Source organism: Balaenoptera borealis (assembly GCF_965194805.1).
Source record: "Balaenoptera borealis genome assembly, chromosome: 2".
In the NCBI taxonomy this organism is placed as follows: Eukaryota; Metazoa; Chordata; class Mammalia; order Artiodactyla; family Balaenopteridae; genus Balaenoptera; species Balaenoptera borealis.
In genome coordinates this window covers 107,873,791-108,017,969 of record NC_138867.1, presented here as the reverse complement: position 1 = coordinate 108,017,969, position 144,179 = coordinate 107,873,791, and the positions used below count along the sequence as shown (strand labels likewise).

Genomic DNA, 144,179 nt, shown 5'->3' with positions numbered 1-144,179 from the left:
GGCTCAGGAGCTCAGAGCTGAGAAATGTATGGAACATGCTCTCAGAATTCTCAGACTGGAAGGGAGAGAGGGTGATAAGAGCAGGTGAGGTCAGATAAGGATATAATGGGGGTGCTCATGACCCAGATCATGAAAGGAGCAGCTCAGGAGTTTGGATATAGTAGATAAAGAGGGTACTATTTATGGAGGGTGGGAGGGGAGAGGGAAGATTTGGGCAGTGAACTTTGTGAGCCAAGGAGGAAAATGGTCAAGTTTGTCCTTCAGAAAGATAAGCCTGATGGCTGGGTGGGGAACAGATCAGAAGGGAGACGGGGGATTAAAGCTGCTGAAATGGCCAAGGCGGAGGGAAGGCTGAACTCAAAGGCAGCAGGTATCCAAGTGTAAGTGCTACCCAGGCAGAGCTTTCATCTTCATATGCTTTCTTTCTTCAAACTGGTCGTCCTGAGAACATGCCTGCAGTGGCTGGACCGGTTCTCCTTCCACAACTCATCCTTTTCCCACATAATGAAAGAAAGGCACCTCTCACCACCAAGAATCTTACTATGGTGTAAGGTACCAGAGTAAAAAGACTTGGGGTGGGGACAGAGAAGTTGAAAACAAGGGGACAATTTAAAATATAAACATCCATCTTATTAACAGATACATTTTCCCCCAAAATTTACTTTTTACATAAATGTCTTTTTATATAAATTTATATTCTTTAATTACCAAAATTTAAAATACATTTCTGCTGTTTTGGTCCATTTTGAACTACTATAAATGATGGAAATAACTCTACCCAGCATTTTTAAATTGCATATAGACTTATCAAAAGGAATTTTTTTAATGTCTTAATTTTGAATTTATATATATTTTGTGAAAGAGAAGTATATTGGGGTTATCAATAATAGACTTTCAAGTATAAAAATATATTACATTAGGAGAAAATTCTTGGAGGGGTAAAACGGAAATGCAAATTTAAAAAGAAAAAGGAATGGTGTAAAAATCTACAATTATTAAAGAAGATGTAGTTCATATATATGTATATATAAATTTTAAAAATTTACATACAGTAGAAGTCCCTCTTTGGAGTTACTGTTGTATGGATTTTTGGCAAATGTATTCACCATCACAATCAAGATGCAGAACAGGGACTTCCCTGGCAGTCCAGTGGTTGGGACTTCACCTTCCAATGTAGGGGGTGCAGGTTCAATCCCTGGTCGGGGAGCTGGGATCCCACATGCCTCGTGGCCAAGGGACCAGGACATAGAACAGAAGCAATGTTGTGACAAATTCAATAAAGACTTCGGGAATGGTCCACATCAAAAACAATTAAAAAAAAAAAAGATTCAGAACAGCTGCCTCACCCCCCAAAATTCTTGCATGCTGCCCCTTTGGAGTCCATCCTTCCCTCAGTTTCAACCATCGGTAACCACTGTATCAATATTTGATACAGTATTGTAGTGTCATCTTTTCCAAAATTTCTTATAAATGGAATCATGCAACCTTTGGGGGTCTGACTTCAACCATTTTACTGTGCTTACCAATAGTTCATTCCTTTTCGTTGCTCAGTAGTATTCCATTGTGTGGCTAGATCACAGTTTATCCATCACCAGTTGAAGGACATTTGAGTTTTTTCCAGTTTCTGGCCATTAGAATAAAGGTTCTATAAACATTTGCATACAGGTCTTTGTGTGAGCATAGGTTTTCATCTCATGTGGGTAAATACCTATAAGTGGGTTATTGAGTCATGCAGCAAGTGCACGTTTAACTTTAAAGAAACTGCCAAACTGTTGGCTGTACCATTTTCCATTCCCACCAACAATGCATAAGAATTCCACTTGCTTCACATCCTCACCAGCACTTGGTATTGTTTTCTGTGTTTTGTTTTTTAGTTTCAGCCGTCCTAATAGGTATTTAGTGGTATCACATTATAGTTTTAATTTGCATTTTCTTAAAGACATAGAGCATCTTTTCATGTGCTTATTTGCCATCCCTATATCTTTTTTAATGGTGTCCAAATAGTTTTGTCACAATTTTATTGGGTTGGTTTATTATTATTATTATTAGGTTTTGAGAGATACAAGTCCTTTGCCAGACATATGATTTGCAAATATTTTTTCCCAGTCAGTGGCTTGTCTTTTCATCCTCTTTGGAGTGCCTTTCACAGAGCAAAATGTTTTAATTTGGTAAGGTCTACTTTATCAATTTTTTTCTTTTATGGATTACGTTTTTGGTGTTACATCTGAAATCACTTTAGTAACCCAGGTTTACAATGTTAGAATGTTCCTATGTTTTCTGCTAGAAGTTCTGTGGTTTTAGGTTTTAAATTTAGGTCTATGATAATTTTGAGTTAATTCTTGTGTAAAATATGAGGGGGTAAGGGTTGAGCTTCAGATTTTTTACCATGGACATTCAACTGTACCAGCACCATTTGTTGAAACACGTATTATTTAACATGAATGATGGTGAGTATCAATCATTAGTATTTAGACTTTACTGGATACCTTTAAAGAGTAATAATGAGGAATGAAATGTTTTTCTTTTCATGTGTCAGTATTCATAATATGCTGGGTTAGATTCTTTGCAAATATTTGAAATTATAGAAAACATTTTATTTTTAAGTTATTTTTTATTGAAGTATAGTTGAATTACAGTGTTGTGTTAATTACTGCTCTACAGTAAAGTGATTCAGTTATTTATATATATATAAATATATATATTTTTATATATATATATATATACACACATTCTTTTCCATTATGGTTTATCACAGGATATTGAATATAGTTCCCTCTGTTGTACAGTAGGACCTTGTTGTTTACCCATTCTATATATACCAATTTGCATCTGCTAATCCCAAACTCCCACTCCTACCCTCTACCACCTTCCTCCCCCTTGGCAACCACCAGTCTATTCTCTATATCCTGATTTTGTTTCTGTTTCATAGATAGGTTCACTTGTGTCATATTTTAGATTCCACAAATAAGCGATACCATAAGGTATTTGTCTTTGTCTTTCTGACTTACTTCACTTAGTATGATAATCTCTAGTTGCATCCATGTTGCTGTAAATGGCATTATTTTGTTCTTTTTTATGGATGAGTAGTATTCCATTGTATATATGTACCACATCTTTATCCATTCATCTGTCGATGGACATTTAGGTTGTTTCCATGCCTTGGCTATTGTGAATAGTGCTGCTATGAATATAGGAGGGCATGTATCTTTTTGAATTATAGTTTTGTCTGGGTATATGCCCAGGAGTGGGATTGCTGGATCATATGGTAATTCTATGTTTAGTTTTCTGAGGAACCTCCATACTGTTTTCCACAGTGGCTACACCAACTTACATTCCCACCAACAGTGTAGGAGCGGGTTCCCTTTTCTCCACATCCGTTCCAGCATTTGTTATTTGTAGACTTTTTAACGATGGCCATTCTGACTGGTGTGAGGTGATACCGCATTGTAGTTTTGATTTGCATTTCTCTAATAATTAGTGATGTTGAGCATCTCTTCACGTGCCTATTGGCCTGTATCTCTTCTTTGGAGAAATGTCTCTTTCGGTCTTCTGCCCATTTTTTGATTGGGTTGTTTGTTTTTTTGTTGTTGAGTTGTACGAACTATTTGTATATTTTGGAAATTAAGCCCTTGTCGGTCGCATCATTTGCAAATATTTTCTCCCATTCCGTAGGTTGTCTTTCGTTTTGTTTATGGTCTCGTTTGCTGTGCAGAAGCTTGTAAGTTTGATTAGGTCCCATTTGTTTATTTTCATTGCCTTGGGAGACTGACCTAAGAAAACATTGATACAATTTATGTCAGAGAATGTTTTGCCTGTGTTCTCTTCTAGGAGTTTTATGGTGTCGTGTCTTATGTATAACCAACATTTTAGAGGGAAGCTTGATAATATATGGGGGCTACATAGTTTTCCAAAATTATTTTGGGGAATAGTCAAGCAAAAAAAGAAAAGTTCTGAAGACCTCTCTTAAGTATCGGCAGAAGAAATAGAGAAACAGTGTTTTACTGAAGAGTATTCCAACTCTGAAGGCTAGTAATTTGGCACTAGCAGAGAGGAAAGTTAGAAAGAAAGAAGTAAAAAAAAGAAAAAATGACAACCTGGTTCTAACCTGAGGGGGATGTTGTGTGGTTGATGGTATTGCCACCAACCAAGCTCAGAAATACAGGAGATGGAGCAGACAGGGGTGGGAGAGAGGACAAGAGCTCAATGTGGATTATGCCTTTGGATAAAAGCATGGAAAGAAGCAGTTATTATTTTATGGGGTTAGAGTTTGTTTTGTTTTGGTTTGGATTGGGTGGAGATTTTTCTTTCTATTCACTCTTTTCATTTTATGTGTGTGTGTGTGTGTGTGTGTGCGCACACACACAGGTGCACTGAAAGGTTACTTTATGTTGGATTATTTCTTCATATACAAATTGATGTTTGACTCAGGCTAGTAGTAGAGAAGTTTGTGTGGTGTGATGGAAAAGCAAAGACGGGAAACATGCAGGTATGAAGTATGAATCCCACCTTTGCTACCACTAGCTGAGTGGCCTTGGGCAAGGTACCTTACTTCTCTGAACCTCACTTTCTTTGTGTGTAATATGGTAGTAATAACACCTACTTGAAACAGGATATTAAATGGGATATTTTTCTCATGGAACTGCAACCAAGGACAAAGGGCAACAAGTACCCCCCCCACCCCGCGCACACACATTCTAATAAGAGAGGCTAGATAGATCCAGATAAGTTTGCTTATTTGTTTATGCCAAGTGAGTTATTAAGTCTAGGAGAAGGACTCTAGGATACTAAAGTATAATTTTCAAAACAAACAAAGTACAAGATTACACACATATAAATAGAAGATTACCCGTACAAACTCATTGCTAAAACCCTGGCACTGAGAGAGGGAAGAGCTGGGGAGTGTACCTAAGGCCATGGCAGGCAGAGAGGAAAACAGTCCACCTGACTGACTGTCCCACTGATACCTACATTCCTCCTATTATTGCCCTTGACGGCCGCCAGCCCTCCACACAGCCCCGTGGGCATCTCCAGGGACCTCTGGCCTCCATCTGTCAGATCTATGCAGGTTACTCTGTGCCTGCCTTACGTGTCAGCCATGGCCCCCAGGGGCTGCAGGCTCTCTTTCTGCTCTCTTCCATCATCCAGTCAGAGAGCCACTGAAACTTTTGGGTGCTGTCTCACAGTACTTTGAGGGATGACACTGGGCCTGCTGGAGGCTCCATGAACTTCCCCTGGTCTACTGGCCTCAAAGAGCACACACTGGACATGGAGTTTCTTCCCAAGGCCGAACTCTGGGAATCAACTCACAGGGTCACTTTGCTCTGGGACCACCAAACCTACTGGGGATATTGGTGTCTCCTCTCCAGGTCTGGCCCAGGAAATACAAGGATAGGCTTGGGTTCAGAGTCCTCCCTCGCCTCAACAACCATCACGTGCACAGTCAATTCAAACTCTTGTTTCCTTTCTCTCATTAACAACTCCTTCCCCCAGCCTAGGGCACCTCTGTCTAGTGGGGGTGGGAGATGAGGTGGTACTAGTTGTGGCTGATTTTCTCAAGCTCCTAAAATACCTGAACCCAAGGCTTTTGAAATTAAGAGCTGAGACCTTGCTGCCTTTGTTCTCCAGCTCGTTCCTGACACTCCTCCCCAGTCTGGGGGACAATGCCAGGCTCTGGTCTCAGGCCAACTGGCAAGAGCATTGTGGTGGAAAGAGGTGGACAACCCCAGTTAATACTTCACGTTCTCTTACCACATTCATTTTATATGACATACACCTTAGGTGTGATCTGCGATATTCCAGTTTTCATTAAGACCTGGCTGGCCCAGAGTCTGATTGCATCTGGCCCTGAGTCATCTTCTAGCCGTGGGTCTGCGGTGAAGCTCATCTGAGCACATTAAGGCTAGCTCGGGAGACCATGGGCACAGACCACAAACCCCTGGCCTGAGACAAGCTGCTTGGCTCCCACTGGGAGTCTCAGAAACCCAAGCCTACTGCACAGCAGGGGAGCAGGAAGGGAGAGTGAGAGCGAGGGGAGGCTGGTCTCCTGTGCTCTGTCCACATCAGGGCAGAAACCCTGCCAGGATCAACAGCCTGGCTCCTGGCAAAGCCTCTGCCAGGCTCCCTCAACACTGTGGTCACCAAAGGCCTGTGTTTTTTCTGAGATGTGGATTTTGAAAATGACCTCCTGAGGTCTGGCAAACAACTGAGTTCTTAGAGGAAAGAGGACAGGGAGGTGACGCCTCGCTCCAAGGGGTTATGAAAGCAGAGCAGGCTGTTACTGCGTGGGAATGGTGCTACAACAGCATCAGTGAACGCTCAGCGTTCACCTCTATAAGACAAAACTGCAGCCCAGGACGTGGAATCAAGTCACGGAAATGTACACCCCCAAAAGAGACCACTGGAGATGAGTTCTAAAATGCTGTTTCCGCAGTTCAGGGGTCAATACTGTTCCTCAAACCACTTCACCTGGCTCACCTCTGAACTCCTCTGCTTGAGCGTGCAAAGTCATTAGCTTACCCTGCCTCCTGCCTCTGCTGAGAGATGTTCTCTTGACTCTTCTTCCTGCCATTTTTCCTACTCTTGGTCTTCTGTCTCCTCTTGCGATCTCCTTTCCTACAGAGAAAGCTGACCTTCACATATACTTTTGACCAATTATGGAGTATCTTACACTCGGTGCATTTAGATCTATGCAAGAGAGCCCCAGCCAGGCCCTGTGCTTTGTGTGCCCTGCCCTGACCGTCCTCTGCTGTGCTCCTCTCCATGCGATGGAAAGTCTGCAGGGTCAAGGGAGCATGATGACCCAGAGCCCTCAAGCCACCCACAACTCAAACATGGTCCCCAAATTTCCCACCCCATTGGCCCCTGCCAGCTTCTAGAACCCACATCAGCTTCTTCTCTGGGTCCTTCCTCCAATGTTCATAAGGCCCTAGGGGTGGAGGGCAAGGGGAAGGTGTTTGTGAGAAGAACGGATAGAATATGGACACGTGGAATGAGGTGTGCACACCCATGCACATAAGGTCTCTTAAGCAGCCCAGGAGTTGGCTCTCCCTGTGTGTTCTAGGGCAGGACCTTGAGGGCAATGAGAATCCAGACTCCTTCCATGACATTAGGAAGGTATACTTGTCAACTTTGGATGATAGAACATATTTTATTCAACAGCTTTTAGCTTGATTTATAACGTTAAAATGAGATAATACGGTACAGGGCTTCCATTTGTACTCTTGCCCCCGACCTTGTAAACATGAGGGGTGGGCCGGTACTCTTGTATCAGGTGTGGGGTTTGTATCCATCCAGATTTGTCTCCTTTCCTATAAAGACTCATAAACTGTCCTGAAGTAAATTAAAGAATATGTGGAGTGGTTTGGTTGGCCTTGACTGCATGAGCAAACCCCAACTAGGGAATTAGATTGGCACATTTTTTCTGCCTCTCCAATCTTTCCAAAGTCAAGATATTCCAAAGGCAACTTTTAAAGGGCTTTTTTTAATACTTTGTTCATTGTACTTATCTGAATTGTAACTAACTTCACAAGTATGTACTCAAGGAATTTTGTACTATCATGTTGACATTTAAGAAGGATTTGATTAGTTCTAATCCTTCTGATTAGTTCTAACTTCACAAAGGAGGTACATGTATTCTGTACTGTGGAGGCTCTGAATGAGCTTCCCTGTACTGGTTGTGAGCTTATCCATTGTTACCTTTAACCCCACAGTGGAAGGTTATTGCTTAGTGTCACTGTGGGAAAAGTGTTTCCTTGACGTGAATTTACACTTGAGTAGAATGATTAAGAAACATTTTTACTGATTTATGAGATGGGCGGTTTGTGAAAACTTATTTTTGCACCACATAGCTCTTTTGAATTGGCAACAATATCATTAAAAAATAAGCAGGCAGACTTTTCAGTCCACAGTGCTATATATGTATGTACTCACTCACACCTACACCCACACACAAACTTGATCTGATTGTTTTGGGTAGGATACACGAAGTTCTAACAATTAAGAAAAAAGTATTTCCTCTAACCCCACAAGCTTCTTTATTCCCCATTCTTGAGATTTACATATTTATATATCTCATATATAAATTTTGAAGGTTCATTCTGAAAGCAGCAAACTTGTCTTTATCTTGACTGGCTTTAGAAAAAGTGAGATAAATTCTTTTCATAGTCCAGGGAAGTTAGTAAAAAGTCAGACAAGCTTATAATTGAATCCTGACCAATCCAGTGACTAACTGCAAAACCTTGGGAAAAAATCCTTAAACTTTCTGAAAGCCTCCTCTGTAAAATGGGAGTAATGATACCTACCTTATAGAGTTTTCTGAGAATTACATAATGGCAGATGTAAAATACTTGACACGCTGCCTGGCTCATAGCAAAAACTCAATAAATGGTGGATCTATTTGTAATTACCATTTCTTTTTTTATTTGTTCCTGAAATTTACTATCATAGAAGTGTATCAACTCTACAATTTGTCTACCATTTCTTCCAAACAAATATCTGGAGTACTTTTTTCAAAACTGGTAATTTGATAGATTTTCATCATCTCCTGACTTCTTCCTTTGATGAGCATCTTGGAGGTCAGAGCAAATGGCCCGGGGTTAGGGTAAATTCCTTCCCTACACCTACTACTCTGGCCACAGCTTGGGATATAAAAGCACAACCTCAAAACAACAGAAAGATATAAAAAGCTAATAAAAGTTGAGGGAAACTCTCTAGCTTCTAGTGGGTACAATGTGTGCATTTCTAACACAACTGAAAGGACACTTTAAACCTAGATTTTAAATGTGTTTGCCTCAGTTCACCATCTTCTAACAAGCAGCTATTTCCCCCCAAATTAAGGGCAACGTCGCCATCTACTGTTTCCATTTCATAATCACTGAAAAGAAACTGCTTGGTCTTAATGTAAAGCTCGAAAAAGTTTTTTTCCTTATATAACTAATAATGCAGTCTCTATTTCAGCTTCCAGAATAAACTCCGTTTTACAGAGTTTCACTGTTTGAAAATCTCTTGTTGGGGCCTGAAGGTGGCTCGATGTTGAGAATGGGTCTTGGATAAATTTAGTTAAATTTCTTTTCCCAAATTTTGTACGATGTGTATCTGTCCTCAAGCCTACACCCTCAATTTAGTTATACTTAAAACTGACGAATGGGTGGCAAATTGTGTGTGGTTTGTTATCTCTGCCTTGAAAATTGTACAGGCAGGGAGCACTGGGAGGTGGGAGAAACCTGAGAAATACTGAGAAGCCCATCGGTGGTTACTGCTCAAAAAGTAGTTACCCTTGCTTGACAGATCCGCGTAAGACCCGGGAAGAGTGGAGTCAGACATCTAGATCAGCTCTGTGGTGCCCTAGCACCAGATCTTCAACCTGCCCCGCCCCACAGACAGTTGACAGCCATGTCATCTCCTGGGTGTAACTTTTTCCTCTGCCTCTACCATGATTTATTACTGCATGCCAACAAACGGCTAATACAGAGCTTTTTGTTAACTGTAAAGTGGTTTTGGAGACAGTTTGTATGAAAGGCACTTTGCAAAATCAAGTCCGAAGTACTTCATGAAGCTGGAGAAAGGGTACCCTTTCCACATTTATGTACATACTTGTCTGGCGTTTTGTTTTTCCATCACCTCACTTGGCCCCGGGAAACACCTTTCATCTTCAAATGGCTCTCTTCCACGCTTCGGTGTTAATTCAGTCTCTGGTGAACTGTTTCTGCCCCTGGGTGTGTTCCTCAGACACCAAGACTGTAAGATTCCTGTGTAATACTCTGGAAGGTAACAGTTCATTTTCCACAAACAATAAAATAATATAAAGTGTCTTTACCTCCTACCGGGATAAACTGCACACCCCTCACAGAGAACAAGGACCCCTGTTCACATCCTGGACGGGAAGCAAAATGATTTAGAACAAGTGGAGTTTTGCACGTTTTTGGAAGTGTGTTCGTCTCCACCACCAGACTGGATTCTAGCCCTTAGATTCCAGCTCTTTTTGGGGTCATTTCCCTCCTGAGATTGGGATCAAAGTGGACAAAGCCCATGGCCTGGCCAGGGTATACACCCCGGAAGAGGAGGCTTGGTTTACTTTAGTGCAGACAAGGGGCTTTCCAAAACTAAAGTTATTGGGAAAAGCAGAGGGAGAAGGGTTGGAAACTCACCCACACACACACCCCCCCCGGCCCCGCCCCTGCTGTTCATAATCACTCACAGACTGGAGATGTTTAGGAACAGATTAGGTAACCTCAGCTTCTATAGTCCCTCAAGACATGAAGCCACAGAAACCTCACCTCAGATCCTCTGATTCTGGTTTAACTGTAATTATATATAATTAGTTTTGGGTTTTTTCCTTACCTTTTGACTCCCTTCACCCATTTCTCCCACCCCTCACCCCACCCCACACTAATAAACGATCTATTCTCTGTTTCTATGAGACTGTTTTTTTGTTTTGGTTTGGTTTGGTTTGATTTTTTTAGACTCTACATATTGCTATCCCGAGACAATTATAAATTAGGCTCGTAGAGTTTTTTAGACCACATTGCAATTTGTGCTGCAAATCCTGGTTATAGGTTGTTTTCTGCTTGTTTGTTTTCCTTTACTCTACTGAAGCGATTGTCATTATACCCCCCAGAGAAGGGGTCCCCAACCCCCGGGCTGCTGACCAGTACCGGTCCATGGCCTGTTAGGAACAGGGCCGCACAGCAGGAAGTGAGAGGTGGGCGAGCGAGCGAAGCTTCATCTGCCACTCCCCATCGCTCACATTACCCCCTGAACCCGCACCCACCACCCACCGGTCCGTGGAAAAATTGTCTTCCACGAAACCGGTCCTTGGTGCCAAAAAGGTTGGGGACCGTTGCCCTAAAGTCAGGAGTTTGGACACATCAATTTCCAGATGAAATTTACTTGATAGTGTGAAGCTCTCTGAGGTTCTCAGCATTTTCTGAGATCTTCTGCTAGACTCCCACCCTGAGTGGGCCATGACCTTTGTCTGCTGTCCCATGTGCCTCTTGAGGTCCTAGAACTGAAACTCATGTTGAGCAGATAGGGAAAATGCCTTCTGGGCACTGTGGTTTCAACTTTTTTGGTTCCCACCTTCACTTAGATATTGGCCCAGTAATTCCTTACTATTCAGCATTCTGCTGCTTTTAAAAAATACTTTTTAATATTTTATCATGGAATTTTGCTTTTTTTTTCCACTGGGAAGGCATATCCAAATACCTAGCCCACCTTATTAGTTGAAATAGGGAGCATTTCAGTTTGAATCAATAGTTGTCATAGTAAACATGAATTTTATAGTGTAACTTTCTTTGCCTAGAAGATAGATATAAACGTTTGACTTGTTTTCACTAGCAGGAAAATAAATTATTAATGCAGTGTATTCAAAGCCACTCCCTTTCCTCCACTGGTTAAGAATTCCTTCTTTGCCAATTCAGTTCCAGGACCTTTAATTTGCAGAATTGAGACAATGAATGAGGACGAAGAATGAAAAGGCTTTGGAACATGCTTGAGTGGTTTATATTGGAAAGGGCTTAGAGTTTCTGGCAATAGAAAAAGAAAATTAAGAATGTGAGAAAGAAGAGATGAAAAGATAGTCTGTGGGACTGGTCTTGGGGTCAAGTTAAACATGTGGAGGAAGGGGGAATAGAGGCTTCCCAGGTAGCTAACCATCCTCTGAGACAGTAAGAATAAGATATAAAGAAAGATAATCTTAAGAGCTTTTACTGTGCTTTAAGAATGAAGGAGTTCTTGGGACTTCCCTGGTGGTCCAGTGGTTAAAAATCCACCTTCCAGTGCAGGGGACTCAGGCTCAATCCCTGGTCAGGGAACTAAGATTTCACATGCGACAGTGCAACTAAGCCCGCGTGCCGCAGCTACAGAGCCCACACGTTCTGTAGCCTGTGCACCACAACTGTAGAGCCCTCATGCCACAACTAGAGAGAAGCCTGCGTGCCGCAACTAAGACCCGATGCAGCCAAATATAAATAAAGATATTAGAAAACTTTTTTTAAAAAAAAGAATGAAGGACCTCTTAATAACGTTTTGAGAGCTCTCTCAGAAGAAAATTAGATTGATTCTCTAATAATTTGTTAGATTTCAGAGTGATATTTCTTTGAATGACTCTCTCCATGGAATCTATGTTTACAGAACTGCCTAGCTTTATTCTGATTACATCATGTGCCTTACAAATGTTCATTTTTAACAACCAAATAATGTGGTATAAAATTTAAATGGCATGATTTATCTAATAATTCCAAAATTTATTGAACATTTAGAATGTTTCTAATTGTTGTTAAAATATTGGAATGAATATCTTTTTTATTAAAAAATACTTCTAGCATGAATGTTCTTTTGTCAAATCTTAACATTTTTTTGACATATTGTTTTAGATCTTTTGTTTTTAAGAAAAAGAAAATTTAATGATATGGTAGAAGGCCGATTCTTGATAAAATACTCCCAGTTCCCTCCAAGAGGTAATCAGTAATGTGAATTTGGTATTATTCCTGGGTTGAATTTATACTTTTAAAAACAGATGTGTGTGTCAAAAAACAATATGCAATATTAGTTAGCATTTAAAATTTTTCATGAATGTCATCCTATTGTATGTAAAACTTTGTTAATATCACATTTTTGAAATTTAGTCATGTTGACACATGTAACTCTAATCCATTTAGATTTTCAGGTAACCAATGTAAATGGCACCTCAAATTTGCTTTAATTTGTATTTCTTTGAATTTGCACTGGAGAGACCATTTTTCCTGGATAAATATTTGCATTTCCTTTCTTGTTATAAACGGGCATTTAAAAATTTTTGAGACATCTTTATATTGGCTTAGACTTTTGTGATCTTTCAGGAAAATGGCCACTGCTACTTGAACCGAACATTTTTCAATGGCCAAATAGACACTTAATCCACACTCAAGGCCTCAGCTAGAGCAGGCAAGAAACAACTTCTTCTGGATCTTCAAAAGCAGAAACAGAGAGGTGGACACTCCAGTAGAAAAAACTACCACAAAACCACCCTGCATTGTCACTATCGTTGAGGTAAACAGAGCCACAATTTCAGTAAAATGGAATGCAGATTCAATTCATTTTAACAAAATCCACTGAGAATCCATTTTGGGCAGGAACTGTCTGTCCTAAGGCAAGGGGGAAGTAGGAGCTTACACTCTTTGGTGTATGGCAGGAGAAAGAGGAGGATGACCTAGGGAAAATAAAGACAGATGTTTTTTTCTGGTTCCTTTCCCAGCCCCATAAGATAGAAGCGTGATAGAAAGGGAAAGGGAGGAGACCAACTAGGGGCTGGCTACCTCCCCTAGCACTAGTGAAGAAGGGAGTTCCCCAGTGGTGGTAACTGGGGTCTGAGCTGTTCTGACCCACACCCAGCAGTAGCGCTGTCCTCCACAGAACTCTCAGATGACAGCAAGCTGGGAAAGCACTCCAGTTTGGGGGCCTTCCTGGAAGCTTTTTACCCACTTCGTTGAGTGTCACTGTGACATGGGATAGTGATGGTAAGGAGTATATACTGTATTTGCCATCCTGTGGACTGAGCATGGGCTATTTTTCCTACTTCACCTTTCTCCTTTGAATGCTGGACCTCTTCACTTAGTAGATCGTCCCTCTGAATGCCAGCTTGGCCTTCAACTTGGGTTTAACATTTTTATCTCTGCCTTCTCTGCCATCATCCTAAATGGTTCATAGATGAACATGTATCTACACATATTTCTAAATAATACAAAAAGCTTTCTTCTTTGTAATCTTCATATGCAATAATCCATACTCATAAACAGGATTTTTAGTTCTCAAATAGAGATGGAGTCATTAGAAAACATTTTTAGTTGTAATAGGGGAGGACTCTAATGAATGAGGAATTTCCTAACCCCTCCCTACTACAAATTATTATAAAACAGATTACAGCCCTCCACCTCCATCACTACCACTCCTTTGGGTCAGCCACAAGTAGACCGCATGCCAGTTGTGAACCATGCCCTTAACAGGAGATTTGACGACCAAAACAGTACTGTTGGCACTGCCTACTCACTTTCCATCACTATCCAACATGCACACCTGAATGCACAGATGAATAAGGATGAAAAGAAAATGCATTTATCTTTTAAGTGGAGCTATTTGATTTTGACTCAGTTTAGAGTAAGATGGAGAATTTTGAAATAATTCTTCCCTTTTAAGTTGACACTATTAATGCATATAAGTATGTTTGTCGGCACCCTACTGACGTGTGAAAACGTGGTTGAAACAGTTTTTAAGTAAAAAAATAATGACCTACAGCGGAGAGCAATTACAAAGAAATTTTTCAACACTCAAGCCAAGTAATGGACCTTCCTCACTGGCCCTAACTTGGTGTTTAGATACATGCCAAGTACAGCACACACTCTACTTAATTTCCTTTGCTTCAACTTTCATTATAATTGTGTTTCTTTTACAAATGCAATGCCAAATTGGCCTCCTTAGATGTTGGCCTTGCAGTTTAAAGAGTTTGTATAGTTCCTAAGATAGTAAATTATCTACCACAAATATTCCAAACCATTTGGGGGGGGGTGAGATTTTATTTTACATACTTTTTAGAATTATGACTTTAAAAAAAAGTTTCTGTGGTTGACAAGTAATCATTTTTCCTTAGGGTGGGCACTAGAATTTAATTGTCTCCTGGTTCCAGATATGCCCCTTTACTAAGGTGAAGTCTGGATTAGTCATTTAGCCTTTCAAGCCTCAGTTTCCTTACCTTTAAAATGCAGATGAAAATATCCACTTTGCACACCTCCCAAGGTGAGCAGGGATCAAATAAGGTCATGTAAAAGCTTAAATATATTTCTACATCCCAACCTTTGGGGAAGCCAGTTATGGCGTAATCTAGAGAAAAATATTGGTTAGTGTTCTTTCAGTTCCAAGTACTAAAAGTACAATTTAAGCAGGATTAAGGTTAACAAAAATATATTGGTTCAATATGCAAAAATGAACTGAATTTCAAATACTGGCATACCTTGTCTTATCATGCTTCACCTTATTGCACTTTGCAGATACTGCACTTTCTACAAATTGAAGGTTTGTGGCAACACTGAGTTAAACAAGGCTATTGGTGCTATTTTTCCAACAGCATTTGCTCACTTTGTGTCTCTGTGTCGTATTTCAGTAACTTGCAATATTTCAAACTTTTTCAGTATTATTATATCTGATAAGGGATTTGTATCTAAGATACATAAACACTCTTACAACTCAATAATAAAAAGGCAAATACTTCAATTTAAAAATGGGCAAAGGATCCAAGTAGATATTTCTCCTAGAAAGATATATAGTGGCCAATAAACACAAGGAAAGATGCTTGACATCATTATTCACCAGAGAAATGCAAATCAAAACCACAATGAGATATTACTTCACACACCCACTCGTATGGCTAGAATTTAAAAGTCAGATGATAATAAGTGTTGGCAAAGAAATGAGAACACTCACTGCTGATGAGAATGTAAAACAGTGTAGCCACTCTGGAAAACAGTTTGGCAGTTCCTCAAACAATTAAACAGTGTTATCATATAACCCAGCTGTTCCACTCCTAGGTATATATACTCAAAATAAATGAAAACATAAGTCTACCCCAAAACTTGCACATGAATGTTTACAGAAGCATAATGTATAATAAGCAAAATCTGATAACTCAAATATCCATCAACTGATGAGTGGGTTAACAAAATGTGGTGTATGTGTACAACGGAATATTATTTCACCATGGAAAGAAATTATACATGCCATAACATGAATTAACCTTGGAAACATTATGCTAAGTGAGAAGACACAAAATACCATATATTATATGATTCCATTTATATGAAATAATCATAATGGGCAATTCTATAGAGAGAAAGGATTCATGGTTTCTTAGGACTGGGGAGAAGGGGCATGATAACTAAAGGGGATGGGGTTTCTTTTTGAAGTGATGAAAATATTCTAAAATTGACTCTGGTGATGGTTGCACATATCTCTCAGTGTACTAAAATCCACTGAATTACACGCTCTAAATGGGTGAATTGTATGGTATCTGAATTATGCCTCAATACAGCTGTTTAAACAAAGATAGTGGCTCACATACTGAACAGTCTAGGGTCCAGACCCACTCTCTCTCCCGTTCACAGCTCTTCCTTCCTCTGTTGGCCTTCACTTGGCGGCAGAGATGATGACCAGTGGCTCCCAGCTGGTCTTTCACCACTATGTTACCCAGTTCAGGCTGCCATAACAAAACACCATAGGCCGGGTGGCTTTAACAACAGAGATTTATTTCTCATGGTTCTGGAGGTTGGGAAGTCAAAGAGAAACGCTTCAGCAGGATTCAGTTCAGGTAAGGACTCTCTCCCTGGCTTACAGATGGTCACTTCCTCTCTGTTTCCTCCCATGGCCTTTCCTCAGTATGTGCATGTGTTGGGGGCTGGGGGGAATGACACATTTTGGTGTCTCTTCTTCTCACAAGGACCCTAATCCTATAGGATTTGATGTCCACCTTTATGACCTCGTTTAAACTTAGTTACTTCCCTAAAGGCCCACTCTCCAAATACACTGGAAGCTAGGGCTCCATCATATGAATTTTGGGGGAGGCACAGGCATTCAGTCCACAAAAACCCCTTTTGCAAGCCCAGGTGAAAGACACACTTTTCATCCAAAGGTGCTAGTGAAACCTACAGCTGCCTGCTATTGGCCCAATTTGGACAATAAGCTTGTTTTTGTAACAATCACTTTGAGTAGCCAGGCCAGAGTCAGGTGTCTACCCCAAAAGCCAGGATGGGGTCAGCCCCTCTAAAACAAGACAAGAAAAGAAGGAAATTATAAGCGCTCATCAAAGAAAAGGGGCAAACTGAGGCCAAATTAATGCTAATGCCTACCCCACAGTGCAAGGCTACAAGTCAGAGAGTCTGCATGCCAGGCTTGGGTGGGGCAGAGGCCGTCTGTGTGACCAAGGGCAAGTCATTAAACCTCTCTATGGCCTTAGCATCCCCAGACCACTGAAGATAAGGGGAGACAAGACGTGAAAGTCCTTAAGAATCAGAAAATCAGAACTCCCAGAACTGGAGGGTTAGGAGGAAACGTAGTGATGCTCTCACTTGACAAATTTTTAAAAATCTACTCTATAAAAGCAGATGTAAGACAGCCTGATATGAGAATCAAAATGGCTTTCACATCACTAGACTTAAGAAATCCATTTGCTAGTTGTAATAATTTTAAGCATGTCACTTCATCTCCCTTGGCCTCACTTTATGAATTAACTCATAATAATAATAATAATAATAATAATAATGTCTGTATTAATTAACTAGTTGGGGAGAATCCCTTCACAATGTTTATCAAATCATCACTGTGTACGTTTGAGATATCTTGCAATTTTAGTTGTCAATAATACATCAGTAAAACTGAAATTAAAAAAAACTCATAAAAACTATTCTTGAGATGAAATCTGCAAACGCAACACACTTTACAAATGCAGAGGCAGAAGTGACACATTCACACATAACTCACAGATGAGCCATACAGATATAAGGATATTGGAGTTGCAACATAAGGAAATTTCTCTGGAATGTGACATCTCTAAGGAGAAGAAATTGAGCAGGAAATGCTGCCTTCTTGTAAGTGGTCTCGTTAGTGCAAAGCTCTGGACTTAGGTCACAGTTTGCACCCTCACTACATCATTTTGAGACCTTGTGCCTCTGAGAATCTTCTTCCTTGTCTATAAAATGGGGATGGCAGTGTTCACTTTGGCAGCACATATACTGAAATTGCACAGATACAGAGAAGATTAGCATGGCCCCTGTGCAAGGATGTCAGGAAAACGCCACATTTTTTTATGTATAAACAACAAGCATATATTATACAGCACAGGGAATTATAGACATTATCTTGTAATAACTTTTAATGGTGTATAATCTGTAAAAATACCAAATCACAATGCTGTACACCTGAAACTAAAATTGTAAATCAACTAAACTTCAATTTAAAAAATGGGGATGACAATTCCTACTTAAGATATTCTAAGATTAAATAATGACGTAAAATGCCTGGCATCTAGTGGGTATTCAGTTAATCGAGGTCTTAACCTCCCCTTTCCCTCATCCGCGTGACAACAGCAGCCTTGGGGTTTCCTGCGGTAATTCTACCCCAAATGCTTTCCCAGGCAGGAGTTCAGTTACTCGAAACTGGATGTTACTGAATTCCTCTGCCAGAGTCTACATTAGTGTGAGAAAACCTGGAAACTTTTTCTACTCTGAGAGAGACAGAAATGTGCTAAGAAGAAAACAAGAGTATCTCCTTTGCTCCGGAGGGCAAGACCCTGAACATCCTCCATCCTCAAAAGAGAATGCAAGTATAAACATTGAGGTCACAGACTTTACCGTCCACAGGAGCCACACGGGGGAGCCCCTGTCAGGGCAAACACGGATTCCGCGGCCCCAAGCCCTCCTCTGCGGTCGAGGCGCGCGCTGCTCAGTGAAGTGCGGTCTCCACGCGAGGGCGAGGCGAGCGCTGCCTTGTGGGGCGGGGCCTCCACGTGAGGGTAAGGCGCACGCTGCCCCGTGGGCGGGGTCTCCCCGTGAGCGCGAGGCGCGCGCTGCTCAGTGAGGTGGGATCTCCACGTGAGGGCGAGGCGAGCGCTGCCTTGTGGGGCGGGGTTTCCACGTGACGGTAAGGCGCACGCTGCCCCGTGGGCGGGGTCTCCCCGTGAGCGCGAGGCGCGCGCTGCTCAGTGAGGTGGGGTCTCCACGTGAGGGCGAGGCGAGCGCTGCCTTGTGGGGCGGGGTTTCCACGTGAGGGCGAGATCTGTCTTGCCTCTCTAAGCCGCAGAGACCTGACGAGGGTCCCCCCAGCCTGTCTTCACTCCGCTCTGACTGGCATTTGATAAAACTGAAGTCAAAATAAGGAAGTAAGATGTTTTTAAAACTATAAAAGGTGTTAAAGTTGCGTTATTTTCAAGACCCTCCCCCTCCAAATAAGTAAATGGTGAAATTTGAGAACTGTGAAAAAGAAGACCGAAGGGTACGACCTAAGTCATAATTACACTTGTACTAACTGTGAGAAGAGGGCGCAGACAAGGAGAGAGAGAGAAGGGAACGAGGAGAGGAGGGCGGGCGGGCGGAATTATCAGGGTTTCTTCAGTTGGTCTGCACCAGAGTTGGGCGTGACCCGGGTTAAGCAGGAAAATCCCCCGCTCCATTTAGGACCTCTAAGTGGAGGATTATGTCAACCCTCAGTCTTCTGTCTCAGAAAAAGGACCTCTCAAAAGACTGGAGGTTTAACAACAAATGAGGATTTGCTTCAATTTGTGTATTTTTCGATACAAAGTTTTCTCAAAACAGCGGGCACCTGTGGGACCGAATTGTTCAATAATCCTCAAAGAACAAAAGCTACCGACAAAAGCGTTTAAAGGGCAGTTGAGATAACAGCCGGTGCCAGGACTTGGCCAAGCGGGTGACTAATTTCTTAAGCCAAGTACTTTGACACCTAACTAAACACTGGCTCCTTTTCCTCCGCGACTTGAGCATTTCACCCCCAGCCCTATCGCCCTCTGTCAGGGTGGTTTGCAGCCCCAGGGCCGCTCCTGACACGCTTTCCCCCAACTTGCTTCTCGCGCCGAGTTTGGGGGGTCAAATCGCCTGGAATCGACCTTTTTAAAATGCCTTAAAGGAGGGCGCCCTCGCCCAGCTGCCCAGCCCCCGGTGTCCTCGGGTGTCCTCCCGCGTTCGTCTCCACTCCCTCCCCTTACACGATTCTACTCCTTCATATTTACTGAGGACCTATTATGTGCCAGGCACTGTGCTAAGTATTAGGGATACAGCCACCAATAACCACTTATTAAATGACCCCTTCTGCAAATAATGATAGCTTAGTGATTAGCTTGAAGGAAACGAAATAAATTCTTGAATTGAAATAGTAGTTGTTGCAGGTTAGGTCTCAAGAATTCAAGCATACATCATGTATATCATTACTGTGTAGTTGTTACCACTAGAGCACTAAATCAAATCACCCATTTCAGAAAGCTCCAGTCCTAATAAGGCTCCCGTGCCTGTAATTTCATTCATCCATTCTCCTGTTGTCATCAGCCTTCCTCTCTATATAATTAATTTTTTCACTAATTAATTAATTCCAAAATCCTATATTGAAACCTCCTAGCTGTTCACAACTGAGATAAGCCACTGGAGATACGAAAATGAGTATGTCAGTTAAACTAATAGGGAAATCAAATATATAACAATGCCAGTGGCCCAAGAAAAAAGATGAGAGGGCTGCAGAAGGAGTTTGGCAACAGGTGTCAGAGAAGTTTCACAGAGAAGTTGACTTTTGAGCTGTGTCATAGAGAAAGCAGGATTTTGCCAGTTGGGAAAAGTCATTAGTAACATTTACATAACATTTTCTCATTCATAAAGTATGTATTAGAGCATGGGTTTGGGAGGCAGTTGGTCCTCAGACACTTGACAAGACAAGGCATTGATGGCAGATGCTTTTTCACAATGATAAAACAAATTCGTTCAGTTTTTAAATATTTCACCACTCTCACTTAGTTCCAAAAATGTACTGATACTACAGTATCGGTGAAGAAGTTGGAATGGAGTGGAAAAGAGAAAGGATGTGAAAATCCAGGGGTAGCCCTAATAATTTGAATATGCGCCATATACTCCTAATAGTATTAATACTTCACCTATCAGTCAAGGTTAAATGGAAAACAAAATAAATTACATAGTCCATAGGGTTCATAAGATAAAAAAACCAGTTCTTTTCTTCATCACGCATTTCATTTATTCAGACATTCAGCAACATTAAGTGCCCACTATGTTGTAAGCCCTGCTTAAAGTCACTGCTCCCAGGGTGCTCCCAGAATGGTGTAAAACACAGAACAAAGCAAGTAACTCCAGTGTAGGTGGTGAGGCTATGGCAGGGGCAAGTGGGTGAGCACAGAGGGGCACAGCAGAGAGGAGGGACCCCTAATGCAGCCTGGTGGCACCAGAGAAAACTTCCCAGAGCAGTTGATTCTGAGCTTCCTCTTGAAGAGGAAGGTCAAGGACAGACCAGCCCGTGAAACTGAGATGTTCAACTGCTTGGAAGCAAAAGCTTTGTGCAGATGGTTAATCTGGCTGGAGTAGAGAGTTAAAGACACAGGACAGTGGGAGCTGAAAATGAACCTAAAGAGGTTCATTTTCAGAATGATGTAATTAATATGAGAGGCAAAGAGACAAATGAGAAACCTGTTGTAATAACGTGAACTATATGATCATTTTGGCCAATCCACAAAGTCCGGGTCTGAGTTAGAGGACTAGAAGAGAATAAAGATTTGGACTTAGTTTTAAGTGGCCTTCGTTTGGGTGTGCTGAAGAACTAGCAAAGAAACAGTGCAAAGGATACAAGTCAGTGGATGTAGCTCTGAGGTGGCCCTCTAGTTCCTCAGGAATGCACCCACCACGTTCAGGGGATATGGAGGGAGAGAGCCTTCGGGAGACAGGAGCCCAAAAGCGTGGCCCACATCAGTACCCAAGGAAGGGTCCACCTCCTCCAGGTGCGGGAATCATTCCTCTGCCCTGACTTCATAATCCAGAACTCTTTCTTACCATCACGTTAGGATTAGAGCAGGCCTGACGTAAACAGTCTCACAGTGTTGGAAATAGGAACTGATGTCATAGCTAATCTGTTGGTTGGAGAGAGGTAGAAATTTGAGTTGCTTAGGAGGAAAACATGAATAAGATTGGGTGATGGATTATCCTGAGGGGTGAGCAAGAAGATGGAGTCACTCACGGTGCCCTGAGTGGTTGAGTATTGTCTTCTTATTTCTAATTCGGAAGAGATGGGGGAGAAGGAGCTCACATCAACTGAACACTGTCCATATGTCACCTGTTTACATATTTTAACTTATTTAAATCTCACAACCCCTCTCTGAAGTGAATAGTATTATCCTCATAGTAGAGTCGAGGAGCAAGGCTTAGAGGGGCTGTGATCACAGTAAATAGCAGAGTCAGGACGGGAACCCGGGTCAGTCTCTCTGGAAAGCCATGTCTACACTTCTATTTCCTCTCACAAGAGGACCTTCCAGTATATTTATACTCAACTTCCCTGAAAAAATATGGTCTCCTGCAGTGAGCAGAAAATAATATTCCTTTCACTGTACTATACTGGTGACTTTCTTCTTCATCATTTTTTTAAGTTCAGGAGATAGCTCTTGTTTATCAGCTATTCCAGTACAACAAGTTCATCCAACAGAACATGTCAGCTCTCTGTGCAACCTGAGCTCATGTGCAGCTTTCTGCCAAGGAGCTAATGTTGTGCCATGGTTTTAGAAATAGAAGAGTATCTTTGATGTTTTGGAATACTTAAGCCTGTTGGAGATAGGAGCATGACTTTTCCTTTATCTACATCCTGCTATTTGCAAGATAGTGATACCTTTTGGAAACTAACGATTATTTCCATAGATTTGTATCTTAGTGTGTACTTTTCTGGGATTAAGAGGAAAAAAACTCATATTCCTTGTGGTTTAGGAAGGGGAGAATTAAATGTAGAGCATTGCTTCTCTATTTTTGTTTCTTTAGCCATGACACCTGAGAAAATTAATGGAAGTGATAAATCCAAAAGTGTGTCTCTTCTAAGGATCAGAAACAAATCCAATTGAGAAAGGAGAAAAAAAATGTAAAAAAGAAAATGAATATATCAAGTGTATAAAGTTTGAGATTATCAAATCATGCTCGAATTGCTAGAAATTTCAATACATAGGAATAAACATTTAATGAAGGATTTTTAAAACTGACACAACAAGAAATAGAAAACCTAAGTAAACAGTAACGGTGGAATGAAATCAGCATAATTTAAGTATTGCTTCTAAAGAAGGCTCTAGTCCCAATTGTATTGGTAAATTATTTCAGTGTTCAATAGCTAATTGTCGTGTTGGGTTCCAGACCCTGAATCTTATCTTAAACTCATGTTCTAAACAGCTCCTTTATCTTCCTCCCACATGCACACCTTTCCCCGGACTTGCTCGGCTTCCTGTTTCAATTTCACCATCTGCCCGTGGCCCAAGCCAGAAACCTCGATGTCATCCTCACCTCATCCGCTAGTCTCTCCTCCTAACCACACTACATCCTATTGCCTTTAAAAACTCTTTCTCAATATGTTTTCTGAATCTAAACTCTTTCAATTCTTCCTGCTACTCACTTGGTTCAATACCCTCCACTCCCCTGATGTCTCTCTCTCGAACTATTGTAATGACCTTCCATCTGATACGGATGCCACCGGTGCCCACTGGCTCCCTCTACTGTAGGCTGGGGGTAATGTATGTCTTCTCCAGAGAAGTTAATCCTGCACTACACTTGTTAAATCTTTTTGGGGCTTACCATTGCCTGGGCATGGTTCAAGGGTAACAGGGTAAGCTGCTGAGAATTTAGTGCAACATAGTAGGAAAAATCAAACTGCTTTCAATTTCTTTAGAAAAAGTACAGTACTCTGCCTATTTTGGTGAGGGAAGACCCTATTACCATTCTAAATGCATTTCTAAATGGCTATTGCATTTCTAGATACTGTAGGAAAAGCAGAATCTTCTGTGAACTGGAGCCTACTAACTGAGCTTTTCTAAATTTTCCCATGAGGACCATTGTCAGGGAAAGGGGAAGGGAAAGCCTGGTTCTTGTTCTGGGGTTGGGGGAGGCTGACCCCCCCAGTGTGGGCAGGGACTGGGGTGGGAGGGGGTTCTGGAGAGATACTTCCCTAAGGAGAAAGGACAAGATGGGTGTGCAAATGGGGTTGCTGCAGACTAGGGAATCAGGAATCCACTGCCAAATACCCTGTGAACAGAAACTTTGAGTCAGGGATGGCTGGGTTGGAAGACAGGGAGGGGAGTGGATATGAAGCATTTGGCTGCAGAGCTTGGAAACCTAGTAAAGCTGTCAGTGGCTTGGGTTTGGCCTGAGAGCTGTTCACCTTTGAATCAACCTCTGGAACCTGGGCAAGCCAGTACCTGGAGAAGGAACCAGCCACTGGTGTAGACCAAAGAGCTGAGGCCCTTCCCTAATTTCCTGGGCTACATAAACCCCAGACTCCAGGGCAAACCCAAAGAAGAGGGCATGGCTCCTGAAAACTAATGAGGTTATTGTAGCCATCAACATACCACCTTTTTACTACAGTTGTTGAACTACTGGGATTGAGTTGTTTTTTTCAGAAGCCATAGAGCACACTATGCAGTGACAGTCTTACCTGAAGAATCAAGTCAAGCCAAGAGAGGCAAAGGAGAGAGAAGGAAAGGTAGAGACAGAACCTTAGAGTCTCTGCTTTTACACAAACTTGAGTCCCTGAACTGAGCTGTCTTCCTGGACTTCTTTTTCTGTTAGTGTGCTTTAGGTTCTATTCCTACCACTGAAGAAGATCTAACATAAAAGGAAAACACTGAGGAATGTGGAAGGGAGGTCATTATCTGAATTCACAGCTGAGGACATGGAAATAAGTGTACCCTGTGGAAGAAACTTAACAGATAAGGCATGAGTAAAGGACAAAGACCACCATAAAGAAAGGAGGGTTATACTGAGAAGCTGCATTTGTGAAGGGGAGGAATTTCACTCAGAACAGAGATTGGCAGGAGCAATTAGGTTTTAACAAACTCTCCAGGTGATTCTGATGCACACTAAAGTTTGAGAACCACTCTTCTAGTGAGTGTTTCAATACATAATACATCTGTGCTTCCCTATCTTCAATTTTCTGAAAAACACCAACTGTGAAATTTATGTCAAGAATGCTAAACTCACAGGTGCATTGATAGTAAACAAAGGATTATCTTTACTGATGGAACAGCCATAGAGAAAGACTACCTGAAAGAGGTCATACCTCTGAGATTAGTACCATGTAGCTAATAGGAGATGCTGATTAAAATCAACAGATTTTAAAATTCAGGAAAAAAAAACAAAAAAAAAGAAACAACAAAAACAGTTAACTTCCATTCTTCACAATTCACTGTTTCCCAGAAGGAAGAATGAATGCAAGACTTTTAGCCATAAAAGCGATCTTTCACAATCCATGAACCTTTCTTGGAGTGTAACTTTCCATCCTACTACCCCCACCCCAATTCCCAAATAGTCCTTGTCATCTTTTAAATGTCTTGACTAGTAACACTTCTAGGAAACTCGAAGGAGTTTTCATGGCTTAAGCAAAAATGTTGTGTGCTTGAAATAAAAATAACCTGTGTTATATTGTTCATACAGATAAACTCTTAAAGCTCATTCCTTTTCAAATTGTGATGACCTCCTTTTAAAAATGGGTTACTTGGGACTTGATTTTAAAAGAGCAAATGCAATCATATCTTACAGTAGTAGTTGTTATATGCCTTATGTGTACTATATGTAAATCAAAAACACACTGCCTCCTTACTTTTAAAAGTTTTTACTCTGTTATTAGAGATATGAGCTGGATATGAATTTATCCTGTAAACTACTTCCCTTTTTCAGACTAAGTTAATACTTCCAGAATAAAATCTCCACAATTCTCTACCCCCAAAGCTTAATTAGCAGTATTCTAATGAAATTCTGACAAGTACTGAGTCTGGGACGTCTGTTTTTGCATTCAGTATCCATGGATCACTGATCCTATTCTGTGGATCAAACAAGTAAATTTCATTTGTAGCTGTGGGCAGAGTATCTTGCTAATTGGCATTCATATCCCAGAAAAGTGGAACAAAGGATATGTGTTAAAAAGACACCATCATTTTTGGGAATGAGTTCCTGATCTGTGAAGACAGCAGCCACAAGTAAGGCTGCAGGAGGAGACATATTCAGAAGTCTTCACATTTTCCTCTAAAACAGTAGTTTCTAACTCTTAACCTTGTCTAACACAAAATTCAGTTGTAGATTCAAGGGGAAAATGGGCTGAAGTTCTTAATGCTACCATTTAATAGCCTACCTGAAACTCCTATGCCACACGTAAAACAGGTCTATAACCATTGCCTCCAGACTCTATAAGGAGACTGAGTTCTTCAGGTATTTTAGTAGTCTACAAAAAAATGTATGTCTAACTGATTAACCCACCAATACCTTTTATGTATCTACTATCTGAACTAGCTAAAAAGTACTTTCTGATGAGTGCATCCTAGGACTTGTGCTGTCTTTACTCAAATAGTTAAACTACCATCTATTTCCTCTGATCCTACAGACATCCTGTTGATACATAAACAAAGACAGAAGTGTATCAAAGCATTTTATTCCCAGTGAAAGAACAAAAAAACCCTGCTGGCTCAAATATGTAATTACTCCTGTTTTGAAAACCACTGGATGCTCTGATGGTAAATGCCACATTCATAGCTGCCTTTGAATTCTCTCTTAAACACCCCACACACATACACAAAGAAGTGAGCAAACTGGCCTGAACAGCAGCTTATTAGAGAATAAGCAAAAAGCAAAGATCATACAATGGACACTTATATTTGTTTCAGATCTATTAGGTAGCCTGTGGCCAATCTATACTTGTAACTGTAATTTGTATTACCTGAGCACACACTTGCTGGGCAGATAAGTATGAGTAGTTTGGAGATGACCAATCTATCCCAGCCATTAAGTTATGGATCAGGCAGCAGTGAATGTATAACGGTGACATCCCTGAAGATGAAAGATCTGTGCTCTAGGCCAACATCCTTCGTTGACATGACCTTGGGAAACTTGCTACAATGCTCCAAGCTAAATAGTAGAAGAGAGAGAAATAGCCATCCTGAACATATAACACACCTACTGTAATGTTCAAATGATAAAGTGAAAATGCTTTGTAAAACTGTAAATTAGCTTTGCCAAAAATCTTAGGAAGAAAAGAATCAGATTATACTCAGGGGCTATGAATCCATTTTAATCTTCTAGTTTCCTCATTCATAACCATGTGATTTAACCAAAAGACAAATAAAGCAGAATTAGAAAAGTTAAATCATTTCCAAAATATCAAAATGAGCTGCATCTGATATGGCTCAATCTCACTGTCAATATAACTAGTGATTATTCCAAAGGCTTAAGGATAGTGAAAAATTTCAAACAACTTTTCCAAGGCATGAATATTAAAGTAAAAGCCATTTAAAAAGCTCAGACATCCATGAAGTAAATTGTATAAATGTGGTTAAATCACAAAGCTGACATAGATTTATAAAACAGATAAAATATAAGAGTAGACATTAAATTGTTTTAATGAATCCACTTCCTTTATTGCAGTAACCTCTGTACAAAGCAGCAACTGCAATACTCAACAGTAAAACATTAGAAAACCATTTGTGTGACAGTTATAGTACAGTATTATCAAAATATTACATTTTCAAACTTAGTAGATAAACATCCACCAGAGCTCAAATCTTTAAATTATTTTTCCATAGTCTTTAAAAATATGTAATGTCAGAAAGCATAAAAAAAGAATGTAAAAGGAAACCTAAAATACAAATGAAATAATGTAACAAATAAATATTTGATTTAATTAACTGTTAATAATCACCTTAACACCACCATTCTCTAAACCCACTGAATTTTTACCTATAGAAATAATGACCTGTCATATGCCATTACATAATTATGTATTTCCAAGTTATCACCAATGATTAGAACTTAAAAAATTTTGGCATTAAAATAATCAAATTCAGCATAAATAAAATAGAGTAGAATAGCTTCAACACTAGCTAGCATCTCTAAGAATTAATTGCTGAAATTTATTAGAGCACTACAACAACCTTGAAAATTTTGACCTGGTATCTAGTGTTAAGTGAAAGTAATGCATTTTTTTTTTAAAGTGAAAAGCTTCTTAACATTATTTCACAGACAATATTACCCTCCCCCATTATGCATATTTAGATATATTTTATGTACTTTATACACATATGTATGATGCATGACATTTGGTTCCTGCAGTATAGATCACAACGATGTTTTCCTGAATGAGAAAAAAAAGTATGTGTACCTGTGCACATTTCAAGATAGCAGCACTCAGTTATGCCCTATTAACCATTTTAAAAGTTCAAACATGATATTGTTTACTGAATAATATGACATTTCTACTGTCTTTCCCTCCAAACACTACAAAACCTCCAATAAATGGTACAATGCTATGAGTTATAACATTGGAAAAAACTGTTAGAAAAACAATTACCTCATTCTCTTAACATTCTGAATTTAAAATTATTATCAGATCTCCTTTATGGTGTTAACTTAGTTCATACTCATGCAGCAAAAATATTGCACTACTGAACAACAGTAGTAATTTTATAGATTTCTATCAAGATTCATGAAAACCTACATAAACTCTTCACCAGTGAAACTTATACCAATGAACACACTGAACAGTACTTTAGATGAAATGTTCTCCATTTTCTAACTGAATGATAACTGTGTGAAGTTATATGCCCTTCAAATGATCACCTTTGTTCTCCATGAAACCTGTCTTTCAATCTGTGAACTCATGTTTACTGAAACAAAAAAATTTAATCTGATGAATCTTGATCACTTTAAAATGCAAAAAACCAGCAACGTCATTATAAATACACATATGCATCTGTGTATGCATATACATATACACACACACATACAGATATGTAGATATATTATCCCTTGAAATGTTTCTAGGAAATCCTTCCTTGAATAAAAAATGAAAAACTTCACATTAATAATTGCATATAAAGCTTTTAGTAACAGTACATAATGCACTGTCAAAACGGTACTAGTAGACTATGATGTCAAAACAGACATTTCAAAAGCACAAACTGGCAGTTTTTCTTAACACAAAAGTTTTAAAGTATTAAGAATGGATTAAATTTAAACGTTCAGAATAATCTGTTCAAACCTGAGTATATTAATTAAGACTATGAACTTGACAATTGAATGAATTAAGCCTAAAAACATTTCACTAAGAAACCAGTGGTCCATTTAACCATTCAATGAAACACTAAATATTTTAATTATTTATAAAAAGGATGATACAGTGATATTCCATGTGTTTACTGAAATATTCTATTAAACAACAATGCTTTGTCTAATTTTCCTCCAGGAAAGTCTTCTAGCATTTCATAAAAGTCCCTCAGATTTGAGGAAAACTCTAAATTAGGACAGATCTTTCTTCTAATAAATACAAATGATCTTAAAGATTTTTGTCTAAAGAATGACAATATGTGATTTTTCAGCATGATATATAGAAGTACTGGATAAATCTTCAACCTTCCCTAAGGTTTCAAGAAATAATAATCAAATAAGATATAAATAACAGCCAATTAGAGGTTTAAAAAAAAAAAAAAGTCTATTTGGCCTTTTTTCTCCTAGATCTACATTTATACATATTCATGCAAACCTAAACTTGGGGTCACTTTTTGGTTCCCATTTTTTTTCTTGCATTTTCATTAACTCGCCCTAATTCTCCCCTTTAATATCTGACAGACACCTTTACAAAAGTAATAGAAAACATACAGTACTCAACACTAATTGGTCAATGGAAAAAGAAAAGCAGTGTCCATTTTATTTTAAGGTGAAAGAGACTAGAAATAAAAATAGCTGAAGGCAAAGTTTGACATTCTACAAATTTATAAAAGAGGATATAGTGATGAAATTTGGTTAATTTCAGAAGGCACCTCAAGGCTAAAGGCTTTTTGTACTCCTTTCATCAATCAAAAAATAACACACTTTTATTGCTATTCAAGTAGCAAAGGAAAACTTAACTCTCACAAGCTTCAGTCCAACAACAAGGAGTCATCATTCACTAAGATAGAGATACGGAATTGACTAAAACTGAAGTCTCCATACACATAGCAATGGAGCAACTTCTCTGTGTGCTTTCAAATTAATGAAATAGTGAAAATAAGTCAGTTTGCCATTGTGATGTTAACGTGTCATTGAAGATTTCAGTGATAGCAGTTACTTCACTAGGCACTGAAGTACCGTCTGGAGGGCTGTCCACTGTGCAGACAGAACATTTAAGAATAGAAGGTAAGGACACTCTGATGATTCCCACGGACTAGGAGAATTGGTGGTAGGTCCTTGGATAGAGCTTCTAACCATGCCATGTAGAGAGCACTAGACACAGCACCTTTTCGTGCAACTGGGAGACTCCTGGTATCAAAAAAAGAAAGGAAATTAGACAATGCATTTAAGTTGAGAAGAATAAAATGTAGTAAGAATTATAAATTAAGTCACAGTAATAGTAACTAAAAATTACTATAGTTACAGAATATTTTTGAGTGCAGGGAAATTCTGCATATAGTATAGTAACTACTATACTCATATATAATTATTCCCATTTTTTTCAAGTTTGAACAAAATATTTCTCAGAAATTTCTTAAGAATAGCAAATAAATATTTCTATAAACCCTAACACATTTGGTATCTAACATTAAACCTCAAATTTCCCCTTAGAATTCTTTCAGGAGAAAGGGACGTTTCTATCTTAATTTCGATAGTGGTAACTATACATGGACAAATGAAATTCAAACATAATTAATTCTACATATTAATATTCAATTTCTTTTATTTCTCTCTGGACTCTCATTTCCATTTGTAGATAGTGATAGTATGTCCAGTTGCTCCACAGAGTGTCTCTCTCTAGATTTCTATGTTTTAGTGACTTCCATTACAGATACTTAATTGTCATCAGCAAAATCTGAAATTTTCTGGTGTATTAAATATTTGTTGTTAATCAAAATAACAATATTTTGGCCTTACTTTATTTCATCATTTGGCATGTTCCAGAGATCTGAGCCTTCTTTACCTATATAAGGGCCCAGGCTCCAGGACTGAGAAAATTTGGGTTCAAGAAAGATCTAGCTAACCTGGTTTAGTGGAGGAAAAGCCAGAGTAAGCATAAGCATCGATATTCAATGTGAAGACAATGCGTCTAGATGTAAATTTTGTGTGTGGGAACTTGGTGGGAATTGAGATAGGAACTACTTTTTAAATTTAATCCTCCACGTAACTTGATGGAGTTATTTCTATGAAGAAGCAGCCTGGGATCGACGTTTTAACTTGCAGCCCTCATACCCCACAAATGTTGATGGCTATGCTGCGGTGTTTCCAAAGCTAAGGGATTTTTTAAAAGTGGGAAAAAGGATAAAGGAAAAAAATCACAGAATAAACTATTATGATAAAGAAGTACTTAGATTCATGCAAGCTTAAGGTTAATATTTTTGTTTTTCTTTCCTCCTATCTTAAATGATTTCTTCATATGCTTAAAGCAAAGTGTATTTAATAAGTTTTTTTCCTCATAACCACAAAGTCATTATGGATGATATATAGATATATACTTGGTAATAGAAATGAATCCTAATTGAATTATCATAAAATGAATACCCAAGAAAATCTTAGTATAGGCATTACTTACATGACAATGATATTAGCTGTGTTTGAATGTTCCTTTAATAATTCATTTAACCTGATCTGCCGGTATGTCTGAAATGAAACAGAACAAAGTCATTACTAGACCTTTTGAAAACTGGAATTTACCCTGGTTCATAAAGCTATTAAGTAGACAAAAAGCAACCAAAATCAATTTTGGTATAATAAAAATATCTTTTCCCGAATTTTAAAAAAAATTAATGCTTTGCACTATCCAAATATAATTACAACTTAAAGTAGATTTAGTTTACACCACTGGTTCCTCTCATAACCAAACGCAGTTCTTTTTTATTTTTAACATCTTTATTGGAGTATAATTGCTTTACAATGGTGTGTTAGTTTCTGCTTTATAACAAAGTGAATCAGTTATACATATACATATGTTCCCATATCTCTTCCCTCTTGCGTCTCCCTCCCTCCCACCCTCCCTATCCCACCCTGCTAGGTGGTCACAAAGCACCGAGCTGATCTCCCTGTGCTATGCGGCTGCTTCCCACTAGCTATCTATTTTACGTTTGGTAGTGTATATATGTCCATGCCACTCTCTCACTTTGTCACAGCTTACCCTTCCCCCCTCCCCATATCCTCAAGTCTATTCTCTAGTAGGTCTGTGTCTTTATTCCGCTCTTGCCCCTAGGTTCTTCATGAACTTTTTTTTTTTCTTAGATTCCATATATATGTGTTAGCATACGGTATTTGTTTTTCTCTTTCTGAGTTACTTCACTCTGTATGACAGACTCTAGGTCCATCCACCTCACTACAAATAACTCAATTTCGTTTCTTTTTATGGCTGAGTAATATTCCATTGTATATATGTGCCACATCTTCTTTATCCATTCATCTGTCGATGGACACTTAGGTTGCTTCCACGTCCTGGCTATTGTAAATAGAGCTGCAATGAACACTGTGGTACTTGACTCTTTCTGAACTTTGGTTTTCTCAGGGTATATGCCCAGTAGTGGGATTGCTGGGACATGTGGTAGTTCTATTTTTAGTTTTTTAAGGAACCTCCATACTGTTCTGCATAGTGGCTGTATCAATTTACATTCCCACCAACAGTGCAGGAGGATTCCCTTTTCTCCACACCCTCTCCAGTATTTATTGTTTGTAGATTTTTTTGATGATGGCCATTCTGACAGGTGTGAGGTGATACCTCATTGTAGTTTTGATTTGCATTTCTCTAATGATTAATGATGTTGAGCATCCTTTCACGTGTTTGTTGGCAATCTGTATATCTTCTTTGGAGAAATATCTATTTAGGTCTTCTGCCCATTTTTGGATTGGGTTGTTCGTTTTTTTGATATGGAGCTGCATGAGCTGCTTGTAAATTTTGGAGATTAATCCTTTGTCAGTTGCTTCATTTGCAAATATTTTCTCCCATTCTGAGGGTTGTCTTTTGGTCTTGTTTATGGTTTCCTTTGCTGTGCAAAAGCTTTTAAGTTTCATTAGGTCCCATTTGTTTATTTTTGTTTTTATTTCCATTTCTCTAGGAGGTGGGTCAAAAGGATCTTGCTGTGATTTATGTCAAAGAGTGTTCTGCCTATGTTTTCCTCTAAGAGTTTGATAGTGTCTGGCCTTACATTTAGGTTTTTAGTCCATTTTGAGTTTATTTTTGTGTATGGTGTTAGGGAGTGTTCTAATTTCATACTTTTACATGTAGCTGTCCAGTTTTCCCAGCACCACTTATTGAAGAGGCTGTCTTTTCTCCATTGTATATTCTTGCCTCCTTTATCAAAGGTAAGGTGACCATATGTGTGTGGGTTTATCTCGGGGCTTTCTATCCTGTTCCATTGATCTATATTTCTGTTTTTGTGCCAGTACCATACTGCCTTGATTACTGTAGCTTTGTAGTATAGTCTGAAGTCAGGGAGCCTGATTCCTCCAGCTCCGTTTTTCTTTCTCAAGATTGCTTTGGCTATTCGGGGTCTTTTGTGTTTCCATACAAATTGTGAAATTTTTTGTTCTAGTTCTGTGAAAAATGCCAGTGGTAGTTTGATAGGGATTGCCTTGAATCTGTAGATTGCTTTGGGTAGTAGAGTCATTTTCACAATGTTGATTCTTCCAATCCAAGAACATGGTATATCTCTCCATCTATTTGTATCATCTTTAATTTCTTTCATCAGGGTCTTATAATTTTCTGCATACAAGTCTTTTGTCTCCTTAGGTAGGTTTATTCCTAGGTATTTTACTCTTTTTGTTGCAATGGTAAATGGGAGTGTTTCCTTAATTTTACTTTCAGATTTTTCATCATTAGTGTATAGGAATGCTAGAGATTTCTGTGCATTAATTTTGTATTCTGCTACTTTACCAAATTCATTGATTAGCTCTTGTAGTTTTCTGGTAGCATCTTTAGGATTCTCTCTGTATAGTATCATGTCCTCTGCAAACAGTGACAGCTTTACTTCTTCTTTTCCAATTTGGATACCTATTATTCCTTTTTCTTCTCTGATTGCTATGGCTAAAACTTCCAAAACTATGTTGAATAATAGTGGTCAGAGTGGGCAACCTTGTCTTTTTCCTGATCTTAGTGGAAATGGTTTCAATTTTTCACCATTGAGGACGATGTTGGCTGTGGGTTTGTCATATATGGCCTTTATTATGTTGAGGAAAGTTCCCTCTATGCCTACTTTCTGGAGGGTTTTTGTCATAAATGGTGTTGAATTTTGTCAAAAACTTTTTCTGCATCTATTGAGATGATCATATGGTTTTTCTCCTTCAATTTGTTAATATGGTGTATCACATTGATTGATTTGTGTATACTGAAGAATCCTTGCATTCCTGGCATAAACCCCACTTGATCATGGTGTATGATCCTTTTAATGTCCAACTGCAGTTCTTGATACATATGTCTTAAGTATTTTTTTTAAAAAATCACATGGAAGATTAATGAAAAGGAAGCAGGAGAGAAAGAATACCTTGGTCTTATAAAGTTCAAGCTCATTATCTGTTATTCGCCATGGTTCATCTTCTTTCATTTTATCTGCAATATCTTGTTCTTTATCATCTTCATGAAGTCTGTATGGCTCAATCATTTCATCAAAAGCTACAATACTTAGAAAAACAGAATACAGATAATTAACCTTATGCTGAATTACTTAACAGTAAGATCTTAAACACTAAATTATAACTTGAAAAGTTAGTATAATTATAACTTCAGAAGTTAGTGTTTTCCAACTATTGTGCTCCCTTCCATACTCTGACTATAACAATCACTCTGGCAATTTATTTTGATAATAGCAATAATAGTTTCTCTAACTGATTAGAAATTTAGAACCATATTCATAATAAAAGAACTGCAATTTTAACTGCTAATGCAGGTTTCCTTGTATCTGCCCCTGCTCCTATACCCCAGCCCGCCAACCTAAATAAATTTCATCACATAAGCCAAAATGATCCTGTTAAATAATAAGTCTAATTGTGTTACTCCTTTACTCAAAACACTCAATTGCTTTCCCAGTTCAAGTACCACTGAAGAGAAGTAGTGTAAGAAAAGGTACTAGAACATTTTGAAGGGAGGAAAGGGCAGATATTAAACATTTAAGATGCAGAATTAAGCTGTAGGTCCAAAGATACTAAATAGGACAAAAGATAGTAGAAGAACATGAACAGCATTCTAATCCTCTATGAATGTGAAAAACTTATTTTTCAGAATCAGTCTCATACAAATCTCCTAGTACATATTGTTCTATAAGAGAAAAAAAATGTCTCCCTGACTACAACCTTACAGGGTATACCTTACTGTTTTCTACTTAAAATGAATTCTTTATACCAGCTTCATCATATATTCAACATATATCTGAGAGTAATTAAAATTATGTACAGTAATATAAACATGTATAATTATAACAACTTCCATATACCATTTCCAGGTAGAATAGTCCACGAGTCTACTTTTCTTTGACTCTTGAGAATTCTGAATGCAATTACTATAGGCAAATTCTTAGATTTTTTTTATCCCCTATTTTAGTAAAAAAACAAAATAGTGGAAAGTATTACCCAGGTGGAGTAAGGACTGAGTGGTCATAATGAACAATGGAAATTTAAAGAACCATGTGGAATTTCTGTGGCACTAATGATTTTCAAAAACTACTTGTAAATCAGTAATTGAATTCTTCTCTAAATGTTAAAAACCCTTTAGACTTACTTCAATATCTGCAATAGGCATGCCAACTATCTGCTAGATTAAAAACAAGTTGACTTCACATGTAACTAACAGCAGGCAAAATCCCCAGGTAATTAGTTTAAGTTAAATGATCTGTTAGGGTGTCTGAGTATGTCATCCATAAGAATCAGAAATTTATACAAAGCAATTAATCCAATAACTTACTTTTCTTTCTTTGGTTTAGTATTAATATCTCCTAAGACCATGATATCAGAGAAGTCTATCCGGAACTTGCTAAGCAAAGTAGCCATCCTAGAACAAAAGCAAGCATTGAGACACAGGAAGGATGTATATAGAAGTATTCTTATTCTATTTAGGGCTGAATCTATATGATTTATAGGAAAAGTCTACCAGGTACTAAACAGAGTCCATCTGAATTAACTTACAAAGTAGACATCTAAATGAGTTACTGTTCATTCACAAAGTAGACATCTAAATTCTGAGTAGAAACTTGTGTTGTATTCTTTTACTTTCTCTGAATCTCTCCTTAGTATCCAATAATGAATGGACAGAGCAAGACATTAATAACGAAATTTGAATGGCAACTAGTTTTTTTAAAGTTAATTTTAGTCAAATTATATTGGTAAGTATATGTATTTCAGTAAAAACTAGTACACAGTTATTTAAAAATTATTTTTGGATTATTCTTCTATCCACGAAGAAGGCATATTTCAAGGTCCAACTCTGACTTTTCGGGCAAAACTGAAGCTATAACTGATGGCAGATTAAGTTCACAGCTTTTTTTTTTTCTTAAAACTGGGACAAACATGAAAAGGAGCTCCAATAAGCCTCTAATTTTTCAGTAAATAAATACCTTTTTGGAGGCAGAGTTGGCAATTAAACTTTGGTGGTAACAACAAAAAAGTTGAAACACACATACAGGAAAAGCAATTAACAAAACAGGATTTTATTTTTAATAAAATGAGTTTTCTAAATTAAGATAACAGAAAACAAACAAGCTATAGGTTTAACTTTTAAATTACTAGTATTTCTTGCATAATTCATGATTTGAAATGTATAAACACTTAGCTCAACTCCAGTGTAAATCTACTAAATGCCTAATATGTGTTGTAGGACCCACAAAACTCAAATCTAAGATAAGAAAATAAATATAATTCAAGCCTCAGAATGTAATGATTGGTATCAAGTATATCATGTTTCAGGAAGGGAATGTAACAACTAGAAAGAAACAGGGAAGGCGTTATGAGGAAGGTGACAATAAGTACTGGGGTTTTAAAGAATGGAGTTATTTTAACAGAGAAGGGAGGCAAGTGAAGAACTATTTGTAGTAGACAGATGAGAGCAGGCAAAGAAGTAAAAGTCTGAAATCATATGTTTGTTTAGAGCAGATGCAGAAATGTAAACTGAAGTATAAGGCGTATTTGGGGGAACAGGAGATATAGACAGAAAGGAAACAGGAGGACAGATTATAAAGGGCCCTGTCGCCTAGACTCTCTATGGTGTGTAACAGAGAAGAAGTTAAAAATATTTGGGGCAGAGGCATCACATGATCAAAGCTTTGCTTTCTAAACGTGAAATTGGGAGCAATATGCACGATATATTACAAAATGTTCAGAGATGAGACACAGTGTACTTAGAAAAGCAATGAAACCAGAACTAGAATTGTGACAGGACAGACAGAAATAAGAAAATGGACAATGCCATCCCGCATTTCTGTTGTCTAGAAGTCTACAAAATATAACACATATACGAATATCACTTATGTGTATTTTTTACCCTGATTTTTTTTTTTAAAAAGGCTGCTTAACACTTTGATGCTGGAAGTATTTAATAAAGATTTTCTAAAATGTCAATATATTAAAAAATATTACATATAAGTAAAACCAAGAATCTAAACTTAAACGTTAAGACTAAATTAAAGAGAATGAGGTTTTACTTGTTTAACTAGACTTTTCAGCTTCACTACAGAGCAGAGCAACATGACATTTTCTGTGTTGTCTAATTGTTATCCCTATCAAATCTATATTGAAATAATGAAATACTACTAGATAAATGCCCATCAATTTAAAACAGACTTACGCTCTCCGGTCATGGTCTATTCTGTTTATTTTTCCACCAATGAATACTCTGATCTTACAATCTTTCCACTTTTTCTTGGTAGTCAGAAGATAAGGTATCAATAAGGTCAAACCTGAATCATAAAAATATAACAAATCCCTTATTAAAACACTAATTTCTCAATTAAGAACTTTTAATTCAAGTTAGTTGCTAAAAACACCTTTATTATAACTCAATATGAAACAAAATTGTTCTTTCAGTCCTTCCTTAATAATTCAGTCAAAAAGCCATTTGGCAGGCCTGAATAAGGAGGGAGGCCCAGTGGAGTCAGGGCCCATGTGAGGAAGGCAAAGAAATGGGATAGTGGCCTGGCAGGGTAGGGAGACTGGTTATATCAGGACTGAGGAAAAGAGAGTATTCACTGAAGCTAACGGGAGCCATGTTTCTCAATGGAATGAGAAACATAAAAAGGGAGAAGCTGGAGTGAACCCTACAGTGTTGCAATGGAAGTGGTTTCAATCTATACCTGTATATACAAATAAGTGTGTGTGTGTGTGTGTGTGTGTGTGTGTGTGTGTGTGTGTTTCCTACATCTGTCCACTAACAGGGCCTGGGAGCAGTGACACCCTAGTAGAAATGGGCATATCTAATGCCCTGACCTTTGTTTCTAAATACCATTCTCCACTAAAAGGAATCAAGCCTCTTTGGATAAAGGGTGATTCAAGTGTTGGTGTAGGTAAAGTACAAAACTGAGCCTGGAACGTCTTATTTTATCAGAAAATAAAGAATGATTGGACCATGACAAATGGACACAGAAGTTATCCTAAAGAGGATACTGCTGGCCAAATCTGGGACAACATCAAAACAAACTATGAGAATGAAAAAATCATAATCCACTGAATAAAATAGGAATCCATAAGTCCACGTAGAAGTAAAGAGAAAGCTCCTCTTTATATTTAAACACCAACTAATAAATGAAGAAATGACGGGATTGGAAAAATCATCATTTGGAAACCACAAACACACCACAACAATAGTAACAGCAAGAATAAATTCGGGCAGAAATATCAATGGATGCTAAAGATGGTGCCAAAAATAGCAGTAACGATGGTATATGTGCATAGTCTCAAAGTAACTCCCCATGCCCCAAATATAATCATAAAAGGGGGTAACGATAACTTTTCGGTATATAAACCTGGGGAAAACCACCTTACTCAATGGTCAAAGCTACCTTCACCAGTGATGAGACAAATCAACACTATGTGCCACGTGATAAGACACAGACAGAAGGGCACAGCATCACTTCTGTGATATTTCTACCCACAGAAACTAATTATGATGAATCATTAGACAGCGCTCCAAATCAAGTGACATTCTACAAAATGGTCTGTAATATCTAAAAAATAATGTTAAAGTCATGAAGCTCAAGGAAGGACTGAGCAACTTTCAAATTGAAGGATATTGAAGGGACAGGACAATGAAGTGTGATGCCTGATTCTGGAACTAATCCTGTTGCTTTGGGGGACCTGGCTTAACGGGAATGGGGTCAATGAAGAGTATACACCATTTCCTAGTACTACCCCCACAACTTCAGAAAATTTAAACTTCTTAAAAACATGTGTTAGCAACCTTACCTCCATCATCAAAAAGCCACCAGACATCAATAGTGTTCTTTCCCTGTTTTTTCTGAAACTGTGTACTGGCTTCAAGAAGCTTTTGGTCAGCTACATTTAAAGGCACAGCAGGGCCTTTGGATTCTGAAGGATCAAGCAGAAAAATAAGATATTAGGGAGGAGGTAAATATTAAAGTATATTTTGCTAAATTCCCATAGTTCCCTAACTTTTGTATATTCAAATGTTTATAATGTAGATAGTTGTATATATGACATCAATCATAAGGTTATAGATGTTTACAATTTAAATATACTTTTAAAATGGTTACAGATAAATAATATCTGTACAATACCTAAACTCATCCAAATTATCTTGCCTAATTTCTAATATTTTGAAGCATTCTGAATGAAAGAGAATCATAAAAACTACTAAAGAAAATTATGATTGCTAGATTTTGATTTTTGAAAAGCTGTTTCAGGCTAACTGGGCAAATTAAGCTTATGCCCGTTCCATCAACATAATTTCTTTTGTAATCTGGTTTCTCAATAATTTAAAGCTCAAAAAAAATTTTAAATGTAACGTTGTTATCTGTAATATAAAAGACAGAAAGAAATGGGAGACATAACAATACAATCATGCAGTTATCACAATGAAACCTCTCAGTCTAAGGAAAAACTCCCTCATCTTTACCTAACTTTTGTCCCCTCAATATGTGAGGCCCAATTCTAAAGCCATATAACCACCACATCTTTCTTTGAACCACAGAAAGACTGTGGGAACTCCTAGGAAGGGCACCCATCTACTGTAGGTCTAAAGAACAATTTATCAAGGGAGTTCCCATTATGTATCCCCAGGAATTACAAAGGAAGAAAAAAAAATCAGCACTGACTCTGTGAGCAAGCAAATGACTACAATGAAATCCCTACACCAAATTTTAAAAGCATAAATCCACAGAAGGAAGTCTGATCACTTTTGTAGAATGTCTATCATTCACTTTTCATGCTGCCATGATGTACGCAAAACATGACGAATGATTTTGCATGATGAAATAATATGGCTACCAAACCACACTGCTCCATAACTCTCACCTCTATCTCCTTCTCATAAAATTCATGTACGTTGACATGACTGTATCTCCCAAACGCAGCAGGACTGTGAGAAATATTGTAGTTTTTGAAATGAGAAATATATTAGTATCAAAATTAAGGACTTGGCTGGGTACAACTGATGGTAAAGAATGCAAGTGACACTGTAAATAAACCTTATCTCAGTGTCTCTACTTATCATCTAAACCATGCAGTTTAAATTTAAAAATTAAAATACTGACTTTCAGGATTTGAATATTTCTGAAATACTACCATGATTTAAAAGAATTTGTCTTTGATTTAAAAGAATTTGTCTTTGATATATCACCTTTTCCTGGGATAATTTAATGCTTTAGTTGGCCTAATGATAATTTTTCTAATCTGCATTTAATAAAAAACTGTAACATCACCTCACCATGGAAATAAAAACCAAGGTAAAGAAAGAAAATAATAAGACTGGAGTTAAAGAATTAACAGTATGAGGAAAAGGATTAAAATAAAATGATGAAAAATGCCTGCCTTTTTTCAACAGTGGTTGAGTTGGAGTCTTGCCATCCTCTTCCTCATCTAGATTATGTTTAAAAAACACAAAATATAAGTTAATTGCCTTCTTAATAATAAAATAATGAAAATGTAACTAGAACACATTTATAAATAAAACACAGTATGAAAAAACAGTGTGAAAAATAATTAAGACTGAAGATATTTTCTACACTGAGTGTTCAGGATTTGAAAAAGCAAACATATTTTAGACTCCTCCAGCAGGGCTGCTGAGTAACAGCCACCCCTAAATTTCATTCCCGTAAAACTGACAAAAACTTTAGAATTTTTAAACTTTTAAACTTTCATACTTGAAATCAGTTTCTCTGGCTTATAGAGTAGAAATATGATATTATAAAACTGATGTTGCAAGTAATACATAAATTTCAAACATGCCATTGCATCACTGTGTAAATGACTGACAAGTAATTTTAGAAACACTTAATAGATATTTGGTATTTGTAAAAATTAATCACCACTTGAAATATTTAGGAGTTTGATCAGAGACAAGAGTCTTTTGGTTTATATAAAATGCCAGGTTATACAGGAGTGATTTTTCAAATACATAAATTTATATATATACATATATGTATATGTATATATATACACATATATACACATGTGTGTGTATATGCATGTATATAGCATATGTCGGTCCATTTATATTTACATATCTATAAATATTTCCTAGGGTTAATAGTTTTCCTAATCTGAATTTTTTTTCGTATTCTAAGCTGTACTATTTGTTTAAGGCACATAAAACTCCCAACTTGGACAGGAAAGAGTACACTGCAGTGGGCTCTGAGTCAGACTTCCAGCATTCCAAGATTACTTCTCACCCTTCTTCTAGCTGTGTGACCTTAAGCTAGTTACTTAACTCCTCACTTTCCTCTTTTGTTAAAAGGGTGAACAATACCTACCTCTTAAGGTTGTTATATTGCAAGCATTAATGCACACAGCTCAGTGCCTAGCACAAAACACATATTCAAAGGGTACTCTTTCTGTCCCTCTGCATACCGCATGCCTCAATAAGACAGACGTACCGAATATAATAACGATACCAGAATGTTTATAATTCTGAAGACGTTTAAAATTATATAAACTTTCCTATATTTTCTATACTAATTTTGAAAATAATTGGCTAAATAGAAAATAAACACAAAATAAAATAAATGCTATTTTTGAATGCTAATTTTTATGCCTGTTATGGAACAAGAAACATTTCAATTATTACATTTAATTTAATAGTATTAAATATTATTGTTCATATAAAGTAGATATTTGATATTATCTATCTTTAATGATAATAAAAAACATTTATAAATATAACTATGGACATTCTGTATTCATTTCAAAGAGCTTAGAAATGTCAAGGAAATCTTGACACTGAAAAATGATTTAAACTAAGTTAAAGGCATTTACACTTTTATAATAAAAAGATGAGTAGAAATGTACTGACCCAGTTCCCTACTCTATAAAAATAGACTTCATAAGATTGTGACATACATTAATGAGCTAATGAATGGATAACATCTACTACAATGTAAGAGGAACAGTAGATGCCTGATAAATATATTACTTCTTCTCCTCCTATCACAGTTTTACCTATTAATTCCTAACAGATTCCGTAAAGAAAGGATCTGTTTTAGGCAAGAGGAAAAGGACAACAACAACAAATAAGAGGAAATGAAAGAATGTATACCACAAACTAAAAATAAATGCAGGAACATAAGAAGAGTTATCAGAACCAGTTTATAGAATTTTGAGGTGAAATAGAAAAAAAAAATTACAATCAAGCCAGCAAAGAACTGATATGGAAAGTGGGTCTCAACTAAACTCTCAACTACCACTACTCTAAGCAAACAAGGTAAATAAGGAGGAAAGAAAAAGCAACATTAATGCTTCTAAATAATCTAGAAGAGATTTCAGAGATAGGAGTTATCCAAGGTTATCAATTTCAGAAAAAGAATGGTAATTATTTTACAGGAAGCAAAAGTATGATACGGTTTGATGATTTACAGTGCAGATTTTTCTTGTTGCATGTCAGCTGGGAGTAGGACAGATGGAGATACTAGACTGAACAGAGGTAGGAGAGTGAGGGTAGGAGAGTGAGATTTGGAAGTCATTCCTCTTTCCTTCTCATAAACATGACATAGAGATTTGTGGATGAAATTATCCCAAAGTCTCAGGAGATTTGGAAATCTTTTTGTGGCTTAAACCACATTAGCCACCAGGAGTATTTATGTCTGTAATTATGGCCCAACAGTTCAGCAGCCAAACGTAAATTGTTCATTTCTTGGGAGGAGATTAAATTGAGGAATAAAATTGCACTTGATTTTTTACCACATTGTTTTACCTGAACAATACCAGGTACAGTAGATGTAAAAATATTCTCAGTATCTCAGCACATAAACAAAAAACCCCTGGTATTGAAGTATCTTGATTTACCAAAAAAATTATGCAAACTAATTTTATAAACCTCATTCCTTTCAGTGTTATCATATGCTATACACACATTACTCCAAAACTACCATGTTTCTTTCCAAGTTCAGATTAATCAATGCTTCAAATTAAAATTAAGTACAAATAAAAACATACAAGAGCATATTAGTATTTAATTAACTGGCATGGTTTCTGTTCTGTGATCTACTTAATACCTTAAAAATAATTAATCATTTGTAGCCATTTTTGAAAGGCATAAATTTTACCTGAGCAACTAGAAATGAACAATACACGTTTGAGAACTGGTTACTTTGTAAGACATGCCATAGAATAAAAACTATTTCTTCCAAAATTAAAACATTAATAAAATTTCTTGTTTGAATAAAAATTACCTTTATGTGTAATGGATTTTTCACTAGATGGTTTAGAAGTATCTAAATCTGGTTTTTTACTATACTCCACACTTAGTACCACATCCTTGACACCAGGAGATTTCTCTTGTGATGACAGTAATTCTTCTGTAGACATAAAGTATTCAAAATGTTATCTGAATCTTTTAACCAAAGAGGGCATCATGGTATAATATCAATTAAATGACAATTTTAAGCAAAGTTTATAATGATAATGGTAAGTTTATAACAAATAATTTCTTATTATAAACAAATGTGACAATCAATTTTGAAATGACTATTCAACTAAATATCTTTAGCCACAACTAACTGTCAGACATTTGAATTAGGTGATGGGGAATCAGTAATGACTAAGATGTACAGAACATAAGAATATGGTAGACAAAAGAATGATGTATAAAATGTGAATCAACTCTACTCTAAAAGTCATTTACACATGTAAAAAATGTAGAATGTGACAAATGTTCATTACATATAAGATGACAGACAACAGTGAAAAATTATACCCATGACTATAGAGCCAAAACTAGGGGATAGAGTTCTTTCCTAAGCTCATGGTGAAAGTGCCATCTCTATTTTTAAATCACTTTCTTCATTTTCTGTTTTTTGGGAAGGAGTTAGTAAACATTTAGCTTCCACAATAAAAAAGATTTATCATAAAGACAAACATAATATGAAATTGATCTTCTATCCATAATCCTCATCACTAATATGTGTATATTAAGAGAAATAACAATAGAAAGTATGTAAGCCTCGGTGCCAGCACTATGCTAAGAGCTTCACAGGCAGTATCTTCACAAGAGCCCTATGAATAAAGATGAGGAAACTGAGGCTTGGAAGTCAACAAATTTGCCCCAGGTACAAAACTACTAAGAGAAAAAGCTGGAATTTTTAAAGCATATCTGACTCTACAGCCTATGCTCTTAAGCCCTGTGCTAAAGCAAATTCCTGTCTCCAAATCTTAATGATGAATAAGGAGGCTTTCAAAACAATTCTTATGATTATAAACACTTGAAAATATTTTCTTGAACTTCCAATCACATTTAAATCTCAGCAAATTACAGAGTATATCATTTATTAGCCAAACTGTGATGTTTTTGAGAGTGAAAGGGAACACTACCAATAATTATGCAGAGTTAACAGGTATCCTAAACCAAAATTACTGTTAGAGCATAACAAGCATAATAAATAGTATTTTGCAAGGCCTACTCCAGAGTAAGAAAACGCATTTTCAGCAGGCCATACTTTCGTGTTACATGGATAAAGACCTCAAAGCATTCCTTTCAGAAATGTACAATACCCTTAAAGTGGTGGAGGGAGTGGGAGGATTAGAACAGTTTAAACACATGACCAGATGACGAAAGTTCATTATATGCCTCTCAGCTATTTAGCCTTAGCTAATTTTGATGACCTGGTTAATTAACTGATAAGGATAAAATATTAGGTATGCAAATTTTCTTAAACTTACAGTATTTTTTAAGCTACCAGGAAATCATTAGAGGGTATGGAATTTTCCATAGTTTTTATAAAGTTGGCAAAAGCGCTAAGTATACTTTAATAGGTTTTAAGCTTAATGAAAAAAAATTTTTTAAAAGCTTAAAAAATTATATAGTTTGAGAGGAGATTAGTGGGTGTCAGGGGTTAGAGAACAGGGAAAGAGTATGAATGGAAGCTATAATGCAGTAGCACAAGGGAGATCTTTGTGGTGATGGAACAGCTCTGTATCTTACATGAAACAACATATGTGACAAGTGAAACAGAACCACACACATGTGCTTGTGTGCACATTTGTACACACAAGTGTATGTAAAACTGGTGAAATCTGAATAAGGTATGTAAATTGTCCCAATGTCAATTTCCTGGTTTTGATACAGAACTACAGATATGATGTTACCAGTGGGGGAAACTGGAGGAAGGGTACACAAATTTTTGTGAATCTATAATTATTTCAAAATGATAAAGTTAAAAAATATACTTATATAGAGTCTTTTCTGAAGAAAGAGTAAATGATATAACAAAGTTTAGTTTTTCATTATTAATATGCCTCTATGTACAAAGTATATCTTCTATAAACATGAAAATGTCTAAAATGTTTTCCTCTGATTATTTTATTTATCATGTATTTTTATAACTTTGGCCAAACTACAATCATAACTAATGTTTGTTTCACTTAAACTTAGGATTTGAATTGAATTTTATTCTATTAATAATTACTAGCCACCGTTCAGGTTGGTACAAAGAGAAAATACAAACTTTGGTAGAGCCAATCAGATCTGATCTTTAAATGCCATACAATAAGTATATGACACATATTAGATGGTAAATATTAAAATTATTAAAGAATTTGTAGAATTATATATAATTTTCTAACAAAGTAATTTATATTTTTAAGATAAAAAATGTATTTCAAACAAGATTTACCTTGTCCTTGAAGATGAGATATATCCAGACCCTCTTTTAGGCGGATAACTACTACTCCGTATTGTATATCAAAGGCGTCACTGTAACAAGAAAAAAATAATAAAAAAATTTTTAAATCACAAAAATTTCTGTCTGTCTCTTTCTCTATAAAATGAAGGCAATAGTAGATGATCTCTAAATTAACTTTCAGCTTTAAGTATCTGATTCTTATAATATGCTTTAAAAATTACAGTGACATCCATATGTTAGTTTCAAATCCTACACCATTCCTTTTCTGTAATACTGCTAAAATCTACTTAAGTGTAGATCTTTATAGTAGTGATATTCTACCTACAGCAGCTGTTTAAAGCAGTAACTGTAGTTTTATCTATCAGAAACAGACCAAAATTATGGAAAAACAACTTTCAATAATCCCATCATAGTTAATTTAGGCTTATACCTTTAAAGCCAAGAGAAATACATGAAGACAAAGAAGACACGTTCTGAGAATGAGAGCAGGTTGTAGAATATGAAGGGATCACTTATCATTTATGAAAGAAGGGTGCTTTTCAAGTAATTCAAAAATTTTTACAAAACAGGTTTAAAAAGTAGTCCTAAGGTTATATATGCATTTGCAGACATGTATTCACATGCCCTTTTAATTTTTTAAAACACAAACAGGAACATCTTATACACAGGTAAAATACATTAAAACCTTGAAGACAACTCTCAAACCAGACTTAAATTCCAGAAACTTTAGTTAAGATCATAAATCATGTAGACCTAAGTTTTTAAATCTACTGAAAGAATTTCCAATTGTAAAACTTCAGGTTGGGGGCTTCCCTGGTGGCGCAGTGGTTGAGAATCTGCCTGCCAATGCAGGGGACACGGGTTCGAGCCCTGGTCTGGGAAGATCCCACATGCCGCGGAGCGACAAGGCCCGTGAGCCACAATTGCTGAGCCTGCGCGTCTGGAGCCTGTGCTCCGCAACAAGAGAGGCCGCGATAGTGAGAGGCCCACGCACCGCGATGAAGAGGGGCCCCCACTTGCCGCAACTAGAGAAAGCCCTCGCACAGAAACGAAGACCCAACACAACCATAAAATAAATAAATAAATAAATAAATTTTTTAAAAAAACAAAAAAAACAAAAAACTTCAGGTTGTTCCCTGGAGTGGCAACAGGCTTAGATTTTATCCTTTATTATTATTTTTAATTATACAAGTAATCAATATTCATTATATGCATATAAAAATGATACATTAACCTATAGCTAGGCATATAAAAAGAAAAAGCTAAAAACTAATAAAATGATCAAGTTTTTGCTCCTATTGATAAATAGAAGAATGTGTTCATGGTATAATATGTCATTGTAAAAGGTCTTTTGTCATTGCTGTTTTAAATCACAGGGAGACAATTTTGGCCTGATTCTTCTGTTGAATTTTAACCAAGGTCAAGAGAGATTCACTGGAGAAAAAATTAATAGACATGTTAACCTTCCTCTGCTGTACTGTGAAAGATCTAATTAACTATTAGAGAAGAAATAACTACAAGTATTTTAAAAAATAGTTAATAAAGTAATTGAATCAAAATCAATTTCCTTAAAGAAAATCCAGTGAATATATAGCTCTTAGTCTACTTCAGACTAAAAGAGCTAAATGTTTTTGCTATAAGGTATGGAAATTTCTATAATCTATATAATTTCTTTAAGCTATAGAAGTTGATTTACAGTTTCAGACCCTCCATACTGTTAATACATACATAGTAAATAAAGTATACCTCAGCTGTTCAAGGTAGTTAAAATCACAACCAGAACATAAGTGTCACAAGATAAAACAGTAAGCAGTATCACTGCTTTAAAATAGCCATCAACGTCTATGGTTCCAGAAACCAGAGAGCAATAATTTACCTATCTTTAAACTGCTGCTTGACATATAATACTTGGATTAATACTGGACTCTCAGAGCAAACATTTACTTCAGTTCCTAAAAGATCAGTGTCAGAAAAGACTCCTTTCTTTCAGTGCTCCCATTATGACAAACTACAACTAATAATGAATGAATTATTTGCAAAAATGTCACTTTTTCTATTTTCTAGGATAATTACTCCATCTCACTGGTCTTAATCTTCAAAGAGAAAAAGCATACTCTTTGGCTCAAGGCCCACATGATGTAGTCTTTCTTTCACAGTCTCCTTCTTTCCCTAATCCCCATGCATACAAAGTACAGACTACAGAATTAGAAAGGGAGAATGAAGTGCTGTTTACGAAAAAGTTAACAAACCCAAAGCCAAAGACCAGTCACAACCTCTGACAAACCAGCAGAGCTTGAATTTTACTAAAAACCATTTAACAATTACTTGGGAAATCTTAACTATCGTATATTTTACTAATGAATAGAAAGAGATTTATGAAAGTAAAGTATGAGCTCTGGTTACTTCCACAAAGATGTATCAAGGTAGCTATGAAAACAAAAGCATTATATGTGATACAGGCAAATAATTATATGGTTCTACCAACAGATACAATAGGAGCTCCAGGAAGGGAAATAACTCCAGTGAGTTAAGGATAAACAGATAAAAATTCACAGAGAAATAGGATTTGAATCTGGTACTAGAGTTATTTTGACAAATATAAATTTTTTTTTAAAAATGACAATTTTTATAAAGAAATACTTTATAATGAGTGAACAGTTCTATTTCATCAGCATCTATGACAAGAAAAAGACTACTCTTCAATCAAGTATGATGTACTAAGAGGGAATCCTTATCCTCTATAAAACAGTGTGAATGAGATAAAGAGATTGGCTAAATAAATACTAGGAATACTAGAAAAAGTACTTTTCAAGATTAAAAACAAAATATGACAAAAATAGAAAGAAATTTTATTCTTTTTATTAAATAACTCAGTTCCAAAACACCTTTGTAATAGATTAAACAGATACGTATCCAAAACTTAATAACATGGATAGATTAAAATCAGAAAGACGAAGTAACAAAAGGATAAGAACTCATTAGACAACCTGTAAGAAGGAAATTAAAGTGATGTAAATCAAAACTAAGCTGTCTTATAAACATCATTGGAAATACCACTGAAAAGTGAATAGTAAACTCAGAACTTAGTACTTCAAGGGGGTGGAAAAGCAAACATATAAGTGCATTTTAAAAAAAGAAATGTAAATAAATTCCAAATGATTATTTTCATTCTTATGCTTCTACTAGAAGAGACTATATGAGAAACAGACTTCAAAAACCAGTGCAAGCTTTCAAAATTAATATTTTCTGAATCAACTAAGTTACTGAATTAAAAGGATACTTACTGAAATAAGTTTATATACATATCCACATCCCTCATATCTGCTTGCAACCAATCTTTCTTAAATCCAAGGACAAGTGTGTTTGGTTTCATACGCCCAAGACCAGCAGCCTAAAACACAGAAAAAATACAACTTTAAAGATATGCCATTCACAAAATGCTTTTTAAATGACAATATCCTAATGGACAGCCTCTAAACATTTTTATTTTTAATGTGTTTTTATAAATTTATTTATTTTATTTATTTATTTTTGGCTGTGTTGAGTCTTCGTTCCTACACATGGGCTTCCTCTAGTTGCAGCGAGTGGGGGCTACTCTTCGTTGGGGTGCGGGGGCTTCTCACTGCGGTGGATTCTCTTGTTGTGGAGCACGGGCTCTAGGCGCGTGGGTTTTAGTAGTTGTGGCTCACGGGCTCTAGAGCACAGGCTCAGTAGTTGTGGCGCATGGGCTTAGTTGCTCCACAGCATGTGGGATCTCCCCAGACCAGGGATCAAACCCGTGCCCCCTGCATTAGCAGGTGTATTCTTAACCACTGTGCCACCAGGGAAGTCCCTAAACATTATAAAATTGTGTACCCTTATCAGCAAAAATAGTTGAGCATCCAATGCATGCATATTTATAAATTATATATACATTAATAATATTACTTATGATTAAACATACACAAAAACAGAAGATAAAATTAAACACTTGAAAAGTTCTAAATGTATATTTTGTACTTTTATGATTTATCAGAATTTTCATTTTTAGTAAGGGAAAGATGATGGAATATACTTAACCTTTCATAAAAATCATAACAATACAGTGGTATTCCCAGTTACATATTTTGCCATTAAAACCTAGAAGCAGAAGTCCAAATTGAATACATGCGTTGTTGGCTACAGTTCAGAATTCCATCAATTTTTTCTTGCAACTTCATGTAGAGTTGCAATTCAATATGCTTATACAAATATGCTCCCAGATCCAATTAATTTCTTCTTTTGTAATTTTTTAAAAATTAAATAATTTTTGGCTGCATCGGATCTTTGTTGCTGTGCATGGGCTTTCTTTAGTTGCAGCGAGTGGGGACTACTCTTCATTGTGGTGCGCAGGCTTCTCACTGCAGTGGCTTCTCTTGTTGCAGAGTGTGGGCTCTAGGCGCGCGGGCTTCAGTAGTTGTGGCACACGGGCTCAGTAGTTGTGGCTCGCGGGCTCTAGAGCGCAGGCTCAGTAGTTGTGGCACATGGGCTTAGTTGCTCTGCAGCATGTGTGATCTTCCCGGACCAGGGCCTGAACCTACGTCCCCTGCACTGGCAGGCGGATTCTTAACCACTGCGCCACCAGGGAAGTCCTCTTTCGTAATATTTTAAAACACACTAAAAATTCTATTCCCAAGGTTGGGTACAGACATAAGATTTTTTTTTTATTATGGTAAAAGATAAATAAAACAGTTTGCCATTTTAGCCATTTTAAGATGTACAATTCAATGGCATTAATTACATTCACAGTGTTGTACAACCAACCCCACTATCTATTTCCAAAAGTTTCTCATCACCCTAAACAGATATTCTGTAAACACTAAGTAATAACTACCCATTCTTTCCTCCCTCCAGGCCCTGATAACACCTAATCTACTTTTGTCTCTATGAGTTTGCTTATCCTACATATTTCCTATAAATGGAATCACACAATATTTGTCCCTTGTGTCTGGCTTATTTCATTTAGCATAATGTCTTCCACGTTCATCCATGTTACAGCATCTATTAGAACTGCTTTCCTTTCTATGGCTGAATAATATTCCATTCTATGTGTATACCACATTTTGTCTATCCATTCATCTGTTGATACATGCTTAGGTTGTTTCTATCTTTTGGCTACTGTGAATAATGCTGCAACAAACACTGGCCTACAAATATGTGTGTGACTCCCAGCTTTTAATTTCGTTGGGTATATGCCTAGGAGTAGACTTGCTGGATATACAGTAATTCCTTGTTTAGACTTTTGAGGAACCACTAAGCTGTCTCCCACAGCAGCTGCATCATTTCACACTCCCACCAGCAAGGCAAAGGTTCCAATTTCTCCACATCCTCAGCAACACTTGTTAGTTCCTGTTTGTTTGTTTACTTAATTACACACATGCTAGTAGTGTAAAATGGTATCTCACTGTAGCTTTGAATTGCATTGCTCTAATGACTAATGATACTGAGCAGTTTTTCATGTGCTTATTAGTTATCTTTATTTCTTCTTTGGAGAAATGTTTATTCAAGTTATTAGCCCATTTTTTAATTGGGTTGTCTGTCTTTTTGTTGCTGCTTTAGGAATTCTACGTATGTTTTGAATATTAAACCTTATCAGATATATGATGTAAAAAGATTTTCTTCCATTCTGTAGATTGTCTTTTCACTTTCTTGATAATGTCCTTAGATGCACAAAAGTTTTTAAATGTGATGAAGTTGAATTTGTTTACTTTTTTGTTTTGTTGTTGTGCTTTTGGTGCCATATCTAAGAATCCATTGCCAAATTCAAGGTCATGAAGATTTACCTCTATGTTTTCTTTGAAGAGCTTTATGGTTTTAGCCCTTATATTTAGATCTTAGATCCATTTTGAATTAATATTTTATGTCATGAGGTCATACTTAAGTTTTTATAGGTGATATACTTAAATCATTTTTTGTGAAAGATTAAATTAATTCAAATACTTACCAAGTGCTGACCATGTGCCAGACACTGTCATAAAGACTCTGGACAATTAGGGAACACAAGAAATAAGCCTAACCATGTAAAGTTTACATTCATTTTCGAAATGTTCTATCCATGCACAAGTTTCTTTCAAAAAATAAGATTATTTTTTCCACTCTACTATAAATAACGCTTTGCCCTCAGGAGACAGATAAAGAATATTTATTTTTATTTTAAAAACCGTTACATAGCAAGGTAGCCACTAACCACACAACATAATTTTGATTTTTTTGTGTTTTTTGGTAAAAGAAAACCAAGAAATATCTTCAAGTTTTATTGTTTTTTAACGAAGTAAGCTACAAGATGACCAGCAACTTCTTGATGGTACAAAACACTGTCAGAGTTACACCCTTTCTCATCACAAACTTTGGTCACAATCTTATTATAATTAAAAGGTTTTATTTTTGTAAAATTAACAGTAACATTCTGAGGTACTCTGTGCACTTCTGTTTTCAACTTGATTATTGTAATAACTTTCCCTTGAATGACTGAGTAAAGAAATTTCACATCTATCAGTCATCCTAAATCCTTTGTAAATTCTAATCAAAGTACCTATTCAGTTAGAAGTAATGTTTTCAGTTTCCATAAAACATCATGTGTTTTAAAGAAATAGCATTACTGAAAATATGTCTTCTCTGGAACATATTCCTTTTGGCTCATAGAAAATCAGTTCTTCGTGGACTTCCATAATTGAAACTGATATAGCAAAATGCAGTCATCTGAAGCTTATTACAAATAGCTTCAGTTTCAATCAAAACATTCTCACCATGTTGTTTTTTTGAATCGTGAGCAATGTTTTCTGTGAATCTTCCACCAGAACTTGCTGACAAGAAAGGCATTTAGTTTGTTATAATATTTTTCTGTGTATCATCATAACCATTTTTACTGTAGCAGAAAGAACAACTCTTTCCCCAATAGTATGTGGCTTTTTATTTCTGTCATGACTATTACATAAAAACATTTCCAAACATCATGGTTACCTAATTTAGTTAAGTACTGCCATGAGATTCATATTTAAGAAACACTAACAAGAAATGAAGGAAACAGCAGCAAAGATCAATAAAACTAAAAGCTGGTTCTTTGAGAAGATAAACAAAATTGATAAACCATTAGCCAGACTCATCAAGAAAAACAGGGAGAAGACTCAAATCAATAGAACTAGAAATGAAAAAGGAAAATTAACAACTGACACTGCAAAAATACAAAGGATCATGAGAGATTACTACAAGCAACTATATGCCAATAAAATGGACAACCTCGAAGAAATGGACAAATTCTTAGAAAAGCAGAACCTTCCAAGACTGAACCAGGAAGAAACAGAAAATATAAACAGACCACTAACAAGCACTGAAATTGAGACTGTGATTAAAAATCTTCCAACAAGCAAAAGCCCAGGACCAGATAGCTTCACGGGCGAATTCTATCAAATATTTAGAGAAAGCTAAAACCTCTCCTTCTCAAACTCTTCCAAAATGTAAGCAGAGGGAGGAACACTCCCAAACTCATTCTACGAGGCCACCATCACCCTGATACCAAAACCAGACAAAGATGTCACAAAGAAAGAAAACTACAGGCCAATATCACTGATGAAAAAGGTTGCAAAAATCCTCAACAAAATACTAGCAAACAGAATCCAACAGCACAATAAAGGATCATACACCATGATCAAGTGGGATTTATCCCAGGAATGCAAGGATTCTTCAATATACGCAAATCAATCAATGTGATAAACCATATTAACGAACTGAAGGATAAAAACCCTATGATCATCTCAATAGATGCAAAAAGAGCTTTCAACAAAATTCAACACCTATTTATGATAAAAACCCTCCAGAAAGTAGGCATAGAGGGAACTTACCTCAACATAATAAAAGCCATATATGACAAACCCCCAGCCAACATCGTTCTCAATGGCGAAAAACTGAAAGCATTTCCTCTAAGATCAGGAACAAGACAAGGTTGTCCACTCTTACCATTATTATTCAACACAGCTTTGGAAGTTTTAGCCACAGCAATCAGAGAAGAAAAAGAAATAAAAGGAATCCAAGTCAAAAAAGAAGAAGCAAAACTGTCACTGTTTGCAGAGGACATGATACTATATATAGAGAATCCTAAAGATGCTACCAGAAAACTACTAGAACTAATCAATGAATTTGGTAAAGTAGCAGCATACAAAATTAATGCACAGAAATCTCTAGCATTCCTATACACTAATGATGAAAAATCTGAAAGAGAAATTCAGGAAACACTCCCATTTACCACTGCAACAAAAAGAATAAAATACCTAGGAATAAACTTACCTAAGAAGACAAAAAGACCTGTATGCAGAAAACTATAAGACACTGATGAAAGAAATTAAAGACAAGACAAACAGATGGAGAGATATACCATGTTCTTGGATTGGAAGAATCAACATTGTGAAAATGACTCTACTGCCCAAAGCAATCTACAGATTCAATGCAATCCCTATCAAACTACCAATGGCATTTTTCACAGAACTAGAACAAGAAATTCCACAATTTGTATGGAAACGTAAAACATCCCGAATAGCCAAAGCAATCTTGAGAAAGAAAAACGGAGCTGGAGGAATCAGGCTCCCTGACTTCAGACTATACTACAAAGCTACAGTAATCAAGGCAGTATGGTACTGGCACAAAAACAGAAATATAGATCAATGGAACAGGATAGAAAGCCCTGAGATAAACCCACGCACATATGGTCACCTTATCTTTGATAAAAGAGGCAAGAATATACAATAGAGAAAAGACAGCCTCTTCAATAAATGGTGCTGGGAAAACTGGACAGCTACATGTAAAAGAATGAATACAGAACACTCCCTAACACCATACACAAAAATAAGCTCAAAATGGACTAAAGATCTAAATGTAAGGCCAGACACTATAAAACTCTTAGAGGGAAACACAGACAGAACACTCTGACATAAATCACAACAAGATCCTTTTTGACCCACCTCCTAGAGGAATGGAAATAAAAACAGAAATAAACAAATGGGATCTAATGAAACTTAAAAGCTTTTGCACAGCAAAGAAAACCATAAACAAGACGAAAAGACCACCCTCAGAATGGGAGAAAATATTTGCAAACGAAACAACTGACAAAGGATTAATTTCCAAAATTTATAAGCAGCTCATGCAGCTCCATATCAAAAAAACAAACAACCCAATCCAAAAATGGTCAGAAGACCTAAATAGACATTTCTCCAAAGAAGATATACAGATTGCCAACAAACACATGAAAGAATGCTCAACATCACTAATAATTAGAGAAATGCAAATCAAAACTACAATCAGGTATCACCTCACACCGGTCAGAATGGCCATCATTAAAAAATCTACAAACATTAAATGCTGGAGAGGGTGTGGAGAAAAGGGAACCCTCTTGCACTGTTGGTGGGAATGTAAATTGATACAGCCACTATGCAGAACAGTATGGAGGTTCCTTAAAAAACTAAAAATAGAACTACCATACGTCCCAGCAATCCCACTACTGGGCATATACCCTAAGAAAACCATAATTCAGAAAGAGTCAAGTACCACAATGTTCACTGCAGCTCTATTTACAATAGCCAGGACGTGGAAGCAACCTAAGTGTCCATCGACAGATGAATGGATAAAGAAGATGTGGCACATATATACAATGGAATATTACTCAGCCATAAAAAGAAACGAAATTGAATCATTTGTAGTGAGGTGGATGGACCTAGAGTCTGTCATACAGAGTGAAGTAACTCAGAAAGAGAAAAACAAATACCGTATGCTAACACATATATATGGAATCAAAAAAAAAAAATGGTTCTGAAGAACCTAGGGGCAGGACAGGAATAAAGACACAGATGTAGAGAATGGACCTGATGACACAGGGAGGGGGAAGGGTAAGCTGGGACGAAGTGAGAGAGTGGCATGGACATATATACACTACCAAAGGTAAAACAGATAGCTAGTGGGAAGCAGCCGCATAGCACAGGGAGATCAGCTCGGTGCTTTGTGACCACCTACAGGGGTGTGATAGGGAGGGTGGGAGGGAGACGCAAGAGGGAGGAGATATGGGGATATATGTGTACGTATAGCTGATTCACTTTGTTATAAAGCAGAAACTAACACACCATTGTAAAGCAATTATACTCCAATAAAGATGTTAAAAAAAATTGCTTTAGCATATTATGCTAAATCCATTAAAAATAGTCATTAAACGTTACATTAATTAAAGAATGTTGATGACAATGGAAATATTTATAATAAAATATTGGTTGAAAAAAAAAAAGAATCACTGACGAAAGTGCCGAGTTTTGGCTTCATGTTCTAGATGGTTAGTTTTTAAAGTTGAGCTAATATTGATGGCTTTAAATTATCATTAGTTAATTTAATATCATGGCATTATATATATGTGTGTATATATATTTGGAAAGGGGCTACAGGACTTGGGTATAATTTATATTTTAAATATTCTTATTGGCAATGTTATTTCGGTCTACTTTTTGTTTAGAAAATTAAAAAAAAAATTGCTGTTTACCTCAAAATGTGGCTAATGAAGAAGAGGAAAGGCTTCAGAAATACTCAGCATATATTACAGGATAATTCTAGACTAGATTGCTCAGGAAAAAAGGTAGTTATCGCTACACTAAGACTAAATGAGATCTACTTGATTTAAAGGGCATCATGATGTAATCTGAATTTTTTGTAAAAACAATAGTTTTTTGCTAATTTAAAATGAATGTTTAAAATTGGATTGACAATCAAGTGGCTCCTGCCTTTAAAAGAAAAGAAAAGAAAAGAAAAGAAAAGAAAAATCCATTTAAACAAAGAAGTTAGCAGTGTTAATGTATTACTGCCAAAGGGCTCCATAAGCAAGTTATTGACAAGACTACCTCTCCTTAAAACAGTGAATCTCTAAATAAATGCTTATGATTATAACTAATAACTAGACAAATGAAGGGACAAAGAAATGAAAAGTCAGAATGTAAAGTATAGTAAAACAAACCCATCTAAAACAGCACCTCTAGAACTATAAAATAAGTCACTGTATAAAGAAATCAATGTCCAAAAAACTATTTTGACAAAGATTATAAACCTCTAACAGATATAAAGGCATTTGCCACTTTATGTAACAGGTTTCGAGAAGGTTTGAAGGAAAGAGAAGTACACTCAGTGGCAACTTACACTAAAATTTCAGTGATTAGTTCTAAAGAGGCAATTCACCTATCTGTAAGGATATTTTAAACAGTTCCTCAGACAGCTCTGCCACTGGAATAAACCATCTCCTGGGCATCTTTGTAAAGGGAATAGCACTTGCCAGGTTTACAGGGCAGTCTCAAAATGACACTGTTCTATGCATGCACCCTTTGCCCCACACTGGTGAAACTGTCATGACCCTCGGGGGTGAGTATGTTAGGCAGAGGAGAATGAATGAGGAGGATGGTTCCTAACGCTCGGCCAATTTACGATATCATCATTTATACCGCAGAAAACCTCGAGGGCAGTGGTTCTCAAAGTGTAGTGCCTGGACTGGACCAGCAGCAGCAGCATGATCACCGGGAAACCTGTTAGAAATGCGAATTCTTGGGCCTCACCCTAGACCTACTGAATCACTGTAAAGATGGGGCCCAGCAGTCTGTGTTTTAGCAAGTCCACCACGTGATTCTGATGCAGGCTGAAGTTAAGAACCATTGCTGTAAGTAAATATTTTCATTTCCTTCATAACATTTATTAAATACATAGAGTAGTTATCAAAGTATTCCTATAAACTGCACAAAAGCAAGCAAGATTTACCCACTAGAAACAACCTTATGACCAGGGGTAGCATTCCATTTGAAATATTTATATATTTCACATACAAAAGCGAATAAAGTAATAAATAATCATGTATCGACCACTCAGCTTAAGAAAATAAACTTCACAAATACACATCAAGCACCCAATGTGTCCTTTTCAAGATCTCCTTGTATTTTTACTATATATTCCATTATCTAGGCATATATATGTATGAATTTTTAAGTTACATATTTTAAAAAATTTACAATATCTTCATATTACTCATGTTCTTATTTTAACTTGCTATTTTCCTTAACATTTCTGTCTGAGGTTTATCCTCATTGATATGTATAGTACCTTTTCACCACTATATGGAATTCCACTGCTTGATTATGCCACAATTTTCAATAATGTGATTAATGGCTGTTGAAGTTACTTTAATTTCCTTTTCACTGTAAGAAATGATAGTGCTATGAAACTTCACATAGCCTTCCTCACATGTGTAAAATTTCTCTGTGGTATACACTTAAGAATGGAATGTCTCAGGATATCCACACTTTTCAAAGATGCAGAATACTGCCAGGTTGCTGTCCCAAGTGATTGTCCAGTCTACATTTACTACAGCAGTGCAAAGATTTCCAAGTGCTCTACACCATTTCTAACACTTGGTATTGGCAGACCTGATTCTGATCAATCTGACGGGTATGGAATAAAGCTGTACTGTGGTTTTAATTTTTACTTCTGTCATTTAGATTTCCTCTTCTTTGCATGTCTTTTGCTCTTCTTTTTTCCTCTTATAGATTTAGTATTTCTTTATATATTGTGGACCATATTCTTTTGCTGGTAACATTACCTTCTTTAGGTCTGTGGCTTCATTTTTTGTTTTCATGCTTTCTTTAGAAGCCCAGCTTTATAAATGTTAACTAAAAAATAATTGGTTTCTTCTTCATAATTCAACTTTTTGTGTCTCATTTAAAAACTTCTTCCCTAGTCCAAGATCATAAAATTATTCTCTATTTTCTTCTAAAAGCTTACAAATTTTGCCTTTCATGTTTAGGTCTTTAATCTATCTGGAAATGTTTTTTTGTTTGGTCTTTATAAGGATGTGTTATATATTTTTTTCACATAAATAATCAATTATCCCAGCTCATCTTTTCAATGTCACCTCTGTCATGTATTAAATTTCCTATATGAGTGGCTCTATTTCTACTTAGTTGAATTGTCTGTCTCTACTTCAATACCACAATGTCTTAATCACTATAGTTTTATGCTAATAAGGCTTTATATCTGGCAAAGCAATCTCACTCCCACCCCTTATTATTCCTGAGGAATAGCCTAGGCTATTCTTAACCACGTGCTTGTCAAGTTTTAAAAAACACAAAACAGAAAGGGCCCAGTGACAGCACTGAGTCCCCCACCTCTACTTTAACAAAGCAGCTCAACAATCGACACAGTCAATGGGCTTTTGCTTAAGCTTTCTTTTGAAGAAAGAGGTTCCTATAAAAATAAGTTGGCAAACACTGTCTCCCTACAACCTTTAACGGTTGAAGAAACTGAGTTTCTGAGAAGTTAAATAACTTGATTGGTCCGAAATCCATAATAAGGAAGTAGCAGTGCTAGCATTTAAACCTAGGACTGATTCCAAATCCCACATTCTGGTTACTAGGACACACACAAAACCGAAAGAGAAGTCTAAGTTTAGCACCAGTAAAATAATAGAAATATAGTAGGGAATTAGAATTTTTAAAAAATTAAATAAGGACTGCCATTACTTAACACAACAGGGAGTGAATGGGAACTATCTTAGGAAAAGGACAGAAATAGGCTAAGATAATTCACAAAGAGGTTCTTCACTGTCAGCCAACACAACAGTATTTCTGTAACTCTCAAATTATACAAATTGTAGTATTTTACTTCAGTAAAGATAGTTTAAAGATTTATGATTTTTATTAATGTGAATAATGAAACCTGGAATAAAAAAGTTTTTGAAAGCTTACACAAAACTAAAATACTGTCATTTGAAAGATGTAACAAATTTACCTGCATCAAATATTGTGCACCCTCTCTCAAATCATCTGCATGTACTGGAGCATAAAAAGCCTTCATTTTGTTTTTAATAAGCCATCGCTGATATTTAGCTTGATCAATGGACATCTCTTTCATAGCTTGTCTTCGAGGGCCCTTTAAGGTAAAAAATATTAATAATGTCTTTAACTGAAAGGTAATCTATTCCCCTTTTATAAAAATCCTCCTGTTATCTTGGTTTAAACAAGGTGTCTAAACATGGCAGTGGGGTGAGAAGGGAAGTATAATGATAGCGTTTCATTTTCATGTCAGTGAATTCTTTCCAATAAAGATTATGAAAAGACAGTGTTGATGGAACAAAGACACAGAGGGTGCCAGTAGAAGGAAGAAGAGGAGAGGAAGAAACACAGACTTTGAAAAATAAATGTTTTGATACTAGTAAATGAGAGAAATTATAAATTATTGAAAATGGAGAAGAGATTACACAGAGAAAAATAAGAGCCTTCTGTTTTTCTATGGAAAGTTTCCCATCTTGTTTTTTGTTTGTCTCAAATGTCTGAGTTGTTAATTCTCAGAAACCTAGAAGTATCATTATAAGTCAAAGTGAGCTATATAAATACACTTTTTCTTTGTACTTCTGTTAAATGATGAAATGACACAAGAAAGGAAATGAGCTTTTTCAACTTGCCATTCTATTTTGAGCCTTGTAAGCAACACATAAAATGTGTTACATGTTTTACTTAAAATGTATTTAAAAAAATGTAATAATAAGATTAAAAGTACACCCTAATTATACATGAATAAGACAAGAAAAAGTACAATTTATCTTTCCTAGTAGAAAAATTTCCCCTTTGTAATTTCTTATGCTCAAGATCCCAACCTGAATTGATCTACGTGGAGATAAACTGTGAAACTCCACAGGTCCTGAGTGGAGTCAGTGTCTCACTGTGTTCTTCCACTACCCTACATACACACACACACACGCATGCACATGCACACTCACACGCACGTGCACGAACACTCACTTTGCTACTATACAAGTAGAAGATCAACTCTAGCAGGGGCTGAGATGTAGGGCATATAACACGCATTTCTAGCACCAAAATAAAATGAACAGTAGAGCCTGAGAGATAAGTTAATCTGGCAAAAACTCCAATTTCTTATGCAGAAAAGGTGATCCATCATCTAGTAATTGTTTTCAATAGCCAAGATGCCAAAAACAAAAAACTACTTTTGGATGACTGTTTATCCCTATTTTTAATAACTTCCTTACTCATGAATAAAACTAAAATGAATGAGCAATTAAAGGGTTTGAATTTGGAAACTCAGCATTCACTCTACTCTTCTTACATATCAGATACTAGATATCTACCATGATTTGTCCACCTCCTCCAGCCTCTTTTTTTTTCTGATAAGTATATGTTCCCAGTATTCTCAGGACTTTATGAGATTTATCAGCAAGAAGAAACACATACTGAATTCCATTTAGGTTCCTTAGTTATCGGGAAGTAATTTTTCTTAGCCAAAGCAATATAGTTTGCTAAGACCTACTCAAATTATTTCAAATCTAGAAAGTTCCACAAATTACAAATGATATACACAGAGTGAAAAATGTTTTAATATAGAAAACAAAATTAGTACTTACCACATGTACGTGACCACAGATCATCAAACCAACATTTTTTGTGAAATCATGAACAAGATGAAGTAAAGCTGGGCGTGAGTTTGGAGCACCTGTCATAACAAGACACTGTGGCCTAATTTAAGATTAAAAAGAAAGAGAAGTTTAGGGTTTTGATAACATGGACATGATTTTAAGTCGCTTCTCTAAGAATATATTATTACACTAGACACTCCTTTATGCAACTGTCCTCAAGACAGGCCACAAGATTCTCACACAAGATGACATAACTAGGGTTCCTTGGTACGTGAGAAATGCAGAAAAACAAAACCTTCTTTGAACAACCATCATACCAAATGTCCTAAATTAATAGGTAATATTATACATCAAGATTCTGGGAGGCACTACAGAAAGAAATGACCATGCTGGTTAAAAACATGTAACAACTTTTCATCTTATAAAGGAAATAAATATTCCAGTTCTTCCACAGAGTCCACAAAACTTCCTTAGAGCATGGCCTTGCCTTCATGTAAAAAACAGGTCACTTTCCTTCTTAGCTTGATCACATCATACTTACTTCTACTTTGTAATATCAGCCCTCCCTAAGCTAGCTTAATTTTAATGACGTCATATGAGTAAAACCACCTGTGGTGAAGAAAAGGTTTCTATTTGAACTAAAAGTTTTAATTCTAATTAATTATGATGAAAGCCAAAATTGAATTCAATTGCCTTTGCAAACACAAGACAGTGGCAAGACTTTCATGTATTTTTAACTCTTGATTTTTGTTGACGAGAAATAAAAATCAACCTTGTTTGAGGAAAAAAAAATCAGGTATCCATTTTATAAATTCAAACAGATTCAGAAAAAAAATTTTTTTTTTAAAATTTTGATTATTTTTTAAAATTAAGTTTTATTGGAGTATAGTTGCTTTACAATGCTATGTTAGCTTCTACTGCACAGCAAAATGAATCACAACAATGTGTATAATTAAAACAAACTTTAACAAAGAGCAAATAGACTAAAAATTCTGACTTACCTACTAAATTGTTAGGGTAGTTCCTAACTATACTTATAAAATAAGCAGGAAAACCTGAATAAAGACCTAAAAATGGTACTAACTCATTCAGAATTTTCGCAAGCTATCTGAAAAGCCAGTTCTGCTTGGGGGAATTGCTTTGGGGCAATCGAATACGAAGTCCTCCTCTAAGGCCCAGACTGCTGGTAGTGCAGTCTCTCCACCTGAGCTTTAGCAGGCGACACGGCTCCCCAGCTAAACGCTGCATTTCCTGGCCTTCCTAGCAGCTACAAGTGGCCCTGTGACTGATTTCCAGCCCGTACGATGTCCCTAATTCCTTGTCCTGTCCTTGAAAAAGGAAGCTGGCCACCCTCCATACTTTTTTCCCCTTTCCTGTAAGCTAGGCCGTGGCGGCGGCGGGGGGGGGGGGTCATGTCTTTGACCATATGGACAGAAAAACACATCCTAGGGAATGGCAGACTGACAGATAAAGGAACGTGTAACTTGCATGACCAAGTGAAGCCAATCTACTTATCAGCCATGAATATCCATCTACCTCTGGACTCTCACATAACACTGATATCTATCTTGTTTAGCCACTTAATTTTTTCAGCTTTTTGTTATGGTAGTTTAACCTATTACTAAAATAACCTATTACTGAGGGAAATGAACTTGTAATCCCTATCTTTACTATCAATAAATAGTAAACACACCACAAAGGCATAATTTGGGTGTAATGTTATCATTCCAAAGAAAGGTATAGAACAAAATATATTAGGGATTACTTCTAGTAACAATGACAGAGTATGAACATCTGCCTTCATCTTTACTCCCTCCTTAAAAATCTCCATAGTATGATGGGATTTTTTAAGTCACCAAAAATATGGAGAACAGGATAGGACATAATAGCATTGAAATTTTGAAAGCCAGAAAGCAGATGGAAGAAAAATAAAGGATTTGACAAATCAGGAAAGGGCTAAATTACAAATGAGCATAAGAGAAAACTGTGAAGCCACCTGATTTTATACCTAAGAATCAAAATGCCTAGGACTTAGAGGCAATAGATGTCTCTGGAAATGGCAGGGGTAATATGTTAAAGAAACTAAAATAAGAAGGACTGATTTAAAGTTCGCATAAGAAGCACCTAGATGAACCCAAATCATTTCCATCACTATGATGGGCAGCTGTCCCTGTCCCTCTCCAATCCTGTTAGGCTAGGGCTTATTTGCTAGAGAGACCTCTGGTCTAAGGGCATAAGCAGCTACTTTAAGTAGGGGAGTTAGGAGAACATTTACTATACGCTGAACCCTGAGATCTCTGAGCTGCCTTCCCACTTGGCTCTCAGAACTCTGGTAGCCAGAACTTTATCAACAAGCAGAAGATTAAAAGATTCTTATCTGAGAAATCTAATCAGATCAAAATAGAAAACCTTTAAGATGACTTAAATTTCTTAAAGAACCAGCAAAGCCACATTAATCTACATTAAGGGCTTCACTGACAAGCCCCACCCACCAATGCAGAACTTCCCTGGCCCAGGATCACAGATACTTCAGACAATGCTAAATCTAAGAACCCAAATTAAAGAGGCAGGAAATAGTGAGAAAGACACTTCAAGGAAATAGAAACTATGAAGTGAAGAAAACAAAATCTTTTGGCAAATTTGGTGAACGCTGAGATAGTGATAAATAGAAATTTAAACAGGAAAAATAATTTATTGCCTACATAGAAAACAAAAAGCCTGTACAGGAAAAAAAAAGCAATCATAATTTACTACATGGCTGAGCTCTTGAATCATGCTTAAAATGTCATAATATAAATATCAAGTCTAATATAATCAAAATAATGACATAAAAAATACCCAGGGACGGTGGAGTAAAGGGAAGTGTGCACATGTGTGGTGGGCATACATGGATGAAAGAAATCAGCAAATAACGCCTGAAGTTAAAACTCAAACAATACAACAAGACAAACACTCTTTTTGGGAATATGAAGTAAATATTACACGATTCAGTTAAAAGTGGTTGCCTATGGCATGAGAGAAACAGGGATTTGAGAAGTGGGGCAATTGCTAATTTTCATGACAAACCTAAGTTTTTCCTCTTTAAACTATGCTCATGTATAATTCTGATAAAAAATTTTAAAACACTTATTAGAATAACATTTTAAAAAAATTTCCCCATTACTATAATAAGCCAAAGCAATAGTTTTTTATTAATGACAAATTAACTCTGACTCTTGGTCATACTCTCAGCTCTGGAATACAACTTTTTACATAAAGGAATGATTTCTATTTTCTGCCATATTTGGCATCAACTAGTCAAAATGTTCAAAATGTGCTGCATTTAAAGTTTTCCTCCCAGGGCTCTCATTTCTTTTTCTTTTTCCAGTTTCTCTCTACTCCAAAGCTGAAGATCTGTGGTCTCTGGAAAACTTTCATTCTAGAAGAAAGTTGGCGGCAGAGCGGGGAGGGGAGAACCATGTTTCTTCCAGGGAGAAATTTGGTAGAGCACTTCTTTTCTGGCACGTATCCACTCTGGAAGTTTTCTTTAAAAAAGATTTTGCCTTTTGGTTTACTGAAACAAGGAATTTATTTCTGTGATTACTGTGCAGAAGCCAGTGAGAAGTGATTACTCATGACTGCGGAAAGTCACCTGTTCAGAACCAGGCTTACGTGAACAGTATGAGAATGGCTGTCTAATTATCTATTGTCTAAAAATGACAAGCCTACTTTTAGCTTGGTATAAGTAATAATATACAATTTCTAAGAATCTATATAAATAAACAATACTCCTGGATTTACAACAGTGCTTTAGTAACTGAATCTCATCAATTATTAGAAGCATGTTAAATTAAGGAATAGTTTTTAAAATGATAACTGATAAACTATTACAAGATAAAATATAAAGTAATTTATTGAAGAAAGTAAGAAATACTCTTCACTCTAAGGCATTGATTCTTTATCACTAAAACTGGTTTCCAGTACCACAATGAGAATGAAGCCACTACATGAAAATATTTACTGCCTTAGTAAAATTGCAAAAAGGGGATTTTTATGAATTTCATCCTCAGTAGTTATATAACTACTGAGGCCACAGAGGGGAAAAAAAATGGCCACAGAGGGGGAAAAAAACTTTACTTTATGATACCTACTATTTAAAAGTTTTCAAATGAGAGACCGCCAAAACTTTCACAACATTTTTGCAGGGTAGATGATAATTTATCTCTTTGTAAAATTTTGATAACAAGAAACCTCAACCTTGTTTTTGAATAAACTGCTCAAATCAAACCAAAACAAGAAACAATACCCTATTCTTTTAGAGAAATTTTCATGAAATATCAGCATATGAAAATGTTACTGAACAATAAAGGAAGAACTGATTGCCACCTAAGACAAAATGTTTCTGTGTTACCTTATGACTTACCTGAAGTTTTTCACATGGTCTTCCACTCCAGAAAGACGAATCGAATGCTGCAGTGCGTTCAGGTAAGTCAGGGCTTGTGTGGAGGATCCCCAGTTCACATCTGTGGGAAGACAGTATTCAGGCAGCAGCTTAATACCCGTTGTAACAAGTCATCAATAACAAGTACTTTCACATTTAAAAAGTCAATTGCTAAAATAAACTACTGTGCTCAGGACTTTCAATAGTTCAAGTTCATGGCATGAAATTAAGACAATGCTAATCTGAACTACAATTACATTTAAAAAAAAAGTACAACTTAGAAAAGACTGGGATGATTGGGCTGCAGACACACTGTGCGTGCAACTCAAAATGAGCCTTTTACAAATAAAGAAAACATTTAAAAATTACTGCTTATACAGCCAAAGGTCTAAAAGGAAAGAGGCAGATCTATGATTGTTATAAAGTACTATTTATAGTACTGAACAGTTTAAGTTATTTGAACAGGCAAATTTTACCTCTTACTGAATAAAAAAACAGTCTGGACACAAATGATGATTTTAGACATTTGTTACTTTAGAGACTTAATAAGCATATTAGAGAAATAATTGTTTCTGAGATGGTTAAAACAGTATCTTCTTTGTCCATTTCATTTCTAAAGCCACCATTCTAATCCAAAACTTCATTCTCTCATACTTGGATTACAAAATGTAATTACCTGGTTTTTTGTAGGTAACGTAAATGTAAAGTCCAAGAACTATCACATACGTTAGCAATGCAGCCCACCAGTTAATGACAAACATCACTATGCAACAAAGAATTGCTCCAAGTAGTGATATCCACATGTTGTAGTATTTGAAGGCAGGGCGCCATCCTAACAATAACAAACAAAATAGATAAATAAAAGTCACTTGGATACCTCATCTGCTTTAGACAGTGGTACATACGTATGCACAAAATAAATTTCTCTGCGGCTGCTACACTAAAAGGTCTTTAAATGTGAACTATAAGGCTAATTATAACAGTGAAGTCATAGACCATTACTGATCACAACATCATGATTCTTGACCGCCATGAAGTGGGCACATCTATTTATGTCCACATTACCCTATCTTACTAGTTCTGTATTCAAAAAATTCCTTACCAAAAAAGTATAAATCAACTTACCCCAGTGAATGCTAAAAATTAGAGAAGATTAAAAAATTAGGTTTCAAATTGAGTACTTAATAGTGTGGTTTTATTTTCTGTGTTTTAGCAGGAGACACATCTATATCCTAATGAATGTATAAAACAATTCAAACAAACTGTTCTGCAGAATCATTAAAAAATTCATCTACTTGCTAGAAAAACTGTGAGTTGACTATAGAAACATACCTTCCCATTTGGGGAAGTATTTATGAATTAATAAGCTCACTCGAAAAACTGTTGAAGACCGTGTTTTAAATTTTCATTCATAGGTAATTCCAGAGCCCAAAATACTATTTTTAAATCATTTCAATAAAACTTATATTCTTTTCTAAAATTAAACTTTTAATTTTGAGATAACTGCAGATTCACACAAAGTTGTAAGAAATAATACACAGAGATTCCGGGGACCCTTTACCTAGTTTCTCCCAATGATAACATCTTGCAAAATGCTATCACGATATCACAACTAAAATATTAAGACAGTCAAGATAAGGAAAAGTCCAACACAAGGATCCCTTGTGCTGCCCTTTTATAGCCACACCCATACCCACCTCTAAAATTTATATTCTTAAAGTAAAAACTGAAGCTAAGATGTTTGTGTCCTAAGTTCCCATACTTTATCTTTCCTTTTCTGAGAAACTTTTAGACCCTTAGAAGGAACAGTGCTTTTGTTCCTTATTTCCTTCTCTGATGTCCAATTGCTATCATGGTTTATAACAAAACCCATAAAAAATGTATATGGAGTAATTTTTCAGTTGATAAAGACCCCTTATATTAGAACTCCACAGAACTCATTGTGTTAAAAATATTCCTGGATAGGTTTATATCATAATAATGTTCTTAGAACTGAAATAGCAATCAGCTAAATAAATAATAAAAACAGAAAAAAGCAAAGTAATTCTTTCACAGTGTCAGAATTTAAAATTAATGCTATTTTAAATTCTTTGAAGACAAGAAACAGGCATTATTTAGCAATAAACTTCATGATAAAGAGATCTTTGAAGACTCAATTTGACTCAACTATAAAGGCAGAGTGAAGCACTAGTGAGATAATTCTCCACATGCCATCTTTTAAAATGTGTTAAAGTTTTGTTTTCTTGGGATTCCCTAGTGGCGCGGTGGTTAAGAATCCGCCTGCCAATGCAGGGGACACAAGTTCGAGCCCTGGTCCAGGAAGATCTCACATGCCGCGGAGCAACTAAGCCTGTGCGCCACCACTACTGAGCCTGCGCTCTAGAGCAAGCGAGCTACAACTACTGAGCCCACGTGCTACAACTACTGAAGCCCACGTGCCTAGAGCCTGTGCTCCGGAACAAGAGAAGCCACTGCAATGAGAAGCTCATGCACCGCAACGAAGAGTAGGCCCTGCTCGCTGCAACTAGAGAAAGCAACAAAGACCCAACACAGCCAAAAATAAATAAATAAAATAAATAAATTTATATATAAAGTTTCATTTTCTCTAAAATCAGACATTACCACATTTACAGAACTTTTAAAAAAAGTAAGTCACCTGGAGATTTTGCAAGTGATGCATGAAATACTGAAAAATTGATCAATGCATACGATGCAAGGAAGAAGTTAGAGATAATTGGAGCAATGACATTCAGTTCAGCTGCAAAAGAAACATGAAGCATATTTAACTGACATATTAGACCTTTTTTTAACTCTTTAAAACTATGAATTATTTCAAACCTTTAGATAACAGCATAATGAATACTCCTACATCCACAAACCAGATTTAATGAATTTTGCCATATATACTTTATATACTTTAATTTTCAGAAATCATACCTTATGTACACAGTAGAAGCCCCCTTTATACCTCAACTCATCAAAGTTGGAATATTCTTTCCAGTGACATTATTTCGTTTTACTACACACATATATGGTCCATAAGCATTGTGTAGCACTGTTCTGGGTGTTTTAAAAGTTACGTAAATTATATCATACTATATTATCATTCTGCAATTTGTTATTTTCACATATATTATATTTGAGATTCATCCATATTAATACATGAAAACCAAGTTTATTCACTTTTTTACTACGGAATATTATTCTGCAGCTTCACTCTTCTGTTGATAGGTACTCAGGTTGCTTCATTTATCACTATTATAATTAATGACACTAAGAATATTCTTATATATGTGAGTTTCTATAGGGTAAAAACCCCTAAAAAGAACTGTTGGATCATAGGAAACTTAACCAAATACATTCTTAAATATCACATGAGAGTTAGTTTCCGGTAGTATAATCAGACTTTTAATAAAAGTCCAAGGTCTTCTTTAGCAGTGAAAGACCCATTAGCTTCCTTACGATCAGAGGCAACAGTACCAAAAAGTAGATCGGCGGACGTTCTACCTTCATGAAAGACACTGGAATCCTTTTCCTTATGCTATTATCATATTTGTTTTAGGGACAAGAACCTAAGAGTTCCCTCTAGCCCTAATGGAGAATTAGTGATGGTAAGAATTTTAGCAAATATTTAACAAGTGCTATTATTTGCATTATTTTCTAAACATTCCTTTGATCAAAAAGAAACTAACTTAGTATTGCAGGCAAAGTAACATTTTGTTTATAATTCAGTGTTGACAGCTGATACTATAAATGCACCAAAATCTACATTAGCGTACATTTATAGACTAACCAATTAAGATGAATCCAAGTGCAATTAAGAATGTTAAGATGTAGCCACGAAGAGGTTCATTATTTTTCCCATAACCTTTAGCAAACATCTGGAAAGCTGGGTAGATGTTGTCCTTACATAAGGCCTAATGAAGAAATGTAAACATTAAAATGAAATATATCAAAATAAGACATACAGATCTCCTTACAGTTACAATAGGTTAATCAGGAATGGAGCCCAAGTTTCTAATTCTTGGTCCTCTTTCTTTCCCCTCACGCTGCTTCACCTACAAACTGTAAAGGAGATTCAATCATTTCTAGCATCAGAAAGACAGGAGGTTTAGAATACACTGAAGTTTTTATACATTTTATTCCACCCCAGGCTGAAATTCTTATATGAATAAAGAGTCAAAGGAGCAGGCATACACATAGAAGAAATGTGGAACCTTGAGAAGTATGACAGACGTGTGACCTATTTGAAGAAAACCAAGTCCAAATCCTAGACTCAAAACAAATGAAAATCCTAATTATAAAACATAATCACCTTTCTTAAAACAATACTGAAAATAATTTTAGTAAATATTCTACACCTCTACTGTACTAACTAGCTACAACAAAAAATTAAGAACAAACAAAAAGAACAAAGGAAATTAAGAACAAAGCTGCAGAATCAATATCTCATTTGTTTTAGTAATAAAAAGTATTTTCTATCCAGTATCAGCCGTTTATTTAATGCTCATTAAAGGGAGACAATGTCTATCATTTATTATTATATCCTGAGTACCTAACATAATGTATAGCACGTATTAGACATTCAAATATTCATAAAATAAAACATTAATGTTGGCATTATGCTAATAGGAATAAGATACTTTAATTCTTTTGATTTATGGTCTTGGACTATACTTTTTATCCTTGTTAAGACATTATGAAAATTTATGCTAACAGTATGTCCATAAAGCAAAAATTCATCACCACTTCCAGAAAGACAACTCAAAAATTACACCCTGAGAGTAGATATAGGCCAAGTGTTTATATATACACATCCACATTCATATGCATAAAATTAAATATGCCACTCTTGATATATGTGTTTGTATATATGTCATATAAATATCAATACATGGGCTTGATAGAAGTAAACAAATAATTTAAAAATATTAAAAATCCCATATTGAAATGTATTACCTTAACTGCCCCTTTAATAAAATTTGTAACGTGAAAATACTTACCTGAAATATTTTGGGCGCACTCACAAGGGATGCTAATGCAGAAGAAAGAGTGGCTGAAAAGATACCTGCAGAAATTAGTGGTGCAAAGCCTGACACCATGCTCATTACCTTAAAAAAGTGACAAAAATGGTAAAATAAGTCTTACATAAAATTCAAAAAAGAACACAACACTTCATCTTTCTTATTCCTATGAAGAACACTAATAGTAATTCTGGGAGAAATCTGATAAAAATAACAGTAGTAAACAGTAATAATGGTTACGTGCGTTACAAACTTCTGAAACTGATTTACCACCAGCCCCAAATGTAAAAAAACTTTTTATTTTGTAAAATGTCAAAGGCACACACAATGGCAGAGAGAAGAGCACACTGAACTACAAAGTATCCATCGCTCAGTTTCAACAGGGCCAATCTTTTCATTATTGCGAATTAAACCCCAGATCTCATTTCATGCATAAATGTTTGTGTGTACCTCTAATGCGTAAAAACCTTTAAAAACTGTAACTACAAAGTCACTGTCACAGCTTAAAAACTGGGTAATTCCTTAACAGCATCAAATACCCAATCACATTCAAAATCCCCAAATTATTCCTCTTTTCTTGCTTTTTAAAAGTTTGTTCAAATCAGGATCCACAAAAGGATTACATTTACATTTGGTTGATACGTCTCTTAAGTCTTTTTCAATCTACAGGCTCACCCTTTCCTTTACATTTTATGATTTTTATGTCATTTCTCCTAGAGAAACCCCACGCTCTGGATTTTGCCGATAATCTCCACTGCCTTGTTTAACTTGTTCCTCTCACCTCTATTTCTAGTCAACTGGTAGGTAGGTAGATCTAGACAAGTTGATCAGACTGAGGTACAAGTTTTCTGGCAAGAGTATTCCAAGGTGGTTTGATATACTTCTGTCAGGAAGGTTGTTTCCTTTTTTTAATGTTAAGATAGTAGATTGGTATTGTGGTTATGTTTTTTGTTTGTCTTTAAAGAGTACTTATTTATTAAAGCTAAAAGTAGAAATATCCAGCTGAAAGGATCTAACTCCAGGATTTGCCTCTAAATAATCTAGGAAGTGGGGAATCATAAATAAAACAAAATTAGCCATGCGCTGATAACTGATGAACTTGGAAAATGTGTATGTTAGGTACATTATATTGCTTTCTCTATCTTTGTACATGTTCAAACATTTCCCTATGATGAAGTTTAAAAAAAAATGGATCACTAACTTAGACGATGAGAAGGCAATCAAATAAATCCAAACAGAGGAGCACTATACAAAATAAATTGCCTGGACTCTTCAAAATGTCAACATCCTGAAAGGTTAAAACAGGCAGGCTGGGAACTCCTCTAGATTAAAGAATTTAAAAATAACTAAAGGCCATGTGTGACACCAGATTGAATCCTGGATCTGAGAAAAATTGATCTGGGACATTACTGGAAGAAGTAAGGAAGTATGAATATGGAATATATATTTAGAGAACAGTATTTCATCAACACTGAATTACTTGGGTGGGAAAATTTACCGTGCTTGTACAGAATGTTTTAAATACTTCAATCTGATTGTCATGTTGTGATGTCTATAATTTATTCTCATATGTTTGAGGAGAAAAATACTATACATATATATATAAAGATAAGGAAAATGGGGCAAAATATAAACTACTAGTAAATACGAATGAAGGGCAGGTACACAGGTTTTCACTGCACTGTTCCTTGTGAACCTTTGAAATCTGTCAAAATATTAAATTGATTTGGAAGAGTTGTTTAATGGATTCAGGTACTGTCAACTTGATCTATGCATTATAAATTTTACCAGTAGTGAATGATGATCACCACCTAGATTCATTACTTCATTAGTGGAGATTTACCTTTCATTTATATTGACCAAGAACATGCCAACTGAGACCAAGGAGATAAGGAAATCAGGTTTTAGGCTGTTTATTATACACTTGCCTATAATTTAATATTAAGCCTGATGTAAAACTAGCTCTGGGCACAATCCCTGGCCATAATACCTAAGTCTGGTTTCATGTATACATAAACCACCTTGTTTCACTTAAATGTCTCTCCCTGCATCTTTCAGAAGATTTAGGTTTAAACCTGAAGAACATATTTAAGAGTTTTAAGAAACATTAGCATTGACTTCTCTGAGAATCTCCGGGAGAAAAAACTCATTGAAAAGATGATTTTCTATTCAGCCTTTTAATTTAGTAGTTACATACACATGATACATTTTTCATAATCACTATTTTTACACAGTTATTATTTAATGCTAGATTATCTAGCATTGCCAAATCTGTCCTTAGGGAAGGATATTATAAAGGATAGATAAGGTGGACCAAGATAAAAATAAGCAGACTTGACTTCTGTTATATATACTTATCAGATAATACAAAATTCCATGTCTGTCTGTAATGCCTTCAAAGTTAAGTAAGTACAAAGGCAGGAGGTAAATGAAGAAAAAAGGGGAGAAAAAAGAATATGATACATTGATAGATTAAGCCAAAACTGACACCAGCAACATTACATATAACTGCAACATTTCACCTTTCATGCTTTGAGGAAAAGATTCATTTTCTTTTCTTCCATCACCTCTGAATTAAGATAAATAATGCTCCATGCTTAGCATCTAGAAACTATGCTTCTATGATTTGCCAAGTTTCCTGTTTTCTAGTTATACATTTATCTAATAACCTTTGTGTTTCCCACCATTTTATGGTAAAATATGAGTAGCAAGTAAATGAAAATGCATTCAAATAATAGTAACATCAGTGTTGTCCAAAATATATAGTGGAAACAAAGATGAAAAACAAAAGATGGTCTGGTCTTTAATAAGGGGGGGATAAAAGACAAAAGTCTAATAAAAGGTAAAAAAAAAAGTGGCAAGTAAAACAAATGGTGAGATTTTGTGTGGGGAATGTGTGTGTGTTGACGATTTAGGGTTCAAAAAAATCTTCATGGAATTGGGTTTGAAGAGCAGACAGATTTGGACATATAAAAAGAAAAAGCCAGTGCATTCCAAGCAGAGTGAAGCACCAAATAAAGCAAAAGAGTAGGGTAAGCGTGTGCATGTATACATATACAAACACGTAATGACTGGAGTTCAGTCTGGATAGAAGCAGTGGGACTTTAGTTTGGGTATGAAAGGCTTTGACAGAGCAAAGAAGCTCACATTTTGTTTATTAAGCAGTGGGGAGTCAAAGGTTTCAGAGGACATTAAAATGTAGAAATAAGAAACATAAAACTAAAGAAAATTAAACATTTAAGAAAAATAAAGTGACCCTATTATATATATGCATATATTTATCAACTATATGCAAAACAGCATTATATAGCGTGCCTTTGTATAGATTTCGTGATGGAGTCTCCACTTACATGCTCCTCAGTTATGTTCTATTCACCATTCTTCATTCTCCAAGTGACAAGCAATTGATAATTTTACAGGATTTTCTTTCCATTCTGTATCGCTTTACAAAGTATTTTTTTTTAATTTACTTAAATTGGAAAAGCAGCTTTACATACACCAAACTCTCACACTTTGCTTGAATGAGTCCATACTTAGACTTGATAAAGACAACACACTTTTGTATTTCAAGGCAACAACACAGAAATCTGATTGGCATTTTCAGTCACTGGGCAGAGACCAACATCTGTGCCTTTCATACACAGTATCAATGTCCGAATTGGCCTGAATAATTAGCTGGACATGAATACTTTCTTTCATTCCTACGATTTTGCCTAGTCTTATGACTAGAAAAAACAAACTCCTATTACATAATTTAGTTCAATATTTTTAACCACTGAAAGTGCAGTAAATTGCTTGAAACTATACAAAAGAAAATACAAATTATGGCATTAAAAATTTAAGTTATAAAATTTTAATGTAAAATACATAGATTCTACATAAAATGTCTATATAATGTTCTGCAATACATTAAATCCTCAACTATTCTGTTTATTATGTTTACACATTATTGGAGAAACACTAGGAAGCAAAATTTTTATTTTCCACTTTGAATTAGCAGTACCATCTATTCTATGAATTTACCACAGAATATCTTGTTTTAATCTCCTGAATTTATACCTTTGTGTTCTTTTATTTCTAGCATCCTGAGGCTTATCAAGCAACTCTCAAAATATCCTCCAAATTTTAGTGATTCCTTTTCCTCTTCTATCTAAAACCCATAAATTTTACAAAAATTTCATTTTGCTTTCAGTACCTTATAGAGGTAATAATAAAACTGATATTCTCCAAATACTTGAGCAGTAATACTAATCTTTACACAGTTCATATGTTTAATAGTTCACAAACTTTCAAGCATCCATTAATAATTTTATTCTGTTGTTCAAGAGTGGTTTAACACAGCATCACTATAAGATAGCCAGATCTAATTAAATAAGACTACTGATACTAATCAATACTTTTTTAAAAGGGCATTCATATATAAAGCAATTATGGAGAAACCTCAAATTAGAAAACTGAACTCATTTCAATTAGTATGGATTTAAACTGCTCAAAATAAAAATGAAATACTTAGATGTAAGTCTAACAAAATATGTACAGGATTGATATTCTGAAAACTACATAATACTTATGAAAGAAGTTAAAGAAGATCTAAATAAATGGAGAAACGTAAGTGTTCATGGGTTGGAACACTCAACATAGTAAATTTATCAATCCTCCCCAAATTCATGTACAAGTTTAATACAGTTCCTATCAAAATTCCAACAAGACTTTTTTGTAGATAAACATAGATTATTCTAAAATTTATTTGGAAAAGCAAAGGAACTAAAATAGCTAAAACAATTTTGAAAAAGAATAAAATAGGAGGAATCAAGCTACCTGATTTCAAGACTTACAACCAACTATAGTAATCAAGAAAGTATGGCATTGGTGGAGGGATAGACACAAAGATCAATGGAACACAACAGAGAATCCAAAAATAGACCCAGCACATATGACCATGTGTGAGATGCTTTCTTGCTTTCTGAAACAGTATACTGTATATTATACCCTATGATAAAAGTGTTGCCCTCTGGGGCCCTTTTGCCCTTGAACAGGCTCAGATTTCATTCTTTCATATTCTTCTGTTTGCCCAATTAGTTGCGTACAGTCTTTATTGATATCTGGGTATAAAGTAACAACAATCCTCCCTTCTAAGTTTTTGCTATACTCTGAATGGTCAGAGTTGATAGCAGTCTGACCTCTAGATGAACACAGAATGTCTGTATAATATAAATTTGATGCTCACCTGGAAGTTGTTCATTAGGCCATAGGAACAAGGATTGCTTTCGCAAGATGAAAAGTCAAAGTTTAATTTGCAGGCTGCAGAAGTACAGTTTGTTAGCTCTGTTACAATAGTGTCATTAACGTTCCCCGTAGCATCCCGAACAACACAAGAACCTGAAGCACAAGTGACAATGAGGACAAAAAAATCAAACTAATGCTTACATTCATTTCAAAATTATATACACCCATAAAGAAATTACAGTGCTGACTGTATATACTTGCTTATTATAGCATACATTGTATTTATAATTAAGAAAGGTTTACCTGGAACAGAATTTGGAAAGCATCATGGTCCCCAGTATTAAGAATTATTTGGAATAACATATGATGTACAACTAACAGTAATGACCATTCCTTAGAGTTCATATATTCTTACTTTTGAAGCACTTTAACATTGCTTTCTCATCATATATGGGGTAAAAATCACAGGCATTACAACAAAAACTAAACAATAAAACAAAAATTAAGTTTTGAAAGGAAGAGTTTTTTAATGACTAGACAGTCTGTATACAGTTCTTCATTCTTAAATTTCTTCTTCGAAGTTTCAGAGCAGTGTTTGCAAAACCATCTCCTTAAAGGTACTCCTGAAACCACTGGAGGTTGAGGGCAGAACAGAGAGAGCCCTATCTAACCCTAAAGCAGCTATGCCTTTATATTTCATATTTTGATGTTCTCCATCAGAATTGTCTGGGGAAAAAAGGTTCCACTGCTTGAGCTAGTTACACAATTACTAGTGTAGAGGTGATCTTTACTGACTCCGCTACTGAATAACAGGGAGAAAGGGCTACTCCTGTTGCCCTAGTGTAGACAGAATGAAATGAGTACGAGGGCAAGCATTATTGGAGCGTCAGATAAAAACAGAAATGTTTTCCTGCAATAACAAATTATTTCCCATGAAACATAATCAGTTATATCATTTTTTAAACTAAAAGTAAATTTTCCATAGCTAGCTTATGTATAATGTATATAAACAGCGGTCCCCAATTTTTTTGGCACCAGGGACTGGGTTTGTGTAAGATAATTTTTCCATGGACGGGGTGGGGATGGTTAGGGGTGGGGTGGGGTGGTGGTGGATGGTTCAGGCAGTAACGCGGGCAATGGGGAGCGGCAGATGAAGCTTCGCTCATTCACATGCCGCTCCCCTCCTGCTGTGCGGCCTGGTTCCTAATGGGCCGCGGACCAGTACCGGTCTGCAACCCGGAGGTTGGGGACCCTTGTATACAAGCATGCTAGAAACTTTTAGGGGAATACAAAAATATTTTGCTAATAAGCTTATAAACCTAATTCATTTTCTTTTTTCAAAATGAATTTCAGGTATTTATGTATGCATTGCAACGATAAATGTAATCGAGTTACTTTTTCAAATGTTAACATAGCCCACCATGATAATATTATTAGCATTTCTAACTCTTGTTTAGTAAAATTTCAAAATTACATTTATGCAAATTAGCAGCTCAGTTTGTAAAAACAGTTCCATCATTACTTCCCAACACGATTGAATATATGGCAAAAATAAAAATTTTCTTACTCAAATATATGGAAAATTTATATTCTGTAGTTGATGAATTTGGAGTTTGTGACTCTTCTGATTAGTACTAGACTAAGATTTATTCTTGTAGTATGCTTAAAAATTTTAACTGTAAAACCTGAATTTTAGAATTTAGATATTAAAGACAATGCTTACATTTTAAGAACATATGTTTTCTGGGTAAACGATGTACTTTCATGAATGTGTACTAAATTCAAGACAAGACAGTATCTACAGTCAATGTATGCAAATTATATGTAAACTCAGTAGTTATTAAATTTTTTTCTGTACTATGTTTCAGTTAAGAACCTCCTATTATAAATAGCCTTTTAAAATTATTTATTTATTTGCTTATAAATAAATAAACACGAAAACCCTCTTTGCCATGAAAACAATTTTTTTAAGGAAGTGCCATTATCATATGGTTGGTAACAAAATCTCTGACCTTTTACTTCCTCATCTATAAAAGATTTAGAGACTGGCTGACCACTTAAGTCCTTTCTTCAAGTTCTAAAATGTTATGATTCCATGAATGTATTAAAGTGGTTTAAAACCATTTTCATTAATTTAATAACACTTTTCATTCAATGTAGTATCTCCTGTGCATTGAAATTAGGTTTTATGGTAAAAAATGCCAGGTATTTCTTAATAGCCTTGAAACAATCTTCATACAACAAGATTATGTAAAAATATAAAATAACAGTCATAAACAAAAATATTCCAAAATTTGTAAAGCTCAGAAAGTAAAATGCATTTACTTCTACATACGAATTACATTTTCTGTAAATATATCTCAGTGAAATTTAAGAATCTGCAGATAAGATTTTACATAACTTTCTAACTTACTAATTAATAGAAATCCTAGAGGAAAAACCTTAGAGCATTTGGTGACTTAGATAATGTCTACAGAATCACCACTAGTTTACTTAAGTATTTTTGAAAATACAAAACTTCGCATCTTTTTATTGAAATATTTCTTAATTTAAAAGTTAGAAATATAATGTCATGAAAATGAATGTTTATAGTATGTACATCATTAAATTTCTGAAACACATAACAAATGTAAGGTTATTTACCTACAGATACTGCAATTCCTATGTAAACCACCGTAGTAATTAAAATGGCTAAGAGTGTTCCTTTGGGTATGGCTGACTGAGGATCCTAGAAGACAAGAACATTTTTTAAGTCTACCTTTAAAAATAAATATATGTATATCACTTTTTGTATAAAATCGATACAGCACTTTATAATACTTACTGCAAGATCACCTGAGATATTTGCTCCAGCCAGAATACCAGTTGCGGCAGGAAAAAAGATGGCAAACACAGAAAAAAAGGTCTCTTCCTCTCGAAAATCTGGCCCAAAGTTCTCATTAAATATTTCAGCTGTAGAAAACAAAATATTTTTGGCAATTAATGGATAGCAGATTAGACCATGATAATTTAGGTTAAGAATAAGTGTTTATCTAAGACCCCTGACTTTTCTTCAGTTCAAGTAACTGGTAAATTCTTGAATATTTCCTAATTCAAGTATGTATTGGTGTTTCTCTTTTCTTATATGAGGGAAACGGTTTACATTCAAAATGATTTGACCTGGTTCATGCCCCACTATTTTTTATACCTTACTAATTATGTTTCAAGCACCTCTAACTTGATTGTTATTATCTCTCCAAGAGGTCAAAGAAGCAAGAAAGCAGGCAGAAGAACAAAAGGGACATAAAACTAACCTGGAACCACTTTTTTCCTTAAATCCAGCTTATATTCTATCTATCTGTACAGCTTTCTCTATTTCCTAGTGGTGACTTGTTTGACTTTTGAGGCTATTCATCAGGCATCCAGATAATTTGTAGCTAAGACAAACCAGGTAAAGGTCCTTTCCATTTCAACAATAATGAAAGCTTCAACTAGTCCTGCTGTTTCCATCTATTCTGATAGGCCCTGACACTGAAACAACCAATTAACGGTCATCCATCCATCCATCCATCCATCCAATATTTGCGTATACACCATGTGCCAGGTCCTGTACTGGAGCCATCCAGTATCTCAAAATACTGAGAGATCCAACAGCAACAAGCTACCTTCATGGAACTTAAGAGTATCAATGAGGAGATACAAAATAAGTTAAGAAAAAGGTCACTGCAAATAGCAGTAAATGTACTGATGGAAACAGGGTGTTGTGATAAATAATGAAAGAGAGACAATCTAATTCAATGTGGTTACAGAAGGCTAAAGAGATACAACTAAGGAGCTAACACTTAAGCTGAGACTTTATTGAGCAGGAATCAGCCATGTGATGTTCCAGGAGAAAGAGTACACCAGGAATAACCAACAACATGTAGAAAGGCCCTGAGGCAGGAAAAAAGTTTAGCTCTTTTGAAGAACTAAAAGAATGCAGAGCTCTCACAGAACTAAAAGAATGCAAAGCCCTCACAATAAGGGGGAGATGAAATGAGATGGAAGGGATCAGCAGGGGTGAGATTATGCAAAATTTTAATTTTATAGGAGTTTAGATTTTGTCCTACGCCAAGGTGGGCGTAGAACCACACAACTGACATGATGCTTATGTGGATGCTGCATGGACAATGGACTGAAAGCATCAGCATCTGAAGCAGGGAGACCAATTAGGAGGTACTGCAGTGGTTCAATCTAGTGATGGGAGAATAATGTACTGATTAGAGAAGGATTAGTAAGTAAGAGGGCAAGTGGAAAACACTGAGATCCTGGTTTCTTTCACTTACTAGGATGAAGAGGTCTGAGAACGGTTAGGTAGGAGGGACATCAAATAAACAATTGAATGTATACCTATATCTGGAGTTTAAAGGAGAGATGCAGGAATAGAAACATGTGAATCTCTTGAGAGCATTTTGAGCCATGAGAAAAGATATTGCCAAAGGAAAGAATACAGTTAGAAGACACAGGACAACACTCTGTGCAACTCTGACATTTAGAGGATGGAAAGAAGAGAAGGGGTAACAGGAGTAATAGATATAGTGACCAGTGAATTAGGTAGAAAAGAACTCACTAGAACACAGTGTCTGACATCAAATAAAACAAGAAAAGTATTTCAAGGAGAATGGGACAACTAAATATAATGTTGCTGAGAGTCAGAAGACTAAAAAACTGCACGCTGTATCTAGCAACATGTTATCATGACCATGACAGACAGAAGCCAGTTAATAGGGGTTGAGAATGAATGAAATAAGACCATATGGTGAAAGTAACATGGGGAATAAGTTACACACAGTCTCAAAGTATCTCTCCACAAACTACTTATTAATTACAAAGAAGAAAGTGGCAACCTAACAATAGATAAAACTCTCAGGTAGCACTTTCACCAAGTCATGAAATTTAACACCATCAGTGATGGGGAAAACTGACATCATGTGAGTCTCCTGATGTGAGGCTCTGAAGACACACTCTTCATGTAGTGTTCTTGGCAAAAGTGAACAAGTGAATCTATGGAAATCAAACAAAACCAACTGGAGGGACTTTCTAAAAAAACAAATGGCCTGTACTCTTGAAGAATGTCAATGTAGGGAAAGAAAAATAAAAGGCTGTGGGGTGGAGTCAAGATGGCAGACCAAGAGGATGCATAAATCATGTATCCGCACAACTAGGGAACCTACCAGGCACCAGTGGGGGACCATGGACACCTAAGGGGACGGGAGGAAGCCCCAGTGACCGGCTTGCGGGATCTTGGTTCCCAGGCCGGAGGTCAGGCCCGAGCTCCTGTGGTGGGAGCTCTGAGTCCAAACCACTGGACTAACAGAGAACCTATGATCCCAGGCAATATTAATTAGAGCGAGGCCTCCCAGAGGTCTTAACCTCAGCACCAAGACCCAGCTCTATCCAACTGCCTGCAAACTCCAGTGCTGGATGCCTCAGGCCAAACAACCAGTAAGGCAGGAATACAGCTCCAACCATCAAAAAAAAAAAAAAAAAAGAAACGACAAAAAAATATGTTACAGATGAAGGAGCAAGGTAAAAACCTACAAGACCAAATAAATGAAGATGAAATAGGCAACCTACCTGAAAAAAGAATTCAGAGTAATGATAGTAAAGATGACCCAAAATCTCAGAAACAGAATGGAGAAAATACAAGAAACATTTAACAAGGATCTAGAAGAACTAAAGAGCAAACAAACAGTGATGAACAACACAATAACTGGAATTAAAAATACTCTAGAAGGAATCAATAGAATAACTGAGGCAGAAGAACAGATAAGTGAGCTAGAAGATAAAATGGTGGAAATAACTGCCAGGGAGCAGAAAAAAGAAAGAAAAGAATTGAGGACAGTCTCAGAGGCCGCTGGGAAAACATTAAACACAGCAACATTCAAATTATAGGGGTCCCAGAAAAAGAAGAGAAAAAGAAAGGGTCTGAGAAAATATTTGAAGAGATTATAGTCGAAAACTTCCCTAACATGGGAAAGGAAATAGTCAATCAAGTCCAGGAAGCACAGAGAGCCCCATACAGGATAAACCCAACGAGAAACATGCCAAGACACATATTAATTAAACTATCAAAAATTAACTACAAAGAAAATATATTAAAAGCAGCAAGGGAAAAGCAACAAATAACATACAAGGGAATCCACATAAGGTTAACTGCTGATCTTTCAGCAGAAACTCTGCAAGCCAGAAAGGAGTGGCAGGACATATTTAAAGTGATGAAAGGGAAAAACCTACAAACAAGAATACTCTACCCAGCAAGGATCTCATTCAGATGTGATGGAGAAATTAAAACCTTTACAGACAAGCAAAAGTTAACAGAATTCAGCACCACCAAACCAGCTTTACAACAAATGCTAAAGGAACTTTTCTAGGCAGGAAACACAAGAGAAGGAAAAGACCTACAAAAGCAAAACCAAAACAATTAAGAAATGGTAATAGGAACCTACATATCAATAATTACCTTAAATGTAAAAGGATTCAATGTTCCAACCAAAAGACACAGACTAGCTGAATGGATACAAAAACAAGACCTGTATATATGCTGTCTACAAGAGACCCACTTCAGACCTGGGGACACATACAGACTGAAAGTGAGGGGATAGAAAAAGATATTCCATGCACATGGAAATCAAAAGAAAGCTGGAGTAGCAATTCTCATATCAGACAAAATAGACTTTAAAATAAAGCCTATTACAAGAGACAAAGAAGGACACTACATAATGATCAAGGGATCAATTCAAGAAGATATAAAAATTGTAAATATTTATGCACCCAACATAGAAGCACCTCAATACATAAGGCAAATACCAACAGCCATAAAAGGGGAAATAGACAGTAACACAATCATACTAGGGGACTTTAACACCCCACTTTCACCAGTGGACTGCTCATCCAAAATGAAAATAAATAAGCAAACACAAGTTTTAAATGACACATTAAAAAAGATGGACTTAATTGATATTTATAGGACATTCCATCCAAAAACAACGGAATACACTTTCTTGTCAAGAGCTCATGAAACATTCTCCAGGATAGACCATATCTTGGGTCACAAATCAAGCCTTGGTAAATTTAAGAAAACTGAAATCATATCAAGTATCTTTTCTGACCACAATGCTATAAGACTAGATATCAACTGCAGGAAAAAAACTGTTAAAAATACAAACACATGGAGGCTAAACAATACAATACCAAGAGATTACTGAAGAAATCAAAGAGGAAATCAAAAAACTACCTAGAAACAAATGACATTGAAAACACGACAATGCAAAACGTATGGGATGCAGCAAAAGCAGTTCTAAGAGGGAAGTTTATAGCAATACAATCCTACCTCAAGAAACAAGAAACATCTCAAATAAACAACCTAACCTCACACTTAAAGCAGTTAGAGAAAGAAGAACAAAAAAACCCCAAAGGTAGCAGAAGGAAAGAGATCATAAAGATCAGATCAGAAATAAATGAAAGATAAATGAAGGAAACAATAGCAAAGATCAATAAAACTAAAAGCCAGTTCTTTGAGAAGATAAACAAAATTGATAAACCATTAGCCAGACTCATCAGGAAAAAAAGGGAGAAGACTCAAATCAACAGAATTAGAAATGATAAAGGAAAAGTAACAAATGACACTGCAGAAATACAAAGGATCATGAGAGATTACTACAAGCAACTCTATGCCAATAAAATGGACAACCTGAAAGAAATGGACAGATTCTTAGAAATGCACAACCTTCCGAGACTGAACCTGGAAGAAATAGAAAATATGAACAGACGAATCACAAGCACTGAAATTGAGACTCTGATTAAAAATCTTCCAACAAACAAAAGCCCAGGACCAGATGGCTTCACAGGCGAATTCTATCAAACGTTTAGAGAAGAGTTAACACCTATCCTTCTCAGACTCTTCCAAAATACAGCAGAGGGAGGAACACTCCCAAACTCATTCTACAAGGCCACCATCACCCTGATACCAAAACCAGACAAAGATGTCACAAAGAAAAAGATCTACAGGCCAATATCACTGATGAACATAGATGCAAAAATCCTCAACAAAATACTAGCAAACAGAATCCAACAGTACATTAAAAGGATCATACAACATGATCAAGTGGGGTTTCTCCCAGGAATGCAAGGATTCTTCAATATATGCAAATCAATCAATGTGTTATACCATATTAACAAATTGAAGGATAAGAACCATATGATCATCTAAATAGATGCAGAAAAAGCTTTTGACAAATTCAACACCTATTTATGATGAAAACTCTCCAAAAAGTAAGCACAGAGGGAACTTATCTCAACATAATAAAGGCTACACATGACAAACCCACAGCCAACATCGTTCTCAATGGTGAAAAACTGAAACCATTTCCTCTAAGATCAGGAACAAGACAAGGTTGCCCACTCTCACCACTACTATTCAACATAGATTTGGAAATTTTAGCCACAGCAATCAGAGACAAAAAAGAAATAAATGGAATCCAAATTGGAAAAGAAGAAGTAAAACTGTCACTGTTTACAGATGACATGATAATATACCTAGAGAATCGTAAAGATGCTACCAGAAAACCACTAGAGCTAATCAATGAATGTGGTACAGTAGCAGGATACAAAATTAATGTACAGAAATCTCTTGCATTCCTATACACTAATGATGAAGAATCTGAAAGAGAAATTAAGGAAACACTCCCAGCTACTGTTGCAACCAAAAGAATAAAATACCTAGGAATAAATCTACCTAGGGAGAAAAGAAACCTGTATGCAGAAAACTGTAAGACACTGATGAAAGAAATTAAAGATGATACAAACAGATGGAGAGGTATACCATGTTCTTGGATTGGAAGAATCAACATTGTGAAAATGACTATACTACCCAAAGCAATCTACAGATTCAATGCAATCCCTATCAAACTAACAATGGCATTTTTCACAGTACTAGAACAAAAATTTTCACAATTTGTACAGAAACACAGAAGACCCTGAACAGCCAAAGCAGTCTTGAGAAAGAAAAACGGAGCTGGAGGAATCAGACTCCCTGACTTCAGAATATACTACTAAACTACAGTAATCAAGACAGTATGGTACTGGCATAAAAAGAGAAATATAGATCAATGGAACAGGATAGAAAGCCCAGAGATAAACCCACGCACATATGTTCACCTTATTTTTGAAAAAGGAGGCAAGAATATTCAATGGAGAAAAGACAGCCTCTTCAATAAGTGGTGCTGGGAAAACTGGACAGCTACATGTAAAAGAATGAAATTAGAACACTCCCTAACACCATACATAAAAATAAACTCAAAATGGATTAAAGGGGCTTCCCTGGTGGCGCAGTGGTCGAGAATCTGCCTGCTAATGCAGGGGACACGGGTTCGAGCCCTGGTCTGGGAAGATCCCACATGCCACGGAGCAGCTGGGCCCGTGAGCCACAACTACTGAGCCTGCGCGTCTGGAGCCTGTGCTCCGCAACAAAAGAGGCCGCGATAGTGAGAGGCCCGCGTACCATGATGAAGAGTGGCCCCCGCTTGCCGCAACTAGAGAAAGCCCTCGCACAGAAACAAAGACCCAACACAGCCAAAAATAAATAAATAAATTAATTAATTTAAAAAAAATGGATTAAAGACCTAAATGTAATAAGGCCAGACACTATAAAACTCCTGGAGGAAAACATAGGCAGAACACTCTATGACATAAATCACAAGATCCGTTTTGACCTATCTCCTAGAGAAATGGAAATAAAAACAAAAATAAACAAATGGGACCTAATGAAACTTAAAAGCTTTTGCACAGCAAAGGAAACCATAAACAAACCGAAAAGACAACCCTCAGAATGGGAGAAAATATTTGCAAACGAAGCAACTGACAAAGGATTAATCTCCAAAATTTACAAGCAGCTCATGTGGCTCCATATCAAAAAAACAAACAACCCAATCCAAAAATGGGCAGAAAACCTAAATAGACATTTCTCCAAAGAAGATACACAGATTACCAACAAACACATGAAAGGATACTCAACATCACTAATCATTAGAGAAATGCAGATCAAAACTACCATGAGGTATCACCTCACACCAGTCAGAACGGCCATCATGAAAAAATCTACAAACATTAAATGCTGGAGAGGGTGTGGAGAAAAGGGAACCCTCTTGCACTGTTGGTGGGAATATAAATTGATACAGCCACTATGCAGAACAGTATGGAGGTTCCTTAAAAAACTAAAAATAGAACTACCATATGACCCAGCAATCCCACTACTGGGCATATACCCTGAGAAAACCATAATTCAAAAAGAGTCATGTACCACAATGTTCATTGCAGCACTATTTACAATAGCCAGGACATGGAAGCAACCTAAGTGTCCATTGATAGATGAATGGATAAAGAAGATGTGGCACATATATACAATGGAATATTATTCAGCCATAGAAAGAAATGAAATTGAGTTATTTGTAGTGAGGTGGATGGACCTAGAGTCTATCACACAGAGTGAAGTAAGTCAGAAAGAGAAAAACAAATACCGTATGCTAACACATATATATGGAATCTAAAAAAAAAAAAAAAAAGGTTCTGATTAACCTAGGGGCAGGACAGGAATAAAGATGCAGACATAGAGAATGGACTTGAGGACACGGGGAGGGGGATGGGTAAGCTGGGACGAAGTGAGAGAGTAGCATGGATATATACACACTACCAAATGTAAAATAGATAGCTAGTGTGAAGCAGCTGCATAGCACAGAGAGATCAGCTTGGTGCTTTGTGACCACCTAGAAGGGTGGAATTAGGAGGTGGGGAGGGAGGCGCAAGAGGGAGGGGATATCGGGATATATGTATGCATATAGCTGATTCACTTTGTTATACAGCAGAAACTAACACAACATTGTAAAGCAATTATACTCCAATAAAGCTGTTAAAAAAATAAATAAAAAATAAAAGGCTAAGGCACTGTTTCAGATTAAAGGCGATTGAAGATTATGTGAAGAACTAGTTTTAAAAAAAGGAGATTGAAGAGACGTGACAAGTGAATGCAGTACAGGATCATGGACTGGATCCTGGAACGGAAAAAAAAATGTCTCCACATAACCTTTATAGAAACAGTTGACTTCCCTGGTGGTGCAGTGGTTAAGACTCTGTGCTTCCAATGCAGGGGGCCCGGTTTCGATCCCTGGTCAGGGAGGTAGATCCCACATGCATGCCGCAACTAAGAGTTCACATGCCACAACTAAGGAGCCTGCCTGCTGCAACTAAGACCCGGCACAACCAAATAAAAAAAAGGAAAGAAAGAAAGAAAGAAAGAGCTGGAAAAATTTGTACATGAAAAATATGTTACATATAACATTATGCCAAAGTTAAACTTCCTGAACTGTCCTTTTCCTTAGTAGATACACACTTTAAGTATTTATAGGTAAGAAGTCATGATTTCTGCAACTTCTCTCAAAAGGTTTAGCAATCATAGTGATAATAATTAGATATATGAGTGATAAAACAAATGTGGCAAAAAGGAACATAAAAGTGTGATTTTTTTTTTTTGTGAATGTAGGTAAAGGGTGCAAGGAATTCATTTATTTTTTTATAAATTTATTTATTTTTATTTATTTGTTTTTTGGCTGCGTTGGGTCTTCGTTGCTGCACGTGGGCTCTCTCTAGTTGTGGCAAGAGGGACTACTCTTTATTGCAGTGCGCGGGCTTCTCATTGTGGTGGCTTCTCTTTGCTGTGGAGCACAGGCTCTAGGCACACGGGCTTCAGTAGTTGTGGTTCGCAGGCTCTAGAGCGCAGGCTCAGTAGTTGTGGCGCACGGGTTTAGTTGCTTCTCGGCATGTGGGATCTTCCTGGACCAGGTATCGAACCCTTGTGCCCCGCGTTGGCAGGCAGACTCTTAACCACTGCACCACCAGGGAAGCCTCCAAGGACTTTATTGTATTAATTTTTCAAGTTGTCTGTAAGTTTGAATTTTTTTTGAAATAACAAGCAATAAATGGGAGGTAAGGATTTGAGAAATTTGTCTGTGAAACGGGCCTGGAAAGTAAGGTGGTAACTGGAGGAGAATAAAAGACCAGAGATAGTATTTTCAAGGATGGGAATTACTAGAGCAAGTATGTAAGCTTATACAGAGCTGACAGTTTTGATGCAGGGAAGCAAGTAAATTACCAAAGGATAAATGCTTTTGAGAAAGTAAAGGAAATGGGATCTAGATCACAGCAGAGGCACCGGTCTCTGGCAAAAGGGAGATATTTCTCATATCAAAAAGGAAAAAGGAGAAGATGAATATCCCTATTAGGTAGTCGTTTGAACTGACAAGTTTATTAACATAACCTGTTCACTGCAGACACTACCTTAATAATAGGAAGGCCAAGCAGTATCAACTGCTAAAAAGGAAAAGTCATATTCCAAAGTATATTTAAACTTATTTACCTCAGATTGAGATAAGCCCAGATGTGCTATTTGAATACAATATAAATTATTACTATACTAGATAAGGATGGATCTGAAAAAAAGGAAATGAAAAATATGGCCTAGCAGATATTTACAGATATTTTTAAATCAATTAAAGCCATAAACAGAAAATACATATTAGGAATATTTTTAGAAGTAACCATCTACTATAATTTTAGAAATAAAGGTTGCAAAAAGAAATGTTCAAAAATCTATAATGTAAAAAAAATTTAAGTAAAAAAAATTCATAATTAGAAGAAATGTCACAAATACAATTTATGAGAGAACGAAATACAGAAAATTATCTAACTAATAATACTAACCTTCACTTCTGGCATGCCTAAAAGACACCTCTTCCCCTAATTCAGGAAATCATGATTAGACATTTAGTGCCTGGTTTCAGAAGTAGGCATAAGCGCTAGTAACCAGAACAGACATCACACTATCAACCCAGGATGAGTAAGTAGAAATTATTGCAGGCAGGTGTTCTTGCTTAAGGTAAGAACCTGGAAACAACTCTTATGTGAAAACTGCCCAGCCAAGTCAGTGTCAGACATAGGCCAAACCAGTGCTACTCATATATGTTCCAAGGACAGTGTGGTGTTACTAGTCGGCAATTAGATTAAGGAGCTCACACCAGAAGGTAAATCAACTAGGTCTCTAGGATCCAAAATTTAGTCAACTAATTTTTTTCCAGTAAGACTTTCTGAAGGAAGAAGTGCATTGATTTATTGTACATTCTGCATCTTTTCACAAATCTGTATGCGTAGCTCTGGGCTAAACAACTCAGGAGGACTGAAGCTAGTCTTTTCCTTCTAGGGCTTCAAAACAAGGAGTTTTTGTCAATTTAAGACAGACACACCTATTACCCTAAGTGATAAGCACCTCTGATGCTACTGCAACTATTCTTTCTGGCTTCCATTCTACCTTGCAGAGATAGGTTCAGAACGGCTGCTCAATGGAGGGAGTGGGGAGAAGAGGAGATGAAGAAAGACACTTTAGGAAACAATAACTGACAAGTAAATTTCACCTGTAGTGAAAATTAGATGCAGAATGAAAGAGGTTATGGAAGCTAAAAACTGGAAAATTCTCACACAATTAAGAATGTAAACTGTAGAAAAACTTATGTTGCAATTGTACCAAGAAACTAATATTTCTAGTTGCTTTCACAGTCTTAGGCACTTTTAGATTGTTGTGTTTAAATACAACTAAAAGAATGAAAACGTGATGTTAGAACAAAACTTACAATTTCAGTAACAAATTCTCCAAATGAGAAGAGAACAAAAGCACTTTTCCTCAGTAGCACTGATTTCTCTACATTCTATCACCTTTTGTTGCTAGTAATCAGAAATGAAAGATGTAAATAAAAGTGATTTTTTTTACTCCAATTACACAACAAACATAGAGGAACCAAACTAAACTGGACTGTCAATTACTGTTAGTCACTACACCAAACTCAATTACATTACAAACTATGTAAAATGTACTAAATTTATTTAACACTGGAATGCTATAATATGCACCTTTAAAAAAACATTCTATCTTTCTTACTTACACTTATAACCAAAGAAACCTTTGGGTTTCTTGCTCTCCAATGGGATAAATGTTCCTATGACGAAATCAGCAATAGCAAGTAGTAGAATCACCAAAAGAACAATCTGAGCCTGAAATTTTAAACGTTAAAAATCAAAATCAAATATATCATGTCTATACATTAATTCAGTTCCACTAGAATATAACTTCCATGAGGGAAAGCTTCTGTCTTGTTTCCCTGGTGCCTCACACAATGCCAAGCACAAAGCAGGCGCTTAATAAATTTTTGTTAAATGAACAATCTTTAAAGAACTATCCAAAATGAATAGCAAAAGTAGGATCAGGCCATATACTTCTGAAATGAATTAAAGATGTGCATGTTCTGCTAACAAATAACACAAAGTTTAAAAATATAGAAAAAAAATCACAGTACTTATATTACCTTTACTAAATCCCTCTGACATACCCTATAATTTTTTCCCCACATACTCTGATTACCTCTTAAAATGACTGTTATCTCCAAATCCTCCCTATGTCGCCAAATAGAAAATGACCTTATACGTGAACTTCTTTGAAAATGGCCACTCAGGAACCTTCAAAATCTGAAAATATTACTACACCTTAGAATATTCCTAAAACACAAGGTCTAAAAGTTTGTACATTCAACATTTACAGCTGTTCCAATGATATCACTACTTACTTTTGCCTCCCACTCCATTCCAGCTACTGAGATACCTAAAAGGATCACCACTGTAATGGCTCCAATAATTCGGATATCATTGATTTCATCTATCATAAGTATGGAATGTTCCTACAAAAAGAAAATAATAGGATGAGCAGTATTAGTTACTTCAGATAAATTCTTCAATTATTTTTTGAAAGTTTTAGAACTATCACAGTGCCTCATATGTAGAAGTTGAATAAATGCCTACTTAAGGAATGAATAGAGAGACCTAGGGAAAAGGAATGAATTACTGTTTACTATTAAGGTATCATTCAAGCAGCTGAAGACATCAAAAATATGATCAAATTATTAACACTGCTGTATTTTATACAGACTCAAATATAAGAAAGAATTGCTAACAAGCAAGGAAAAAAATCATAATATGTCTAAGTAGTACTAATAGGATTTTTTAAAGTTACAAAGCTGAAATATATTTTGCATTCATTGTGGTTAGTGAGCTCATTCTTTTAATGGTCTCTTATGTTGCATAAGGAAAAGAGATGAACACACTATCATGCAGCTGTCCAAATCACACCACTCCATTCTAAGAGCAAAATTATTTGTGGCTAAATATCAATGACATCAAAAACATATACTAAATTAAACAATGAATGAATATGAATTCTTAATGATTACACTGCTTTCTTACTTCCTTTGCTCTGTCTCTTTGGCCTACACAGCTAAGGTCAATGCCAATGCAAGAGTCAGTCCTTTCAGATGTCACACTCCTAACATACCACGTACTACAGTAGATGAACAGTTACAACCTAACATGAACAACTACAGGTGTCACTCAAGGTTCCTCTCATTTAATAATATTGAATACTATTTCACTTGTACTGCTTTAACTACACACATACTAATTACTCTTTTCAAACAAGTTCTCTTCTCAACTCCAGAGCAATATTATCAACCACTTTCTGGCCAGCTCTACTTAGATATACTACTTAGATATACCAAATTAGACATCCAAAACGAAAATGTTCTGCATTCTCTCTCACAGTAAATGGCATTACCATCCATCTAAATCTTCCTATCTCTTTCTCTAATTTCTCACATCTCATTCATCAAGTCCACTTACTCAACTTTTTAAAAATCTCTCAAATACACCCACATCTCTCCAGCCTCACTGGTCACTGGTTTAATATTAGCCGCCATCTCCTCTCTCAGGACAGCTACAACAACCTTTTAAATGGTCTCCATCTCCCCAGTTGTGATCCCTCAAATACATTCTCTATACTGTGGTCAGATATTTCTTTAGGCCCCAAGTCTGATTATCATGGATCCCCAACTCCAGTCAAGATAAGATCCAAATTTAACAGCAAATAAAACCCTTCCTGGCATGATCCTTTTTTCTCCCTCTCATCTTACATCTCTTGCCACTTAGTGCTCCAGCCATACTGAAATATTCCGTTTTTCTTTTTTTCTTCTTTAACATACCATACTCTACTCCTTCTAGGTCTGTTTCCTTTTCTTCCCTATTCCCCTCATACCATACTTTACCCCCTCCTATCTGCCTGCTAATGGCTAGACTCCCTTCCTTGGAAAACCCTGCCTTGACACTCCTCTGACACCCCACTCCTGGATGGTATACTAAGTCATCCCCCTCGTGTTCCCACGGCCCCCTACAGTTAGCCATTTCTGACACTCTATAATAAATTTTTTTGTCTATCTCCCATAACTAAATGTCTTGAAAGGCGAGTTTCATGTTCCTTGCTGCTTTCCTAGCATCTTCTATGGTAAGTGGCACATAAACCCTCAATAAAGATTTGGGAAACAAATGACTGGAAAAAGGTGAATTACCTTAAGCAACTCCACCACAGTTTCGGCAAATCCAACCACATACATAGCAACTGCAACAGCATTGGCAAAAGCGAAGATCAGGCCAATCGCACCGCCAAATTCTGGCCCTAGACTTCTAGATATTAAATAATATGCTCCTCCTAAAGAAAAGGAAAAAAAGCACACCAAAAGTACTAATGTGAGAATTTAAAATGTCAATCCTTTTAATTACACGAGTTCACAAAGCATATGCCACCAGTGAACACAGCAGTTAAACTCACAGGCAAGTGGGTGAGCATATTTTTAGGAAGAAACACCCAGAAAGAATTCTTTACAACCCACTTCATTCATAACAGTTCTGAACATCCAGAGAATTCTCCTCATGTTAAATATAAAATCATCCTGCTATTTAAATCTCTTTCTCTTCTAAAACTTAGATTAAAATGTGTAACAGCCTCTTCCTCATATTCAGAGACACCAAGATCATTTCCCAATGATTTTCTAAGTAATATTTTTAATCTTAATGTAACATTTAAATTCACAATCGACATGATTCCAGTTACTTAAATTAGTGTGGTAATTTGCTGGTAACGTGAATACTAAGGCAAAAAAGAAAGTATCACAAGGAACTTAAAGAATAGCACATACTGGCACCCTTAACAGATATATTAATAGTTTGTATTCTAATAAATCCTGCCTAAATGGCAGAGTAGACAAAGACATTAAATAAGCTATATGAAGCAAGTATTTTTCTAACTTAAAAAACAAATCAGTATGATGATTTTGAGTCAGTCTAATGCTTAGTTGAAGTCACTAAGAGCTCTCCTAAAATTCTAATTTACTTCTGGCCTCTAGGTCATAATCAAAACTTAGTTTTAATAATAATGAAGTTACAATAAGTTATATACATTTTCTAGACACTGATGAAGTATTTATTCTTAAGATCATATAATGAAATGCCATTAAACAGCTTAATATTTATTTCTACTGCTTTCCCAGTATAATGAAGACAAACGCAACAACAGATTCTACAATTTAATGAAGTACTAAATGTGCAAACTTTATTTTGGAAATATCTGTAATAGGTTTTGTAGTTAATTTTTATCAAGTTTCTCAAAATATTATGTACTTTAAACCTATCCACCAAAACTTCCTTAGTAATTCACTTTACTAATTAATAATTTTTATCATCTTGAAAATTCTGAAGAAAAAGAATTGCAACCTGACCATTTAGTATTAGTCTCATTTTTTTTTATGAGATGAAATGACTTAAAAATTTCCCCCAAATCTTTCTGAACACTAAAAATTCTAATGGACTTATATAATGACAATTTTAATTAATCACAAGGAAAATCCCTGGAATATAATTAATCACAGCCTACATTTAACAAACATGTTTTCAAAATTCATGTAAATTATTTCATTTAATCCCAATACCAATAATGAATTAAGAAAAGTATTATCTATCCCGATTTTATGAATAAGAAAATTAAGTCACAATAAAAGGTTAATTGAAATCAGTCAACCATTCACATGTTTCAATAGTTGACAATACAAACTTTAGAATGCGAAATATCACCAAGAGAGCCTATAAAAGCACGGAATTCATTTGTTATGTGTTTAAAGTTTTGATTTTATGAAATTTCAAATCTTTCTATTACTAAAAAAATATATCTTCTTTTTTAAATTTATTTATTTAATTTTATTTTATTTTGGCTGCATTGGGCCTTTGTTGCCGTGCCCAGGCTTTTGTCTAGTTGCCGCGAGCGGGGGCTACTCTTCGTTGTGGTACGGGGGCTTCTCATCGCGGTGACTTCTCTTGTTGCGGAGCACAGGCTCTAGGCGCGTGGGCTTCAGTAGTTGTGGCACGTGGGCTCAGTAGTTGTGGCTCGTGGACTCTAGAGTGCAGGCTCAGTAGTTGTGGTGCACGGGCTTAGCTGCTCTGCGGCATGTGGGATCTTCCCGGACCAGGGCTCAAACCCGTGTCCCCTGCATTGGCAGGCAGATTCTTAACCACTGCACCACCAGGGAAGCCCCCCAAAAATATCTATCTTAAGGGGCATTTAACATGGGTAAAGATAAATGGGAAGGGAAATATGAATATTCTTTATATGAATAAAGATAATGGGAAGGGAAATGAATATAAGTAACAAATTCTGACATTTCAGAACTATTTAAAAATCTTCTACCAATTGGGATACCTAAACTTAAAATCTAGGACCCAGTTTCATTACTTTTTAAAAGATTTTTATTTTTTTTAAGAATAAAAAGTTACACATGAAGAATATAAAAGCATCTGCTTATCGTCCTATACTTTAAATTCCTGATGAAAAGCAAAAGTACTCTGCCCTATTTATTCTCACTTCCATTCCTGCATCCTAGAGGTAACCAGTTTTAAGAGCAGCTTTCTCCCCCTTTTTTTCCTTAGTAACAAAATAGATAGTATAAAAGATCTACTACTCTGAAAGACTGGTCTATTTAGTAGCATAGAGTGGTATCTTAAATTAAAATTTTTATTAAATTTAAATTTTATTAAATTTTTAACTTAATTCTAGCAAGTACAATTGACTCTTGAACGACACAGGTTTGCACTGTGCAGGTCCACTTATACGTGGATGTTTTTCAACAAATACATTGAAAAACTTTTTGGAGATTTGCGACAATTTGAAAAAACTCACAGACGAATCACACAGCATAGAAATATTGAAAAGATTAAGACAAGGTTACATATGTCATGAAGGCATAAAATATATGTGGATACCAGTCTATCCTTACATAGGTATGAGTTGAGTGATATTTAATATAAAATTAATGTGTTAATTTTCTTAGTGTTTTATGTAACTTTGCTCTCAGAGAATTAATTACCGTTCAGTATGTGCCACATTTCCCCCCACCCCTCCTAATTAGAGAAACTGACTATCATCACAGATAAGTGCTTTTTTAAAAATGTTACAATGTTTACAATACTGTATTATGAATATGACTGTACTGTTATATGGCATAAAAATTGTACAATGATTCACTCAGTGTATAGGCTAGGCTATCCTGACACAATCGTATCATTATACTGGGTTACAATAAAGCAATCATATTGCTGCCTCTTTGTTATCAATGTATGAATTGTTATACCTGTAAATAAATACAAATTTCTTTCTTCATATTAGCCTCTCTTTTTTTAATGTTTTTTTAATTTCTCATATTTAAAAAAAAATTTTTGTTGGAGGATAGTTGACTTACAATCTTGTGTTAGTTTCAGGTGTACAGCAAAGTGAATCTTTTCATATTTATCTCTAGTGTTAGTAATATGTGTAACATACACTACACACTGTTTTGTATCGTATAAGACAATATTGATGTAGGTAGTGACAGATGATACAACTTGCAAACAGATGATGTAAAACTTATGGGATCAGTACAGTACTGTAAATGTACCTTTTCCTCCCTAGGATTTTCTTAATAACATTTTATTTTCTCTAGCTTACTTTATTGTAAGAATACAGTATATAATACATATATACAAAATATGTGTTAATTGACGGTTTATGTTATCTGCAAGACTTCTGGTCAACAGTCTATTAGTTAAGTTTTGGGGGACTTCAAAGTTATACATGGATTTTCGACTGCACAGGGGTCATCAGCACCTCTAACCTATGTGTTGTTCAAGGGACAACTGTACTATTATCATTCCCATTTACATATATGAAAATTAAAGCTTAGAGAAGTTAAATAACTTGACCAAGGTCATGCAAATAGTAAGGGAAGAAGTAGGCTTAAACTCAGGTCTCTCTGACTTGTGTGCTTACTCGGTACAGTAGGTATAATTAAATTAGCCTTTTTATTATCATTGAATAAGCTGAAGAGTATGAAAAAAATTATGATGAATTAAGAGGCAACAACAGAAAAAATACCTATTGTATTTACAAAAAATCTACTGCTCAAGCAAACACGGGAAGTCAATATGGAAAAAATATCCTCATGGACTCTCATAATTTGGCCATAAAATGCCCTGTCTCCCGAGTGTAGAAGACATCAGTGAGTCAGGTACGAGAGATACTTAAGTAGTGACAATACTATATACACTGGGTTCCATTATTACTACACATTGATTTGGGGACACATGCCCCTGAAGCTCTCACTAGATTTCAAATCAACAACCAAAACACTGACTAGGTTAATCAAGAGCCATATGATTACTGGCCATAAAATAAGTACTATAAATTTCAAAGAATTGAAATGAGACAGTATTACTGACCACAACAGTGTTAAGTTAAATGTATGGACTTCCCCTAAATATTTCTAAATTATGCAACACACTTTTAAGTAACCCACTAGTAAAAGAATAAACCACAGGGAAATTAAAAAGCATTTTGAATTGAATGATAATGAAAAGAAAACGTATCAAAATTAGTGGGATATATCTAAAGCAGGAATTACAGGGAAATTTATAGTTTTAAATTCTTATATTAAAAAAAGATACTTCAATTAAAAATAAATAAATAAATAAGGTGAAATCAATGATCTAAGCTTCTATGTTAAGAAAGCAGAAAAAAGTAAGTAAACCTAAAGTATAAAAAAATAATAAAGAGTTAAAACCACTGATGCAGAAAACAATAAAGAAAAATCAATAAGGCCAAAACACGCAAACTCCCTGAAAAATCTGTCAAAACTATAACAAGAACAGTAAACTGAAATAATCCTATAGCTATCAAAGAAATTAAATTTGTAATACACACACACACACACACACACACACACACACACACACAACCATAGGCACAGGTAGCTCCACTGTTGAGGAAGAAATAAGATCAATTTTACAAAAACTGTTTCAGAAAACTGAGGATGAAGGAATACTAGCCAACACCCCTTACGAGTTGAGCATAATCCTAACACCAAAACCTGACAAAGTTTATTACAAAAAAAAGAAAATTTTAGACAAATATTCCTCATGATCATAGATTCAAAAATCTTTAACAAAATGTTAGCAAGTAAAAAGTAGCAGAAAGCATAATATCTTTGACCAAATATATCTTCGATCTTTGTGGGGTTTATGCCACAAATGCTAGGTTATTAAGATTCAAAATATCATATCATTTGTGATAATAACAGAATAAGAGAAGAAACCCATATAACCATTTCAACAGATGTAGAAAAATCATGACAAAATTCAACATCCATTCATAATAAACACTGTCAGCAATTTAGAAATAGAACTGTCTCAATCTGACAAATGACATCTTCCAAAACTCCACAGTTAACATCTTAATAGTGATATATTGAACTCAATCCCTCTAAAACTGGGAACAGGCAAGGATGTTTATTCTCACCACTTCTATTCACCATGGTATTGGAGGTCCTACCTAATTGAACAGTGTGAAAAAAGAGAGGGAGAGAAAGAGGGAGAGAGGAAAATACTAAAGACTGGAAAGAAAGAGTATAAACCATCTCTGTTCACAGATGACATGACTGTTTATGTTTAGCAAAGTCACAGAATAGAGAACCAAGATATGCAAGTCTATTGCATTTCTATACACAATCATAAAAAAAAATGGAAAATGAAATTTACAAATACCATTTACCAGATGAAAAACATGACTGATGGGTAAATTTAACAAAACATGCAAGACCTGTATACTGAAAATATACAACATTACTGAGAGAACCAAAGACCTAAATAAATGGAGAGATATAGCATGTTTAGAGATTGGAAGATTCAATATTGTTAACATGACCATTCTTCCCAAAAAGATTTTTTAAGAGTGAAATTCCAAAGCCCGAGCAAGGCTTTTTGTTTTTGTAGAAATTGATATTGCTAATTCAAAAATTTATATGGAAATACGAAGAACCTAGAAGAGCCAAAACAATTTTGAAAAAGAACAGAGTTGAAAGACTTAGGACTTATAAAGCTAAGCAATCAAAACAGGGTAGTCTTAGAATAACTGGCATAAGAGAATAAACAAACAAATCAGTGGAACAGGATACAATACAGGCAATACACAGAAAGCTGATTTTTCAACAACAGTACCAAAACTAATTCAACATGGAATAGATAGTTGGTTGACAAATGGTGCTGGAAGAAGTGGCTATCTATATGGGGGGGATAAGAGTAGGGGAGAGAAGCACAATCTCTGTCTCACATAATGTGAGGTTATTCATAGTTAAAAATCTAAAAACAAACTATAAAGATTCTAAGGGAAAACATAGGGAAATATCATCACGACCTTGGGATAAGCAAAGATTTCAAGACAGAACAATAAAAGCACTGGTCAATAAATAATATAAATAGATAGATAAATAAATCTGAGAATCTGGGCTTCCTCAAAATGGTAAACGTTTCCTCTTCAAAAGACATGATTTAGAAAACGATAAAAAAAGATGATGCAAGTCACACACTAGGAAAAATATACACAATACATGTTAGACATAAGACTTGTATCCAGAATATATTTTTTAAAACTCCTCCAAATCAGAAACAAAAAGATAACCCACTTTAAAAACTGGCCAAAGATATGAATATATTACAGGATAAGATATACAAGTGGTCACAAGCACATGAAAAGATGCTTATCATCATCATCATTAATCATCAGGGAAATGCAGTGGCGGTAAGACACTATTAAACCTCCGTAAACACAGCTATAATTAGAAAGCTGTAACAAGTGTTGGCAAGAATGTGGAAAAACTGGTAGTCTCATATATTGCTGATGGGAGTATAAAATGGTACGGCCACTGTGGAAAATCACTTGGCAGTTTCTTATAAATGAAAAGTATACCATGAATCAAGAAGTCATTCCTAGGTAGTGTCCCAAAATGAACAAAAACATACAAAATCACAAAGACTTGTACAAGAATGTTCATGTCAGCTTATTCATAATAACCTCATACTAAAAAATAGCCCAAATGTCCATCAATAGGCACTAAATAAACACATTTTTTACTATTACAAATATTATAGTGTTAAAATGGAATACTACACAGTAACAAAAATGAACAAACTACTAAAATGGATGTATTCCAAAAACATTATGTTAGCTAAAAGAGATGAGACATAAAAAGAGTACCTTCTATATAATCCAGCCTGGGCTACCAGTGAGGAACTGATTGCCAAGAAACTTTCCAGTGTGATGGAAATATTCCGTATTTTGATTGAGCTAGATGTTACGCAGGTTTACATGCTTATGAAAACTCACAGAACTGTAAACTTAAAATCTGTGCATTTCACTACATGGGAATTTTACTTCAGTAATGCTTATTTAATAAGCTATAAATCAACTGTCAACAACTAACATTTTTTAAATTGTACCATAGTCAAAATGAGATAGCAGGAAGTAATCATATGTTAGACTTCAAAAGAAGATTTGTGGAAAGGGGCATTATCAGATACAGCTTTCACGAATACTCACAACAACTGACTTCAACTTAAACTACATAGAACCTTTAAGGTAATATGCACAAAGATAAAAAACCCAAACAACTATATGCAGGAAGGTAGGAGCAGTATTTACTAAATTTTGACCAGGGACTCTGGATGTTTGTCTAATAACTATGCCACAAAACAGACATTTCTTAAACCACATGTGGCTCTTAAAAGTTCTCATCACGAAGAAAAAAAATTTTTCCCTTTGGTATCTATAACAGATGATGGATGTTCACTAAACAATGTGGTAATTATTAAAATATATATAAGTCAAGTCATTTTATGCCCTATAAACTTGTACAGTGCTGTATGTCAATTATATCTCAATAAAAATAAAAATAAATCACACATGGCTCAATTTAGCACCACATGGCTCTATGTGCTAAGATAGACTAAATGTTTCATATTAATGTGAAAAATATTTGAATTTTTAGAAACACTAACAAACCTGTTTAACTCCAAGTTAATTTCTTTTGGACTATTTCATCTTCATTTATTGTAACTAATGCTCACTCTTAGGCAAAAGTTGGACAACAAATCTTACTGTCCATTGTGATGCTGAAAAATCACAGCAAGCATGTGGTCTAGGACATCCTCAGTGACTCAAGGTTGTGGGTAACAATCTCTGAACAAAACCAAACTTTGACACACATTTTCTATCAAAATGAATTTCTTTCAAAGAGTAGCTTGAAGGCAATTCAATTTAAAATAAAAACTACAACTACGAGGTAGAAAAATGAACACATTTAAAATTTAATAAAGTCTGAAAGGTAATAAACTCCAGTTTTAAACAGTTAGTTTTGCGAAGTGACAATGTGATGGTTAATTTTATGTGTCAATCTGGCTGGGCCCTGGAGCCCAGATATGTGGTCAAACATTATTCTAGATGTTTCTGTGAGGGTGTTGGGCTGAGATTTACATATAAATAATTCTTTCTACCTATGTACACTTCCTATTGGTTCTGTTTCTCTGGAGAACCCAGACTAATACATACACGATACAAGGTAAAATGCAAATCATATACCAACAAAGGTCTTGTATACAAAATATATAAAGAACTCAAAACTCAATAGTAAGAAACCACAATAAAATAAACTCAATAAATATCCTCCAAAACACTGGGCAAAAGATTTGAGTATAGAAAGAAAACTATTCAGCAATTACTGTTCAGAGTTCATCTGGTAAGATTAGCAAACACTCCAGAATCCTTTATTTGTCAGAGCGGTAAGCTACCTACTTCTGTACACTCACTTAACAGTTTATTCAAAGACACCTTGTATAAAATTCTGAGGAACAACTTTAGGAATGCTATGGGGTGACAATGGATCCAAATGGATTCAACATCCATTTTAGTTATTGTTCTAGGAAATATATCCTAATACCCTGGTTAACAAATACACAATAAGGAATCTGCCTGTTAACATTCAGTAAATTTCCTCTATTCTGTTGCCATTATGAAGCCAAACAGGAAAAGGCGAAGTGACAAACATGTAATCTTCAGACCATAATTTGATACTATGTTATCATTGTGACTGATCACTTGAATACGTTAAACTTTTAAATCAAAGACATGTAGCTCTAATTCTGCAGCAGACAATTCGGGAACCAAGTTAAAGTATTTTTAATCATTAAAGACTGGCAAAATTGAAAGGTCATCAAATGAGTCAAAGAGAAAACCCAAGCCAAATTATTTACAATTACTTGCCAGATTCACGTTTGAGTTACTTGTGGTGCATAAGTAGTGCTTTACTGAACTGAAAACACAATGTGTTATGTTTAAGTCTAATAACTCATAATACAACAGTTATAGAACTGCTTTTATTCTTTTTTTTTTTTTTTTTTTTTGGCCACACGGCATGTGGGATCTTAGTTCCCCAACCAGGAATTGAACCAGTGGAAGTAAGGAGTCCTAACCAGTGGACCGCCAGGGAAGACCCAACTGTTATAGAACTGCTTTTTACAGCTTCTTCAAACATTTCACTGATCTGAAAAACTACAATTTGAAATAAATTAGCAATAAAAGGAAAGAACTACAGAGCTGAAATCTAATTTACAACTCCTTGGTTGGTAATGATAGGAACTGATAAAGTTATACAATGGGCTAAACAAAAAAATCTGACAATCAATGATAATCTGATTTTTTACCAATACAGAGAGTACTTTCTGTCACTTACAAGATGTAAAAAATGTTAGTTTTTCCTCACTTCCAATGGTTTGGCTTTACCTATATACAAAAGTGAGGAGGTCAATTATTTCAGAGAAAAGAAAAAGATACCAGTATGTGAAGGTAATTCTGACATATTGCAGACATTTTTAAAAGATTTACCAGTAGAATTTGCATAAAATTTAATTTTGTTTAAAAAAAAGTATGTTTCATTTTTGCATAATGCAACATCAATGTTGTATGACATCAGACAATGTATGTCAAAGACCATGGTACCATGCCTAGCAGTTAGATCTAAAAAAATAACTGTCCCTATTATCTGAACATAAGCCCCAAGAAAATAGGGTCTTGTCTGGCTTGCATTGTTACAAAACCAGTGCCTGACACAAAGTGCTCAACAATTATCTGTTGATTGACTGAAATACAAGGAATACAAAAATTTGATCTTAGTCACTTATACAGATTTCTATTGACTTTAGATTCTCAGAACTGCCCATCACAAATTTGATGTAGCCTGGGCTTTTATGTGAAAGTGTACTGACCTCTGTTTTTAATACTCCAAACCAGAAAGTGGTTGAAGAACTGTTCCCTTCTATTGCTCAGTTCATATAATACACTATAATCCACAAGCAGAATTTACATTTCCATCTTATGAAGGGTTATCTGTGGTTGTCCTCTATTTCATAGATGAGTTGATATTCAGAGGTTAATTATCTGAGAACAGAAGAGACTCTGGTCTGTGAAATCTAGGAAATGCAGACCTGAGTGACAGTGGCTGCTGGCCAGCGCCATCTAAGTTGCAGAACCTGTTGCACACAGTCCAAGGAAATTCTGTAAAATCCAAGATCTCAAGGACACTGGGAGGATTTGCAGAACAGGAAAGAGCTCTGGGCTCCAAGGTGCAATAATCTGTAGAGCCTGAATGTGTCTGCTAGGGCAGGGAGTATGCCAGTGACTCCATCAGCTAGTTGCTGGTGCTCGTTTTATTCTGTAGAGGCAGAGGACCTAGGGGATGGTTCTCTAACCTGCCACCAGTAGCTTTAAATAGTAACCCCCCGTATTACTATAGTCTAATCAAGACTGAGACTCACAATCTTGTATTTTCTAAGTTTAGACTTTTTTTCCCAGAAACCCTGAATGTTTCCATATTATTTTTATCCTAGACTTCATAATTGGACACTATTACATTTGTTCACAAGTTGACAGTTAATTTATATTTTTTAAAAAACTATACTTTTCTAGATTGGTACCTGTTTAATCTCTAAAATGTACTGTTAAAGCCAACGTTAAGGCTATTTAGTAACATTAAATAGCTGTGGCATAAATCACCCAACACTAGGAAAAGTACACATTTCACACACTTACATGGGGTTGGAAGTACATACCTCACAAAACAAGAATAAATTATTATTCAGTGTTAATAAAAATACATGTCATAATTCAGTTAAGAGTCAAGATAAATAAAACAAATTAAAATGTCAAGCACTACCTCAAAATAGTTCTCTATATTAATAACTACGCACTCAAGTTTTAAAAAGGGCTCTTCAGACAGAAATTAGTAAAGCGAGCAGCCACAACCTCTCAGCAACATTTTGGGTAAAATACTTCCTTGTTAATGCCCTTAATAGTCAACTTTCAGTCCACAGAAAATTAAGATGGGTCTCCAGACATCTCTGTTCCCGTAGTATTCCTCCATTTCTCCTATCTCTAAGTCTTTGCACCCTGACCCTCCAGATAGCTCTAGCTCTATTGCTCTCCTCTTACGCAGCCCTTTCAAGGAAGGAAGTCAAATTAAGTCCTCAGTGGTTGGGCTAGAGGGCATCCAATGCAGGCACCCTTGGTCCCATACTACTAAAAGATAAAAAGCTTATTGTGAAGAACAGCAAATAAACTGCATCTATACATTAAGTCTCTTAAAGTTTGTTTTAAACTGTAATTCCCTCTCTTTATTTTTTGCTCCTTGGAAAATTTTACTGAACAAGGATTCCTTGTTCCAGAGAGATTCCTAGCCTGGCATTTGCTGTCGTCATCCTATAGTGTCATTTAGTAAGTTCCTCTCTCCCCTGAATACTCTATGCTTCCTGAAGCTATAGGCATGATGTGACTCATATTCGATATTTCACAGGTAGTCTTATTAAGTAAAGCATTTACAAAGTTGGAATAGTCCCTTTTCTTCTTCACTTATTTTGTAGAATAATTACACAAAGGATAAATCTCTCATCAATTTTTTGCTTACAATGAGTTCAGGTAAGGAGTTTTCACTCAGAAAACTTGATTTACACTAGATTCTTTATCAATTTTCAAAATAAGTTAGTTCTCTAGCATTCTTCAAAGGTGAAAATGAGATTTTTGTGTGTGTGTGATGTCTGTGAACCTAGGGATTTTATGTTTTCATTTAAATCAGTTACTATTAGTAGTAGTATTGCTGTTCTATCCAAATTTAAGTCTGTGCTAGTTTCTTCAAGTTGGCTCCATGGTCCTTTTGACATGAAACAAGTAGGCTTTGTTACCTTCCTTACTTTTTGATGTGAAAAGATGTCTAGACTTCTCTAGTACATTTCCTATCCAGATCTGGAATCAATGCTTTCTCCAAGGTTCCCTGGTTCCTTTGAATGGAAATACACAATGTGGGCACTAAGGGTGTTCACTGATACTGGGTTGGTCATTTGTTACAGGTGATTTTTGTGGACAGAGCTAAGAAATATATACTTTTGGGATAAAATGTGTGAGTCATACTGATACTTTCAATTTAGAACCATGCATACAGAAAACAATGTAATCTCACCAGTTTTATACCTATATCTACTTTCTCCTTTGTGGAAATACTGTTTTTCCAAGAAACCAAAATAAATCCTGTTAGGGGTCTCCAAGTCTATGAAGCAGATGGAGAGGAGACACAGGGGTTTACATTTATTGCAAGAATCTCCAGGAACTTTCACTGCAGATGATGCAGCTCATTTATTATTCTATAAAGGATCAGCCAGCTTTCTAACATCACTAACTGATCGAAGTGAAAAATGAATGCCTTTTAGCAAAGCTTCAAAGCATTTGGTCATTTCTTTAAATCAATAGCTTTCTCTTTTTCTATAGGTTTCATTATTTCAGCAAATGTATTTACTTTGTCATTTATGAACAAATGATAACAGAAGAATTCCAAATTGTATAATCCAATTTTTTTTTCTCTATAGTTAGTTACTTTGCGAACTATCATTCTGAGGGAACTCAGGCAAAACTGCAACATGTGGTACTTTGCTGGGACACATCTTCATGTACTCCATATTCTCATACTTCCTTGGTGTCCAGGACAGAAGACTAGATACAAGTCTCTGAGGTATTCATAAAAATATATGAAAACTACTGGTAGTATTGAAACATGAAATGGCTTTTTAGTCACAATGCAGGAAAATCTATACTTTCCTTAAGTTTGCACTCACACAGAGAACAGAATGGGGTTTGTGCTGACAGTGGGTCCATGCCCCACTCCCCTTGAGGCTTACAACCTAGATTTGAAGGGCTGAAGACAAGGAGAAATTTTATGATGATTTGCTGATCCTCTCAAATACCTAACACACCATCCCATTTCTCCTCCTATGTCCATTCCCCAATAGCAGCAGAATGAAATGAAGCACGGGGCATCCAGTTACACAAGAAACCAAGAATCTCTCAGCACTGTCTGATTAATTGTTGGACATAACCACATCTTGGACCCCAATTTGCTCAACCCGGATTCAGGTACATATAAAACTTCAGCCAGCAGTGATGCATGCTCAGCACAGTCATAACTATAGATGTGAGCTGCCAGCTTTTCTGAGGGCCGCAGTGGTCTGAATCCTCTGGTATATAAAAAAATATGAAGACGACTGGGGAAAAATGAAAAGCTCAATCTGGTTCTCTCTTTCTCCAAGTACTAATGCAGAAAAAGCAGAAATTGCATGTATATAATGTCAAATACAGATCTGCAAAATAGTTGAGGCAGATGGAACAGGTAGATTCTTTTCTCAGTTGATCTGCTATGATAAATTTACAGGAGCTGGTATACATTTTCTCTTCTTTCTCTTAGGATCTTCTCCTCACTCCAGCTGAATGATGAGTTTTTGTTTGGAAAATGGATTTCTTTTCTTCTTGTTCTCAGGGGTCCCAAGGCCATTATCCTGGTGTCCTGGGTGTTCTCCCTGGGAAGAGTAAAACCTCACAAGGCAGGTCTTGTGGGCTCCAATAAAATAGGCCTCAGGGTACCCAGAGAAGAGAGCTAGAGTTGAGGGCATGGATTCAGAGTCCCAGGTGTAACTCACACAAGCTATTAGACCATGAGGAAAGAACTCTGCCCAAGTTTCCTTCAGTGGGGAAGAATGAGGTTACACCTGTACAGTACTGACCAAATGCAGGATGCACACCACTGATCCAAGGGCTGAAGCCTGGGAGAAGGCAACAAGGGGTGCCTTGGTAGAGAAGAAACCTAGTTAGGAGCTCCATTCTTGCTACCAAACACACTGAACACCCTGAACAATCTGAAGCATACATGTTTGTGTATGGATCAATTTAAAATTTTATATTCAAAATATTAGTTAAAAAGTACTTGATAGAAACTTTCTTGCCTATATAGAACCTGATATGTTGCTTCTTTAAGGTAAAAAATAATTAGAGATATTTTTAAATCTCAATTTATTTAGTGTCAGTAATCCAATGCTGATGATGTAAAAAGACTGAATTTACCTCCTCGTACAAATCCATTAGTAGCTATTGCCGAAGTAGACAATCCTGTGATAGTTGTCACAACAGTGGCCATTATTATTACAAGGACTGACAGACCTTTAGCGAAAAAGAAAAGAGACTTGAGAATACTTACACTCTCATTTAAACCTGCCACATCTAGAACTGGTTAGTCTAAGTATACTGAATTTACATTATAACCTATAAATTACTTTTACTTTTTTAACCTATAAGTACTTTTACTAACCTATAAAGTACTTTTACTGTTACTTTTATCTCATATTAGATCAAATCAGAATTATGAAAAAAGTGACATTAAGACAACAGTCTGATACAAAGGAGAACATAATGTAGAATGATTCCAACTGCTTGAATTTTATGAGGTTCAGAGACTACACATGCACACAGCCACTTTCCCTATTCATTCTCAAATGACTCAAGCAGTATGTCACTTCACTTACCTATTCCAGCTTGACCCACAATCCATGACAATCTAATAAAGAGCATTACTCCCCAAATGTTTAACATACATCGTACCTAGAAAAAGAGGCCAAGTCACAGATGAAAAGTAATTAAATACACAGTAAATGCTAAACTAGCCAATAGTAGGATAACATACATTTTAAACTATAGAAGGTCCTTGCAAATCTCTTATCCCACCCTTTAACAGTTGTTTTTAAAGAGCTTTATGGAGAGCTTAAATGTGAGCTAATTAAAGTATAAGTATAAGGTAATATATGAGTATATGTGTGTGTATGTACTTTATACACACACATTTATCTGAAGCAGCAGAAGCAAAAGAACAAGAAAGGCACAAGGAATATTTTAAGACTTCAGCCCTAAAAAAAGGAGTTTATGTTCCCCCTTATCAATGCAAGTCAGTTTTTTACTTATTCTTTTATAACGTCTTCACTTCATGATTTCTACAGTGGATTTAAGTATTATGTAATATCTTGTCAACACAAAATGCCAACTGTTCACACATCTTTCGAAAACCTACTCTTTGTAAGACAGCATCCTCAATTTATTTTTACTTTTATTTACTATGCTCGTACATAGAATATAGTCTTCCAAAATAGTAAAATCTAAGAATAGGCAAACAATACAACTCAGAGCTTAAAATACACTCTACTGATTAGACAATAAAATCACTACTAGAACTGGGATGTTTCCCTCTACTTCTCCCCTAAATGTCAATACAACTCTAAATTAGTGCTTCCAAAGTCCCAGTGAAACTCTCTACTCCGGTCAGATCCTTAGTGCCTATTCAAACACAGAAAAAGACACAGTAAACACAGTAAATCTGAACCTTAATCACCTAAACCTGTCTACTGAAGTGATCTCAACACTTATTTCTCCTTTATTCTGTTGCTTGTTAACATCTATACATTTCTCTTCAAAAGACAATTCGGTAGCAGGAAAGGAAGCAGGCATATTTCAGCTGTATTACCTGCCCAGCTTTCTTGATTGTGTTGCTCTCATCAAGTTAATAGCTTCATACTTAATTTTTGAAAAGTGACAATATGTGAGATTCAGAAGAGGTTATAAAATATAACTTAGAAGTAATCAAATATAATTTGATTAAATTAATAAATATATTCACTTTACTGAATTTAATACCCACAAGGAAAGGAGGTACAAGTTATTAATTTGGTCCTCCATAACAATCAGATAAAACAGTTTAAAAAAGAGAAAGCATTATCTCGAGAATGATGATATTAGGAAGACTGTATAATAAACAGAAATGTATAACTCTAAAATTAAGTCTATAGGTACATACTAGCACACCCTTGATCCAGCCAAACTTCACAACTCCTTTACTTTCCGCGGTATACGTGACCACAGCCTCTCGGGTTGGTGTACTTTCTTCCCCGTTTGCAAAGCCATCCTCAAAAGGTTCCTGGTTATAAGAGGAAATGTGAATTATGCTTAAGAATTATTTAAAATTTAAAAATCACCTGATAAAAACAAACGCCACTAAATACACTTAGTGTATTTACAAGAATCAAGGGTTTCTGAATATTTTACCTGAGGATTGAGAGTTTTAAAAATTTAATTATCATGAAACCCATTTTAATAATTTAAAATTTTAATTACATTTTGGTGGTATCTGGAGAACACAAAGAATACTATTTGCTAAGTATAGGCTAACCAGGTCAGTCAATTCAGACCTTGTCTCTCCAGCCACAACTTTATATTGCCTGGATGCCACCCTTGCCCTATCTGGACTTTCAGTGTTCACAATATAAAACTCCTCTTCGTCACCAGTGAACAGTTTTCCCTTTATAGTCCCTGACAGCAGGACTCCGTGGATCCCAAGATTCACCCCTAACTCCTGCCTTTACTCACTCCTGAGTTCAGTCACTCAGCACTCTTCATTCTTTCCTTTCTAATTCTTCTCAGATTCAGACGTGAACTGGTTGACACAATGCATTTTCACAACTAGTGTTTCCTTCTAAGGCTTTTATGTTTCATGTCTGATTCTATAATTCTTAGTTTTTCTTCTTTACATTCTCTCTCTCCTTCTCTCCATGGCTCTCAACTTTTGTTCAGTCCCAACACACCCAAGGCACATGACAAACTTCCAAACCAGTGGCAGTGCCTTAAACAGATCATGAAGGGTGGAAGGGTGTTGGGAAATAGAAAATGTTCTAGATCTAGAATCCTGTCCCTAACACTAGCCCCATAGTTCTTCCTCTACCCATATCTCAACAGCAGGGAACAAAGTACAGCTATATTTCAAACATTCATTCTTTAAATGAAAAAGAGGCAACTAAATTAATTATCATTTAATCCTGAACACTGTGATCTAGATATCCTACAATACTTTTTTAGGAAATCATTTTCAGTGGTTATACCCTCTACTGAATTCTGAATATAATTTTTTTCATAGAAATGAGCTGCAGCAAGTTCTGTGTTACAACAGAGAAAAAACTATGTAATAATCCAAACTTCCTTTTTTTCTTTGACTTCTGTTAGCCAAGTAGACTCATTTAATTCTCTTAATGCATTATTGCTATATGGCTTTTCAAAGTGCTATCAACCTAGATCAGCTCTTATATTCCATATTTTTATAATGTACCTACTGCAAATTCTTAGATTTTTAAGCAATAGAAGAAACAGTATAATAAGTTAGATGCAGTAAATTCTTTAAGTATATTTTTTGAAATTATTTTGCCTAGGCTCTTTTAAATAATCAAATTTTAAACTAATCTCCACGTTTACACTAAAAGACATAGCTATAACTTCAACTACATGAAATACATGGAAAATAACTCATTTTAAGATTACTAAGAACTTAAAAATGAACTTTAATGTTGACTAATTCTGATAGTTCACAAACTTTAAAAAACAGATCCTAAGAGAAATAAATCATAATAATTTCCCTTACAGCACAGTTTCATAACTACTGTCTACTGTATCAAATGATTACTGTACTTTAAAAAGGATGCTCTAGGCTTATGGCATATAAAACACTTCATAAAAATTCTGTAATCACCCCAATCTTCTATACTTTTTAAAACAGCCTTATTGAGCTCTTATTCACATACTCACCCATTTAAAGTGCGTATTTCAATGATTTTTAGTATATTCACAAAGTTGTACAATTATCACCACAGTCAATTTTAGAACATTTCCATCATCCCAAAAGAAGCTCCATGCCCATGAGCAGTCACTCCCCATTTCCGCTTTTCTGAAGCTCTTGGCAATTACTTACTTTCTATCTCTATGGATTTGCTCTTCTGATATTTCATATAAATGGAATAATGCAATCATACAACATGTGGCCTTTGTGTGTGGCTTCTTTTCCTTAGCATAACATTTTCAAGGTTCATCCATGTTATAGTACATATCACTCTTTTTTATTGCCAAATAATATTCTGTTGTATGGATATACCCCATTTTAAAATCTGTTCATCAGCTGATGAACATTTGGGCCTATTCTACATTTTAGCTATTATGAATAATGCTGCTGTAAATATCTGTGCACAAGTTTTTGTGTAGACATGTGTTTTTCATTTATCTTGGGTATATACCTAGAAGAATTGCTGGGCCATGAAATACTTTTTGCAATGACTATTTCTGGTCGTCTTTCCCACCTCTTCTTTTGTATCCGTCTGCAGACTGTCACTCCTCATTTTAGTCCATGTGTCTATTTTTATCCCTCTTTCGTGCTTAGAATTTGGTATAAACATGGAAACCAGTAATAGTTAAATGTGTTAGAAATACATACAAACAGGAAAAAATGTAACCAGGGGCCTGTGTAGCTCAGCAACCCACTTTGGCTTTACGTCCACTGTTGTTTATGTTCTATACAGTAGGACATCACTGATGAATTCCCCCAACGCTGCCCCCAAAAAAGAAAAAAAAGAGAATTGATGGCTCAACTGTTCAATTATTCAAATAAAGCCAGAACAAAAATGTTTGCCTATTAACTCAATCAACTTTAAAGTAGACAGAAGTTCCTTAGATTTCACTCTAGGATATTTGGTGCTCTTCAGTTATAAAATAACATAAAATATTATATAACCTGCAAGTATTACAAGAAAATATAATGCCTATAATAATACACAAAAAAATACAATGCCTATAATTATACACAGAGAGATATTTCTATTCCCATCTCTATTAAAAGAAAACTGAAGATGTGCGTACTTAATAGGCTACTTTCTCCAAGGCTAAATTCTGATGTGCGTGTCTTTTTAATAATTCAGAAGCAGGCAGGCTTCTTAAAATTTTTGCTGTATTTATTAGAATTCCACCTGAAAGTTGAAGATCTAGCAATAATTATACCAGTTTCCACTATACTATGAACAACTATATTCAAAAAACACAGTAAGATTTTTCTGCGTGTATAACATATTTTAAAACAAAGATGAATCCAAATAAAATTTAACTTCCTTACCATGTTCCAACAGCCCTATTTTAAAAAGTGTTATTCATCTTTAAAATACAATTCAAAAATTAATTGAATATGTTATTTTTTATATTTCAATCAATAGATTTAAGTAAAATAAAATTGGGTTTATAATTATATTTATTTCCTGAAATAACAGGAAACCAAGGTAGAATACATTTTGTTTCTATAAATACATTAGTTTCAGAGAAATAAGGAAATTGTTGAGTATGGCATTTTGTCTACACACACAAACACACACACACAAAATATTATATACAAATCTTATTACCAGGAAAATTTCACATATACAATTATGAACTATAAATTATACTGATAGAAAAGTACAAAAATAAAATCTTCAATCTACCTACCATTTTCAGAGAAATAATGGGTTTGTGTTTTTTACTGTTTTTCACATAATGAATACAATGTCAAAAATAACAACATGAGTTTTTGGATAACACCATATTAAATGAGGTGGAACAAACTAATTTAAATTTATTTGGGGAAATAATCTTTCAAAAAGTAGCACTGTGAATCTGAGTGTACAAAGCAAGGATTAAGACTGGGCATGAGGGACTTTGCTGGTGGCGCAGTAGTTAAGAATCCGCCTGCCAATGCAGGGCACATGGGTTCGAGCCATGGTACGGGAAGATCCCACATGCCGCGGAACAACTAAGCCCGTGTGCCACAACTACTGAAGCCCACGCGCGTAGAGCCCATGCTCCGCAACAAGAGAAGCTACCACAATGAGAAGCCCGCGCACCGCAACGGAGAGTAGCCCCTGCTTGCCACCACTAAAGAAAGCCCGCGCGCAGCAAGAAAGACCCAATGCAGCCAAAAATAAACTAAAAAAAAAAAAGACTGGGCATGAGAACAAGAGTGGGGAAGAGAGGAAGAGACAGAGGAATCAATGGAAAACACAGAGAGGTAGACCCTCAGTAACTGGAAGGATTTCTTAATGAAACAAATAGAGATACTAATAAATTATATCAGTCTAAAAAGAAAATGATTAATTCAGTTGGACATACTGAATTTGAAGAGCCATGAAACAATTAGAGTTCCACCAGGCTGTTAAAAAATTCATGACTGGAAATTAGGAGAGGGGCCAGGGATAAAGAGCTAGTGGGTGAAGCTATGGAAAAAGAATGAAAAGAGAAACTTAGGGAAAGAAAACCTGAGTAGCTGAGCATTTTTCTGAGAATACAGAAAATAAAAGAATGAAAGGGAACTCTGGTTTCCATGGTCATTTATTTCTTTGCAGGGAGTAGAGAAAAGGAGAATTTCTGCACTGTGGATACTCTCCCTTGTATATTCAAATTTCTACCTCAACTTGATCATTCTTTGTCCTCTAACCATAGTTATCTTTTTGCTGCACACCACACACCCCACCTCCAAACGTCCAGCCAAACGTGCTGAAATACTACCCCACGTTCAACAAGGCACACCAACCTGGCTTCACCATGCCGCAACACTGGAATAGTTTTAAGACATCCAAGGACTTCTCTGCTACCAAATCTAATAAATCTAATGTACAGTTTTTAGTCCCTGTCTCAAAGGACTTTTGAAACAGCTCATGATACTGTTGACAACTCCCTCTTTCTTCAGACTTTTTTTGAAATACCACACTCTTTTAGCCTCTTCCAGCCAGCAGTTAAATGGTAAGAGTCCATTCAATACTTGGTCTTAGACCCATCTCTTTCACTCTCTCTGTTTCTCCTATGGTCCTCTCACCAAACCTGTAGCTTTAAACACCATCTGTATGTGATAAGTAATAAGTGACAGCTCCCATACTTTTCCAGATCAGACCTCCCCTCTCAATATCAGCCCTGTGTGTAAAATACTGATGTTGCCACTTTTATAGTTCATTACTTTTACTACTCCAATTCTTACCAAATAAGAAAAAAGAAATTGTCAGTGTACTACAAACAACTTTCCTCTAAATGAAAAGGAGAGGGAAACAGTTTCTCTTTTTTGGATTAGTTTTTAATTCTTAAAGGTTTCAGTGGACACTTAATATCAAAAAAGTATCTGATCAGAAAGATGGTACATTCTAGACTCACAGACTTAGAGAACAAACTTATGGTTACCGGTGGGGGCGGGGGGAAGGGGAGAGGGGAGGGATGGATTGGAAGTGTGAGAGTGATTTGTACACCCTGCTATATTTAAAACAGATAACCAACAAGGACCTACTGTATAGCACAAGGAACACTGATCAATATTCTGTAGTAACATAAATGGGAAATGAATTTGAAAAGAATAGATACATGTATAACTGGATCACTGTGCTATATGCCTGAAACTAACACAACATTGTTAATCAACTATGCTCCAATATAAAAATTTCTTAAATAAAATTTAAAAAAAAACTTTCCATCAAAAAAATAAAGTTCTTAGTAATTAAAATCCTTTATAATGTAAACTGATTTTAGATTTATTCTGCAATACACGTCTTGAAATTTTAGTTTTTCAGTTTCCAATATCCAAAAATTAACTTGTTTTGAATTCACTGATTTAAATTACCCTTTACATATCAAAGGTCATAACTCATACTCCGCTTGACCTAAAAAAAAAATACAACTGAAACACAAAGGCTAGGCTTATTGATGATTTCTCAGTAAAAAAATTCTTAAAAAATCAAGCTATTGTTTCTTCCCTAACACCAGAATTTTCTTCAGTATTTTAGAGACAACCTAGGATGAAGACAGATTTCTTTTTAAAGTGATGAACAACAATAAAGCTTTAGGAAAAAATACTTACCCAAGCTTTTAAAAAATTACAATTAGAAACCTTAACACTGCTTTCACTGGCTCTGTAACCGAGAGTGCAGTATTGTCTTCTGTGTACATCCTCATCATGGGCACACCAACACACTTTTCATTGATAAATGCTTTAGGTACACATTACACTAAAATGGCAGTTATTTTCTTTCTTCAGACATCCCAGTTACTAAGTCCACAAGACTATCATCTCAAGTATACAAAGTAGTGTAGATGGCCTTTGCAACATCACTGGACAAGGATGTTAATACCCATGAAAGATGATTGTGCAGTGCTCAGAATGATTTATGATCATGTTTTTTCCAAAGTTGAATAAAGGTGGTTATCATTGTACAAAGAAAAATCAAGACTGTCTAGACAGTGCAACTTTTGAATACAGTTAGAATATAATAAAACACATTTCTGGCAAAGCCTATTACCAAATATATTCATTTTTATACAAATTTATTCTTTTTACAGTTAAACTAGTAAAGACTTGGCAAAAGTATCTTAGCTCAGCAATTTCAGGCCATAGTAGGCAAAAGACAGTAACCTACATAATTTTTTAAAATTTGGGAGGAGGGGAAAATGTTTGGGCTTTTATTTTGGTTTACTGGTGCTTTAAAGAACAACTGAGCAAAGCTGTACCAAACTATCTCTTTAGGTCTATGGCTGCTACAATATTGTTTCCAGGTAGACTTAAGGATGCTCAAATATGGACACTTTTTGAAGAGGGAAATGTTCCAGTCCCTTAAAATAACTTCTGATATTTTTCTGTTACTTGAAGATTCTACAGTTGCAAAAAGCAGTTTCTGAGCATAAACCACAACCACATCCTTCCACTCATTCATTAAACAAATATTTATTAATCAGTGTTATCAAGAACCATGCTAGGGACTTTTCAGCCCTCCCAGAGTTGGTATTTTTATAGTAGAGGCTAGAGATGACAGGTAGGTTTTCTATCTTCTATCTAGGGCATTTTCTACTATACCAAAAGCCTCTATTAGTTGTTTAATCCAGTCAAAAAAGAAAAAAAAACGGTTGATACCTCTTTTCAAGTCACAGCCTCTCTGTGACAGTGTCCTAATCTGTAAAATGGAGATAATAATCCCTGCCCACCTGTACCATTTCCTTGGAGTCTCAAGACTGTAAATAAAGATCAATGTGTTACAGCCACACAGAGCAGCTGAGGTTTCTCGGGCTTGACTATCAAGCCAACTGATACAGCTTGATTATAATACAGCAATTTAAGTTTCAGTGCCATGTTAGAAATGTAAGAGGGTGACTCACAGTTACACATTTCAAAAGGATTAGTAGGAAAATTATTCCTAGATGGCCTGGCTTTTCAATGCCCAGCCACTTCTCAACAAGAACAAGATTACACACTCAGTTGACCCTATAAGAGCAAAGGCAGCATTTTCCCTGAGGCTGTACCTGCTCTCAGTACCCAGTCAATGCTGCTCCTGTGGCACCTTCTGGGAAGTTCAAACCCAAATATATTCATTTTTTATGAATGTTATAAAAAGGTCCTCCATGTTATACGGAGGACCAAAACCCATGCCAGTGAGCATCCCTTAACTCCTCTTGCAACTAAGGGTACTCCTCCTTTTGTCCCCACACTGCATCTCTGAAACATATCTTGCATTAAATCTTGGTCATGTTTTATGGATCCATTATGAATCCATGCTTCTGTGTTAAGGTTCATTTATTTAGAGAAACAAAAATTTTTTTTTTTTCTTTTTTTTCTTTTTGGCTGTGTTGAGTCTTTGTTGCTGCGTGCGAGCTTTCTCTAGTTGTGGCGAGCAGGGGCTACTCTTCGTTGTGGTGCACTGGCTTCTCATTGTGGTGACTTCTCTTGTTGCAGAGCACAGGCTCTAGGCACGTGGGCTCAGTAGTTGTGGCTCGCGGGCTCTAGAGTGCAGGCTCGGTAGTTGTGGCACAAGGGCTCAGCTGCTCCATGGCATGTGGGATCTTCCTGGACCAGGGCTTGAACCCGTGTCCCCTGCATTGGCAAGCAGATTCTTAACCACTGCACCACCAGGGAAGTCCATAGGGAAACAAAATTTTCTATTAGCATTATCTCTGCAACTAGAAAGTGGTTATTAAACTAATACATTAACTTACATAGTTAATGTGAGGATTGTGTAAGATAAGGTATTCGTTTACATAAAAAAACAAAGCTAAAATTATTGAAGATGAAGAAAGCTGCAAAGGAATAAAGATAGGATATAATATGAGATGGCTTTATTTTTTCAATATGACAAAATTATATGCACTGGCTAATCATTTTCTGGCTGCCACAAAATATGCGTCAATCACTTACCCTGCCAAATGAAGACTAGGGAACTACACTGAAGCCTAGCATTTTGATCTATGAAATAAAATTTGGATCCCAATCACAACTGATGTTACTTTTTACACAGTAAATCAACCTTACCAAATAATCTTAAGCAATAGAAAAAAAAAAAAACTACCTGAACTGGAAAACAATGTCAGGGGGGCAGATAATAGCTTATAAAATTTTGCATGCATTTAACAACTACTTATTTAGAAGATGCTATGTACAGGGTAGTAGCTACGGTAGAAAACAGAGAAATTTTTAAATATACAGAACTGTCTACCCTCATTCAAGTTATCCGATTTCAAATTATCCTGGCAGACCATATCATCTAAATGCTAAAAATTTCTGTTAATTACAACTACCGAAAAGGTCACAAGTTCAATATGAAGGGTGATCACACATAAATAGAACTGAAACAATAATTCATTCCAGAAGTTTTCAATTCTCCCCAATTAATATTTGTACTAAATGAAAAACAAGATGGAAAAGCCTATTTAGCAGTGTAACAATCTGCCTTAGTAGTTAAATACACTTTACTTCCATCTTTTTCTGAGCAATTCTCTTACTATTTCCTATAACTACAAACACACTTGGAAAATATAACAGGGAAAAGGATGATTTTTTTCTCCATGACTTTTAAAGAGTTTGACTCTGGATAAGAATTGATTTATAGGTTAGGCAATAATTTGGTTTTGCATGTTTGGGGTAAGGTGAACCCTGGCATAGAATCCAACCCAATTCAAGTTTATTGTGATATACACAAGATTTTTTGTGCTAAGTAATATTGCAAGATACATCAAAATAGTAGTTTTTCTACTGTCAAGAAACAAAGGTTTCATACAAAATACAGTTGTACATAATCTAGGTTTGGCTATCCATTACTCATGGGGTAAAATAAGAATTCGTAGTATAGGAGACCCTCATAATCTCTCTGGCTTCCTTTAATTACAGCCAACATTTACTGAAAGCCTACTGTGTTCCAGACACTTCCCTAAATGCTTTCACACCCTGTTTCCCTGAACTGGCACATCTTTGAGAGATAGATCTAATCTCCACTTAACAAATGTGCGAACAGTCTTTTGACAGGTTAACTTACCCCTAACCATGTAGCTATTAATGCGGCAATGCAGAGAATCTTCTAAATGGTAGAATTCCACATATTACAGTGAGCCAAGGTGAATTATTTTAAGTTACCTATTTTGGGCAAGGAGACATTAGACAAATCACCCAACTTAAGAAACTGTCCTGCTCAAACTTCCCAATTCCTCAGCTGTTTTCACTCTTTACCTTGCTTCATCCTTCCCTCCTTCCTCTGCTTCCAAATCTACAGAAGCTAAGGGTTTCTGACACAGTCCTCATAAAAATGACAGCAGAAGTTCTGCACGGTGTATGACACCAGAGGGTATTTTTTAAAATCTCTTTGCTCTTTGTAGAAATTCCCCCAGGGTCTACAGTGTGTGTGAAACTCTTTGCCCTACAGGACTGTTACAGACAGCTGGATCAGACCTCCTACGGAGGAGAAACAATTGCTAGTGTACAGATATAACCCACCTGGAATATAAACATATTAAAATGTTTAATATGAAATTGTGTCCTAAATAGAGTTATACGAGTTATTTAACTTTAGGAGCTTATTTGGAGGCTATGGTGGTAGACAGGGTAGTTAAAACAGACCAATAAATCGTTCAGTTTCTATGTTACCTAGAATTTTCTTTTTCCAATTAAAAACGGACATTAGCAGTGCAAGCTAGCCACTCCTTTTGATCAAATGCTCTGGGTCATACTAGGTTCCTTCTTCCCGTACATGCTTTACCATTGCAACCTCTTCACCCCTTGGTCCACTTACACATCCATGCCCTTTCAGGAAGGCTTGAAAAAGAAAATTATCCACACAGAATTCTTGAGATTTGTCATCAATGTTTTATTACCACACATAGTAAGATTTGACATGATTAAAGAAAAAGTAAATATTAGTCTGTTTTAGAAGTCTCTGTATTTTTCCAATCATACACCACTTTATTATTTCTATTAATTTTCCTTGAAGTTTTTATACACCTTCAAAATCCTATCCTTTAAGTTAGAAAATTACTGAAAGAGTTCTATCAAATATTTAATTTGATATAATACTGCTTTATTGCTGAAATGTTGATTTTAAAGTATTTTCTCCTGGGGGAGTTTTTGCTTGCCATTCCCTGTCTTTAACACACTTTGAAGATGGCTGCCTCCTCAAACTGTAGGTCTTAGCTCAAGTGTAGCCTCCTTCCCAGACCACCCAACATATAGTTTCTTCTCAGCAGTGCCCCTTTTTTCTTCTTCATAGCATATATCACACCCAGTATTTTTTTTTTTTTATTCAGCTCTTGTAATCTATGTACCTACCTCCACTCCTTCAATATGTATTAAAATGGAAGGTTCACAAGGGTACAGACCTCTCCCTGTCATTTTTAATCAAAGACATAGTGAATGAATATTGAGTCTTTATGGGCAATCCCTGTTTTCCAAATAATGTCCTGAAATAGTAACAAGTAAAATTTTAAGTGTCTGCTCCTGAGTCAGATCCAAGTTCAAAATCTAGCTCTGCTATCACTAGCTATGTGAACTCTGGCAAGTTAACACCTCTGGCCCTCAGTTTCCACATCTGTAAAATGGAGATAATATTACCTATCCCATAGTGTTTGAGAAGATAAAGTGAGAAAATATCATGATTGTATAGAACACAAAAATTCTCATACACTGCTGGTTGGAATATAAATTGGTACACAACTTTGGGAAAGAAGTTTGGGCATTATCTTCTTAAGCTGAAAAAAATGCATACCTTTTAACCCAGCAATTCTACTCCTAGATATATCCCTATAGATAAACAACACTTAAATGAAGTAGGACACTTATATTAAAATGTTCATATCAGCATTGCTAAAAATTGCCAAGGACCAGAAACAGTCTCAAACATCCACAACTACAGAATTGTAGCATTTCATATAATGGAAGATAGTTAGCAATACAAATGAATGAATTATAAATATACACAAACATAACAGTGAGCAAAAGATGACAGATAAAAAAAGCACTGTATGATTCCATATAAAGTTTTAAAGCAGGCAAAACTAGACTAATGGTCTTCCAGAATACATAAAGGTGACAAAAACAAACAAACAAACAAAATACCAAGACCCAGACCCAAATAAATGATCACCATTAAGTCAGGACAGTGGCTACTTTTGGCACAGGGAGATCAGAATGGGGTGCACAGAGGGTTTCTGGAGTGCCAGCAATGTTCTATTCCTTGATCTGGGTGGTGATCACTTGATTAAGTTATGCATTTAGGCTTTACATTTTTTTTCTCTGCTATATACCACAATTCTAAAAAGACCTTTAGGGCTTCCCTGGTGGCGCAGTGGTTAAGAATATGCCTGCCACTGCAGGGGACACGGGTTCGAGCCCTGGTCCGGGAAGATCCCACATGCCGTGGAGCAACTAAGCCCCATGCGCCACAACTACTGAGCCTGTGCTCTGGAGCCCACGAGCCACAACTACTGAAGCCCGTGTGCCTAGAGCCCGAGCTCCGCAACAAGAGAGAACACTGCAATGAGAAGCCTGCGCACCGCAACAAAGAGTAGCCCCCGCTCGCTGCAACTAGAGAAAGCCTACGCAGTAACAAAGACCCAACACAGCCAAAAATAAAATAAAAATTTAAAAATAAATAAATAAATAAATAAAACCATAGGGAAAATGTCTAAAAACACAAAATAAAAAGACTTTAAAAGATTAAAAAAGAAAATGTATTAACTGCTTGGTACATTGTCTGACATTAACAGGGTAAGTGGTTGATAAATTTTGGCTATTATTATAAACAACAAAAAAGTGATTATTTCAACTGCCCATGGGGTGAGTTTAAATAACTGGATGTTGAACAAATACACAAAAATAAGTACTGCAAAACATTATTAATCTAGACTCTACTACACTGCTTCCTAAAATACTGGCAGTTTAAGATTACCTCTGGAAGAATAAACAAAAACACTGACCAATACATAGAAATATGGCATCTCCATTCTGAATGGTGGTAAAAGATTTATTACCTACACCATCAACAAGTCAATAGGATATAGTGTGAAGAACCTGGCTTTGAGGACCAATGATCACACTACTAGAAATCTTTTGTAACTTCACTAGTGCTAAAAATGTGTTTAGGGCTTCCCTGGTGGCGCAGTGGTTGAGAATCTGCCTGCCAATGCAGAGGACACGGGTTCGAGCCCTGGTCTGGGAGGATCCCACATGCCGCGGAGCAACTAGGCCCGTGAGCCACAACTACTGAGCCTGCGCGTCTGGAGCCTGTGCTCCGCAACAAGAGAGGCCGCGACAGTGAGAGGCCCACGCACCGCGATGAAGAGTGGCCCCCGCTTGCCACAACTAGAGAAAGCCCTCGCACAGAAACGAAGACCCAACACAGTCATAAATAAATAAATAAATAAATAACTTAAAAAAAATGTGTTTAATAAATGAGAACTTCCTCCCTGTGCTGTTTGCTTTGGTGGCAACTGATAAGCACATCATAGCAACACAAGCTAGGGTTAATATTAGATTGCACAGTAGGAGAACAAAAGCAAAACTTCTGGGCCTAGCTTTATTTAAGCAAATTAAATCACTGTTACTGACAGCCAGAGGAGTGGGGAATCTTCATTTCAGGGCACAGTTAGTATAAAAGAATTCACTGCTTTCTTTACAAGCAGCTTATTATTGATTTAAAAAAAACCCAAAATTACACTTCAAAAAAGTGAAAGTTCACCAAAAAATGGTATTTAGATCCTAAAAACAAACTTCTGAACTAAAGTATCCATCAGGATACTTTAGATAAAAATTTCTCATACAGTTTAATAGCATCTTCTTAATACCAAAGTAAGCTAAAGTGTTAAATTAATATTATGAAACAAAGCCAAATCAGTAATTAAAAATGGATGCATACATATGCAAATTTAGATGCCAAAGTGGCTGGGCTAATTCTAACCATTTTTTCATTAAGTACTAGCCAATTATATCACCCCAAAGCTACCAACATTTCCTATCCGTGCTGTCGGTGATTGGTGTATTCAGTGTAATGCTCCCTATACAGACTGTGCTCTCAAAACAAAGTATTGTTTTACAGGAATCCAATCTGCTCTGGTTAACAATGGTCTATTAATATCCAGTGGCATTAATGCAAAGCTCAAAACTCAAGTGCCACAGATAAAAGTGGATGCTGTGACCATGTGACTTTACAATGAACCAAGTCAGAACTGCTGATTGCAGTCAAAGAATTCAGTCCTCTACCTAGCCTATCATGTTCAAGACTGAGTTACAACAAAATGCATTATGCATAGCATAATTTATACATTATTTCAAATCCCACACAACTTGCTAATGTCAACAAATAGCTTAAAAACATTTTAATTCAAGTTACCAGAAAACTTATATTATTAAGTGATACTGGAAGGTATAACTGTGTCATTTACATTTCAAATTGTTTTATTTTTAAAATAAGGAGAACCAAAAGTTGTCAAAGATATAAATATATGACTTACAATATCCTAAATGGGTAAAGTATTAGAAAAGCAATATACATGGAGAAACACACGATAACAAAAACTACATTTAGCACATGGTATGCACTTGGTAGTTCATGTATTTCTCACATGAATATGTGCTATTTCTCACTATGAATTATCATCTTTCCCATTTTCTGTAGAAGGAAACTGAGAATCTGAAGTGGCAAGTTCTTTTTCTGAAGGTCACACAAGCATTAAGCGGAAACGCCAAGATTTAAACCCCTGACTGACAGCTAAACTATCTATGTATGGAATAAAAACTAGGACAGATTGAAAAAAAGCAAAGACCAGAAAGGAAATACTCTTAGATAGATACAGCTGCACTGAGTTTGCTTTCTTTTTCAACTGAGAGCACTTCCCCAAGTGTGTGTAACTTGGATGGCTTAAAGTGAAGCCTTCCTAGCTTGAAATATTAGAAAAGAGAGCCCAAGAGCCAAAAGAGGAACTAGAAATTAAGTGGGAATCTCTAGATAAAAAAACAGAATGATAGCGAGGGTAAGCCCCAAATCTCAGGTGACCACTAAATCACACAGGTACAGGGGAGGATCTGCACCACACACATACACACACACACACACACACCCCCAAAGAGACAGGCTAAAAAAGCAGCAGCTGAAAACACAGGACACAACAGAGATATCAGGTACTGCATAGTGGGGAAAGAGAACTCAGTGTGCAGTTTGAATCTAGGCAACTTAAGTACCTGTTAGAACAAAAAACAATAATCCTTACGAGAATACTGAAAAAAAACAACTACCCAAAGTTGCTACAATGTGTTATCTACATACAAGTCTAGTCTTTAACCCAAAATATTACTGAACAGGAAAATATAACCCATAATCAAGAAAAAAAGTCATTAGACATTAACTCCAAGTGGGCCCAGATGTTAGATATGGGAGACAAAGACTTCAAAATATATATAATGAATATATTAAAAGACTAAAGGTAAGTACGGTTATCAGTGAGTAACAGATGGAATCTCAACAGAGCAATGGAAGCTATATTTTAAAAATTAGAGATTCTTAATCTGAAAATCAAAATTAAAAATTCATTAGATGGATTCAACAGCAGAGTGGAAATGGCTGGAGGAAGCAGTGAAACCCATTAACTTACAGATACAAGAAATTTAAACCCAAAAAGGATCCACACAAAGAGAAAAGCCCCTATGTACAAATTCCTGAAAGCCAAAGGTAAAGAATATATCTTGAAAGCAACCACAGAAAACCAATGTATCATATACAGATGAGCAATGGTATGATTAATGGCTCTTATCAGAAACAATGGTGGGCAGAAGACACTGGAAGTGCATACTCAAACCATTGAAAGAAGAAAACCCTGGCAACCAGGAAACTGACATCCAGCAAAACTATCCTTCAAAAGTGAAGTAAAGACATCTTCAGATAATAAAAACAAAGAATTTTGTTGCCAGTTGACCTCCCTTACAACAACTACTCAAGGAAGGGAAATAGTATCAGATGGCAACACAGATCTACAAGAAGAAATGGAAGAAAAAAAAAAAAGGAAATAAAACACCATATAAGCATTCTTTCCTCTTTTTTTAAAAGTCGTAGGACTCTTGTTGAAAACAAAAAGTACAACACTGTATTGCTGGGTTTGTAATTTACATGATTACCAAAGTACTAAGAAAAGTATTCTGTTTTAAGGTTCCTATATTTTAGCTGGAAAAATTCAATATTCTCTGTAAGTGGAACAACCACTGAAATAATAATGCAAAGAGATATATAACAAGAAAGTAAATAGAATTAAAATAGATATTAAAAAAGATCTGATTAGCATAGAAGATGGCAGGAAAAGAGGATGAGAGGAACAAAAACGGGTACGAAAACCAACAAATAGCAAAATACCATGCCTAATAACAGCCAAATCACAATAAATGTAAATGAACTAAAGAGTCTGCAGAGAAAATGCAAGTTATGGTACACGTATCATATGGTACATGTATGAGAGTATCATAAAAACATTCACTTAAATAGAAGATTACTATGGGTGACATAGGAAACTGATTACTTATGATTAGTTATTTAATGCTAGGTGGGAAGAGTAGGATATAAAATCATAATTTTTACATGTATATAAAAATGCAAAAGTGTTAAGGATTTGAGGTCTTTAACTTTCTCTGTTTTTCAAACATCCTATATTATCTTCTCTTCATAATGATACGGTAATAAATGTTTTAAATAAACAAAGTACAATGAAACCCTTGGAGTAAATTTTTAAAGTGTTGGTTCTGAAAAGGACTAATACTTAGCCTCTTAAAATGCGATACTCTAGGATGACATGAGACTGAAATTTTCCAAAAATGTGTAGTTGGTTGACTCTTTTTGTATTGAGATTTAAAACACCATGGTTACTTTGTGCCAGCACTATGCTAGATGGAGATACTGTGACAACCAAAACTCAGGTCCTGTCTCTGCGTCTACTCAAGAGCTATTCTAGACTGCTATTTTCTGCTTTTTATGATTTTCTTATTTTTTATCTGTATAACATGCTGGTCATCTTTGAATCCATCTCTGCCAGTGTTCATTTTCCCTTCTAATCTGCCCTCATTCTGAAAAACCAGAAGGCCATATTTGTTATAACTGTGTATAAAGTTTAACTATGTAGTCCCCAAGTGCAGGTGTGCTGAACCCTTTTAAATGAGGCCTTTTTGTTGTTATTGTTGCTGCTTTGCGTAATTACTGAATCAGCTTTGTTTCTAATCAGCAAATCTGCCAAATAATTGGGACTGAAATAGGTGAAACGATAATTTTTCAAGTCCTACAAGCCAAATCTATTATTTCTGGAAATTTACAGGTAAGCCAGTACTAAGAATAATTTATCATAAAGCTTAACTTCTAAAATAGTATAGCCTGATTATTTATGTCTGAAACCATTAGGTTCTATAAAAGAGAGGTAATATCTCACTCCAGCTATTCCATGTGAACTCATCAGGATTCAGACTTACCAGTTAGTACTTGTGTGTCTGACTTCCCTACAGGATTTGTCCTAGCACCTCACATGTGAGCTTTCATTAACATGTCTATGTTTAAATCCAGCATCTACCACTCACTGGCTGTGAGACTTATGCAAGTTGCTATTAGCCTCTGAGTTTGTCTATCTGTAAACTAACTGGTTTGGAAGATTACTGTGCACAGACTACAGACTGCTCCTGAAACATGACAGATGTTGAATAACTGGTAACATTATACAATTCATTATACAGTTATCTAAGGGTTAAATCCAGATTTTTGATAGGTTCCTATAGTAGGATGTTTCAAAACTGACAATCAGCATATCAAAACAAACAAACAAAGCAACAAAAAACCCCACAGCTACGTACTACTGTCATTAATGATAACCAAAGTCTGTCTAGGACATTGGTTCTGAAACCTGGCTCTCTGGGAATCACCAGGAAAGCTTTTTTAAAATGGCATGTATATTCTTTGGGAGAGAGGAATCTGTAATTTTTCTCCAGGTAATTCTTTTAGAAATTTGGGAATCACTGGTCCAAAAGAAAAGGGAGACAAAGAGCTAGTTTCAAAGAGATGCAGCCTTACCAAGTATTAGTTAAGTGCTTAGGCAAACCACAACCTTGCAAAATATGACTGCTACTCTAAGACCTTCTGAAAACCCATCTCCTCCAAAGATAGATTTGAAGACCAAATACAGATACATGAGTTAAGAGTGCTTTGGAAACTTAACACTTTATACAATATTAAGAAATTCTTCACAGCCTTTCCAATATTAAAGACCCTTTCCAATATTAAAGATCTCCATTCTCAGAAAGAGATAAATTCCAGTGATTCAAAACAAATGTTTCATTGAGGGCCTAATATGTTTAGACAACTTTATTTACGGAAGGATCTCAAGCAAAATTAGAGAAAATTTGACTGTTTAATAATTTTAAACTAGTGGTGACTATTTAACATGGAAGAAAAGGAAGGGAGAAATCCAAGAAAGGAGGAATGAGGGAAGGGAAAAGTTCCTTTAAATATCACTTCCCCTGACAGCACTGGCTAACTGATTTCTCTGTGATGAGGGAAATGTTCTGTATCTTCACTGTCCAGTATGGTAGCCACTAGCCAACATGTGGGTATTGAGCACTTAAAATCTGGCTCAAGTAAATGCATTTTTAACTTTAATTTATACTTAGTTTAGGGACTTCCCTGGCGGTCCAGTGGTTAAGAATCTGCCTTCCAATGCAGGGGATATGGGTTCAATCCCTGGTCAGGGAACTAAGATCCCACATGCCGCAGGGCAACTAAGCCCACACACCACAACTAAAGAGCCCACATGCCTCAACTACAGAGCCCACGTGCTCTGGAACCCACGTGCCACAACTACAGAGCCCACACACTCCGGAGCCCGTGCGCCACAACTACAGAGCCCACACACTCCGGAGCCCATGCACCGCAACTACTGAGCCGGTGCTCTGGAGCCCATGCACCACAACTAGAGAGAAGTCTGCACGCTGCAATGAAAGATCCCGTGTGCTGCAACTAAGACCCAATGCAGCCAAAAATAATAAATAAATAAATAAATATTAAAAAAATAAGAAATAAAAAAATTTAGTTTAACAGCCAAATGTGACTAGTGGTTATAGTACTGAAAAGTGCAACCCTAGAACATTTAAACATTTACATTACACTTTTGGGAGATACAGACAAGAAAAGCAGAAGAAATTTAAAAAAAAAAAAAAACGTACTTTGATTCCATTTATAAGAAACCTTGTTATACTTAAATTTTTTAAAAAATATTTTTCTGTTGGGAAAAGATCTATCCATACAGTGAAACTGAGGGGTCCAAATATTTTCTACTTTATCTTCAATGAACTAAAACACAACTGCCATGGGAATTAAAACCAAAATAGCAAGAACTTACATAGTATTAAACTGTAGGACATTGGAATTAACATCAACTGGGAGTCAAAATGGCTGCTGCAAGTTCCAACCGTGGCTCTGCCAGTTACGGGTCTTATGATTTTGGACAGGTTACTTAGTTCTTTTGTGTCTTAAATTCCAAATGTGCAAACTGGGGCCATCTGCCTGTCAAATGTCCTTTAGAGATTCTAGATGACAATATAAGGTACATAAAAGAGTTTAAGATTATTCTGTACTACAATAATTTATAAAGAATAGTTCTATTATTCAACGTGTATTGATTGAGGGTTTACTATGTAGTAGGGACATAATGATAAACAGTCACAGACATAGTCTGCTTCTCATGGAGCTTGAAGTCGACTGAAGTTTACTCAAACAACCACTTTAACAAACATACTCCCACTAACTGAAATAAGGGCTAGAAGAGAAAAGAGGTTTGTCCTAGACTGGAGGATAAAGGTTTCCTCTCTCAGGAAATAAAGATTGAAGTGAAATATTAAGACTGAAAAGTTATCAGTGTGGTATGGGGGAGAAGGGAGGAAGAATTCATGGACAGTATTACATACAAAGGCACTATGGCCAGAGGAAGTACTGTGCCATTGAGAAACTGAAACACTAAAGAAGAGGCAGGCCAGAGCTAGACAATGCAGGGCTAATTTTAAGCCAAGGAATAACATGATCAATTTTGTTTTAAAAAGATCACTCCAGGCACAATAGTAATAGGAGGGCATAGTGAATAGGGGAAAGCAGAGAAGGCTACTGGAGAGATATGCTACAGACTGCTCTAGGATGGTAGCAGTGAGGATGAAAATAATATTTAGGAAATAAAAGTGATATAAAGAACTTGGTGATGAACTGGATGTAGAGAGGTGAGAAAAAGTGTCAAGGATGACTCAGTTTTCTCACTTGTGCAATATGATGAATGGTGGTACCATTCACAGAGACACAGGGCACACTGGAAGAGGACCTGGTGGTTTTGTTTTCAGAGGCAGAGGAAGAAAAATCTTAAGTTTGTGAGTGTGGGGTGTCTTTTGGAAAGGAAGCAAAAACGTCCAGCAGGCTCTGGATGCCCAGAACTCACAAACGGGGTATCAGTAGGAGACAAAATTTGGGGAGCAATTAGCCTACAGGTGATATAGACAGGGGATATACAGAGAGAGAAGACAGCAGAGGAAGAAGGAAAGCCAGAATCAAGCCTAGAGGATGGCCAGTTTAGAGACGAAGGAAAACGCAGAAGACACTGGGCTGAAAGAGCCAGAGAGAAAGAAGGAAAACTAAAGGAGAGAGTGGTGTTACAGAAGCCAAGGAAGTATCAGGAAGACTTCAAAAGAATATCAAATGCTGCTGGAAGGTTGAATACTGCTGAGAAAAAGGGTTTGCTGGAATTGGTGATAAGGATGGAGGAGGTCACTGGTGACTTTAATAAGAACTATTTAGGTGAGGGGCTTCCCTGGTGGTGCAGTGGTTAAGAATCTGCCTGCCAATGCAGGGAACACGGGTTCAAGCCCTGGTCTGGGAAGATCCCACATGCCACGGAGCAACTAAGCCCGTGTGCCACAACTACTGAGACTGCGCTCTGGAGCCCGTGAGCCACAACTACTGAGCCCATGTGCCACAACTACTGAGCCTGCGTTCTAGAGCCCGTGCTCCGCAACAAGAGAAGCCACCGCAATGAGAAGCCCGCACACCACAAAGAAGAGTAGTCCCCGGTCTCCGCAACTAGAGAAAGCCCGCGCACAGCAACGAAGACCCAATGCAGTCAAAAATAAATAAACAAAATAAATAAATAAATAAAAAACTATTTAGGTGAAACGATGGGGTAAAAGTCATGCTACAGCAGATGATCAGGGTCCTCATAGGTCCTTTAAGTCTTCCTCCACTGGAGTACAATAAAGCCTGCTCTACCAAGCTACCTACCCGCAAAAAAGCTCCAAAGTGACTCGCACACTAAACTCTGTTAGAAGCTACATCATTGAAGGAACCAATTCATACCAGCCCAACAAAGAACCATCCAGAGGTTTCTAGTATTCTTACCCTAGATGAATAGCTAATTTGTCAGTGTTCAGGAACAGCATAGTGAAAACTTAAGGCAGAGAAATTTCTGAGCCCAAGGGTACTATGACTACACCAGCCACAATCAGCTTCTGCAGAGAGACAAGATTCCACTAAGCTATGTTTGCCTTTCAGACTTCCCCCTTCTTCTAATCAGAAATCCCAAGTCCTCCATGGGCTCCAAGTTTTTCATAATAGCTTTAAGAAAGCACTATTACAGGTTCTAGTGAAAAATGGAAGAATCATAAATCTAATGGCAGATGATAAATTTCATATTTAATGAGAAACCATTGATATATTTTTAACTTCAGTATTTAAGTAGTTTTCCTTGTCCATTCCTCACTCTCTCACTTTGTGGAGTCAACCCACTAGTTCCCCACCCCTTTATACTCTATTTGAAAAACTACCGGTTCTCATGGTTTTACCTGAAATTTGTAGCATAAAAGCACATTTTTATATTACAAATTAAAACCCATTTTCTTAGGTTCTATTATTTCACAAACCAGTAGCTGCAATTTTATAAGTGTTTTCCCCATTGTAGAACTAATTTGTAGAATGAAACCCAACTCGAGTCCACCTCCCAAACTTGCTCTTCCCAGTCTCCCACCTCTTCATAAATATCGACTCCATTCTCAACAGGGGAAAACCCCCCACCCAAACAGTCACCAAATCCCAACAATTCCACCTTTTAAACATATCCAGCATCTAAACACCTGTCATTGTATCAAACACTATCACCTTCATAAAAGTCATCATCATCTTAACTAAAACACTGCAATAGGCTTCTAACTTGTTTCCCAGCTTCCACTCTTACCCCCTTACAGGATACTCTCCACACAGCATGAGAGTGATGTTTTAAAAATGTAAGTCAGGTCATGTCAAGTCTGTGCTCAAAGCTCTCCATGATTCCCTACATCACTCAGGGTAAAACCCCAAGTCTTCATCACGATCTACCAAGTTCTACACTGTTTGTTTTTCACTATTGCTCTAACCTCCTCGCCTATGACTCTCCTGCTAGCCACTCCAGTCTTGCTGGCCCTCTTGTTTCTCAGTCATGCCAAGCATACCGCAGGCACACTGCCATCTCAAGGTCTTGGTGTTTGCAGTCCTCTGCCTAGTGTTCTTCCCCTCAGGTGTTTTCATGGGCTGATCTTTCAGTCCCGTCTAGTGTCTGCTCATGTACCAGAGTGGGCTTCTCCAACTCCCCCAGAATAACACCACCCCAGCTATCAGCATCTATCCACCTTTCGGTTTCCTCACGGCAGTTACATCTGACCTATCTGTTTACTCTCTCCTACTGCTAGAATGAAAGCTCCACAATTCTGTTGTGCTCACTGCTGTAACCCCAGCACTCAGAACAGGGCTATTATTGATGCTCAATCAAGATTTGTTGAATAACTCAATTCATATTCATTTCACTTCAGCATGGAGCCAATTCGATTAGTGCTACAGACGTTACAAACACGTATGAAACATGTAATCAAAAATTAGTGAAAACAAACACACTCAGTACATAAGAACCTAGAAACGCTCTTTTGGTCCTTCAAATTCTGGCCTAACAAGATTGGGAATGTGACTATGAACACAAACACACATAGAGAAGACACTGATTACGATAGCAGCGTACAGATTTTTTTGCCAGATTTTAAATCCCCAAATTTATCTTTCCTTCTCCCCAGGCAGTTAGTTGGTATATACTTGGAGAATGTGTACAGTCTTACAGGTAAATCAGACTTCAGCTCTGGTGTCATGGGTTTAGAGGGTGGGGCCCCTGGCAAAATTGTGAAACAGTGCAAGTTTGTGCCCTGAACAAATATTTCTGATCAAGGTCCCACCTTTACTCATTCCTGGACCTACTCTATTCCTTATCCCCAGGGATGTGACCCATTCTGGTTCCCCCAGGGCGACCTTCAAAGACTCAACCTCTGTACTGACATGATTAGTAGTGTGTGGAATTTCTTGTCCAAGACTCAGCACAGCCCATTTAGAGCAGCAGCTACACTTGTTTAGTGTTTTAAAGTCCCTGTTAAGTGGGAGGAACTGCCCACCCTGATACACTCGATAAACGAATCTTTATTAACTACCTATTCTCTGTCTGGAGATGAATGAGACACCAGCTCAGATCCTAGTGAAAGAGACAGTCATATTAGTCAGTAATTACATTATCACAAGAATTCCTCCTCTTTTCTCTCAGTTATGTAACCATTCTACTCTCAGGAGGTCAAGATAGAAGAGTGATGTCGGCAACCCCCAACATGTCCCCCTCAACATCCCTGCCATCTCAGAGCAGGTCCAGGGGATAGGGAGAAAGAAGAAATAACAAGAAAGAGGAGCTACTATGTCCTGGCATTAATAAGTAAAACCTGGGTGTGAATGCCAGCTGTACCACTTCCTGTTGAGAGTGGCATTAAGCAATTTCTTCACTTTTTATGACCCCATTTTATCATGAGTAAAATGTGTATAAGACTTATTTCTTAGGAATTAAATGAAAAAACCAACAAGTTCAGTGAAACATAAGACACTTGATATAGCTGTTCCCTTGACCTTTCCCTTTTTATTAATGAGAGAGGCTAAAAGAGAGAGGCCACATACAAAGATTTGACATACCACCAGCAAAAGGCTCCAAACCTTGGCCTACGGACAACTCTGCAATGGTAATGCAATCTTTTCAAACTACTTTAAAACTGCTTCTAATCCAGTAGGAGCTATTATGGATTCTCCACCACATACTTTTCCACATTTGATAATCATGCTTTCCATCATACATGTTGAAGTTGTCTATCAAACACTTATTTGTTTACCCCCCACTTTTTACTTTCTTCTTGTAGGGGCAAGAATCACTACTTCGGTTATATTCTTTGAAATACTTTAAAAAAAAAAATCAATTACTGGCATATCTCTGAAGACTTTGTGCCTTCTTTAAAACACTTTTCTCTCAGCTTCCCTGACACTGCTCTCCTGGCTATTTCTCACCAGCCTAACAGCTCCTTCTTAACTTCCTTTGCTAGTGTTGCCACAATCTCTCGTAGACCTTTAGACATTCCCCAGGCCCAATCCCAGACCCTGTTTCTGTTCTCGTATTTACCCACTCTCCCCAAGTAATTTCATGCATGACTTTAGATGATAAACACATAAATATATATACATGTACATATGTATGTAAATATATATGTATATACACATACACACATATATTTCATATACATATAAAATATATTCTGCCCCTTCTCCCTCAAAATGACTCTTGGACTAAGATATCTTGCAGGCTACTCAAAAGCATTCTTTCTTTCCTCCCCGATCTATAGTCCTTCTCCAGCTTTTCCCATCTTAGGCAAAGTACCAACCATCTATTCAGCTGCTCAAGTCCAAAAGCTGGGAATCAGCTTCTCGTTCACTCCCACATCCAATCCACCTACATCCCACTCATTCTGCCCCCAATCCTTATTATCTGTAAGGAGACCACAGTAAAAGCTGCTTCCATTCTCACCCTTCTCCATCCAGCAATCAAAAGGTGTCAAAACAAAACAGACCATGTTGCTACCTCACACAAAACTCAATAACTTCCCACTACCTTTATAATAAAATCTCATACTGGCCTCCTTATAGTTCTTTGGACATACCACTCTCTCATCTCACTATCTTCACAGATTTTGGTCCTTTGGCCTGGAATACTGTTCTGCCCTATCATCAACTTAGCCTTCAGGTTTCAGCTTCAATGTCATACTTTGTATACCCATCACACAGACGACTGTTTAAAAATGGATAAGTTTATGCTGTATTTTCTTGCTTTTGCACCTTTAAAATAATAAGGTGCTTTCATTTTGCACTCTAAGTTAAGAGTTGTTTATTACTTTATTTGGTAATATCTAATTACAGTTAAAAAAAAAAAAAAAAAAAGGCCTCCCCAACCCACCCCACTTAAAATTAGGTCCTATTATATCCTCACCAGCATTCTAACCCTTCTCTTTCATAGCACTGGAAAAAAAAAAAGTTTGTAACTAGGTTATTTGTGCAACCATTTGGTTAATGTATGCCTAGAGTATGACAGAGTCAGTATCTGTTTTGCTAATCACCGCATCATCCCGCAGTGCCACAGCCAGGTGGCCCACACCTAACAAACTCTTCTCCCCAGTAAATATTCGATAAATGGAGAACTCATGGGTCCTAGCCCTAGAATGGCTGCATAATATAGCAAGACGCACCATGGTTATTTAACTATTCCCCTTCAGTTGGATTCTAGGCAAAATACTTTAAAAAGTCATAGTGCTGGGCAAAGAAAGGAATTCACGTAGAAGACACTATAGTCCTTTCCCCCAACAAGTTTCTGGAGTGCTTTTCTTCTACTTCTTTTGTTCTTCCATAGTTCCTAGCACAAAGTTAGATCCATGGTAGATATTCAAGCATTCAGTGGCCCAAGGAGACTACATGACAATCAATCAAGAACTAAGATTAAATGTTATAGAATTCTAAATATTATGATTTCACCTAGAGCTACAAGCATTAGAAAAGGTTTTAAGGAGTAAGAGTCAATCTAAAAAGTGAAGAACAACTTTTGGGAATCTAGCCAACCTATACTATCATCCCTCCCCTGCCCTCCTTCAACATTGGTTTATCTATAGCCAGATTTGTACTCCTTAACATGACACATCTCTTTAATCCATTCGCTCAATTCTAAACAAAATTATCTTCAAGAGGAGGTTCTATGCTTATTTAACCTAATAAACCTTTTTCGCTGCCCATAAAGGGCCCAAATGGTAAAAGGTAAAAAACTACAAAGAATTCATTACACTACATGCTGCACAAATGAAAATCTGAACATAACATTTTAGATACTACATTCACTGAAAAAATGCATAAATTAAGAGAATCTAAAACTGAAGTCCTAAAGTTTAACGATGTATTTTCTTAAGGGCCAATATAAGATTGAAATGGTAACTATACTAGCTGTTATTTTGCAAGCGCTGAACGTGGGCCTTTGCATACATTTTTTCCCCCTAATCTTCAAAATAACTCTGAAAGGTGAGGAAGCTGAGGCTGAGAAGCTAGGTGACTTCTTCAACTACTATACATCTAAACAATACAGGTGTTCTTTTTTATATACTGCGAACTGACCAAAAACACCAAACATAAACCTGAAAATTTGGAGAACTGGAAGGGCTTTGTTATTGAGAGAATTTAATTTAAAATAACAAAAACTTTCCTAGGAAGCATACAAGATCAAGGTATATAATATCCTTCAATAAAAAAAGCTTTTAAGACTTACGGGTAAATACAGACTGTTTTACTACTAAACTACAGGGCTTTGGTGAAATAAATCTGAAAATATCTATATAATATTTTCAATAATAAAAATGCTCTAAAAAGGAAATTACCAGCTATATAATCTGCTTCATGAGAATTTTGAGTTTTGAAAGGAAAATATAATAGCTTTGAAAGAAACTACAGGAATATGAATAAAATAAGTGTTTTAAAAATCGTTTTTCTTCTGATATGACAAAATACCATAACAGAATGAAAGGAGTAGTACTACCCAAAGCTAAATGATGTCAGGCTTTTAAACAATCAATAAGCTGTAAGGGTTGGGACCTCGGCAATTATTTCAATGAATGTTATGAATGTTACATTTTCAAACACTGGGACAAGTACAGTCTTGTATGAAATGACTGTATGAAGTCAAATAATCATATCCAAAAGAAATTACATACTTTCTGTATTTAAACTTTCCAACACTTCGATCGTGTCAACCTATATGGTGCTAACTCTGCATTCACAAAATTCCATCAATGTATTCATTATACACTTGTAAAGGCAGACTTCAAGTAATCCCAAATCATAAAAAATTATTAATCAAATCTCAAAAGCATCAATGTCATCTCAAAAGAACGATTTTGTACCCTGAAAAAATACAAGTTGTATGCGGCCATAAAAGACAGAATTACAGAAATCAATAGAGTTTATAGGGATGGTTTTCTGTTCACCAAGTATAACTACTTACACAAGACCCCAGAAGGTCTTTCTGGACATCCTCCACAGAAAAAACAATTCTATTTCTCTCTCCCTCTCTCTTAGACTCTGCCCCCCGCCTTTTTGATGTAACCCTCTTCCAAAAGGTTTACATTATAAAAAGTGGATTTATGCCATTATCAGGAAGAGCTTGTCCCAAGACTTAAGATTTCTATATCTTTGCACATTCAAGATTGCAGGAATTGAGCTTTAATAATTCATACACCACAAACACACCCTGCTAAGATTTTCCCTTCAAATACTAATGTTCCCACTCTTGGGACCCCTAACGGGTGTACATAACCCACACAACAACAACCTCTAAAAAAAGACACGGGTGGTAGGTGCTCTCCACTCCCTCCTGAGAAACGTCCTCACCACCTAAACCTCCTGCACATTCCCTTCTCGGGGCCTAAAAGTACAACTGTCATTCAGAGGGATGGTAATTGTTAAGCGTGGGTGAGGGAAAAAAAAGCATACACAAGATATATAACTGGATGGGGGAGATTGTTAAATGCAGCCTCTCCGGTATCACGTAACTAGCCTAACCCGCTGCCAACTTTTAAGAGATTAAGTTACATTCCTCTGCAATTCCACCCTTGACAGCTGAATCCAGAGATGCCAGCGAGTCGTGCACGTCCATTCACGCCGCCTCACCAGAGGAGAGCCGGCAGCTACATCCCGCGGTCAGCGCGGACCAGCGGCTGGGGAGGAGTGGGGGCTGGCGAGAGGGCTGCAGAGAGGGCCGGGAGAGCTCACCTTTTCTAGCTCATCGTGGAGCTCCGCCAGGCTGGGCCGGAGGAGCTTCTCGCCCAGCTGCGCTGCCGTGTGCCGGTAGTAGTCGATCCTGGGCACGGCGTCCATAGTGTTGTGGCCAAAGGTGCGCAAGTAGTAGGTGTTGGTGTGGGTGTCATAGTAGTAGTGCTGGTGGTGCCCACTGCCGCCGCCGCCGCCGCCCGAGTGCAGGCTGCTCCCCTCGCTCAGCACTGTGTCCCCGCCGTTCTGGAAGTTCACGTTGGGCCCGTCGCCTCCGATCCCCACTGCATCCGACATGCTCTCGTCTGCCGAAGAAGAGGCAGCCGGGTCCACGAAGTTCACGCGGAAGCGGCCCTTGGCTTCCTCGCTGCCCTTGGCTAGCCCGCTTTCGCCGCTGGCTTTCCCGTCCGCGGGGGTCTCCTTGGCCCCCGCCCCAGCGTTAACCGCCGCCGCCGCCGCCGCCGCAGCCGCCCGCCCGGCATTCTCGGAAACCAGATCCACCTGGAAGCGGCTCTGGCTCGGGGTGGGCCCCAGGGGTCTGCCCAGCCCGTCACCGGCCGCCGCGGCGCCCTCCCCGCGGACCCCGCCGCCGCCCCGGCTCGCAGTCGCAGCATCCTCCGGCACCAAGGGCACGGCCGTGCCGGGCAGGTCCATCCCAGCGGCGGCCAGCGCGGCGGCTGGAGGCATCTCCCCGACCCCCGCCAGCCTCGCGGCGCCGGAGGAGGGCGCCGTGGGCCCCGGCTCCATCGCCGCCCGAGGCTCGGCGGACCCGGAGAGCCTGGCGGACCTGGCGGGCTGCACACCCTCCGCGCCCCCGGCCGGCGGTGGTTGCTGCCGCAACGCCAGGTGAGGGAGTCGCTCTCCAAGCCGCGCACGCGCCGCCGCTAGCCCGGCCCGGGCCAGCACGAACGCCTCCGGCAGCCGAGTCTGCGCGCGAGTGCGGCAGGCGCGGGGCGGGCCCCGCTGTTTAAAGCCTCGGCGGGGCCAAGGCGGTGGTGGCTCCCGCTGCAGCACGCGGGAGGCGGGGCCCGCGGCTCCTCCGCCCCTCAGCCCGCCCACCCGCGGTCCCGCAGTGGCGCGCGGCGGAGGCTCCCTCGGCTCTCGGCCAATCCCGGCTCCTGCGCTACCCCACTCAGGGATCCCGTCCGGCCCGTCCACGCCGGGCCTCGGGCAGCATGAGCAACGCGATCCGGGAGCGGCCAAGCGCCGCCTCGCCGCCGTCGCCGGGAAGATCTCTGCGCCGCTACCTCCTCTTCCGTCGCCCTCCTCCCACCCCCCCACCTCCTTCCCCCGCCCGGCTCTGCGGCGAAGAGGAGCGGGGGCCCCCCGGCCTCCTCCCTCTCTCCCCGCCCCTGGGGCAGCGCGTCAGTGGGCCGACAGCACAGGCCACGGCAGACCAGGCTGCGGACGGTGCCCGGCCCACCCGGCCAGAGAAGGGGCGCGCGGGCCCTGCCTCGGCTCACGCCGATTGCTGATGCTCCGGCGGCGGCTCCGGAGGCAGTCGCCCGCTTGCTTTTTTTTTCCTTTTTTTTTTTTTTAAGTTCTAAGCTCTCAATACGGGGCCGAGCCGGCGAGATCTCGCGAGATGCTGCAGGGCTACCGGGCCGCTTCCCCTGCGGCACGTGGTACCCGAGGCGATGCAGGAGCGGCGGGCGGCCCTGAGCTCCTGCGTGTGATGCCGGGGGTTTCCCGTCCGGACCGCAGGTGCTTCCGGAGTTGCGGGCAAGGTGCGCCCCCCGGGGAGGCGCGGCCCCGGCGAGGCCTGCTCGGAGCTCCGGCCCGCCGCGACTCCCCTCACTCACTCCAGGCCTGAACCTAGAGGGAGGCAGGATTTCTTCTGTGCTGCCTTTGAGGTGTTTACCTGCCTGGCAGCGTTAGATTTGCATAACCAGATATTAATTCCAGTCGTGATGCATTGGGTGTGTCCACATTTCCTATGACACCTTCATTTTAAAAGCTGTGATGTTTGAAGGTGAGAAGGGAGCCTAGTTGTGATACCATATTGTTTCAAGACGATTTTTAACTGGAGGCATTTGCAAAAAACATAGAAATGAATACACTGAGAGCAATAACTAACTGTGGAGCACTAACCGGGAAGTTTCGACGTGGTTTAAGTTGTGAAGACTTCCGCTATTTCAAGTAAAACAGAAAGGTACTTCTCCTGTGCAGGCCTATTTTCTCTTCTGTAAAAAATAGGGGAATATAATTACTTTGCAATTTTCTTAGCGGTAGAATCCCATTTTTAACCTAAATTCTACCCACAGCCCTACATAAACAGATAACCATGAATGGCTTCTTCCATCACTTGTCTTTTAGTTTTGTATTGATATTTATGTAATTTTTAATTTTATTTATGGGGATAAACACATCCTTTGCTGAATCCTGAAAGCATGATCAAAGAGAGGCAGAGTTTGCGGAACTGTTTGGAAATACCGTCAAGAAAGCTGCAACCAGGCAATTTTCAAAAAATTGTACTATCCGTGATTTTATTTGACATTCACAACTTTTCGTCTTAGTTTATTATCTCTGTTGTAAAGATAGAGAGAGGAAGGAACCGCTCTTGGATCATGGAGCCACAGTTTTTAAAGTCCCTCATGAGCTGTAGTAATATTAGCAGAAAACTAGAAGAAGCCAGAACAAGCAGGTGGTCCTTTAGGCAGTACAGTTTCTACTACAAGATTGCTGCCTTAGTAGCTGATGCGTGTGGTACCTTTTAGCTCCAGAGCTAATTTGGTGGCTGTGGGTATTCAACATTCATTGATCTAAACAAATAGTAAGCACCTACTATGAGGTGCTCTGTGTTACGGGGATATAGCAATGAGCAAAACAGACAGTCCCTTCTCTCATGGAGCTCATAGTCTAGCGAGAGAGGCAATAAACAAGATAAATAGGTAAAATATGTAGCATGCTAGTAGTGAGTGCTAAGGAAAGGGGAATGGGATATGTGTGTAAGATGGAGGTGGTAAAATTTTTCATAAGATGACCCCAGTGAGAAGGTGACATTTGAGTGCGGAAATGAGTGATGCAAATACTTGGGAAAAGAGTGTTCCAAGCAGAGGAAAAGCAAAGGCCTGAAGGTGAGAGCATGCCCGAAATGTTGATGGAATTGCATGTAGGCCAATGTGGCTGAAGCTGCTTAAGGGATGGGGAGAATCAAAGGTCAGAGAGTTTAGGGGTTGGGGACATGACAGTCCAGAATGTATAGCACCTCTTTGGCTTTTACTCTGAGTGGGATGGTATATTAGCTTGGGCTGCCTTCTCACTGTGTCCTCACATGGTAGAAAGGGAACTGTGATGTCTCTTCTTCTATAGGGCATCATTTCTATCTGATCAGGGCTCCACCCTTATGACTTCATTTAACGTTAATCACCTCATTAAAGGCAATATCTTCAATACAGTCACATGGGTTAGCGCTTCAACATAAGGATTTTGGGGAGACACAGTACAGTCCCTAGCAATGGCAAGTTATTGGAGGGTCTGAGTAGAGGAATGACATGATTTGATGATGTATAAAGGATCAGTCTAGCTGCCTTGTTGTAAATACACAAGTGGGTAAGCAGTGATGACAGAAAAAAGCAAGGGGATGTGTTAAGAGATATTGCTGCAATCCGGGAAGTAAAGGTGTGGCTTTGACCACTGTGCGTAGCAGTGGAAATGGGAGGAAAGTGGTCACGCTCTGGAGTGGCGGCAATAGAATTTACTGATGGATGTGGAGTATTGAAGAGAATCCAAGAGTTTGGGCCTGAGCAACTGGAAGAATGGTATTGCTATTTTCTGAGATGGAGAAGATGGTGAATGGAGCAGGCTTGTGTTGGAGGAATATCATGAGCTCAAGCGGATATGTCTGTTGGAGGAAACAAAGAAATGTATAGTAATAACAAATAGTAGTCACTCATAAACATGTGATTGCAAACCGAGAAGTTCTGGGACAGAGAGGAATATGGTACAATGAGAATGCAAAAGAGAGGGACCAAACTTAGGGAGGAAGTGACTTTTCAGTGAGGTCTGAAGGATGACTAGGATTAAACTATAACTTTCATAGGGGTTTGAGAAAAGGGAAATATGGCGAGCAACAGGCCTCTTGGAATGAACATGGCCAGTTTGGTTAAAGAATAGGGATTAAGGGACAAGAGTAATAAAAGATGAGTCTATTCTAAAAGCCCTGTAAAACCTATAAAATGGGTTTCCAGGAAGATTTGGGGTGGGGAGCACAAATGATCAGATTTACATTTACTAAAAGTCTCTCTAGTTATTATATTGCGGGCAGAAGATTGGAGAGGAACAAGAATAAGTATGGAAAGACGGGATACAATTTCAGTAATCTAGGCATGAGATGATAGTAATAATAGTAGCTAACATTTATAGGGAATTTATGTCCTGTATACTGTGCTAAACTCTACGTTCATAGTCTTATTTAATTCTTACAGCAACACTATGAAGAACATCATAGTATTATTCTTATTTTTACAGATGAAAATCTTGATTAAGGAAAAGAGTTTAAGAAACTTGTCTGAGGTCACTCAGCCAAAACCAAGATTTAAATCCAGGGAGATTTCTCCACTAATCAAGCTATAGGAGTTTGGATTATGGGGGATGCAGGGAAATGAGGAAGGGGAAAAATTTGAGCGATATGGTACTTAAGACGTAACTCAGAGAACTTGGAAACGGATTGAAGGAATGAGGGAAAATGAAGGATAACTTGAGTTTTCAAACGTGTTCACCTGGAGTTAGATGGCAGTGACATTAGTGAGGAAGAACATTCTAAAGCTAGGTTTGAAGATGAATATGAGAAATCTGGTCTGGGGCATTTTGGGCTTTGAGACATCCAAGTGGAAAATTAAGAAAGCATTTGGCTACATGGGTCTTGTGCTCAAAAAAGAAGTTTGTATGAGAGTTCAAATGTGAGGGTTTTCTGCAAATAGATGATAGTACCTGACACCATGGGCACGAATACGGTCACTCAGTAAGATGGAATAGAGCAACACTGCAATAGAATGTTGGAAGTATTCTGTATCAGTGTGGCCCAATACAATAGCCATGAACCACTTGTGGGTTTTGAGCCCTTGAAATGCCTAGGGCAATTGAACTGAATTTTTAAATTCTATTAAGTTTATTAAACAGCCCCATGGGCTAGTGGCTTCCATATAAAATAGCATAGATATAGAGTTCAAAAGAAGGCCTAGGACCCAGACTTGTGTGATTCCAACCTTTGATGACTAGATTAAAGAAGTGGCCTGAGATATGAGAAGAAAACCAGATGAAGGCATTTGCAAAGTAGGATCAGCTGTGTTAAATTGGGCCAAGAGGTGGAAAAAGATGAGAGGTGAATATATATTGAATTTAGTAACATGTATTAGCCAACATAATGAGAGGGTAATGAGAGAGGGACCAAGGGCTCCAGGAGATAGAATCAAAGTACGCATGTGAAACTTGTAGAAACACTGTCAGGAGAAGTCTCATGTAGTTCACTGCTAGCAAACATTTATCAGATTTACCGGTTGTCAAGTTAGAGACTAACTTTGAGGAGAACAGACTTGTTGTAAGGGCCGTGATGGAGGAGTAACCCAGGCATTTTGCTCACCTTCCCCTTTTGCCAGGAAGTCGGTCTGGCCATGTATGTACCAATGTCCTTACTATGTATTGAATGGACTCAGAATTTTAGGACTAGAAGGGACTTAGGATGTTGTTCCAAGCTTCTCATTTCACAAATGCTAAAATGTCCTAAAAGGAGATAAAAATTAGGTTAGACCTGCAACTCTTCACGTCTTGCACCATTAGAGCATGTGAGGTACAAAACCTTGTGGAGCTTTTTTTTTTTTTTTAAATTTTTATTCATTTATTTATTTATTTTTTGGCTGTGTTGGGTCTTCGTTTCTGTGCGAGGGCTTTCTCTAGTTGCGGCGAGCGGGGGCCCCTCTTCATCACGGTCCGCGGGCCTCTCACTATCGCGGCCTCTCTTGTTGTGGAGCACAGGCTCCAGACGCGCAGGCTCAGTAGTTGCGGCTCACGGGCTCAGTTGCTGCGCGGCACGTGGTATCTTCCCAGACCCGGGCTCGAACCCGTGTCCCCTGCATTGGTAGGCAGATTCTCAACCACTGCACCACCAGGGAAGCCCCCTAGGGAAGCCCCCTAGGGAAGCCCCCTAGGGAAGCCCCCTAGGGAAGCCCCCTTGTGGAGCTTTAAAGTCACAGTTTTTATTTATCTTTTTTTTACACTGAGTTTTAGTTAGACGTGCTTACTGTGCTCACATTCTACCTGGTTATGGTTTCCCATTTTTACTAGCTAGCAATCAGCATACAGGTTAGGTCAATGGTATTTCCCTTGAGAAATAAAGTGATTATCATGGAAAAAAAAAGTTACCCTAGAGAAGCTTGTGTATGCTGTAAATGTTACAATTTTCTTTTGTTATCTAAGTCCGATCATATTCTTCTTAAATTAAAAATATAAAGATTTTAAAGTCAGTCATAGAATTAAACATTAATCAAAATCTGACTTGCTTTTTATCTAAATAACATTTAAATTAGTACTTGTAAATTATGTCTTTCAGAAAACATAGCCCAAGATTTTACTGAATCGAAATCTTTTATGTTTTGTTTATCCAAGCAGTAAATTCATGACAAATGCGTTTAAAGTAAACACAATCTCTTTTCTCATTCCCTACCTCCACCTACACATGTGTTTGTCATAAAGCTAATCAAGGAAATCACTAAAATTTTGTATTGGAAAAGTTATTTGTGTCTGCACTGATTTACTTCTAATTCTGCAGGCTGTGTACATTTGCAATAAAGTTCAAAATTGTTATCAAATATTAATATGTCAAATAAATACTTTTACAAAATAGCTAAATGATTACAATCATGGTCTCCATAGCCAAACTACCTGGATTTGAATCTCAGCTTCACTAGTCATGTGACATGGGCTAGTGTGACCTCTGTGCCTCAGTTTCCTCATCTGTGAAATAGGGATAATGATGGTAGCTAACTCATAGAGTTATGAGGATTACGTTAATTACTATCTATAAGGTGCTTAGGACAGTGCCTGATAAATGGTAAGCCCTAATATATATAAACATTAAATAATTATTTGAAGCATTTAATGTTTTATTGAAATTTTTTTAAAATGGCTCTAAGGCTAAACTTTTAAATTGTATCTTTTTTGGGGAGTGTGTCCTGTTTAGTTTTAAATTTTGCTTTTCATTTTGATTTTGAGAAGCTTTTAAATTATTTTTGAGTAGCATGTAAGTTGTCTTTTTCTGTTACAGATTTGGGGTTTTTAAAGCAGTTATTAGTATCATTATTTTGCTGCCACTTAATTTTTTTTTTTTAAATCTTTTTTTTTTAATATTTATTTATTTGGTTGCGTGGGGTCTTAGTCGCAGCAGGTGGGCTCCTTAGTTGTGGCTCACAGGCTCCTCAGTTGCAGCATGTGGGCTTCTCAGTTGCAGCACGTGGGCTCCTTAGTTGTGGCACATGGGCTCCTTAGTTGCACCGCCACTTAATTTGGAAGATGGAACAGCAGCCCAGACTGAGGATTTCTTTTCTATTCACCTTAAATCCATTTTTTCCTCCTACTGTGCCCTATAAAACTAATGGTTTGTTACTAAAACTATTATGCACTAAATGTATGTTACATACTAAAGTATGCTATAGGAATGCTTTGTCTGTATTTCACTATACTTTCCCAAAAATAAAAATTAAAAATACACACACCAACACTTTAACAAAACACACAGGCCTTAAGAATTAAATTGCACCCTCTTTATGGAGTCAAATATTGTAATGTACCCCATAACTAAATTACATACCTTCATTTTCTTCACTTTTTTTTTTTTTTTTTTGTCTTTTTTGGCCGCACCATGCAGCGTGTGGGATCTTAGTTCCCTGACCAGGGATTGAACCCACGCCCTTGGCAGTGAAAGCACAGAGTCCTAACCACTGGACCACCAGGGAGTTCCCTACATTTTCTTCACTCTGAATGAAAAATCTC

General features: G+C 36.8%; 1 protein-coding gene across 2 annotated transcripts; it reads right to left on the bottom strand.

Moving 5' to 3' along the window:
• Positions 1–27,144: 27,144 nt before the first annotated feature.
• Positions 27,145–142,232, bottom strand: SLC12A2 (solute carrier family 12 member 2). Of its 2 annotated transcripts, XM_082380696.1 has the most exons (27): positions 136,197–137,469; positions 108,701–108,820; positions 107,382–107,457; positions 106,924–107,019; positions 92,651–92,790; positions 90,824–90,934; positions 90,146–90,254; positions 78,967–79,094; positions 78,786–78,870; positions 76,144–76,295; positions 70,896–71,003; positions 69,686–69,809; positions 68,549–68,650; positions 66,569–66,724; positions 65,875–65,974; positions 61,461–61,572; positions 59,831–59,971; positions 49,309–49,415; positions 46,016–46,095; positions 43,577–43,702; positions 40,722–40,769; positions 39,138–39,260; positions 37,525–37,636; positions 35,650–35,736; positions 34,238–34,373; positions 31,309–31,376; positions 27,145–30,044 (listed from the first exon to the last, which is right to left on the bottom strand). In XM_082380696.1, the coding sequence occupies exons 1-27, from the start codon at positions 136,938–136,940 to the stop codon at positions 29,909–29,911; spliced, it is 3,627 nt and encodes a 1,208-aa protein (XP_082236822.1). In that variant the 5' UTR covers positions 136,941–137,469; the 3' UTR covers positions 27,145–29,908. The 2 variants fall into 2 exon arrangements, with proteins under 2 accessions (XP_082236822.1, XP_082236821.1); XM_082380695.1 differs by lacking the exon at positions 40,722–40,769 and having other exon boundaries at positions 136,197–142,232.
• Positions 142,233–144,179: the final 1,947 nt, after the last annotated feature.

Excerpts from the sequence above, each read along its gene's own strand:
- SLC12A2 (XM_082380696.1), bottom strand. The coding sequence starts at position 136,940 with ATGGAGCCGGGGCCCACGGCGCCCTCCTCCGGCGCCGCGAGGCTGGCG. Across the intron at positions 61,573-65,874 it reads GACCATGTGAAAAACTTCAG|GCCACAGTGTCTTGTTATGA; the intron begins GTAAGTCATAAG and ends ATCTTAAATTAG. Across the intron at positions 43,703-46,015 it reads ATCTCATCTTCAAGGACAAG|AAGAATTACTGTCATCACAA; the intron begins GTAAATCTTGTT and ends TTATGTCTACAG.